This window comes from Myripristis murdjan, chromosome 3 (assembly GCF_902150065.1).
Source record: "Myripristis murdjan chromosome 3, fMyrMur1.1, whole genome shotgun sequence".
NCBI lineage: Eukaryota > Metazoa > Chordata > Actinopteri > Holocentriformes > Holocentridae > Myripristis > Myripristis murdjan.
Window position 1 is genome coordinate 43,681,170 of NC_043982.1, and position 144,179 is coordinate 43,825,348.

Here is a 144,179-nt window from a genome sequence, read left to right on the forward strand (position 1 = left end):
CTGTAACTCACTGCTTCTCATGGCTTATTGCTTAATTATAAAACGAGTGCTTCCCATCCTTAAATGTGATTGGCTGAGCCGCGTTCCATGCCGTTGTAAAATCAGTGTGCTTTCACATAGGACGCGGTTTGGGCGGCACTGACTAGGGCGCACACATTTACCAGGACTGTAAAGACACACACACACACTGGGAGAAGAAGTAGTCTAAAAGTAAGTTCATGTTATTTGATTACAAAGTCAAATGAATCTGACAATCAGTCTGTTACAGATTGCAGTCTGAGTTTCCAGTGGAGAAAATATGATGTGGCGCTGTGGGCGGCTCACACCGTCTTAGCTGTGGCGGTGCGGCACACTTTCTGCTAGAAAATCACACAGAAATTTGAAAATTCCTCCCTACAGGAATTGTTTTAGAGTAATTTGCACAAAAGCCTATAGGACTTAAAAGTTTGGTGTTGACTGCTTTGAGATAATTGGAGATAAAGAAAAAGGGATGTATGCCTTAGTTAAAATTATCACAGGGAGTCTGGTGCATGCTCATTAAAAAGTGCCTTAGGCATGTAAAGGCATTACCTAGTTTTTATATTTGGGTTTTATAACTTCAGATTGAAAAACAATATATCTTGTTTGCATGATGTTGCGGTGGGTCATCATCACCAGCTGAACTATATGCACTTCCTTAAATTAATTCTCCCCCCTTATGTTCAACATAAGAACTGCATGTATACACATATTGTCAGTGTTTCAGATGGATAAAGTAAAATAAGACAAACATGAAACTACATTATGGCTCCAACAATTATATTCAATTACTATAATACAAATATTGTTGTTTGTCCCTGATGAATGATGCATCGTAGGTTGGACCGCCTGTCGTGCAGCGGGTGCCCTTTTTAGTTTATCATTTGTGATCTTGTTGCTGGCAGCCTTGCCTCTTCTTGGTTTATATTCCTCTCCATGGTGCCTAAATTCACCTTTGCTGTCAGGACTGTTACCTGTTAATGGAGCTGTGGTGATGGTATTGATCAGATCTCCAGAGCACAGGCCTGTAAAAGCTGCTCTGCCAGATTGGTTTGACAAATTGTATGCAAACGTGTGCAGATAAAGAGAACGTTTATAAAAGAGAGTATACAGTTTTATTGATTGATTATGAAAATGAATTACAATCAGTTTGGAGTCTCCCCAGTGTTTTAAGCCATTGATCATTTGGGATTTATTGTGATGGATTAAGACTAAAATATAGTTCCCTGGATTATTTGTTTCACCTTATACATTGCATAATAGCAGAAGGAGTTGCAGAGCTGCTTGGATCCCACAGTGATAAACCCTCTTTATCAGTGAAACACCACAAGTCACACACACACGCACAGTGAAATCAAGAAGCACCCAGAATCTGCATTACATGCTGATCACCCTCTGAGTGTGGATCCTCAACATGAAACACGTTGATCACTTTACTGTTGTCACAGTCTTCTATGTATTTCCTCTTTTAGCTTACAAAACACACAGTAGGCACATACAAAGATACATAAAAAGTTTCTCAGAGTCATCTGCAACCCGTATGTAAGACAAATCAATTTTTTTTCTATAATAAATCATCAGTTACCGATAGAGGAGAAAATACAGACTTTTGAGACCACAATTTTGATATACTGTGAAAAAAACAATAGTGTTCAAATGAGAAGTTGGCTCCCACAGCTTTTCGCTGTTGTCACCACATGTGATGACTGCACACACTGCTGTTTTAATTTTCAAATGATGGCAAAGGCTGATATTTGATCTTTGACGCTTTGCTTTTGTAAATGACCACTGCACAGATCATGCCAACCGCTGCGAGAAGACATCCAGCGATGAACACCAGATTCAGGTTCAGGTTCAGGTTGGTCGCTGTAAGAAACAGGAAGAGAGGCTCACTTTGAATCCAGTGTTCTCTGAGGTCTGCAAGCCCTCCAAGAGTTTTAGTTTATGGAAGATGTTCTGGGAAAAAAAAACAAAATCAGCCTTACCTGTGCTCTCAGATGACCTCAAGCGCAGGGGTCCCTGGGAAACAAAGTGCTTTGCAGTTTGGATGACGGCCTCTCTCTTGCCACGATGCTGACTGTAAGACTGAGGAGATGTGGAGTTGATGCATCCCTGAGAGCACCTGGTGCTGGGGTTCCCTGCTTCACACACCATGACCGAGCAGCTGATGTACACCTGAAAATGGGATAAGGTGCCGTTACATCAGCCGACTTGAATGGTGACAGCAGAGTTGTAGTCCAGGTCCGCTCTGCTTTGCCTCTGCATGCAAGATGATCCTTCTCTGCCCTTCATCAGTCCAGCCAAACTTCAGTCATATCACTATCGTAAGAGCTTATGACATCACAAACATTTGCAGTGTGAGTATTAACCATGACATCTATGGATATTACAGGAAACAGAAACTATAATATGTCATTCCTCACCTGGTCATGCTGCCCAATGAACTTGAAGGCCTCCATGCTGAAGCTGAAATGGTTTTGGTGGTTCGGTGAGTGGATTTGAGTGGTCGCGTCCACTTCACACCTGAGCAAAACAAAAACAACAAGAGCAACATTACTGCTGCAGTTTCATGCCCTGATTCTGTCGTATTCATTGAGACTGTTTTACAGCTGTATGTGTCACGACATATGAGTTCACTGGCACTGGGAGTGCAGGGTTATCTGTGATTCAGTTCATTCAAAAGTAACATCTGCAAAGGGTCAGCGAAAGGAGGACACATTTATATCAAAGATGTGAAGTAATAACTTTGACATAAATACAGAGTCACCTCGCTTCTGTCAGCTTCTTGGCTGAAAACACACAATCCTCTGCAAGGGGATAATAGAACAGACATGGCTTGCAGATGTCTGTCTTGTTGAAAGTCCTCTCTTTAAAGAGTTCATCAAACTGACCTCAGGAGGGTGCTATAGAGCTGTTGCAGCAACCAACAACATTTCCAAAAACTCTTTCATGCCAAATGCAATAACCCTGCTAAACTGGTAAAGACCATTCACACTGGAACCAGGTCTGTTACTGTTGTCTGGACTCTGCAGGTTGTGTCTTTTATAATTTATAAATGTGTTGTGATTTACTGTGATGTGTTTTGAGCTGCAAGCAAATTTCCTCATCTGTTGACAACAAAGTGGAAGGTACAATGCCATGTAATTAAGCAGAACAAGAACAATTGTTTTTTTTTTTGTTGTTTTTTGTTTTTTTTATAAATATAAAAAAAAAATCAACTGTTTTTTACTCTGTTGCCACTAGGGGGGAGCTTACCCGTTTTCAATGATGGAGTAGGTGGGTGTGTAGTTTGGGTTGTCGTATGGTGCAGCTCTGCAGGACTCAACAAACAGCTCAGTGTTGTTGATGGAAGAAATGGCCTCTATCTGCATGTAGATCCTCTCCCCCACATCATACACCAGCGGGTACGAACTGGGATCCATCATTCTCTGGAAGCTGCTGCCGTGGAAGAACTCAAACTCGTAGGTGAACGTGCCGAAGCCTTTCTCCCACACGGTGACGTTGCTCCTGTGAGCAGTGAAGCCCAGTGTCACGTTTCCTCTCTTGGGGTACTGGCAGTAGAACTCCACCTCCAGCAGGTGTTTCCTGGTGATGAGGGTGCTGACATCATCGATGGTGGTGATCTCATTCTTGAAGAATAAGTTATCATCATCTTCCTGCAGAGTAAAAAAGTGATGGATTCAGTTATTAAACTGCAAATGAGAAGCAGTTCCAGTAACTCGATCTGTAACTCGGCAGTGTCATTTAGACAAATCCATGATTTCCACAGGATTACCACGAGGTAAGAGGAAGAAAGTAACTAGCACATTTACTCAAGTACTGCATTTCAGTACAGTTTTGAGGTACTGGCACTTTAAATATTACATATTTCCTTTTTTTTTAAGTTTTATGACACAATATTTCAAAGGGAAATGTACTTTTTACTGCATTACATTCATCTGACGGCTGGAGTGACCTGTTACTTTCACGAAAAAGCATTTACATGCTTTAACATCCAGAAGAAGCTTTTCCATGCAAAACATCAAATGTGATGCACTATTAGATGAAACTACCCAACATTTCAAGTAGCAGTTACCTTCCACATTAAAATACTTCTTACAGGTTAATGGATCAATAAAAAAAAAATACCTCTGAAAACAACCTTTCTTCACAATGACCACTTTTACTTTTCACACTTAACTACATTTTAGTACCAATAGTATATGTCGATACTATTGGAATTTGGAATGACTTTTACTTTTACTGAAGTATTTTTCCCCTTTGTGGCATTCTCTACTTCTACTTGTGTAAAGGGTTTCATGAACTATGCTACGACTGCACTGACCAGTGAAAGAAGTGCCACCAGCTACTGCAGCAAATGGCAGGTTTACCTCAATCTGAGTGCCACAGGAGTTGAGGGGGATGACAGCGACGATGTGAGTGCTGTTGGAGTGGGACTGCAGGCTGCATGCTGTGTTGCTGGGATCATTAAGCCGGAGATGATCCACGCGAATTCCAGATAATGAGGCTCTCTCCACCTCTACTGTCATGGTGGACTCCTGGCAGATGACGTTGGTTTTGACTAAAACAAGAGATTGTTTTGTTAAAATAAGTCTCTACAGCACTAAAGGTGGTTATCATGTTGTTGCCAGCCAGAAAACCTGTGTTTGATACCACAGCGCCACATTTTCAATAGTCAGTGAAAATGCAACATACTGTGTACACTTTCACAGTTTTTGGTTTACAGTATGTGTCAGATGTTGACATAGCAATGCCAATGAGACTTACCACTGTCCTGCACGACATCCACCAAGACACATCGCATCTCAGACTGATAGACGCGAGACCTGAAAACCATTGGCAACAATTAATTTAAGGCTTTCAGTAAGGACAGGCAAAAGCTTGCAACAAACTGTTTCAAGCAATGTTACAATCTTCTTATGATCAGACTATAAGATTGAGGCCTGAAAGTCTGAGCTATTTATTCAGAATAAATAAATCAGAAGCTCACCCCTCCACCATATCAAACAAACAGAAAGACTTGGGGGAAAAATTCAGTTCAATTTATTTTTCTTGGTCAAACAAAAGCTCCTCTCTTGCCCACCGTTTATCCATATGGCTCGAGCCAGCTATCTGAAATATATGTCTTTACATTATTTTAGTTATATTAGTTCTGTGAGCTTAATTTGAATTTGTGACCATGACAAAATGCAGGTTACATTGTAATTAGCATTTAAGTATTTAAATCCAGAGGACGCACAGACTTTTGTAATATGGGGTTTCATTTTCAGATGGTACAGGTAAGAATATCAGCCTTTGCATTTGACATGATACGTTTACATTTAGTTACTATTTTCCTTCACTTTCTAACCCTGACCCCTTGTCACTCCTGTTTGATAGCTTATTGCTATACAGCATTTTTTTCCTACCTCTTTTTCAAGCACAGTTGAAACATGAGCAAATACCTGTTTGTACTAAGTTACTCACTGTGAAGCAATATTCATAAGAGGTGGACAAGAGAGGAGCTTTTTTATGGTCCAGAAAAATAAATTGAGCTGATTACAACTATTCCCCTTTTTGAGGAATGGGCTTCTAATTTGTTTATTCTGAGATGATGGTGACAGTGTTGGGCTGATGGAGTGGTGATACTGTTCCTGCAAAATGGAGCTTAAGTGAAATTAAGTTCATGACTATGCTTTCATGAAGGGATGAACACAAGTCGTACCCTGCTTTTGCTTCGGCAGCAAAGCAAATGGGGAAATGATCTCCTACATCATCTGTGGCAGGGGTCCATCTGATGGCAAACTCATTATGTGTGGTCCGGTGCTTGGTGACACGCAGGGGCCCACTGATGATGATACCCTCTAGTCTATATGAAAACAGCACAAGTTAGAAATTTACTAGTGATTATTGAGGTCATAACTAACATGCTGAAATGACAGGGATATTTAGCTGCCACAAGGCTAACAGTGTTCATGCCTATTGTCCCTTACGTTGCGTAGGTAGCTTGTGCTTTGACTCTGATCTCCACCTCTTTGTTGGCTTCAGCATGGAGGCGTTCTCCATTGGCGGGTGTTGGGTGCAGGAACTGTGGCAAGTAGTCTCCCGCACGGCAAGATGGAGCAGGCGCATCAACTGGGGTTCAAATAAACATTGATTTAATTGCAACGTTACACCATGTTTGCTGCTACAGTATGATGTTTAAATAGACATTAAAAAGATGTGATATATGCATACTCAAAGAATAAGCAAAACATAAAGTGTTTCGTAGAAGTATATATATGAGGAGTACACTGGCTGGCTTACCAAGAACAGAGAATTGTAGAGGAAGTTTGGTGAGGGGTCCAGAGGAAGAAGACAGTCTGGTTGTTGTTGTTATTGGTGCAGCTGTGGTTGTGACAGTGGTAGTGGTGGCTGTGGTGGTTGTTGGTGCAGCTGTGGGGGTTGTTGTTGCAGCTGTGGTTGTTGTTGGTGTAGCTGTGGTTGTTGTTGGTGCAGCCGTGGTTGTTGTTGTTGGTGCAGCCGTGATTGTTGTTGTTGGTGCAGCTGTGGTGGTTGTTGTTGGTGCAGCTGTGGTGGTTGTTGTTGGTGCAGATGTGGTTGTGACAGTGGTAGTGGTGGCTGTGGTGGTGGTGGTGGCTGTGGTGGTTGTTGGTGCAGCTGTGGTGGTTGTTGGTGCAGCCGTGATTGTTGTTGTTGGTGCATCTGTGGTGGTTGTTGTTGGTGCAGCTGTGGTTGTGACAGATGTAGTGGTGGCTGTGGTGGTTGTTGGTGCAGCTGTGGTTGTTGGTGCAGCTGTGGTTGTTGTTGGTGTAGCTGTGGTTGTGGTTGGTGCAGCTGTGGTTGTTGTTGTTGCAGCTGTGGTTGTTGTTGGTGCAGCCGTGATTGTTGTTGTTGGTGGAGCTGTGGTGGTTGTTGTTGGTGCAGCTGTGGTTGTGACAGATGTAGTGGTGGACCACCACCACCACCACAAAGGAGTGCTAGTGGAGTATGGTGTGGTTGACGTGGGTGTAGCTGTGGTTGTTGTGGGTGCAGTTGTAGTTGTGGTGTGCCACCACCACTGCCATGGAGTGGTAGGGTAGTATGGTGTGGTTGTTGTGTGTGCAGCTGTAATTGTGGTGGGCCACCACCACTGCCATGAAGTGGTAGGTCCGGGTGTGGTTGTTGACTGATGTTGCCGGTGCCACGAGTACATGGCAGTTGTGCCATAATATGAGCGTTTGCCTCTTATTACAGTCAGTGGAGACCTGTTGGATCGAGATCCATCTGTGTAGGCCAGTGTGATAGGGCGCTGCGGGAAGTCCTCCACCACCAACTCAAGTCCATAGACACCAGTTTGTGAGGTGTAGCTATATTGCAATTCGCAAGAGCCCTACCAGCATGAATACATTGAAGTTAGCAGATGTAAAAAACAAACAAACAAACAAAAACAAACAAAATTGCTAGTTGCACAAGGTGTTAGGAAATTAAGTTTTCAACCAACCTCATTTAAGTGAAAGCCTGCAGGCTGGCTGCACCTGTTGCACTCTACATTCTGGACAGTTCCATATCTGCATCGCACTCGGTCACCATCAGGATCAGAGACCATCAGCCTGTATGACCGCGGACAGTTCCTGGGAACTCTGAATGCAAACATTAACAAGAGAAACAATTATTAACAAACTACCAAGGTAGTTTTACCCAAAAAAATAAACTCAGCTAGAACCAAGCAAGGAACCAAGCAAGCACAGATAGTTAAACAGAAAAGACAGCAAATGGGTGTAGCAGTAATGGGAATAATGCTATGGTATAGTTGGAATATCAGTATTATCAAGGGCATTACCTGTAACAACACACAATTATAGGCTAACTCACTATGACAAGCACCTGAGTGAAAATGTAACTCCAGACATAGTAAGTAAATAAATCAGTTGACAGAACAGTACAAAGATCAGTAGGAGCGCAATATGTGGAAATTGTACAATCAGACAATGCAGGACTTCTTTTGGGCAGTCAGCATTTTAATAAATTGGTTCACATTGCATCAATTTATTGCCATAGGAAATAAAATCAAATAAAGAGGGATTCTAATACACAGGTTAAATGCTGGCTCAAGAGCATGCACATTTAGAGAGAGGGGATGACAAACAGCAAAGGATTCATGTTTAGTTCTAACCACTACACTTGGTCAAAATGGGTGAATATTTGATTATTTTGATTAAACATTCTTGCATTCATTGAAAATAGTAAGTCAGTATTTATTGTCAACTAAATGATGACCTGAAGTTAGTATAGTCATGTAGGAGACTTACCGCAGCAAAGGTAGAGTGCCGATATCTGGAGGCATGTTCGGCTGTTGAGTGTCAGACCTTTTTCCCAAATCTATCATCATTGATAGTCTCCAGGAGCTGACAGAGTTGACTGTTCGGACCCAGCAGCAGCTCAAAACCCTGGTGTGTGGATACGACAACATCTTAACATCCCTACTCACTCTTACAACTGGCAAAACCATGGCACATACATGTGTTTACAACTGTATGAATGTGAAGCAGGACGGCTGAAAAAGAGGATGCTACAGAGCAACCTGTGGCTGGATCAATAAACAATCATGGAGTTTATTTAATAATGGTTAAACAAAAGTTTGTAATAGAAACAGTTATAATATTGTGACCTCATCACACCTCATCTGAAATGGTTTGTCACTTGGGATGTTTCTTGTCTGGACAGTTTCAGCTTCACACCACTGACGGTTACGTGGTGGTGCATTGGTGCTGCTGTCGATTGTGCCTCTGGACTGCCTGCTTTGGGAGCCACAGTTACCGCTGTAACATCTCCAGACGTGGGAGGACCTGCACCCATCAAATGTTACTTTGTTGTGAAACTCCACCTGTGGGACAAGATCATTTTAGGTAATTGTAACTAGTGTTGGACACTGTTGCAATATGAATTTGTGAATGTGAAAAGAGATTAATTAAACCTCTGTAATATTTTTTTGTACAGAGAAACAATTCGGTATCTTGAACAACGAGCAAAGCCAGTCTGAGGTATGAGGGCCATTCTCTGTGACGCCTGCAAAAACTCTTTGGCCACTCACACAAGCAAAAAATCTATGCTAAGCAACATTGTAAATTATTGCACATGGAATTTTACTATTACTTTTACTTTTACTATTTATTATTACTACAACCAACAACGAGTGCCATAGGGATGTTTACCGGCTATTCTATTACTGATTTTAGAAAAGCTTTTCCAACAATATGACACTGACAAAATGCAAAAAAAAAAAAAGAAAGAAAGAAAGAAAGAAAGAAAAAAGAAAAGGAAAAAAGAAAAACAGAAACGGAAAAAAGAAAGAAAAAAGCAACGAAAGAAATAAAAGGAGAAAAAAAAATTAAAAAAGAAAAAAATGAATTCCTCTCACCTCATGATTATTATTATTATTATTATTATTAATATTACTACAATAATTATTGCTACTGTTGTTCATTAGTATTACTGTTACAGTTTGACAGACCAAAAATTTACATACACTGATTATTACACTCAGATTATTGTAGAACTGAAAATTCCTAATAAAATGCTTAATAGTCCTGCTGACAGACGTAGGGTTCGACTTTGACTGGGGCTATCCACAGTAAAAATAACATTAATAATGATGATAATAATATATCCACTTATTATATGATAGGTCTTTGGATAAAAAAATTCTAACCAAATGACAGACATCAATTTATCTAGATATTTTTTCAGACCTGATTTTATCACCAGGATCCACAGTCACAGCAAACAGAAGCCCACCGCAGAGATCACCTCTCTGGGATTTTGTAGGGGCTGTATCCCTCACCTGAAATGTTCCACGGGAGTTTCCCTTGTGGACTTTAAAAGAGGAATGACCGCCATAGTAGTGAGATGCAGAGGCCAGAGACACCAGCAGCAGCAGGATCAGCAGTGTGGAAGCCATGGTGCTGGCGATGCAGCTCCCTGCCATCTGATGCTCTGCCTCTTACATCCACCTGCCGCACCTTTATACCTCTGTGACCTGGAAAAATGCCCTGCCGGACTGAGTGGCATGCTCGCTATGTACCTCACAATCACTTGCCAGCTGTAGAACTGGTTTTGGTGTGGTGATAAACAAGTGAGTTAATTACCCTTACGAAACAAAGATATATTGCAGTATATTGGAAAATATCATGTGATCTATTAGATAATACATTTCCATATATGGGAACTAGTCTTTATATTTTCCAATATATTGCAATATCTGAATTGTGCAATTACTTATGTATCATTCCATAAATTAAAATTTATTGATGCAATATATATATTGCATTATATATGTTTCACCAATATATTATTCCATGTATTGTTAAGACATTTTCAAAGACACAACATATTTAAAGGCCCCATGGCCTGAAAAATGCAATCTTCGTTGTTTTTGCCAGTGTTGCCAACTTGGTGACTTTCTCGCTAAATCTGGTGACTTTCCAACTCCCTATGGTGACTTTTTTTGTCAAAAGTGACTAGCGACAAATCTAGCAACTTTTCTTGGTGTTATTGGAGACTTTTCTGGTATTTTGGAGACTGACATGAAAGCACGTATCGTTCCTCTGCAGTTCCTGTTCTCAGCGCGCAGCGGGTGCTGCCGCGAGCCCCTCCCCGCCCCAAAGCCCTCAGTCAACCAGCTACCAAGCTAGCGAACTTAGCCAGCTAGCCTTAACTCCCCGGCCAACCACGTACCAAGCTAGCGAACTTAACCACTTAGCCTCAACTCCCAACTCAATCATCATGGTGAGGCTCTACACTGGGCATGCCAAGGTGACCATCGTGCAAGCCTGTTAATCTGTTAATTGGAGACTTCAGTGCGAAGCTGGACAGCGACAGAAGGGGCCTTCATACCACAGGTCTGCTGGCATCACAAATGACAACGGGGAGAGACTGTTGATGTTAACCAGCACCAATGGACTCAGCATTGGCAATACCTTCTTCAAGCACAAACAGATCCACAAAATGACATGGGCATCACCCGACGGTAGCACCCGGAACGAACTTGACTACATCTGCATCAGCACAAGATGGCGTTCGTTAATGACGGATGTTTGCAGAGAACAGAGAAGTGGATGTTGGATCTGACCACTATCTTGTGGTGGGCAGGATTAGGCTGAAGCTAAAGAAGGCACAGATAGTGCGGCCCAAAAGCCCTTCCACAGTGGACAAGCTGAAGAACCATGATACATCAAAAAGCTACTGTGAGGAGTTAAGCAAGAAGCTCAAGGCACAGCAACATCCATCATCTGTCAAGGAGCAGTGCACCTGGCTCTCTTGTGCCATCTCGGAGACTGCCCAGGCAGTCCTAGGAAGAAGAAGGGGATCCAACAAGGAAAGATGGATATCAGACAGGACGTGGAATATGATTGATGAAAGGAAGATGGCCAAGATGAGAAGAGAACAGAAGAGGAGGCTGCAGGCTTGGAGGGTGGAAGATGAGGAGTACAGATGCCTGGACAAGGAAGTAAGAAAGAGCTGTGAATGATAAGATGAGATGGCTCGAGGAGAAAGCAAGGGAGGCACAAGAGGCAGCAGAAAAGAACGAGATGAAGACGCTGTACAGGATTGTGCGAGAGCTTACCAGTTCTAGGAGCAGCTCTGGTGTGCCAATCAGGAGCAAAGATGGCAAGGCTCTTCTGAGCAGCAAAGAGCAAGAGGCAAGGTGGGTGGAACACTTCTGTGAGGTGCTAAACCAACACCTCTCATGCTTTTCGACCAGGAACCACCAGCTCTAGCCCTGAGCATTACGAGATTTGGACATATGATTTGGACGAGATATCCGGGATAGAAGTTACCACAGCAATCAAGAGCCTGAAGAACAACAAGGTGCCGGGACTCAACAAAGTATCTGCAGAGTTATTGAAGCACAGTCAGGAAATTGTCCACCCACCTGTTTAACTTGATCTGGCACTCTGAAGATGTCCTGTGGACTGGAGATGTGGGGTAATCGTGACGCTAACCAAGAAGGGAAACCTCGGTGATTGTAACAACTGGCGGGGCATCACACTGCTGTCTACCCCTGGCAAGGTATTCAGTAGTGTACTACTCCAATGCCTGAAAACCAAGGTGGATAGCATCCTGAGAGAAGAACACGCTGGCTTCTGGAAGGGAAAGTCATGCGTCGAACAAATCTTCACACTCTGAAACAACATCAAGCAATGCCAAGAATTTCAGATGCCCCTCATAATCAATTACATCGACTTCAAGAAAGCCTTCAACAGCATCCACTGGAAAACGCTGTGGGAGATTATCCTGCTGTACAGTGTCCCACCCAAGTCCATAAATATCTTCAGAGCCCTGTAACCACAACTCCACCTGCAGAGTTAGAACCAGCAGTGGCACTACCGACGAATGTGACATCGTGACCGGTGTGAGGCAGGGGTGTATCCTTTCATCCCTACTCTTCCTCATTGTCATCGACTTCGTGATGAGAAAGTCTGCTGGAACAGACTTTGTGATCAAGTGGGGGCAAGGCAGACTGTCCAACTTGGATTTCGCAGATGACCTGGCACTCATGAGTCACACCCACAGCGCACTCCAAGAGACCAACAATCTCCACAAGCACAGAGGGAAGGTTGGCCTATGGATTAGCCATGAAAAAACCAAGGCTATATCTGTTTGGCAGGACCAACACCACCCACCACTCTCGCTAGGCGAAGACAACATCAAATACATCCAAAACTTCACGTACCTTGGCAGCAACATCTTGAGTATAGGTAGTATAGTAGGAGACGTGGAGAAGGATGTCCGGACAAGGATTGCCAAATCTTCTGGAGTGTTCCAATGACTCCACAACATATAGTTGTCTAAGTCTATCACGACGACCATCAAGCTACGCCTGTACATGTCCACAGTCATTCCTACGGCAAGCTATACCTGCGAGACGTGGGTTAAAACAGCCTTTATCATCAACACCCTGGATGTCTTCCATCAGCGGTGCCTCAGAACAATCTTGAGGATCTCATGGCGAGACCACATCACCAATGAAGAGGTGATGAGGAGGGCAAAGGTGCCACTATTGTCTGACATGGTCTCTTCCAGGAGAGGAAGACTGGCTGGACGCATACTCCGCCTACTAAGAGAGCAGCCAGCGAGAGTAGCAATGGACTCAGTGCCGGAAGGCGGCAAGAGGAAGCAAGGGAGGGTAAAGAAGACGTGGAGACACACGTTCAAGGAAGACCTGAATGAGACGGGTGTCAGCTTCCACGGCGCAAGGAGGATCGCCAGTGACCAGTCCAAATGGAGGGGACTCATCGCCCAGTGTTCCAATAGGAATGAGAGGAACTAAGTCTAAGTAAGTAAGTCAGCCAGCCAACTTGGGCTTATCATGTTTTCTAGACATCATGATTTCCCAAAACTGAATAAATACCACACATAGCAACACAAAATTGCTTTGCAAGCTCAATCATGTTGTAACTAGAATATTCGCTGTAAAAAATATTTTTTTCATGGACTGATAGTTATACTTCTACCGACTTCTCAGTCATTTTTGATCTAACAGGTGCCGCGACAACGACTCACCAACACAGCTGATTTTTATCTACAACCAACTTATATTAACAGTTATATTTAAATATAGGCTACTGCTTTCCAGTGTCGGCGCCAGAAAAAACAACTATCTTTTAATAAACTCACTGGCAGTTTTATTTCAGCTGGGGGTGTGTCACTCCAAGTTAACATCAGCTCTGATTAATTGTGGCTAAGCAGCAAAAGTAACAAAAGTAAGCAGTACAACCCCTTGTGGATGAATTCGCGACAAACCACTTCCGGTCTTAATGCAGCCAAGGTGTGTATGTATCCCACTGATGCCTGTTGATGCATATTTCACACATACCAAGAATTGTATTGGAAGCACCCTTCCGCCAACTAGAGGACGGAGTGTAAAATACAGCCAGTTGATGAAACAGGAAGTGGTCACTCGGCAGAGCGCACGGATTTTGGCTGCTAAACTCGGCAAATTGTCCAAATTTGAGATAACTTTGCTAAGATAAAAATACACACCAGCTTATTGGTTGCTTCTACTGCTGATATATCAGAATAAACTACATGTGATGAAAATTGCCGAAGTATTTGCCGATTTCTGGTTTATCACGTTTTTGCGACATCAGGCAGTAATGGCTGCACATGAATAATATTGTGTATAGGTGCAATATTGTAGAAATTTGAATTCCTGTGCATATACATCAAATGTTATGAATATATAAGTATATTCCCGTACATATACTTAAATGCTTTGCAGTACATAAGTATAAGTATCCTTATTTGATTGTAAACTGTAGCGGTTCCTGTCGGGGAAATTGCCGGCGCATGGGGGTGGGGGGTTGAGGGGGGTGCGCAAGGGAAGTAATTGTAAATCTGACGTCTGGTTCATTGAGTGCATTTCAGTCATCACCTTTTCACCGGTAAGATGCATGGGTGAAAACGTTAGAGGACAGTACAGAAACATGTTGTTTAATTTCAATGCCAATGCCTAGTTGTATCATACCTAAATGTATATCTATTGTATGTGCTATATTCAAATTAACAATCTCCACTTAATTTAGCATCTGCTTGAAGGCAAAAACACAAACATTTAATTTTTTTTTTAGATAACTGTAAATAAATTCAGGCAGTAAGGGGTTAAGGCTGAACAGAGTGATATAATTTCAACCCCACCTTTCAGGGGCTTTTACTAATCACCTTTTCAGGCTGTTATACCTGTGAAATAAAGACGTTTTTACAGATGTGTTGATTTAGGAAATGTTCATTTCAATGTACAGATGCAAACAAATCGACAAATTAATTAAATCAGTGGCCTAGGAAACTCATAAAGACTAAACAAATTGATAACGATTAATAGGCTAATTAATAACATATTAATTACAAGAACAAAGTTATAGTCTGCACATCTCTGTGGAAAATCTTCCAGGTACTTCATTCTCTTTATTATAGAAATGAAAGCTCCATAAAATTCACGGAGGAGCTCTTCTTTACTTTCAGTTGAAAAAATCAACTGTTTGCCCGGTGTTTTTCAGATAGTCTTGTAGACATTTGATAACCCAAGACATTGACCGGGCCTTACTGGCTTAATTTCCTGACCTCTCCAGCTGATCCAGCTCTTCACTTGTCACTCTCACATATCTCGGCTTTTTCTGTTCTGTCTTGTCTTCCTCGTTCAGCCATTTATCCAAACTTAGCTTGCCAAATAGATCAAAATTGACAACCAAACGGTCCATTATGCAGGTGAACAAACTGACAGCGGCTTTTGATGCGGGTTTCAGTGAAACGTTTCGTGTTGCCATGGAAACCACACAGACTTGGGCAATAAGAGTAATATTTTCAGTGATGAGGTATTTTTCATTTGAGCACGGCTAGCCATGCTGTCATGCTTATTTGAGCACATTCTAAACGTCTGATTGACCAATCAGATTACTCGGTCAGATCTACCTGTTGTATAATAAGAAGTATTTGTTCTCATACTTTCGTGAGTTTTTTCCTTTAAATTTATGACTTGACTTTCAGAAAATCTGAGTGTTTCCCCGGAATATTAACCCCAGCTTCATAATTACTTCCCCCCCTGCAGCGGCTCTACAGTCTGGTGTAGGACCAACTTGTTTTTTTTTTTTTTTGTTTGTTTTTTTCTGTGGCGTTCATCATAACAAAACTAGATTGACAGCCTTTACTGGAAGAGGCTTGATATGTGATACTTCCTGGAACAGCGATAGAGTAGAATGTACCTGTGTGAAAAGAACATGACAAAAAAGAATGACAAACTGCCCTCCTAATCTAGATTACTGAAGAGGAATCTGAAAGTTCATCTTGAGTTTATGCCAGGATGGAAAAACACATGTCGTATGACATATGGCCTCAGCTTCTAATTATTATTATTGCTATTACCTGCTACCTGAACAGAGGTGAAATTATTAATTTGTTTTATATATGATGAGGTTGTACCACTTGCAGTGGTTCTTGCAAACCAGCGAGAGGAAGGCGCTGACTGGCATAATAATCTGCTGCTATAGTAAATCCAACCTCCACGTCTTCTTTAGAGAGTAAACTGATGATGGAGCTGCACCTAAAAGTGGTTTCAAGGGTTTTGCCCTCAAAAGAGAAGGTGAATGAGGTGAAGGAGGCGGCTCCATGCAGTGATCCTTCTGGAAGACAATCACTTCATTTACATGCACACAAGAAACCAGATTCCTGTGAGTAACCAGATAGAGGCATGACATCTGAATACTTACAAACTCCAAGGGGTCAGCCAGCTGGAGAAAAAGTTCAGCACACTGCACCACGAGTTTTTCATTTCCTTATATTTTCATGAGTGATGACGTTTAAAGAAAATTATTAAGTAAATCAAGAAGTTGGTGAATTTTGTATTCTCTGCAGTGATGCACATTGTAGGTTTATTGAAGCTCTTTCGTGTGAATTATTTTATCTCTCGCTCTCTCTCCTTTTCTGCACATGCACACACACGAGAGGCCATTCAGAAATCTGAATGAGGCCTTACGTGACCCAGGACTCGGATTTCTCCACCGGAAATCTATCAGTCTTTACCATTTTCTCTTAATAACTTAACCTAATTATGGAAACCTGTTTTCATGTTTACAGTCAGACAACTAGTGAACGTGGGAATTAACACATGAACTGATGACTGTAATTCCCGGAAGGGCTGTGGTTCTCAAACGTTTTTCAATCATGTTCTCGCCTTTGAAATGTTTTTTCAGCCACGTACTTCCTGACCAGTGCAGAAAAAAGGTAGAGATAAATCATATATAAAAAGGTCCAGTCCAGCTCTCTCAGTGTGAACCAACAAACTGATACTGAGTAGATTCTCATTTCTGTTTCTGTTTCTTCTTCTCTTCTTCCTCCTTGTTTCCAGCTGTATCGCTGCTACGCTTCAAGCACTGATCCATTTTGTGTTTTTTTCTTTGTCTTGTCTTCCTGGTCAGAGTGAACAAACATCCTCGCTCGACGACCACGGCAGCAGATTTAAACCACAAACACACACCTTCAGGAAACCCAGAGGGAAAACTGAAGATAATGTGATTTATCAAACTTACATTTACCCCTAGGAGATTGGTATACCCTCATTTGAGAACCACTGGTGTAGAGCAGAGGTGTAGATTTGAGTATCGTCAGTAGACAAATGTCCCTACCAATGTCAAGGTACTGATGAATTATCCGTGCCAATATTTTTGAAGGACGTCAACCGATCTTGTCATTTTAATTCCGCACAGTGTTACATGTGGCTGGTATAAATAGTTGCAGACTTGCAGAGCTGCCTAGTGTCTGATTTTTGCAAAATGTGCGCTGTTTTTGAAAGAGAGATGGAGAGGGAAAGCACAAGATACAGGGGATACCTAGGTTTCCGTAATGCACAAATACACTTTAATGTAAGACTTAAAAGTTACACAGTGTCCTTGCAGCTGTAAGAGGTAAGAGAGGTGAGCCAGTGAACGAGTTAATGGAGAGGAGGATTCAACACTCCTGAGTCAGGAACTAGAGTCTTAAGTTTCAAACAATTTGCTTAAGACTTGGAACAAATCTGGTCGGGGTCGTTGGTTGGTGATGATGTTCAGTCCATATTACCTGGTAATGTGAGGGGTTTATAGATCCAGATTATGTGACAATATCTGGTAATTGTACCTACTGATCCAATCTTACACCTCCCGACAGCTTGGAGACTCATCAGGGCCACCCTGATAATTTTCAAACATGTTTGAGATTTAGGATTTAAAATGTGAATAATTGCATCACTACTTTCAGTGTGAGACCACAGTAGCCAATGAGAGAGACAAATCTACAAGGCGATGGAGAGGACTTTTGAAATGGCGACTGAGAAGAAACCCCAACATGTTGTACGGACAACTCATGTTGACTGCATCTCCCCAACCATTTCCTCATCAGGACTCATTTAGCTTTCTGCTTTTTTTACTCTCTCTCTGTAAAGCATTAACGTTACTAAAGCAACTTGTTAAGTAAGTAAAGTTTATTTTACAGAGCGCATTTAAACACTGCTCAAGCTGACCAAAGTGCTGCACATCAGTGAACAGTAAAAAAATCAACAAGAGTAAACAACAAAGGACACATACTGAGTTACAGACATGACAATGAATGCAAAAGTTGGTGGGCTAAGAATGCCAGTGGATAGATATGTGTCTTTAGCCTCAATTTAAAGACAGACATAGAGGGAGCACGTCTGTCCAACGACAACTTGTCTCACAGTCGAGGTGCAGTGACTGCTGAGGCTCAACAAGATTTTAAATTGAATCCTAAAATGGAGAGGAAGCCAGTGAAGAAAGGCTCGGACTGGTGTAATGTGCTGGTGCTTTTTAGTAGCCGCATTTTGGATTGTACGCAGGCGAAATACTGAAGACTGGGTAAGGCCAAAGTAAAGGGAATTGCAGTAGTCAAGCCGCGATGTAACAGGCACAGGAATAACTTTTTCCATATCATGAAAAGAGAGAACTGACTTGAGTTTGGAGATCATTCTTTACTGATAGGAACTTTTTTTAACAAAAGACAAGATATGTTTGTCAAATCAGAAATCGGAGTCAAAGCTAACATCCAGGTTTTTGCCATGTGACTTCACATGTGGGTTGAGGTCGCCTGGTTTACTGGCGAAATGGCTTCTTTACTTAGAGGGCCTAAAGATAAATACTTCAGTTTTGTTACTCTTCAGCTGAAGGAAGTTATTCACCATCCAGCCTTTCATGCCCTCAAGACAGTCTAGGAGAGGCTGGAGGAAATCCCTAGACCTTAGCAGAAGTTACAACAGTGAATCATCAGTGTAGAAGTGACAGGGTATGTTATACTTTCTGATGATGTCACCGAGAGGCAGCATATACAGACAGAAACGCAACGGCCCCAGGATGGATCCCTGAGGGACCCTGTAGGTGACCAGAGCAGAGGAGGAGGAAAACTATTCAGTGCTGTACCCTTAATACCGACCCGCTGTTTGAGACAAGCCAACAGGATGTCAAGAGCCACAGTATCGTCAGTGGCGCTAAGGTCCAGTAATACTAGGATGGTGTTTTATCACCTTTAGCAGAGCTGCTTCAGTGGAGGGCTTTGACCCAGGATTGAAAAGGATCATGGATCTTGTTGGCATTCAGGAAGGGTTGTAATTGTGACAGAATGATTTCCTCCATTATTTTTTTAAACAAATGGTAGATAATGGACAACTGCATGTTTACAACATACGGGGGACAGTGCCAGAGGCTAAGCAGGAATTAGTAATAACTTGGCTACAACACCACGGGGGGCGGTGGTGCAAACGTGTGACACAGACAAAGGAACCGGTTCAAACTGAGTAAAGGTAGCAGAGCCCGCAGAGTGGGGCAGTATGTCAGAGAAATGGGAGGGAACAATGATGTAATATTTTCAATTTTCTCCAATGAAAAACTGCCAAAACGTCTCATAGATGTCTGTGGATGCTTCAACGCTATGAGAGATGTGAGGATCATGTGAGGTGGTGTGTTGCTCCCTCTGGCACAATAATCTTAATAATATCTTAAAGTGTGTGATCCACTGTTATTTTCAAATCTTGTAGCGTGTGCCTGTTTGAGAATAGACGGAACATCAGTGAAGATCGTCAGATTTCAAAAAAGGTTACGATTTTTAAAACTCTTGTAGTCTGATGGAGGCGTTAGTATAGAGGTGCTCATGCTGCTGCAGCTTCTGGTCTGCCAGGTGAAGAGGGAATGAAACAGCAAATATCAGAATTTAATAATTCAGATATCACAGCATTAAAAAAATTGATGGCTTTGCTTGATGGAGCAAATATCAGTCAGTATCTCAGGTGTAAGACGTTAGCTAGCTTGTGTTTGTAGCCCAAACAGGTCGAAGTTTTTTTTGTTTGTTTGTTTTGTTTTGTTTTTTGCATCTTATAAAATACAACAATTTAATAATAATAATAATGATGATGACAAATGAGATACAAAATTGCCTAACTCAAATGAACTGCTTGCTTATCTGGCTCTGCACTTACTTTAAATTAAAAGTATATCAGTGGAAATGATCTACATGTGAACATTTAGACCTGTTTTAGACCTCTCTCATTCGCTTAAATCTCAAAATTCTTTAACATTTTTACACATTAACCCTATAAAATAAATTAATGGATGAAGACATTATTCAAAAATGCTAATTAGATGTTAACTTAAAACAACTGGTTTACTGATTAAGCACATCCTTAATCAAAATATCTGCCGTTCTGATTCATTTACATGACACAACAGATGCAGAACGGAGAATGTGCAGTAAAATTGATGCCATAAGGTGCAACTGCTGAATACGCATGATCTATTTGGTGTGTTTTGGTTATTTTCTTTTTGGACTTACACTGTCTTACTTTTTCTGTCTGTCTCTCTTGCAGCATGGCAAATATGATTCTGATATCATTTTCATGAGTTTCCCAACTTACTATTGTGCCAAATAAAACTGCATTGTGAAACGCCATGACTAATGAAAGGGCCTTTGTCATTTCTCAGCATCAGGGGCCAAAACCTCAGTTTTCCTGCTGTGGATCGATAACCGAAGGGACCTGAAAAACTGGTCATGTGTCATGTCCTGTTGGCAGGGTATTTTGTGCAATCAATGATCATCTGTCTTCTCCTTGGCTTCTATGAGGGCTGCTGTGGCTGAGCTATGGCGGAACTATATCCGATGGCATTTCCTTGTAGTGTGGTATATAAGGGCCCTTGTTGCAGGGGGGAAGATAATGAGAGGCAGCACTCGGTGGACCATGGCCTCTCTCACACTGCTGCTGATTCTGGTTCTGGTTCTGGTCTCTGGTACGGCGGCCAATAGTCATTATTACAGATTCTACGGAGGATCAGTGACCTTCACCCCAAAAGGCCGGAGCTCAGATGGGACTGAGCTCCGGCCTGATGGGATAATCAAAGACTTCTCACACCCAGGTCATGAGCTTTTTCACCTACTCCCCTCAGGAAGGAGATAGAAGACAGATCAAAACCCGCACATCCAGACTCAGAGACAGTTTTTTTTTCCCACAGCCATCAGAACACTTAACACTCACACATGAACTGCCTCTCCTATCATCACATGCACTTTACACTGCTAGTTTGCACTTTATACTGATGCACCTTTAACTGTCCCTGTTGTTGCTGTTGTTGTCATTGTGTTGTTTTATACTGTGTCTTTTTTAACTATTTATTACTTTTTATACATTGTGCTGAGGTAGCAATCCTCATTTTCGTTGTAACTTGTTGTGCAATGACAAATAAACTCATTCATTCATACATGTACAGTATGTGGTGAGTTAAAATGTAGAGAGACGTTACCTGAACAGGGGAGGATGCTGGCATGCAGTGTTTTGTGGTACCTCATCCAGATGAATTTACATGAAAGGATTATACTCATTTATGTTAATTTATGTATTTATGAATTTCTGCCATTTAGGCTCTTGCTTGATGAGAAAATTCCTGCTTTTTTTTTTGTTTTTTTAACCCAGTTTCTAATGTGGTCGTCTAGTTTACACTTCCCATAATCTTTTTAAAATGCATCCTGCGTGTTATTTGATCTCTCAACATTTACCTGATTGTCAGTTTTTAAAATCCAAGTCTTACAAGCTTGTAATGAACTCCTGTCCCAACTAATGAGGACACTCAAAGTAATACGACTTGCCCATGATAACACACACACACACACACACACACACACATACACACACCCCACCCCCGCCGGTAGAACACTAGCGGGTGGGCCAATAAAAAAAAAAGGACGTGTCTGCACATGAATGGCTATTGTGTCGCTGTCCTCACCTCAGTGCTGAACTGGACAAAGACGTTTAACTCTGTAAACGGAAATATATCTTTGGAGGTTTTGTCTCTCTCTCTCCATTTATTTAACCAACCAAGCTACACTGTTACAATGTACTTAGATCGAACAGAAAGTGCAACATTATTTAAGCAATAACCCCCGAGAAGCCGTGGGTTACAGTGATTTTACAACGGCTGAGGGGCGTTCTTATCTAAGGCACAACGCGCAGCAGAGTTGTAAAATCACTGTAGGCTAAATCATGGCTTCAAGGGGCTTATTGCTTTTATAAAACGGTTACCCTACGTATAGCCCATAAAAAAAACACACAAGAAAAACTGAGAACTATTCATTCTTCCACCAAGCAAGATAGAGTGGACAGAACGGTTGCCAAGCAACACAGACGCTAAGATGACTTTTCCATCTAGCGCCATCATCATGTCACATCAGGCTATTTGGCGTCGTTAATGTTGAATTGGACATTTCCATTAATAGTGCAATTGCTAAAATAGTGCTAAATTATGTTTGGACTTCTCTTTGCAGGGACGGTGGTGTGCGTTCCGCGACAGGTGCGTTTTTGCGCAGACGTATGTCTAACGTCGGATGTAACAATAAAAGTATACTGTTAATTTACCATACATCGGCGCTGTCACACTGTGTCGGCTTTGGGTGGAGATAAAAGGCAGGTGGATCAGGAGGGAGCAGGGAGAGGTAGGCTATTTCTCCAGAGAGGCCACCGGACACAGTGGGTTACCCGGCTGCTCATATATGAATCCCCGCAGGCTTTCTATGTTTTTTTCGGCATCATCTTTGTGATTTTTGTGCATTCAGGGTGACATATTTTAGGTCATTTCGTCGTGGCGAATGCTGAAGGAGTCGGCCTTTAATTTGCGGTTGCCCTCGTTCGCCCTGCGTCCCATGAAGCTGCACGTCAAACCAGACTTTACAGACAAGCCCCCAAGGTGTGTTTGAACTTCGTGCCTGAAAGTGCTTCATCTTCAGTCTGCCTCGGTTATGGCTTGGTGGTGGGAAGATTTGTCACGTCCTTCTCGGCGGAGTTTCTTTACCACACCGGTGAAAACATTGTTGCTGGTGGTGAATTCAGCGTCTTTTAACAGACACCAAGCACCTCCTCCAACCACTCATCAAGGCTCAGGCCACCCAGCAAATCAAAATTCACTACAAAGTCTGACATTTGGTTAACAAAAGTCTTGAAACAAATGGAACCTCACTAGTAAGTTGAGCGCAGAGGATTTGGTTGCTAGGCAACGCTATGTCCATTTACACTGGCGCAGGGATATTTTGTTGTCATGTCCTCTTCTTTTAGAGTCACACGCTTTGGTCCTCGAAACAACACGTAATAACTATCCATGGTGGCGGTGATCAGGGTGGCGGGACTGAATGCACCTGGCTGCTGTGATCTGCTGTGAGCTACCGCTCATTACCAAACTTCTGGGTCACGTAAACCGGACCAATTAAATAATAAAATCAAATTCAGTCCTGATTCCCGTTTTTCCATTTCGTATTTTTGATCCGAGCCTAAAATTGAACTATGAAAAACCAGGCATATTTTGTATTTTGGTGTTAGATTAAAAAACAAATAACAAAATAACCAGTCACTTTTTCATTTTTTAATTTTTGATTGGCAATTGAAAATAGAAAGAACGAATGATACACGGATTGGCCACCCTTCTTTTGCATTAATGAACAATGTGGCCATGTACTTAATTGGATTTTTTTTTTTTTTTTTTTATTACACCCAAGTATTCTCCTTCCTGTAAGGATGTAGGGGAAATTGAGACGTAACAATCTGGTGCCTCAAACTTTTTTTATCACCTCCATCAGCATGAACACGTCAGAGAGTGTTAGTAGAAACTAGAACACACAGTTATTGTTATTTTTGGCTCTGCGGTTACCTCCATGTAGAATCATTTAATGGGTCATTGAGCTCTTACAAATCCTACAAATAACAAATGACACTGAAACATTTCATTTGTTGTCCTTTGTTCTCATTTGGACATTGTAATTCTCTTGTAGTTGTCAATTACTAATCGTTCTTTCAGTCTGCTGTTATGTTTCTCTTATTTGAATGAACCAAGAGTGGATTTGGAAGAGATCCTGTAATCACTCCGATCCCTCTTCCAAGATCGCCTCTACCCTCTGGCAGCAGCCAAATCAGATGATAAGCCATTATGACTTATGGCATTTAGTTGTTTTCATTTCTCCTCCATTTCATCTGACAAGTTAATTACACACAGATTCCTTGTAGCGGTTCACAGCCTGGCAGGAGTCAATGTTTTTTTTTTTGTTTTTTTTTTTCTGTTTCCTGTCATGCAGATTAAAATGGAGTGATTTTTTTATCTACCTCACCCTGCTTTTCTCTGGGTAATCAGATAGGGTTTACCTATTTGATTGCAGGTATCAATTAAAGGTATTAAATCAGTGGTGCTGGTGTTCTTTAAAGGTTTTTGAGCGGGATCACACACATCAGGGTTTCTGCTGGGTCGAATAAACTTCAGTTTGCCTGCGCACTTTTGTATTTATTAGAAGATGTTATGGGCCACTGAGGCCTTCATCAGATCAGGTCACTGGGATTTTTTTTAAACTAGAGCGTGACAGTTGTGGTTATGTCACTTTAGATTTCAATTTTTGGGAATTTAGCCTACATTTGCATTTTAACGGGCACAGCACTAGAAGAATTAATTTAAACATCCTTTTGTGTGGTTACAAAGTTTTAAATGGTTTCTCCACCTCCTACATTTCAGGTTTCCTTTCCCCCTAACACACAAAACTAAAATTGTCTGACCAGAAACTTCTGTCTGTTTTAAGATCCAAAATTTTTTGAGCCGGATCACACACATCAGAGTGGGCGCTGGGTTGATTAAACTTCAGTTACAAACAAAGTGAGCCGCACACTTCGGGCGGCTGAGGCCTTTGTCAGGTCAGCTCACTGGTCTTCTTATGAACTGGAGTATGACAGTTAAGTATTATTACACTCAGTGGCGGTTTTAGGCATGGGCGAAGCGGGCGAGTAAGCCCTGACTGCAGTCCGCAGATCGAGGAGTGGCTCAGCGTGGGTGGAGCTAAACGTTTGACTCCGCCCACTTGCTCAATAGCAAGCGACCGGAAGAGGTTGCTAGCCCTAACCCTAACCCTACTTAGGGTTAAAAGAAATGCAAAAATATAACGGAAGTAATAGATGTGTTGAAAACACACTAATAAACTGGAGACACATTCGATCAGTATATAAACTAGACAGAGAATGCATATATCTGAGAGAGATGGCGAATGACCCAGACTTTTTACCTAATAAAATGGATAAACTACTAGAACAATGGGCAGGAAAAGGGTTACAAATATATGCACAGATGATCACAAATGTTAGGATAGACTCATTTGAAACATTAGCAACTAAATTTAAGTTAGACAATAATAATTTCTTTAAATATTTACAAATCAGACAATTAATGCTTAAGTTACTGATGGATTTTTTTCTGGTTTCTGTCGCATATTGCATATTGAATTGTACATTGCAACACAGAATTCAGTTATTTTACCATCCAAAACACTTTCTAGCTGCGTCCACTACACTCTTAGAAATAAGGGTTCCAAAAGGGTTCTTCATGAGGGGGTCAGGTTCTACCCAGAACCATTTGCTTCTGAAGAACCCTTTTTTGAAGAAAGGGTTTTTCAAGGGTTCTTTGTAACACTAAAGGTTCTGGTAAGAACCGTTTTGATCCAGAGAACCCTTTGTGGAGGAAAGAGTTCTTCAAGTATTGTTGAAAGCATGGGTACAAGATCCTCACCCTACATCCTACATTAATGTAATTAAATGTGCTCAATAAAGAGGCAAATAAACAAATATAATCATCCCAGGGAGAATTTTGCTGTTGAAAAGACACTTAAACAGGGTACCAGCACTGAGTCTTGAACCCTGCTCTCCCATGTAAAAGATAAATGTGATACCACTCATCCACCACTGCTATGTAATTAAACAATACATGTTGAATAGACCTCTATCCTGTCTTGAACCCTCAATCTTCAAAATAGCACTGTTACCTGCTGTTACCTACTGAGCCACCATGCTATATTGTTATGCTATGCAACTACAACCTCTGGAGGGAGGAGCTCATGAGCCATCAAAAGAAAAATAAGAAAAAAAGAAAATGGTATTTTCTTTTTGGACTGTGGGCAGTTAACCATCCTCATCTATTTTTCCTTGAGTATGGATAGTGCAGGCGCTGGTGGGATGATAATGTCAGGACTTGAACCCCGATCTCCCAGAGGAAAGCCTGAGGTTCAGTGTGTCAGGCCAGGGAGCTGGCTACCCTGCCAATGGCCATGTAGGAGCTAATAGCTGGTTTTAATGTGGATTGCGTCACATGGTCTGCCCTTCTCAGCAAAACAGGTGTGACACATCAATCGTGATTACTGTGGTTAGAGGCCAGACTGAAGTGACAGAAGATCAAAAACTTCAGAGGATTAAGGTAAGCTAAATATGATGAAAGGTGGACTATTTTAATGCATGCATTTGATTCTTGTTTTGATTTTTTTTTTTTTTTTTTTTTTTTTTTGTAGAATGAGTTACACAGCTTGAACAACAACCGAAGTGTGCCACTGGCTTGAGCAAGAGGGTTATAACTTTTTTTTTTTTTTTTTTTTTTTTTTTTTTTATTTTGCACAATAAAAGCAACAAAAAAAGAAAAAAAAAAAAAAAAAAAAAAAAAAAACAGTTAAAAACATGTGCAGGGTGAGACATGAAACCCGAAGGGCTTATTTAGGAGCCTCACCCCAAAAACTACATAATAACAATACTATGCTGTACAACAAAACTATATAGTAGTAACAGAATAATAATAACAGTACTGATATTACAAACGACATTTACATACACATACATACATATACCCAAATACATACATGTATACAAACATACACACATATACACATTACTCAACATCACATATCAATACACTATATCAATATACTACAAAATAGCATCAGTATTAACAATAATGAAAACTTTTATAAAATATGCAAAACCAAAACAAAACAGCTCAATTCAATCCAAGTTAAGATACATAGTATCAAATCAGTCATTTAATAAAAGATATTTAAGTCTACATTTCAGTTCTGAAATAGACGTACAATTTGTAATAATTGAAGGTTTTGAGTTCCAGATTGAAGGACCTCTAAACTTAATACTAAACTGACCTAATGTTGTTCGGGAAAAACTTTGGTAAATATGTTTTGCTTGTCTGGTAGAATATGAGTGAATGGTGGAATTTGCAACAAAAAAATCATTGAAAACAGCAGGAAAAGATGCAGCATTAACAGTACAATTAAACATAAAAATACATATCTGGTAAGTGTTTATGTCATAAATGGACAATATTTTAAGTTGTTTAAACAAGGGAGCAGTTGGTGCCAGATAACTCGTAGCAGTGGTGAGTCTAACAAACTTCTTTTGTAATAACAACAATTTGTGAAGAGATGTTGGATAGGTACTGGCCCAAACAAGATTGCAATATGATAAATAAGGGTAGATCAAACTATAATAAAGTGTTAATAGGCAAGATCTACTTATAAAAAATAAAACTCTACGGATAATGCCATAAGATTTAGTAATTTTCTTACAGACCAGATCAATATGGTTTTTCCATGAAAGGGCTTCATCAACTATAACACCTAAAAATTTAGTATGTGATACTTGTTTAATTTCATTATTATTAATATATAATTTAGCTTCTTCAATAGAATAGTTTTTATTTGTGTGCCTAAAGACCATATAATTGGTCTTTTTGATGTTTAATGAAAGCCTATTCATTAGAAACCATCTTGCAGTTTGGTCAAGTATACTATTTGCATTTTCAATAAGGAAACTGAACTTAGAGTGTGACAATACTATGTTTGTATCATCCGCAAATATGATAGGTAAAGCATTCTCAAACTGTAAAGCAAAATCATTAATAAAAATAAGAAACAAAAGAGGCCCAAGGATAGATCCTTGAGGAACACCATAAGATATCCTCATTTTTCTGGAATTCACACCCTCAATGCAAACATATTGCTGCCTATTATGAAGGTAATCTCTGAGCCAATCCAAGACAACATCACAAAAGCCATACCGATTAAGTTTGGCTAGTAAGATCTTATGATCTACTGAATCGAAGGCTTTGGATAAATCTAAGAAAATACCTATTGAAAACTTGTTCTCTTTCAATGCTTCATGAATTTTTTCTACAAACTGAACAAGGGCCATATAAGTTGAGTGCTTTTTTCGAAAGCCATACTGGTGCTTGTAAAGGATGTTATTTACATTGAGATGATTTAGGACTCTAACATACACCAACTTTTCTAAGATCTTGGAGAAGCAGGGGAGGATTGATATTGGCCGATAATTATTAAAGACTGCAGGGTCACCATCTTTAAAAAGTGGTAGGACTTTAGCTAGTTTCAACTCAGTTGGGACTATTCCTGTTTTCAGAGAGACCGCAAGTACATGAGTCAGTGGCATAATGATTGAAGAGGCTACCTCCTTCAGAAGCTTGGCCGTGATTTCATCATGACCAGCTACAGCGTTGTTTAGGTTATTGATGATCTCTAATACTTCAGAACATGTTGGAGGTGCAAAGCTACCAAGAGGAGAAGAAATGGGCTGAATATCTTCTATGGTGCATTCTTTAGTAGATGGAATTTCTTTAGCAAGAGAGTATCCCACACTGGAAAAGAAACTGTTAAACCCGTTTGCTATTTCTAGAGAAGTAGAGAATAATTTATCTCCACTTGAAAATTGGGCTGGAAGTTTCACTGTTGTCTTATTCTTATTTAATAATTCTTTAATGACATTCCATGTGGCTTTTATGTCATTAGCTGATTCCTTAAATTTATCAGTGTAATATTTTTTCTTAGCTATGCGGAGAAGATGAGTATATTTATTTTTGTATTTTTTATAAACATCAGCGTTGTGTTGCGTTGGATTAGTCAGATATTTTTTATATAATCTATGTTTTTTTGTGGAAGATTTTAATAGCCCTGAGGAGAACCAGGGTTTCGAGTCACGTGCTCTCTTGGATTTTAAACTTACAAGTGGAAAGCAATAATCAAATATCTTTTTGTAATTCCGAACAAAGGCTTGGTATGCCAGGTTTGCATCATGGTCATGCATATACACATCATCCCAATTAGCTTCTTCAATCATCCCCTTGAAGCGATTAGTATTAACTTCATTGTACCTGTGAAAATTTACTGAGGTAGCATCCCTATGTTGTTTTGCTTTGAGTTGCTTCAGAGTAATATGAAAAATGGGAAAATGATCAGAAATGTCGCAAAGTAATATCCCAGATTTGGAAGCATACTCAAAGGAATTTGTGACTATATTATCAATCAGAGTGGCTGAACTACTTGTCACTCTTGTTGGTTTAGTAATAACTGGGTAGAAATAGGAGGCATGTAATAAATTAATAAAGTCGTTAGTTAGAGCATGATTATCACTTTGCATTAGATTAATATTAAAGTCACCATGTATAAAACATAGTTTACCCTCTTTGCCAATAACATCCAGTGACGCACCAAAAGCATCATTAAAGTGACTAATATTAGCGTCAGGTGGACGATAGACACACCCAATGATTACATTCTTGCCTTCGAAGAAAGAGCATGATGAGAGTTCAATGAATACAGATTCTATTTCACTTTCATTTGAAATTACCGCTAGATCATTTCTAAGTTTGAATTGTAATTTGTTATTAACTAAAAGTGAGGCACCTCCTCCCACTCTCTCCTTTCTTAAGGAATGAACAGATATGTAGTGTGATACATTGTAAGAGTCTTGATTCATATTTGTTAGCCATGTTTCTGTAAGTGCTATGACAGAGAAATCATGCTTTAGAGTCGCTAAGTAGTGACTTAATTGATCATAGTTCTTAGGAAGGCTACGTATATTGACATGTACAGATGAAAAACATTCCCTATTCTTAGTTGAATCAATTAGTTTATGGAAATCTATTTCACTGTAATACTGACAAGAATTTACCCCAACATTAACTTTGTTAAAGTAATGGACATCTGGGTCATACAAGTCAGAAAAGTCAGAGGATTTACATTCATCTGTAGAGAAAGGATTAAAGTTTTCAGACATTTTAACAAGAGAAACTTCCTGAGATTCAATCACTCACATAGACAAACACGCAGTCAAACATTTGTCCAAATAACTCACATGTCTTCAGATACAGAAGACTGAACACTAGAGGTAGGCTTGGCAGACTTGGATGGGGGGTGAACAATCAGCTGATCATACTTCAGATAGGCAATGTTTCCTTTGTCTCGTTCTTCCTTCATCCGAGGCAGTAGATCCTTTCTTTTTGAGCGCACCCTCTCAGAAAAGTCCTCATAGATGAAGAACTTAGTGCCTTTCAGACACTTGGCTCGTTTAAGGATTTGATCTCTGTCTTTGAACCGCAAGAATTTGACAGCCACAGTTCTGGGTCGCCCCTGTGGTTGGAAAGTGCCTTTTCGGTGTGCTCTTTCCAGTTCAATTAGCTTGGGATCCAGCTCAAGGTGATCCGCCAGGAATTTCTTGACTTTCACTTCAGTGTCACTCCATGTCTCAGTTTTGTCATCCTTAATTCCATCGATGAGAATGTTGTTTCTTCTTATCTGATTTTCAATGTAGTCCACTTTGGAGATGAGAGCTTGAAGGTCATCCGACTGTGCATTGATGGTTTTACAGGCACTCAGATGAGCTGTGTGTTTATTCTTCAGCTCCTCCACCTCTGTCTGTGTGAACTCCATACTGAGTTTGTAATCCATAACATCCTTTACAAGATCATCAATACGTTTGTTGGTAGTCTCCATTATTACTGTGAGAAAGGACTTGAAGTTATTCTCTTGAAGGTCCATCATCTCCTTGAAGTACAGCTTTTGTTGGTTAAGTAGTTCCCGTACTGTACTCATTGAAACATATTCTTCATCCATGCTACTTTTAGTGGCTGTCTCCTCTTTCCCTTTAGCCCCTCCACGAGTCATGGTTGAAGATAGAAGGTTGGCTGCTGGGGGTAGCTTGGTGTCTCTAATCCAGCGTCTATCGGGCCAACGAGTCTAAAGCCAGCTGTCCGCCGCTCGGTCAGCCGCCGAGTTAGCTGCTCGGTCAGCCGCCGGGTTAGCTGCTCGGTCAGCAGCCGGGTTAGCTGCTCGGTAAACTTAATAACTTGTATTCCTTTTTGTTTTGAAGAGAATGATATTGATGGAGCAACCCTCGAAATTCTCTCTGAGAGGATGTCAGAGAGATTAATCCCATCAATAAAAAAACAAGCACAATTCCTCAAGTATCTTGAGCAGTTGAAGTCATCCTCATCATCGGCATCATCATCGTCAACAACAACAAGAAATTGGAACAGGTAAAATGCTGTCAAGATACTGTAATTCTGGTCATTTGTGGGGGAAACTTTATTTCTCTACTAGTTACAGTCTGTTCATTACTATTTCACACAGCTCGGTCTAACATATTCTTGCATTTTTCCATATTACAAAGACCTCATGATGAGCAAACAGCTGCACCTGCTTCACTGGGTCAGTTTGCTTTCCTCAAAGCATTAAAAGATACACTTGAGGCAAAGGACCCAGAACTTTTGTCCCCTCGGAGAAATGATCTGTCACTGTATGACATCCTCAGCAGCCAAACAATGTAGGTTACTTTTATCATTATTATGGAAATATATATACACTACTCACAAAAAGTTAGGGATATTTGGCTTTCGGGTGAAATTTATGGAAAATGTAAAATGTTCACGCTACAATGATATTATATCATGAAAGTAGGGCATTTAAGTCGAAGCATACACTGGTGATTTCCTCATCTCAAACAATTTCTTGAAACAAAAGCCAACAACAGTGGTGGATATACCACAACAAAAAATGTCAGTGTCAATAACTTGTCATGTGCCCTTGAGCATCAATTACAGCTTGACAACGACGTCTCATGCTGTTCACAAGTCGACTTATTATCTGCTGAGGCATGGCATCCCACACTTCTTGAAGGGCGGCCCTCAGGACATTGAGGTTCTGGGGTACAGAGCTCCGAGCCTCTACACAGCGACTCAGCTGATCCCACAGGTTTTCTATGGGATTCAGGTCTGAGAAAGTGCAGGCCACTCCATTTGAGTATACCCCAGTCTCCAGCAGCCGTTCCCTAATGATACGACCTCGATGAGCTGGAGCATCAAACACCTGATGTGAATTTTGCCATTAAACTCCTTGTTAGAGAACAGCAACTTGTGCAAAAAGTACTGAAACACTGAACAGTTGGACATGTGCATTCAAAAGTTTACAGAAGGTCACATTAAGTTCACCTGTAAAGGTTATAATGCATTTTAGGTTCATCCTGAAATTTTACCCGTAAGCCGAATATCCCTAACTTTTTGTGAGTAGTGTATAATGGCACTTTAAGACAACATGTTCAACTTATTCTATTATTTCTATCCCCAACCAAGGTATCCCTCAGCCAGACAATATACAGAGATTTTAAGCCTGTTCATACGCAGATGTCCCTTCATGCGGGAGAAAACTGGTTCAGGACATGTGAGTAAGCACAAAATGAGTCTGTTAAAGTATGTTTGCATATCTTAATTGTATAGATATAGCTACTGTATATACTGTATCTCAATATACACTACTCACAAAAAGTTAGGGATATTCGGCTTCGGGTGAAATTTCAGGATGAACCTAAAATGCATTATAACCTTTACAGGTGAACTTAGTGTGACCTTTTGAATGTGAACTTTTGAATGCACATGTCCAACTGTTCAATGTTTCAGTACTTTTTGCACAAGTTGCTGTTCTCTAACAAGGAGTTTAACGGCAAAATTCACATCAGGTGTTTGATCCATGAATCAACCAATAAATTTCCTGGTTCAATTAGAAGTGGCATTTAAACAGTCCTCCTCATCATGCTGTTCACATCTTGACATCATGAGACCAAGACGACACGTCAGTACAGAACTGCCCTACACTTGGTACAGTGACAAGCCCATGTTACCTGAATAACATCATTAATCCAGTCATTGTGCCACTGCATGAACAACACAGGCCTAATTTCATCTTTATGGACGACAATGCTCCAGCTCATCGAGGTCGTATCATTAGGGAACAGCTGCTGCATTTTCCATAAATTTCACCCAAAAGCCAAATATCCCTAACTTTTTGTGAGTAGTGTATATATATTGTGGATTTCCTAACCACACGCAGCTTTCTGTACATTGTCCTTCCATCTTAGAAGGCATACACTGTTAGTTATTTAAACTTTATATAAAATATATAATACTACCTAATGTACATCAGGACACAAGAGCACAATAGTTACCACCTCAGTGAGAGAAAGGTTTTATTGAGCAGGGCGAAACATTTAACAGCTCTTTGAGTTTGAGGTTCAGTTCAAACTTTCAAATTCCAGTTTATCTTCATCCTGCCCAAATGATAATGATACAAATATTTATTACACCCTCCAATAAAGGTGGACAGGGTTTGTTCTTTGTTATCAGGATATCTCTAAATGTTGGTGTAATTAACTTTTGGTAAATAGCCAAAATGTGGAATGTAGGAACATGCACACACACAGATACTGCCTGGCTGAGAAAGCACTGCAGTGCTCAGGCAGGCGAGCAGAATCGGCCAGCAAACAGGACACTCATGCTGGGTTTGTGTCGGATGAAGAAGAGGAAGGGGTGGTCTGCGATGAATGTGGGAATGCCGCAGCACAACATTATGTCGGAAGTGGTGGCGGCGGCAGCCTTGGTTCCCTCTTCGTTGACCTCCACAAAAGCCTTGTGCACCACCTGGGACAGCACCAGGTCGTTGGCCGGAGACATGCCTGACAGCAGAAAGAAGAAAGAGGAAAAAGTTAAACAATAGATTAGAATAATATTGGACACCAGAGAATACAGGAAACCATCGAACAGGAAAATCAAGAGAGCAGGCTCACAAAATATGAAGTGTACCTAATGATATACTCATGTATCCCACATTTTAGCATTGATATTTAAGAATTTGGAAACTTATTTGTAATTCCTCAGCTGTTTAGCTGTACCATGATAAATTGTACACAATAATCAATATGCATGCTGACTGATTTAACCCCCCTCAGGATTTCGTCAGCTGTCATGCATTTCCTTCACAGTGGTGGACATTTTTTTAGAGTCAGGACTAGACTAGCTGCATGCTCTGTTGCCCGCTCTTCAGTTGATTATGTGAATGGCTGATGGAGGTCCAGCCACACGTCCTACCAGAGAAGTCGCTCATTCTAACATCAAAGGCGTCGACCATCCCCATGCGGGTGAGGATGTCTTTCAGGTTGTACGACTCCTCCATCTTGAATCGGGGCAGGCCCACGTCAACCTCCACTGTGTACATCTTGTGTGGTTGTGTCCACTCCACAAACTTCTCGTAGGTCAGCTCCTTCTCCAGCTGCAATGGATACAATGTCACCAATTAAGTTTGCATCTATGAATATGTGTGTGTGTGTGTGTGTGTGTGTGTGTGTGTGTGTGTGTGTGTGCGTGTGCGTGTGCCTCTTGCCTTCTCCAGACCAGTTGTGTCGTCCTCCATCTCATAGGGCAGGAAGATGAGCATGCTGAGGTCCTTCCCTTTGTAAGGCAGCTCCAGGATCTGTCCAACACAGTGAGTTTTAACTGTTACACTGAATGTAGAATGATGCAGAAACAGCCTGAATGTTCGTCGTCAATGATCAAAACCGGCTGAGAAGAAACAGAAAAATGACTGGACCGACAGGTGAGCTCAGGTGCTTTCAAACGTGTTCCCTGTTTCGGACCCCCAAGTTGACTGTCTCGTCCTTTTGCCTCTTATCATCTTAGCCTTTGTTTTCACTGCCTAATGTGTGCAGCTGTACTGTCCTGTGTTGAATCTATGTTGCTGTGATTATCCATGCTGTAGTGATTGTTATTTTAGTTGATTTGCTTATTCTCTGATGGTATGGCATGTTATTTTATTCTAACATGTTATTTTGTTCTGGCCAGGGACAACAGATGAAAATTAGCCTCTGTGGCTAACTCTGGCTCATTTGCAGTTTTTTAACTGTTGACTAAATGGGTACTGTCCCAGACAATTAAAACAATAAATAAATAAATAAATAAATATGCTATGAACCCCCATTTTGTCCTTGGGACCCTGATATGAAAAAAAGATATTCTTGTTTGTGATAAATTGTTTAGTCCTTTGAAACCGGAGCAGATTCACTTGGTTTCTGTCAAAAACATGGAAAAAAATGTGATTTGCCAATTAGCAAAAAATTAACAGAAGGTTAGTAAAACATGACCAGATAATTAACAGAGAATTAGCAAAAAGATAAGAGAGATAAGATAAGATATTCCTTTATCTCACGCATTACAGCAGCAAAGTGGATAGCAAGATATGAAGCATAATTTACATTATAAACAGTATGAACAGATAATAAATAGCAAAAAGCAATATAAACATTCTAAAAAGGACTATAGAAAAAAACAAAATAGAAATATGAACAATTTAAACACCAGAAGAAAAAACCTAAACCTGGGGAACAACCCGCTCCGACGGAGGTTCAGGGTTAGTGTGAAACCATGAGACCAAGTGGCAGAACCTGACGCCTGGTACTGGGATTCAGGAACTGTCACACTTGATCCAGCCTTATGGAATCACCCCTTCACATCCAGTCTTTATGTGTTATCTACCAGTAGTGCTGTGTGTGTGTGTGTGTATGGGTGGGTGGGGCGGTGGGGGTGTGGGAGGAGGGGGGGGTTAAGGTGCTGGGAGAATGTGCATTATAGTGCAGTCAGTGCAGTCTTGGGGAGTGTGTGGTCTACTGGGAGCACTGCTTGTTGTAGAGTCTGATGGCTGCAGGAAGGAAGGACCTGCGATAGCGTTCCTTCACACACTTTGGGTGAAGCAGTCTGTCACTGAAGGAGCTCTCCAGTGTAGTTAAAGTGTCCTGCAGGGGGTGGGAGTCGTTCACAATCATGGATGACAGCTTAGCCATCATTCTCCTCTCCCTAACACCTCCACTGAGTCGAGGGGGCATCCCAGGACAGAGCTGGCCTTCCTGATCAGTTTGTCAAGTCTCTTCCTGTCAGCCGTCGAGATGCTGCTCCCCCAGAAGACCACTCCATAAAAGATGGCTGATGCCACCACGGTGTCATAAAAGGTCTTCAGGAGTGCCCCCTGCACTCCAAAAGACCTCAGTCTCCTGAGCAGATAGAGTCTGCTCTGGCCTTTCTTATAAAGTGCAGTTGTGTTGTGGGTCCAGTCCAGTTTATTGTTTAGGTGAACTCCCAGGTACTTATAAGATGTCACTATCTCAATATCCGTTACCTTGATGTTCACCGGTGTCGGGAGGCAGAGTGCTCGTCTGCGGAAATCCACCACCAGTTCTTTGGTTTTCCCCGCATTGATCTGGAGGCAGTTCTGCTGGCACCAGTCCACAAAGTCCTGCGTTAGTTCTCTGTACTCACTGTCGTCCCCATCGTGATGAGACTGACGATTGCAGAGTCATCAGAGAACTTCTGCAGGTGACAGGTGGGTGTGTTGTATGAGAAGTCTGCAGTATAGAGGGTGAAGAGGAATGGAGCCAGGACCGTTCCCTGCGGGGCCCCCGTGCTGCAGACTACGGTGTCGGACACACAGTCCCTGGTCCTCACAAAAAATACCTTCAAATAAAATAAAAATTAAAAAACAAAACAAAAAAAAAAAAAAAAAAACAAGAAGCCGATCAAGAGGTCTGTTTTCATGAGGCACGGTGTAAAGTGTTGTTAAATGCCCAGTCCACATGGGGCCTGGCAGCAAGCTTTTGGTATTTTCCAGCCCTGTCGGTGCTCAGCTCCATCTCCACGCCCCCTTGTGGCCAAGTGAGCAGCTTGCCCAAACTTTCCTTCCAACCAGGTTTTGTGTGATCCACCTCACACTTTTCCCCTGCTGATCGACACATGGATGGGGGTGATCACAGGACTCCCTGCTGGAGGTTGAGATATGAGGAGCAGGTGAATAACTGAATGACTCATAGTTTGATTACCTGGCAGTTGACCTCACGGATGTAGGTGAGAGGGAATTCGGCTGTCTGGTACATCATCTTCACCGGCTTGTTTTCATTCTGAGGATGACAGCAAACACAAAGCAGTCTTTTTTCACTGAGCTAAAAACCATTTGTGCTGTCAGAGCTCTAGCTCACAATGACACTCTTGGAGTCCCATCTTCTTCCACATTAGTGAGTCACTGAACAGCAGGTTAAAGAAAAGTCAGGTCAGGTTCTGGTACTGGTCTCTCTGGTATGTTCCTGCAGTATGAACAGTTTGCAAAAAAAAAAAAAAAAAAAAAGTTTGCCCTGACATCTCATCTGAAACATAATTCTCAAAATTCTAGGACACTCCAGAAATTAAATGACCCAAGAGATCTCTGCATACTGTCCTCAAGCAGATTTTTATTGAGACCAAAAAACGAAAACGAAAAACAGTTATACTGTTCTTCAGTATGCAGTTTACTGACCTCACCCTACCCATAAATCCATACAGACATTTACTTTTTTGTCACCATTTAACCTACCAAACTGTGTTTATGTTGTGCAGCGTTACCTTGTTGAGTTTAAACTGAGCATCCTTGGTGAGGTCGGCGTCAAACTTCCTGTCCCAGTTGCCTTTGAAGTAGATGGCATTAACCAGCACCAGCCTGGTCATGCTGTCCACTACACCCGGGGCAAGCAGGTCCTTGATTTTATCTGGATTGAAACAAAGGAGCAGCGATGAATATAACAGGGTTTAATAACTAGAGCAACTGTATGTTTACACCCAAGATTCAAGTGAATTTTGAGTAAAATTTGAAAATTCCAGGCAAAATAAAATGCGAATTAGAGCTTTGTATTTACACATCCATACCCTTTCTGCAATGCTGAGGAAATTTACTGGAACTGGCTTTTTGCATTCAGCCTTTCTGATTCAAATGTCCACTTTTTCCACTTCCTCCCAACATCCACCTCATTGGATGTGGTCCCCAGTCTATTTACATTTGAGAGTGTATGTGTGAGTGTTTGTGTGTCAGATCCACCTTGGGTCTGCTTCTCCACCCAGTTGTTGATATTGATCCTGGCTGTCTCTGCGCTGGCTTTGAAGTCCACAGACTTCAGCTTTGCATCATAGTGCTTCTTGGTGTCTGCCAGGAACCCCTGGAACCACCAACATATATTTAGCTCGACTGACTCTATTCAACAATGACAATACAACAATACAATGATAATAATAATAATAGTACTAATAATAATAATAATAATAATAATAATAATAATAATAATGATGATGATGATGATAATGCTGTACAGACGGACTTTGAGATTCATTCACAGTGAGGGGATAAAAGATGTTACAGCCATATATGAAGTATCAAGTATGCTGAGTGTGGCTGCTTCTCTGACTCATGTTCTGACCTGCCACTCACTCTCACTCACTCTTTCATTCATACTCGCTGAGCACAGCATGATGACTCCCATGTCATTCAGTCAGGCCTACCTTTGTGTAAACATACCAACACCTGCCCATATAGGCACATACAGGTGTACACTCATACACACCTCAACAAACTGGTAGGATTGGTCTCCATACAGCCTGTTGGCCAGGCTGAGGGAGTACGGGGCTCCAGCCTTGTTCAGCTCCTTTATTAGCTTGGAAAACTTGACATGGACATCATCCTGAGCCTTCAGACACTGTGGACAGTCAAAGCAGATGAGAGTCAGAGCTGGAACTGGTGATCGATGAAGACTACTTTATTACAGCCTATAGTAGAAACTGTGGACTTGAAGGAATCCCCAAAGTTTCTAGAAGATTGTCCTGTTGCTCACACACAGCTGCCCCTGTCAGTAGTGAGAGATTGACCCAAAATCATCCGTCTGTCCCTGGTGCTCCATGCTAACTATTTTGAGGGGCAATTAAAATATGTATTTTTTTTACTGGGTGCAGAAAAAATCTTGAAAGTAAATTTGAAGTCCTTTCTATGCAAAGGGACGTCTGTTTGATTTCTCCTGACTCAAATGATCAATTTTTAGCAGGTGAGCTCTACAGCAATGTCAGCTGGGAAAACATCAGCTGACACACTGTTGCAGTCGTAAGAGCCGAAGCTCTTTCAGTCCAAACAAGTGGGATATTTCTCACTTTGCTGGACAGTTTGGTGGTCCAGACTATCTTGTGACACTACAGGGGGAACTAAAGGTCACCAAGCTCTGCTGGAAAATATCACTGTAGAAAATGCCGCACCTAAAGCTCCATTTTATTAGTTACTGACTTTTAGGAAATCTCAAATCTTGGTAGACGATGAAGACAGCACTCAAGAAAAAAAAAATGGGTTTACCAAGCCTTTAAAAGTGGGGAAAGATGATAACTTGTAACTGTTCTAAAGCTAAGTAAGTAATTTTAAATATGTCTGTCAACTTGGAGTAGGAAGCTGGTTGACTACTTTCCCTGTTTCCACAGGAAGTCAAAGGGACAGGGGATGGGAGACTGTGTACAGATAAAAATCCCTGGGATGAATACCTGTTAGTTCAAATGAAATAGTTCAAAAACACTGAACAAGTATTTCTTCTTTAGGGCGCATAAACCTACAGGCTATATAGCAAAAACACTTGCAAATCTTTTTTTTTTCTTTTTACATTTATAACAATAACACTAAAAAGGTCAGTAGTCTTATTTTGGAAATGATAGCAGCCTCATATGCTCAAGTACTTGTATGGAGCACCAGAACCAGAATGATCCTCCAGGGACACGTGGATGATTTTGGTGTCACCACTTAAAAGGGTAACTGACCAACGTGACAATCACCCAAACACTTTCTGTATTAATTTAAGAGACTATTAGTTCATCTTTATCTGAGAACATCGCCGGCTGCTGGTTGCATGTAAGTTTGCCATCACAAGGCCTTACTCGGTACTGACTTGAAGAAAAAGGAAAAGGTACAAGTGAGCAAAGAGAGAACAGAAGAATATAAAGAAAAAGCATTACCACCACTAATACCCACACAAAAGAAACCAGAAAAGTGTCAGATAAAGTTTTGGAGAGCCTTTCCAGGAGTATTCACAGAAATAGGTCCATCTGAAATACCTAAAGGCAGGGAAAACTAAAACACTGCTTCTTCTTGTTGTGCATAAATAATGCACTACAGAGGAATTATTGTGATATACTGCATTATTGATTTATTTTTCCACCCTTGTACAGCACGGGGTATTTTTACTGGTGTGTGTTCAAAGCAGCACAACACCAACCATCAACTTAAACACTCAGCTCATAGACTGTAATAGTGAAGTTTGATAACTTAGGCATCAGTTAGTACATAATAAATATTAAAGAAATATTGCAGTGACATTAATTGTGCCTCAAATATGATGCCAGTTTAATTAATTTTCACAATACATCTTGAATGTGCTGTCATCATTTTAAGGGGGGGTAGAGTCTATATGAAACCCTGTGGTTTCTATTGGTCAGACAACAATACGCAATAGAGTGGACAAACAAGTGTGAGATTCCACAAACCGATGACAGCACCCAGCCCCTCTGTTAGAGGTTAGTTAGTCATTCCTTTACTGTTGGCTTTGTTACTACCTTCAGCACATAGACTGGAAATCTGCTTCTCTGGGTCTGCTGCTGCATCTGCATCTGCACCTGTCGGCATCTGCTCTTCCTCTGCCTTTGTCTCACACAGCTTCTTTGCCTTAGTGACGCAGAGGACCTACAGGTGCGATTGGTAGTGTTACTCGTCATTAGGATCACTGTTGAGTTAAAGGTGTGTGTGTGTGTGTGTGTGTGCAGAAAAAGATATGATCTTTGCTCTCAACAGTCCATGTGGTATGTGGTGACAGACTGCAGTGTAAATGTTGGCCACAAAGGGTTAAAGGATCGAGTTATGAGGTCAAGCCTTTACGCCTGCACTCTGCTAAGGAGGAGCTGAAACCCTCACTGCAGCTTCATGTTGATGATGATGATGATGATGATGATGATGATGATGAGCACTTTATTGATCCTTCACAGGAAATTACATTACATTGTACATTACATTAATACATACATTGTGCATTTATATTACATTAATGTTACTCTCATCTCCTCTCTGTTTCACATTAAAAAAACACACACACAACACAGCCAGGTATGCATGTGCACACACGTTTTCACATGGCAAGCAGTGATGCAATTATCACATCCAAACTCAGAATCACTTCCTCAGCCAAGTACTTAGTATGTAGCTGGATGAGAATTTGTCTTAGTTGCTGGTGATTATTACATAACAAACCATCCAGAAGACACACATTAGGTCAAGCATGGCCATTAGACCATATTTGATCCTGAGAGGACATCTGTTGTTGATTTAATGTTGAACCGTACAGCTGTCTGTATTGTACATGGACATTAAACAGTGGTTACAGTGAAATCTGTGCTCACAGTAGTCATTCTCAATATAGATCATCTAAGTGGGAACAATTTGTTGTGAATTAAATTGCGGTGGAATTACATTATCCTCATTCTGCTGGGGACCTCTTGAAACCCTCTTCAAGGATCTTCAACGGACCCAGGCCAAACTTTGACAACACTGAGTCATGACAGCCAGGCACTCACACAAACGGAAAAAATGTACACCTGCAAGTTGTGGAGTGATAGGATGGATCGATTCACCGTGCCCTGAGTGTTTATTACCCCTGCACATATAAATTCTGTGTAGAGTTCCTATGGCAACATAACACAAAGCTGGCAAGGGGCCAGCATCAGCAAAATGACCTGGAATCTGTTCTGAATCAGACACTGGAAGCCAGCTAAAGTGATTCATGCTGAATGAGGGCCAACAGATCTGGCCAAACAGGCCCCCTCCCCTGCCACACCCATCCCACTCTTGCAGACAGTTCTGTAACTTTTCTGTTTGAGACTAATACCTTGTTTTATCTTGTTTTATGTATTTGTATTATGTTTTATTGTTGTATGGGATCTTTTAGTAATTTACTCCATCGTTGTTTTATGTGTTTATTTGTGATTTGTTTTTATTGGAAAGCACCTTGTAACCTTGGTTTGGAAAGGTGCTATATAAATAAAATAAAATAAAATAAATAAATAAATAAATCACACCTCATCAAACCAAATCAAAACTTAACACTAAAGCTTTGCCCTAATCAGTGCTGTGGGGAATGGTAAACCTATCAATGATCCGTTTTTTATTTGCATGTGTACCCACTTTTTGGTTGTCATGACTCTTTATTGTGTAAATCCTTAACATATGTCATAGTATTTGGTGTCAAACTGAAAAAGATCAAATCTTTTACAGAGGAAAAAGCATGAAAACAATTGATTTTGGTTTGTATTGGCAAATGTTTGTCTTTACATGATTAGCCACTACAAGTCACCCAGCTGAGTTGAGCTGAACATTACATTTAAAAACTTTTTTAAAATAATCTCAGAATTTGAAATTCCAGTAATAAGCTTAACCTGGTGCAGAGAGACGCCAAACTGCTTGTGCCAAAAGTCCTTGGGTTCATTTATTTGTGTTAACTGTCACTAGGAGGTGTGTGTGTGTGTGTGTGTGTGTGTACCTCGGACATCTGTGTGGCTGTGTTGGCCCTGGCCCCCAGCATCACCATAGCCAGGGCTGAGGAGATGCTGAGAGGAGAGTAGAAGACGTTGCTGCTCTTCTTGTCTTCATCCAGCTGTTTGAACAAAGCCAGGCAGAAAGCTGTGTTGGCCTCAGACAGTGGGCTTGATGCTGCCATTGTGCCTAATATCAAGAAAATGCAGCACACGAATCACTGTCTTCTGTCTTGAATGCAAATCCTCTGCATCAAACCCCATTCAAAATGAGTAAATTAGTGGGATTATACTATTACTTCCCCACCATGATTATGGTGGGGAAGTTATGGCATGTCATTTTAGCCTCACTATTTCAGATGCAACCCCAGTGGAGCAAAAAGAACATGGGAGCAAATGTAAAAAGACATACTTCAAAGTGGTCAGTACGCTTACTATATGTTATACATGTAGCATATGTTGTAGGCTATAGCCAAAGAAATGGATTAATATCTTCCCCTTTTCAACTTTTTAGATCAACTAGACAAGGATGCCCGGTCTCTCCAGTTATTTTCACTCTAGCACTCGAACCTCTCACCTGTGCCATCAGGGCTAGTCATAATATAACTGGTATCCCACTTTTCAAATATGATTTCAAGGTCAATCTTTACGCAGACGATATATTATTGACACTGTCTAGGCCAGATCATTCCATCCCTCATCTTATGAAACTTATTAATGACTTTGGATTGTTTTCTGGTTACAAAGTTAACTGGTCTAAGAGTGAGGCCATCCCCTTAAACCCCATTAGGGGGGTTTCCACCGAGTAGTTCCTGGTAGTTTTGGGGCGTTGGGGGACTACTACAGGAACGTCCTCTCTCTCGGCCCTCTCAACTGCCGTGTCTCCACTGAGAGGGCAAAGTCGGAGGAAGGTTCCTGTAAAGTTGTGTGACGTAAGATATGACGTAATCGTCACCTGCCTGTTTTGACCGGGGCGACACAGCGGTAAACAAACAAAGAACAACAGCAGAGCAGACGCAGCAGAAGTACGAGACAGAAGTACGAACAACAAAGCAGTAAAAGAAAGACACTTATCATCATGGAAGGAGCTGAGGTGGTTGCTGCGTTGCTTGTGTGTCTCTACGTTTACGTGGCATCGGTGGAAGCTATGAACGAGTGGAGAAGACGTCTCGAAGAGGAATTCGACCGGGCTGAAAAGGCCAGAGAGGAAACGAGACAACGGATAATCCGAAGAATACATTTGTTCGAAACTGCTGCAGCAGAAGATGGACTTCGGCTCCGCAGACTCAGACGAAGGGTAAGCTATTTTTAATATCGCAAACAGCTACACTGCTCTGCGTTAGCCTGCTGCACTGTACTGTATACACTTTGCGCTGCAGCGTGTAAGGGTTCAGAAGTTGTTCATTTCACTTCGGTTAAAAATACGGTGTTCGGTGAAATGAGAGTTCACGTTATTGCAATTTACTATGTTGCAGATTCTTCTACACCGTGCACGGCGTACTGCTCCCATTGTTTGGACCCACAAGAGAAGTGCAGAGTGGTGGAAAGTGGTTGTATCGACTTTCTCTGATGAGCAGTGGGTGCAGAACTTCCGAATGTCGAAGGAAACATTCACATATCTCTGTCAGCGGGTGCAACCGGCGATGGAGAAGCAGGACGTAAATTACCGCCTGTGTGTTCCCCTCCAACAAAGGGTTGCCATTGCAGTATGGAAACTTGCAACAAACGCAGACTACAGGAGCATCGCGCACCTGTTTGGGGTAAGCCGTTCGACCGCCTGCAAGTGTTTGAAGGCCTTCTGTTCTGCTGTGGAGGATATACTGCTGCCTGAAGCTATCCAGTTTCCAAATGCGGACAAACTTCAGGAAATGGCTAACTACTTTGAAAACAGGTAGGGGCTGCCACACTGTGTGGGTGCCATAGATGGCTCTCACATTCCAATCTTGGCACCTCAGGAGTACCACACTCAATATTACAACAGGAAAGGTTGGTACTCTATTGTCCTGCAGGCAGTGATGGACGGGAAAGGACTTTTCTGGAATGTGTTCGCTGGGCTGCCAGGCAGCATGCATGATGCCAGAGTTCTTCGCAGATCCGGACTCTGGAATATGGCTGACAGGCTCTTCGGAGGACAGCATCGCGTGATTGGGGACCATGATTGGGGCTACTACATCTTGGGTGATGCTGCACATCCCCAGACGAGCTGGCTCATGAAACCTTTCATGGACAATGGCCGTCTAACTGAAGAGCAGACCAACTTCAATGTCAAGCTCAGCAGAGCTAGGGTTGTGGTGGAGAATGCTTTTGGCTGACTGAAGGGAAGGTGGCGATGTCTGCTCAGAAGAAATGACTGCAACTTAGATACAGTCAAGTCTGTTGTTATCACATGCTGTGTCCTCCATAATCTGTGTGAGAGCCATGGTGAGGACTTTAGAGAGGAATGGGCTGAACCTGTTCTCTTCAACCAGCCTGATGCACCGCTGCAGGATGGGGCTGATACAGGTGTGGCAGCACGTGCTGCTCTTATGTCTCACCTAACTAACTAAGTGTAGTTAAGCAAATATCACCTTCTGAAAAAGCGTTGTTGGGACAGACCGTCGACACAACACTGATGTCCTCTAGAGCCAAGGTTGTGGTGTTGTTTGTTGCCGACGGCTGCGGCGGGGGTGCGGAGTCTTTTGTTCCAGGGTCACTGGTGTAGGCTGGCCGTTGACCAAAAATAGCATCCAACAGCGGGTACCATTTGTTAGTTTTCCTGTTGGCATCACTTCTGCTGTTGTGGTCCTTCAGCTTCTTGTAGTCCTGCTTAAGTTTTTTTAGTTTCTCGCGGCACTGCTTGGCTGTGTGCTGGATGCCCAGGGACCGCAAATGCGCCACTATGTCCTGGTATATCTTCTCGGAAAGACTCAAAGCCCCACTGAATCGCCTCGTTGCCAGAGTACGCCAGCAACGCCTGGACCTCGTTGTCGGTCCATTTGTCGTATGCCTTGTCTTCCATTTCTTTGCAGGTCAAAAATGCGACTCCCCGTCATCTGCTGGGTTTTAAAAATGCTGGCTATTTCGCCGCCATCTGTTGACGTCACATCCTGCCATGAGTACATCCAATCAGCGCCAAGTAGACCCCAAGCCCCAACCAGGAGTTTTTCGGGGCCGCTCAGAGTCCCTACCCCGAGGCAGGGCCGATTTTTAGCCCCTGTAAAGGTTCCTGAACTCTCTCCTTCGGGGTAGTTCTTGCGGTGGAGACACGTGACAATGGCCCCGGCCCCGTAAAATTACCCCGAAGTTCCGGCAGTGGAAACGGGGCTATTGCAAACCCCAGTCATGTGATATCTGCCCCTATTGTGTGGAAGTCTCAGGGAATGAGGTGTCTTGGAGTAAACATTGTATCCCCAACTGATAAAATATTTGAGTTAAATGGCCCCAAGCTCTTGAAATCTATCAAAGAAGATTTAAAAAGATGGATAAGCTTACCGTTATCATTGTGGGGAAGAGCAGAGGTATTAAAAATGAATACTCTACCAAGGATAGCTTTCCTATTTTTAGCAATTCCACAAGAAATACCCCAGAAATGGTTTAGAGAAATAGATATGATGACCTCACAGTTCCTCTGGAAAGAGAAGAAACCAAGAATCAGTCTAAAAAGATGATCAATTTCTAGGAATGAAGGTGGGTTTGGTATACCAGACATGTATCACTACTATCTTGCATATAATGGTATTTACCCATTAGCTTGGGCATACCAGAAAGAAAAGTGGGAGGAAGGCAGCTGGAGATGGCTTGAGCAGAATTTTGTCTCTGAGCATTGCAAGAATGTGTTAGGAGGATCTGTTTGTGTTTTTTCTTTTTTCCTGTTTCCCCTCCCCCTGTGTTGTGTGTCTGTTTCTCCCCCTAGGCTGGGCGTGGCCGTGGCAGGCTCATTGGTCTCTTCCACTCACCTGTTCCCGCTCACGCACCTGGTTTCCATCCCGTCATTATCTCACCAATCTACAGCCTTTATAACCCCGGCTCAGACTTCCACTCATCGCCAGTTCGTCCTGTACCATGCGTGTTAACGTCCCGGCTCCTACTTTTGATCTTGCACTACTCTTTGGTGACCAGTCTTTTGATTATTGGATTTTTTGCTCTGCCTTTAGACCCTGCCTGCCCGCCTGTGTGTCCTGCCTGCCCCTCCGTGTCCTGCCTGCTGCGCCCAGCCTTCCCCGGACTTCTCCGTGCTACATCAGTTCTGTTTGGAGTTTATTTTTGTTAATTAAAGACTCTGTTACTTTAACCGCATCTGCATTGTGGGTTCAGTTCTTTCGAGCTCAGGCTTAACAGAATGTTTCCCTAGCCTCTCTATGGTATCAACCAAAGTATGGCAAAGAGATTAAAACCCCTTAATTCAGTTCTCCTGTGAAATAATCAAAGCAATACATAAACGACTTAAAATCAGAGGTATATCTTTACCCTCATGTCCTTTATGGAAGAATCCATTGTTTATGGCTGGTGGGAAGCCTCTTTGGAATGTCCAATGGTTGGTTGGTTACCACGGATCTTTTGTAGCACAGAGGAGATATGTTTGGTATGTAGAAGCAAATTCACTTGGTATGTAGTGTTAGTGTATGTTTATCAAAAAAAAAAAAAAATCAGAAATTCTTTTTTGTGACATTTCTGCTGTCTTTATTGGCTTACTGTAATAGTAGGATAAGCTAACAGATAAAAGCAATGCGCATGACCCTATCAGAAAATAAACAAAGCCTGCGAAACAAGTTATGCTTTTTTCGCAGGTGGTTCTAGGCAGGTGGTTCTCAATTTTTTTTTCAGTGAAGTACCCTCCATGAATTATTTTTGCAGCCGAAGTACCCCCCAAGTTCAGTTGATTTCCTGAAACTGAATAAATACCAAACATAGCAAAACAAAACTGCTCTGCTAGCTCAATCATATTGTAACTAGAATATCAGCTGGGAAAAAAAACAAAACTTTTTTTTTTTCATGGACTGATAGTTAAACTTATGCCGACTTCTCAGTCATTTTAACAGTTGCCGTGACAAATGACTCACCAACACAGCTGATTTTTTTTATTATTATTATTATTATTATTATTATTATTATCTACAACCAACTTACACTACTCACAAAAAGTTAGGGATATTTGGCTTTCGGGTGAAATTTACGGAAAATGTAAAAAGTTCACGCTACAGTGATATTATATCATGAAAGTAGGGCATTTAAGTAGAAGCATGCACTGGTGATTTCCTCATCTCAAACAATTTCTTGAAACAAAAGCCAACAACAGTGGTGGGTATACCACAACAAAAAATGTCAATGTCTCAATAACTTGTCATGTGCCCTTGAGCATCAATTACAGCTTGACAACGACGTCTCTTGCTGTTCACAAGTCGATTTATTGTCTGCTGAGGCATGGCATCCCACTCTTCTTGAAGGGTGGCCCTCAGGACATTGAGGTTCTGGGGTACAGAGCTCCGAGCCTCTACACGGCGACTCAGCTGATCCCATAGGTTTTCTATGGGATTCAGGTCTGGAGAAAGTGCAGGCCACTCCATCTGAGGTAACCCAGTCTCCAGCAACCGTTCCCTAATGATACGACCTCGATGAGCTGGAGCATTGTCGTCCATGAGGATGAAATTAGGCCTGTGTTGTTCATGCAGGGGCACAATGACTGGATTAATGATGTTATTCAGGTAGTATGGGCTTGTCACTGTACCATTAGGGCAGTTCTGTATTGACTAGACACACCTGCCCACACAGTAACACCACCACCACCAAAGGCTCGTCTGGTGACAACAGTGGCTGATCCATAGTGCTCTCCTTGACGTCTCCAACATCGTTGGCGGCCATCATTTCTGCTCAACATGAATCGGCTTTCATCAGAGAACAGCACTGAGGCCCACTGGTCCCTTGTCCAGCATAAATGCTCCCTGGCCCATGCAAGACGATGACACCTGTGCCTGGTGGTGTGGTCAGGTACCCTTGCAGGTCGTCTAGCACGCAGACCATGCTGATGTAAACGGTTTCGAATGGTCTGACGTGACACTTGGGTGCCTCTCACCTTCCTTAAACGTACCTGGAGTTGAGTGGCATTCATCATCCGGTTCCGCAGGGCACTGTTCACAATGAAGCGGTCATCAGTGTGGGATGTGGCCAAAGGACGTCCACTTCTATGCCTTTCTGTGACTCTTCCAGTCTCTCTGTATCTCTGTTGCAACCTGCTGATGACACTCTGTGACACTCTAAGCTCAGTGGCCACTTCCGTCTGGGGACATCCCGTTTGAAGCCTCGCAATGGCGAGGTGCTGCTGATCAATTGTTAGGTGTCGTCTTGGTCTCATGATGTCAAAATGTGAACAGCATGATGAGGAGGACTGTTTAAATACCAATTCTAATTGAACCAGGAAATTTATTGGTCCATTCATGGATCAAACACCTGTTGTGAATTTTGCCGTTAAACTCCTTGTTAGAGAACAGCAACTTGTGCAAAAAGTACTGAAACATTGAACAGTTGGACATGTGCATTCAAAAGTTTACAGAAGGTCACATTAAGTTCACCCGTAAAGGTTATAATGCATTTTAGGTTCATCCTGAAATTTCACCTGAAAGCTGAATATCCCTAACTTTTTGTGAGTAGTGTATATAAACAGTTATATTTAAATACAGGCTACGGCTTTCCAGTGTTGGCGCCAGAACAAACATCTATCTTTTCATAAACTCACCGGCAGATGTTTTATTTCAGCTGGGGGTGTGTCACTCCAATTTAATGTCAGCTCCGATTAATGTGGCTAAGCAGCAAAAGTAACAAAAGTAAGCAGTCACATTAAGGCTGAACAGGGTAATATCGTTTCGACTCCACCTTTCGGGGCTTTTGCTAATCACCTTTCAGGCCATTATCAATTTACCTCTGAAATAAAAACAACAGTTTTCACAGATGTGTTGATTTATTAAATGTTCATTTCAATGTACAGATGCAAAGAAATTGACAAATTTATTAAATAAATGGCCTAGGCAACTTATAAAGAAAAAAACAAATTAATAACGATTAATAGGCTAATTAATAACTGATAACATTAACACAACAAAAACAAAGTTATAGCCGCACATCTCCGTGGAAAATCTTACAAGTACTGTCCGTGGTGCTGACTCCGCTGCAGCACTTTATTATGGAAAGTAAAGCTGAATAAAATTCACGGAGGATCTTGTTTAGCTCTTCTTTCCTTACAGGTGAGAAATCAGCTGTTTGCCCGGTGTTTGTCAAGTAGTCTTGTGGACATTTGACGGCCCAAGACAGTGACCGGGCCGTAACGGCTTCATTTCCTGACCTCTCCAGCTGATCCAGCTCTTCACTCGTCACTCTCACGTACAGTATCTCTCCTTTTTCTCTTCTGTCTTGTCTTCCTCGTTCAGCCATTTATCCAAACTTAGGTCGCCAAATAAATCAAAATTGACAACAAAACGGTCCATTATGCAGGCGAACAAAGCTAACGGCGGCTTTTGATGCGGGTTTCGGTGAAACGTTTCGTGTTGCCATGAAAACCACACAGACTCAGGAAATAAGACGTAGGCAAAGTAATATTTTCAGTGATGAGGGCGGCGGGGCGGATGACGTGCGGGACGATTGATGTGTTCACGATTTCTCGAGAACTGTTTGACCTGCAGTAACGTGATTACACATGCTCGTGCATATGAGAGTGAACGAGCTTCATTCAAAATTTGAGCGGGATTGATGCATTTTCGAGAAGCTAGCGAGGAAATCCTTTTTTCAGCCATGTAAGTTAATTATTTTCAATTCTCCATATTTTGAATAAGAAATTGTGTTCACCTGCCCCAGTTAGCAAACATATATCAGTCTCTTACCACATCTCCTGGCTACACACCAGCATAGGTTTCAAGTTTCGTGCACCCATGCCGTGCACGCTCTCCAGGCTGTAATGACAGAAGACACTGAGTACGTTTACATGCACACCATATTCCGGTTCGGCTCAATATTCCGGTTAAGGTAACTGCGCCGCGGCAAATGGAATATTCCGTTTACATGTTACTTGGCATGCCCCCGTGTTTCGGCGTATTCCACTCTCTGACGTAATGCGACACTCAGCCACGGGGGGCAGCAGCATGCGTATAGGCGTCTGGTCTGCCGGAAAAACAGACGAAGAAGTCTTCTTCCTCGTCTTCCTTGACTTCCAGCGCCGACGCGAGTGGCAGCCTTCTCAGCAGCTCCGTGTATGTCCGTGTTTGTTGTTTACTTTTTTGTTTACTTTTTGTTGAGTTGTTCCGTTTTTTTTTTTTTTTATTTTTGTATACCTCCGTGTGCTACCTGACTATGGATCTTCACCCGGTGAAACTCGTTTACTCGAGAAAACAACTACTTTCTCTGAAGACCAAGTCCCGTGTCGGCGTGGTTCCACATTTACCTGACGAGGTGAGGAGACCTTACCGAGGTTGCAGAGCCGGCGCTAAGCTGGAGGCTAAGCGGCTGGAGAAGAAGTGGCGATACAAACCTACGGTACCTGCGGTAATCATGGGGAATGTGAACTCACTGCCCAACAAGATCGACGAGCTGGCTGCGCTGGTGAAAAATGTCAAGATCTACAGAGAGTGCAGTTTGTTGTGCTTTACTGAGACGTGGCTAACGACTAGCATCCCAGACGCTAACGTGGAGCTACCCGGCTTCAGCACAGTCAGGTCGGACCGAGACAACAAAGCCTGCGGGAAGCGGAAAGGAGGGGGGCTCGCGGTGTACGTGAACACAAGGTGGTGTAACCCTGGGCATGTAAGTGTGAAGATCTGCATCTGCTGCAGGGACATAGAACTTCTGGCCGTAAGTTTACGTCCCTATTACTTGCCCAGAGAGTTTGGACACGCCATTGTGGTCATTGTTTACATTCCGCCCCGAGCCGACGCGGAAGTCGCGTGTGACGTCATCCACTCCGCTGTTGACAAACTCTCAACACAGCATCCCGAGGCGCTTGTGTTGATCTCCGGGGACTTCAATAATGTGACCCTAGACAATACACTTCCTGCTTTTTTCCAGTATGTGGACTGTAACACCAGGGGAAATAAGACTATTGACCTGCTGTATGCAAATGTAAAGGATGCATACAGGGCCACCTCACTGCCTGCACTGGGAAAAGCTGACCATAACCTTGTTCTGCTTCAGCCTCACTACAAACCAAAGGTGAGGAGGCTACCCACAACCACACGGTCATTCAGGAAGTGGTCTCCTGAGGCAGAGCACGCTCTGAGAGACTGCTTTGGCACTACTGACTGGGATGTACTGCAGGGGTCGCACAGCGGGAACATCGAGGGGGTTGCAGACTGCACCACTGACTACATTAACTTCTGTATGGACGTTGTTGTTCCTGTAAGAACGGTGCGCTGCTATGCAAACAACAAGCCCTGGATCACCAGTCACATTAAAGGCCTCCTGAACCAGAAGAAGAAGGCCTTCAAAGACGGTGATAAGCAGGAGCTGAAACGCGTGCAGCGGGAACTCAAAGTCCAGCTCAGGGAGGCAAAGGAGCAATACAGAAGGAAGTTGGAGCAGAAGATGCAGAACAACAGCATGAAGGAGGTGTGGGACGGGATGAAGATCATCACCGGCTGCAGATCCAGGCAGGGGGCCACCACTGAGGGGGATGGGGGGAGGGCAAACGAGTTGAACAACTTCTTCAACAGGTTTGACCACCCCATCTCACTCTCACCTCTGATCACCCTGCCCCCCACACCCCCATCTGCTCCCCTCCCCCCGCTACAAGTGGACAGATGCGATGAGGAGACCCCCTCCCTGCCTACAATCACAGCAGCCCAGGTGTGTGGAGAGCTGAGGAGGCTTCGCCCCAGCAAAGCTGCAGGTCCGGATGGAGTATCCCCACGACTGCTGAAGGCCTGCGCGTCAGAGCTGGGAGACCCTCTGCAGCACATCTTCAATCTGAGCCTGGAGCAGGGGAGGGTCCCACTGCGGTGGAAAACATCATGCATCGTCCCAGTCCCAAAGAAGCCACGTCCTGCAGAGCTGAACGACTTCAGGCCGGTCGCCCTGACGTCACATGTGATGAAGACCATGGAGTGGCTGCTGCTACACCATCTGAGACCGCAGGTGAGCCATGCCCTCGACCCTCTGCAGTTTGCGTACCAGGAGAAGGTGGGAGTGGAGGACGCCATCGTCTACATGCTACACCGATCCCTCTCTCACCTGGACAGGGGCAGTGGTGCTGTGAGAATCACATTTCTGGATTTCTCCAGCGCCTTCAATACCATCCAGCCCCAGCTGCTTGGTCACAAACTGACTGATATGGGAGTAGGCTCACACCTGACGGCATGGATCATGGACTATCTGACAGGCAGACCTCAGTATGTGCGACTGGGGGACTGCAGGTCAGACACTGTGATCAGCAGCACAGGAGCGCCGCAGGGGACTGTGCTCTCTCCAGTCCTGTTCACCCTGTACACGTCGGACTTCCAGTACAGCTCGGAGTCCTGCCACGTGCAGAAGTTCGCGGACGACACGGCCATCGTGGGATGTATCAGCGGTGGACAGGAGGAGGAGTACAGGAAACTCATCCAGGACTTTGTAGCATGGTGTGGTTACAACCACCTCCACCTGAACACCTCCAAGACAAAAGAAATGGTGGTGGACTTCAGGAGGACCAGGCCTCACCCGGAGCCCATAAGCATCAACGGTGCCTGTGTGGAAATGGTGCGGACCTATAAATACCTGGGAGTGCAGCTGGACGATAGACTGGACTGGACAGCCAACACGGAGGCTCTGTGCAGGAAAGGACAGAGCCGACTGTACTTCCTCAGGAGGCTGGCGTCCTTCAACATCTGCAAAAAACTGCTGCTGATGTTCTACCAGTCTGTTGTGGCGAGCGCCCTCTTCTATGCGGTGGTGTGCTGGGGAGGCAGCATCAAGAAGAGGGACGCCTCACGATTGGACAAACTGGTGAGGAAAGCGGGCTCTGTTGTGGGCACACAACTTGAGAGCCTGACATCTGTGGCAGAGCAACGGGCGCTGAGCAGGCTCCTGTCAATCATGGACAATCCACTGCATCCACTGCACAGCACCATCACCAGGCAGAGGAGCAGCTTCAGTGACAGGCTGCTGTCACTGTCCTGCTCCACTGACAGACTGAGGAAATCATTCCTCCCCCACGCCATGCGGCTTTTTAACTCCACCCGGAGGAAATAACTCATTATACACATACTGCAATACTGGTAGATAACACGTAAAGACTGGAGGGGAAGGGGTGATTCCATGAGGCTGGATCTAGTCTGACAGTTCCTGAATTCCCAGTACCGGGCGTCAGGTTCTGTCGACGGTCTTGGTCTCATAGTTTCACACTAACTCTGAACCTCAGTCGGAGCGTGTGTTCTTCAGGTTAGGCTATTTTCCACTGCTGTTTAACTGTTATTACTTCTGTTTTACTGTTAATACTTCTGTTGAAATTGTGCATATTCCTATCTTTTTATAATCCCGGTTCATAGTGTCTATATTGCTTACTGCTATTTATCATGTGTATAGTGTAGATTCTGCTATTTATCATGTGTATACTGTATATTTTGCTATTTATCATGTGTATACTGTATATTTCTTCTAAATTTGCACATTGACCTACCTCTATGCACATTTTATACACCCATGCACACGTTTTTTCTGTTTTCTGTTTTTTTGTGGCACATTACTTTTTGCACACTGGGTTGTACTTAACTTAGGTTATTCTGTTGTACTCAGATCTTATTCTGTTATACTTAGATCTTATTCTTTATTTCTATTTTTTTTTATTCACTTAATTTGTAATCTGTGGATACTGCTGAAGAAAATGTGAATTTCCTGCGGGATGAATAAAGTATCTACCTACCTACCTACCTTCTTCTACTTTTTCTTCTTCTTCTGTCGCTTTTTCTATGTTTTCCCTCATCGATATACTCCGTGATATTTAAGTCTTTCATTAGCTGAAGGTGGACTGCAGTCTCCTGGCTCTTGCTGCTGTTCGCCCTGCCGTTTTCCCCGTGTGCAGGTAACCATAGCAACAAAGACGCCACAGAAGTCCTTGTGAGTCGAGCATGCGCAGTCGTGACTGAATATTCCGGTTCGGGGAGTTTTCCGACTAAGGTGGTTACATGCCCCAATATTCCGGTTGGAACAGGAATATTCCAGGGGTCTTATTCGGAATTCTCTCCAACCGGAATATGACCTTAATCGGGTTCGGTGCGTGTTTACATGACACGTGCGCAACCGGAATATTGCGAATATTCCGGTTAATACAGGAATAAGGTGTGCATGTAAACGTGCTCACTGGCGGGGCAGTTGACGCAGAGAGCAGTGGGACGGTTGATGCATTGAGATTGGCTGGAACCAGGGGGGTGCACGAGACGATTTTGGGCAGAATGAGTGACATAATAAAGGCTATGAAGGCTTCCGAAGATATCTTACAAAGATATCTTTCTAATGCTATTAGTTATTTGCCAAATTTTAATCTGAAACGCAGTCACTACAAGGTATTATTATTATTATTATTATGATTATTATTATTGTTATTATAAGTCATAGAGCTCGCTCGTCTGAAATCTGTCACTACATTGAGTCAAAAATAGGTCCAATATTTTTATTTCCTGTATACATATCTATAAACATTTAAGCAATGCAATAAAATAAGATTATTTTCAGAAATAAATCTGAATTACATTATGTTTGGTATTGTAATAAATAAAATAATAATAATAAAAAAAATGTTTTTTGTTGTGGATTTTTGGGAGCTTTTCTGGGAGAATTTTCGGAGGAAATGGGAGGAAACGGGATCAGACTGAAAACTGCGTCATCCGCCACGCCGCTCCCTATTTTTCATTTGAGCAGGCTAGCCGTGCTGTCATGCTCATTTGAGCACATTCTAAACGTCTGATTGATCAATCAGATTGCTCGGTCGGATCTACGCGTTGTATAATTTTAAAAAATCTCCAGTAGGCCTACCCCCTGGAGTTCCTCCAAGTAGTTATACGCTGAGAGACATTAGCCTAGGCCAGTGTCTAGCATTTCACATGCATTTCACATATGTATTAATTATATGAAAGAGATAAATGTAAGTCAGACAAATTGAATTTAAATTAAGATTCTTTATTTTTTTTAAAGTGGGTAGAGAGGCTGATGGAGTGCGGGGGGAGAGGGGGCGGATGGGAGGGGGTGCGGCCGCACCCCCCTCACCCCTAGTTCCGACGTCTATGCACATAACCCGCTTTCTGGAATACTCCACTGGTGTGAGTGTGCTTTAACCAGCAAGCAACGACACATTCACTTGGATTTTTTAAATGGAATATGATGACATTTCTTCTTGTCATACCATAACAGGTCACAACCCTGATAGCGGCTAAATTTAACCATCGCGGCCATTATAACTCAAGATTAAAAGTCTTACTGACAAAAGCATAATTTTCCATGCATGTGTTTGTCAGGGTTCCTCTCTTCCGACAAAACTTTCATTGAATTAGTGGTTTCACCTCTGTTGATCTCACTGCAATATATCTATCAGCCGTGTGAGAAGCACTGAATAAGGTAAGAGTCTGCCAGCAGTGTGCTGTACTTACATACAGAGTTGTTGGTCGACAAGTGATCAGTGCTGTGTCTGTCGCAGGAAGATTCTCTCAAATTGTCTCCGCATTGTTTATGCTCACTCGGCACGCCCAAGCTGTTAAAATCAGCATCTGCATTTTGCTCTCTACGGCACGCCAAAAGGGAAAAACACGCTTTTTTAAAAATTATGTTTCTCTTCCTCAGTGTCTGTGTTGTGGCTTGATGCGTCATCTATTTGTAAAATATTACCGTCTTCCCTTAGAGTAGCGTTTGGACGTTAAGTTGCTACAAAATCTTTAGGTTGCTAGGCAACGGATCTGTTTTTTTTCCCTCTCATCTTTTATGTTGCGTCTGTTGTTTCCTCCTTGTAACTGTACAGTATTACTTTTTTAAATCAGTAAATATAATCGGCCTGAATGAGAAGCGGTGGTGATTGTCATTTTTATGAAGCTCCAACATTTTTGACAACATATGGAGAGACAAAACACACTCTTAAAAAAATACATTTGGTCAAAGATTGCAACAAGAGGTCTAAAAACAAATTTACACCACAGTCTGAGTCAATATGACTTCATCCCCGGGAGCATATTTAGGAAAACTGGATATTTATTTATTTATTTATTTATTATTATTATTATTTGTTAAAATGTGATTTGGAAATTACAAAATGCCTTTAAATTACCATAATTTCCTTTTTTAAAAAAAAAACTGTATTATTGGAAAATGATATTTACCGGTCATTTTACCGCATATGGCTCCATCTTGTGGAAGAACAGAGACATTACAGTCACTGCCATGTAAGGGATATGTTAAAAAGCAAAATAAATTTTTCATGTCACTGAGACAAGAAAAACATAATGTCTTTCTCTTATATGGTCCATTATGTAAAGTGGAAAGAAAACGTATAAGCATAGATTTAACTTCTTCTTCTTCTTCTTTGTTTCTTTCTTTCTTTCTTTTTTTTTTTTTTTTAAGAAACTGGTGTAGTTAGAAGAATAACTTTTATTTTCATTTTCCCCTGTGAGTTGACTAATTCCCACTCCAGGTTGGCTGGTGGCGGTAATGCGTTTTTAGTAGATTTCCAATCGCTAATAATAAGAAAGATGATAGATACTAAAACCAAGGGCTAATAGTACTAGCTAGTACTGCTCTATCTCAGCTATTATAGGAAGCATGTTTATTTGGAAAAGACAATGTTTCCTGTATCCCTGAAACTGTAAATTCATAGCAATGTGCTTACTGGTTAAAATATGTTGGAACATTCAGTAGATTTGATTCCTGATGAATTTAAACTTTTAATGCGGGATAAAATAAAGTATATAAAATGTATACATAAATACAAATTATTATTAAGTGTATAATGCAAATGCGCTGGTTCTACTCTGTACAGGTGAGGTCACAAACAGCGGCCTCACTTCCGCAAGCCAGCAGGAGCTGCAGCCGCTGTAACGTCAGCAGAACCTTGAGACGCAACAATGGCAGATGCTGTTTTCATGAAGGAAACTTGGGCTGATTCTGCATTTTTGAACCAGCGTTCAACAAGACAAGACCGCGGAGTTTACCTGGAAACAAGACAAGTCACCTCGTCAATTTCTGCTCCCTCTCTTGTTTTCGCTCCTCATTCTTCGCTCAAGTGCAAGAAACGCTACAATAATGAGCGGTGAGTTCAGTGAATGAAATGAAAACAAGTGTGTGCAGAGAAAAAACATGATGACTTCCATCAGCGGGCCCATAGTTGGTTTTGGTCCCTGAATCCTGACAGTCAGCGCAGCACCTGTGAGAGGACAGAGCTTGAACAATAGCGACATCTACTGACTAATTGCTGCACTGCAGCTAGTAATGTCTGAATAATTGGATCTGGAAATGCCAGTTTGATGTCTATAGGGTGTCTTTGTGTCAGTGTGTGTTACTGATGGCCCCTTCTTCCTCTGTCTGTCTCTCCTCTCAGCAGCCACGCCAAGGCAAAGCAGCTCAGGGCCAGCCACCTCAGGCTTTTCAGGAGCACCTGTCAAGTTTCTGCCATACTGCATTTTTAAACTATACTAGCTCCTCACCTGATTCTTCTACTCTTTGTGTCTCTCTGTCCCATAGGATTTTTACTCATGACTCCTTGGACTGACAACTCTTCAGTGACTGCCGTCCCCCCTACTGTAGGACCCAAGAGACGCACCTACACCTTCTTCTCAAATGCACACTACACTTCACTTTGTTCATGTCCAAAAACCAGAATCAGACAAAAAAAAAACAGAATCTGTCTTGTTCACATGTTGATGAAGGCACACTGCAGAACATCTTAAACCAGTTTCAGTCCTATACCTGCTTAAACATGGCTGGTTAGCCCTGTGAAACCTGAGCAAATGCACTGGATTTCTTTCAAAAAACATTCTATATTTCAAATTAAATTACAAGAAGATCACCAGTTATGTATAATAAAAAACAAAAAACAAAACATAGACCAGAAAATTTGCAAAACATTAGTAAAACAACTCTGGAAAAAAAAAATCACAAGAAAAATTGAAAAAAAAGTGAATTTTTTAACTTTCTTTGCACTGCTGGCTCTTCTCATGGCTTCCTGCTCCTGGTTTGTGGCTGCAGATGAACGAGGAGCAGCTGTCAGTCAAACAGCAGCTTGACCCGCCTCCTCCTGTCCTGGAACTGCCGCAACACCTCAGTCTGTGTTGTAGTCGGCCCGCGGCAGATATGGCTGATTACGCTTTGGAGTCAGTGGGTTAGTAATCATCTTCATCATCAACTTCTTCATCATCATTCACACATGTACATTATTGTGGAGCAGATCAACAGTTTGCTTTTTCAATTCCTCTGTGTGTGTGTGTGTGTGTGTGTGTGTGTGTGTGTGTGTGTGCGCGCGCGCAGGTGCCACAGTGATGAAACATTTCAGTTCAGACACATATCGGCAACCATCGCCTTATTCCGACTACCTGTTTTTTAATGTGTTCTGGACTGACCTGAGGGCCCCACCACAACATCGGACTGTCATCCAGGTAGTAATTAGAGGCTTTTATGGCTAAAATGAAACCCTAACCCTAACCCTAAAATCATTTTACATATCTTATTGTGCACATACATATATGTTTGCAGCCCTCCTGAATTTTCCTTTTCCCTGCTGTCTCTCCTCAGGGCCCTTCACATCTCCGTCCTGGTAAGTGCTGGGCCTTTGCAGGGGGGCAGGGGCACCTGGTCATCACCCTGTCCTACCCCATCGTCCTAACCCACGTCACGCTGGACCACATTTCACAGAGGACATCCCCCGCAGGCCGGACAGACAAGGCGGGCAGAAACTTTGCTGTGTTTGTGAGTCACAAATTAGCCATCATGACTGTGGGGGTGTCCCGCACACCGCTCACTTTGTCTCTGTTGCTCACAGAGGACAAAACCACCTGCTGATGTGAATCTGTGTCTGTCTCTGTCAGGCGATGAGCTCTTTGGACGAGCACGGAGCCTGGCTGGGAAACTTTGAGTACAGTTGAAACGGTGAGCCCACTCAGACCTCTCAGCTGCTTTGGAGTCCGTACACTGATGCCTGCTGTGCTCACACACACACATTTTCATCAGCACCTTAAAGGCACACTCATTAATTGTGGTTATATGGAACAACAGCGCTCAGCTAATCTAGACTTTCCACCCAAGCAAGGAGCTGCAACCGTAAATGAGATAGGAAAGAGCAAAAACAACCAATTCGGGCGCTTGTTCTTGAGTCTGAAACAATGGGAATATAGTGGTGCTGTGTGGGTCCTCAATCAGGCAAATGAGAATCAGGCGCTCTTTGGAGAGGGCTAGATCAGTGGAAAATCACTCACTCTTCTCTTCCTCACTGACTGACTCTGCCTTCCCTTTTCTTTTTCGTCGTTTCCCTGCTTTTTGCTCCTCTTCGATGGACCTCCAAACTCTAACTCTCCCTTTTCAGGACTCAGCCAAAGCGTTTAAATACGTAAAGCTGGTGGTTGACAGCAACTGGGGCCATCAGGATTACACCTGCCTGTACAGGTTCCGCCTCCATGGAAAGATCTCCTGGTAAGTCGTCCATTTTGCCCCCATGACCGACTCTGAGGCCGCAGCCTGGGAGGATCGTTCTAGCCCTTTTCACTCAGCCAATCACAAGTCACCAGCCACAGTGGCTGTGTTTGACACTTTGACACTAGTGATTGGCTGAGAGCAATGACGGCTAGAATGAGCTGCAGTGTCAGACTCATTAGGCCTGGGGATCGTCACTGATTGGCTGATTCGATTCCCATACAAGATTACAATTCGATACGCATTGTGTTGAGGTAAATTTAACAAATCATCTAATTTCTTCATTTGTTAAACATGAACAAATGAAGAATTGGGCATTTACTCTCATTAACCCCAACTTAAGGCTCGCCAGTGGTAGCTACAGTGGACACACACTGTTACGGCCTCACCAACCAAGGCTCTTTCCCGGAGACCGCAAACATAATACAGATGCCAAAACCACTGCTAAATTAACTAAATCATTTATTTTCTTAATCATCTTAAACCACTTAAAGGGTTAAGGAAAAACACAAACAAAAGGAGATGGAGATCCCGGCCAAAAGGAACAAAAGGGGGGAATTCGCTGGGCCAGCCACGCAATGGGCCGTCGCACCCAGCTCATTCCCCCTAAAAAGGAAAAAAAGTACTCAACCTAGTCAAAACAAAACCCGAAAACTGGACCACCAGAAATCTCCATCCCAAACTAAAATAACAAACTAAAATAACAAAACCCAACTCTAAATCATGTTGGGACGAAACAAAAGAAAAAAAAAAAAGAAAAAAAGAAACAACTGCTGCTGCTGCTGCCAGGTATGAGAGAGAGAGCAACCACACCTTAGGTCGCCCCTTTTCTCTCCTGAGTAATTGGCTCCAGGTGCTTCCCCAGAGGAAAAGAAAATCAGAAAGGAGCTCTCAGAAATGTTTCATTTATTTCTCCTAGACAACTATGAGATCTGTGTGAAACCCAAGTGAGACTATAGCTTATTTCTCCTGCTTCTCATTTTTTTTCTCCAGAGCAAAAAGATGGACAAATGCTCAAATTAGACTCCTTTTAAGTTTCAAAAGAGATCTCAACAAGTTCTATAATAATTCTCAGATTTTCTCCACTTTTGCATCTGTGCTTAGTGGTCACATTTCCATTTCCATTTGTAAGAAAAATGTAAACTAGGCTACACAACAGAAAAACCCAACAAAAAAACTCAGCAAGCAAATCAATTTCTTCCATAATGTCTCCAGAAACTAATGTTTGTAAATAATAGCCTACTGGCTGAAGGTTTAATGGTTGACACTTGTCACTTGTCAGTTTGTAGCAGCCTGGTTAACTGACATTCTAACGGACCAATCACGAAGGAGACCATATTTAGACCTGCCTCCGCTGCCCCGTTCTAATTGGGCCAGCACCAGATGTCAAACCGGGCTGAAATCTTTCACGGTTGGTTCCCGGAACCAAGCGGACTGGTGTAATGGGAATGAATGCGGAACCGTGAATTTCACGGCGCGGCGCGGCGCAGCACGGCACGGTACTATAGTGGAAAAACGCTATAAGGGACAAGGGGAGCAAATCCATGTCGATAAAATGCCCACCACAGCATAGCAGAGCCAGCAGACCCCCTCACTTTAGGGGTGCAGCATTCAGACCTGTAGCGTTATCTTGGTACATGCTACACATGACCTCGCCCACTTGTGGAGAATATGGAGAGGGATGACTCCTCTGACCACATCACTTCTTTCAACATATCTGTAGACCAGTGCCGATGGTTTTCGCACCACTGAACTCTCAAATTTGCATTTGTCTTTGTAATGAGTGTTAATGCACTGCTGCCCCACCATAATATCCCTCTCCATGTACAGATTTTTTGTGAGAACGGTGTTCATCCATCCTGTTCAAAAACTCAAAAAGCACACTTAAACAGTTCTCGTGGTTTGTGGTGCCCAAAACCTTGCTAAGACACTTAATTTTGTTTTTCCTTTAATTTGTTTCCCATCTGTATGTGTGTTTAATCTAATGCCCCTGTGATCTTGAGAAATACTACAGCATCAGAACACATCAAACTAAAATAAGGTTGTGTAATTAAGACTTGCCCCACTATAACACCAAACTCATACAGCTTGACTGGTGTTGGAGCTGGAGCTGCTGGGACAGTGAAACTAGGGATGACAGAAAAGGCACATTAAAAAAGTTAAATTTCATGTACATAGCTATTCGAATCCAGTTGATTTTACTACACTTTGCATATTCTGGTACACATTATATGATATAAAGTTTTCTCCTGAAAGAACATCAAATCAAAGTTTTCCCCATTAAAAGGTTGATTAAGATTCCGATGAAGCATCATTATAATCATAATAAATCACAGATCACAGGTGTAATATTTATGATAATTGCTGGTTTTCACACTTTAAAATTGGAAAGTAGATAGATAGATAGATAGATAGATAGATATAGAAATGTCAGTACCTGATAACACATCTGATAATGTGATTAGTGAATAAAACATTTTGATGAACCCAATTGTAAAAAGCACTGAAAAGAAGTTACTTAAATAACACCTTTAACATCATTTGTTAGCTGTTAATATTTTTATTTCAATAAAATTTTTATTATTGGGGTATTTAGATAACATATTTTCAGTGATTCAAAGACCTCTTAGTAGAAGAATTTTTCCCATTTCCCAGTACAACCGAATGCAGCATCAGTACTCTACGCTACTATCACAAAAAGTGAATTAATTCATCTTTGGTCAAAGAAATTTTAGGCTAAATAGCTTTATTCGCGTACCCAATACGGAAGCAGCTTAAATTTGCGCACAAAGATCTGAATTGTGAACCCGCTGGATGATGTGGGCACAACAGCAGCGTTAGAAAATCTCATTGGACAACACCGCCATCCATCACACGCTGCGTTGTGGATTGGTTAATGTGTCAGGTGGGTGGACGGTTGTTGCTCGCTTTGGAACCGCGTCCGTGAAGGCAGCAAGGAGAAATGGAAGAAAAGGTCGCTGTAGGTCCTCGCAAAAGAAGGTAAGCAAAATCTTTGTTATGTTTGTTTGTTTGCAATTTACGGAAGCCCTAAAGGGCCATACATACATATATTTTATTTCCTCCGTTTTCTCGTGATAACGAGATAAATTTCCTCCGTTTTCTCGTGATAACGAGACAATTTTCCTCCGTTTTCTCGTGATAACGAGATAATTAAATCGAGATCTCGAGAAAACAAAGCGATTGTCTTATTAAATTATTGCAGGAAACATCAGTCAGTGTAGCAATGTCAGAGGAGCAGGAGAGTATTGATCACTGCATCACTTATCTGTTCAATCAAGGCCTTACACAGGCTGAAATAGCTTTATGCTTTATGTCAGGGGTCACCAATCACGTGCCATGGAGGGCCGAGAGGCTGCAGGTTTTCATTCCAACCAAGACCTCCACCAGGTGATTTCACTGATTAGCTCCAGGTGATCAGTGAAATCACCTGGTGGAGGTCTTGGTTGGAATGAAAACCTGCAGCCTCTCGGCCCTCCATGGCACATGATTGGTGACCCCTGCTTTATGTGTCCAAGGAGACGTCAGTCAGCATGACATGTCACGTATGATGGAAATCTCAGGCCTATCACGTTTCATTCATTCATTCAAAACGGAGGGAAAATATCTCGTTATCACGAGAAAACGGAGGAAAATTATCTCGTTATCACGAGAAAACGGAGGAAATTTATCTCGTTATAACGGGAAAACGGAGGAAAATTATCTCGTTATCACGAGAAAACGGAGGAAAATTATCTCGTTATCACGAGAAAACGGAGGAAATTTATCTCGTTATCACGGGAAAACGGAGGAAAATTATCTCGTTATCACGAGAAAACGGAGGAATTATCTCGTTATCACGAGAAAACGGAGGAAATAAAATATATTTATGTATGGCCCTTTAGGGCTTCCGTAGCAATTTGAGTCGATATTGTATCATTTAAAAAGTCGGTATTTATGTTGGTTGTTACTTTTTGAAAAATCCGGTCTGCGTATGCGGCAGATGCTAACGTTAGCTAACCTAGGCCACGCCCACTCTTGGCTACAAACTTCATCAATGTTAATGCTAGCTACGGCAGCAAGGTCAAATTATGGGAGAATCACCTTAATTTTCGTGAGTTGCTTGACGTTAATTTCTTTATTTGCACCGTCATCATCAACTGAAATTAATCATCATCAAACAATCATCAGGGCTACAGACTAACCAAAAGGCATGTCGTCCTCCCGGGGACAGAAAAAAAATGTTCTCTTAGTTATAAAATGACAATTGCGCATCGATTGCAGCTAAAATCTGTGTTTTTCACAGCATGGACTGATTACAAGTGAGTGTTGCTGTTAACTGTTACTAAACACTGGCTGCCCCGTCTTTGACTGAGGGGAGGGACCCGCAGGGGTGAGAGCATTCCGGCGCCGTGTCGGAGCTCCGGTGTACCGGCGTGACTGCGGGGGAAACAAATTTGGGTTCGCCCAGATTTATCTAACAGACATTTCTCTGGATCCAATTGAAGTGCAGGTTTCGTTGTCAACCACACTAACTAGGCCTACTAGCCAATCAGAAGTAGGACAGGGGCGAGACTTGGTTGTTTACAATCAGGCGCTCCGTGTGCCGTCGGAAGTGAGTCTCGTCAGCCTTCAGTGACGCACTGCAACCCACAGGATGGACCGCAGGTTCATGAAGCCCGGGAAAGACAGCAAAGACGTCTCTTAAACCAATTATGTCGGCGCCGACAGGATTCGGTATGCCTACTTTACATATCGATATCCCCTAGACCGTTTATGATATACAGAAACTTTAACAAACGTCGGGAATCGGAGAAACGGCGCTTTGCGCCTATATACAGTGCCATTACGGTAACTCTGTAGGACTACTGACACTTTGACCGTCCAATCACAGAAGAGTCCCCGGTGTGTCACATGTTTGTAATATGAGCTTCTCATACCGTAACTCCTGAACCAATGGTGTGATCGAAAAAAATCAGACGGTTTCTGAAAGCAGAGAACCGGAGCTTTTCCGATGGTGTGCAAAAGCTAGTGTAATTGCAGGGTTAAGAATAGGGTTTGGATAGAGGAGAATGGGAGCAATGTGGCAGTAGATAGTTACAAGTTAGGTATTAGGGTTATTTTCAAATAATGTATATATGTTATATGATGAAATTTGCTGCACACTCATATAATGTGTAATGTGATAATGTGTTCTCCCCTCTTTGTTCCATACCGTACTGTTTGTCTTTCTATGAAATTACCTAAGAACCACTTAAAAATACAAATAAAATGTGTTGTGCTTTTACATATTTCACAGAATGGAATGCCCAGCAGGAGAATTTTAAAAAGAGATGCCCAAAAGACTGTGCTACCCCCCCAAGAAGATAAAGTTTTATGAACCAGACCCTGGCTCACCTAAAGATAATGAAGATGGTAACAGATACATTGTTCTTTTACTGCACAGCATTTTTATTTTATGTGTGTTTTGTTTATTTTATTTCGTTTTTTCCAATTAATTCACTTTTATTTTTTATTTTGGTTAATATGATAACCAAAATCTTACACAGTGCCGAGTCTCTTATTTCATATTGTGCAGCTCCAGCCACAAATGTTGATTTATAGATATTGGTAACAAATTTAGGTCAAGAGAAGTAACAATAATTATCATCTCTGTGCGTGTGTGTGTGTGTGTGTGTGTGTGTGTGTGTGTGTGTGTGTGTGTGTGTGTGTGTGCGTGTGTGTGTTAGTGTAAGAGAGAAAATTGTGACCAAGCAGCCCTGTTGACCAAATTATCTTAACTGCTATTACAATTCGGGATGTGCTTGATTAATTGATCTATAATTGATTTCAAATTGATCTCTCCATGTGTGCGTCATGTACTGTGATCAGTTCGCTCTACCTATTCTTGGAGAAATTGGGTTAGTTGCAGTTGCTCAAATTCAACACCAGTTGCTGAAGTCCAGCACCAAGATAAAACATTAAAACAAGCAAAGTGCAAAGACTAGACATTGACACTGTATGTAAGGGGAATTCATATCTAATTTGTGCTTTCTTTTATTCGTGCAGCTTACATCATGCGCTGTGGTACGCTCGATGGATGGACAGCAGTGGAGAAAACCAAACTCAAAAACGCCTTGATAAACAAATGCTGCATGAGGGCATTTTAAAGACTTTTTCTAGTATAGATGTTTTTTTCTTCTGTGATTTTATTGTTTTAAGAGTGTTTAAAAAGCATTTTTAGGAAAACTTCATGGTCGAAACGTTGGGCTTAAAAGTTAAAAGTTTTGCAAGAATTGTTGACTTTTGCAAGAGATGTAGAATGTTCTGCTGGTTTTGTGAGCTTTTGTGGTCATTGTGTAAAGTCTTGTGAAAGCAGCCTTTAATATAGTGCCCAAGCATTCAGAAAAAAAACCCAACAACAATAAACAACAATAATTTGTTTCAGCATTTGTAAAAGTGTCCTTGTTTTTTGTTTTTTCATTTTTGGTTATTACTGTGTGTGTGATACATACATACTATGTATGTATGTATTATAAAATCTCCATACTAGCTTTTGTATTGCTCAGTATTGCCTACTAGCTTTAGTGTTGCCTGTCACCCTTAAGTCTCAAATATGACTCCTGTTGCTCACTGTCCTGTCTCACCTATTTCTCCTAGTGAATTTTAGGAGAAACATATAAGACAAAAATAGAGTCTAAAATGAAACTAAATTGAGTTTAGCAAGGTGCCTCCTTTAAGTCTCAAATATGACTCCTGTTGCTCACTGTCCTGTCTCACCTATTTCTCCTAGTGAATTTTAGGAGAAACATATAAGGCAAAAATAGAGCCTAAAATGAAACTAAATTGAGTTTAGCAAGGTGCCTCCTTTAAGTCTCAAATATGACTCCTGTTGCTCACTGTCCTGTCTCACCTATTTCTCCTAGTGAATTTTAGGAGAAACATATAAGATAAAATAGAATCTAAAATGAAACCAAAATGAGGCTGAAATAAGAATCTCAGTTTTGTCTCCGGAGCTGTAGAAAAGCAAGCTTTGAGCAGTAAAATTTTCCTCTGGGTAATTTTGATGATTATGACGTACAGTTCATGACAATCAAAAATTCAGTATCTCAAAATGTTAGAATATTCCATACAACCAATCAAATCAATGTATTTATAATACAGATCTGTTGCCCTTATTCATGCACTCAATACTTGGTCGGGGCTCCTCTTGCACGATTGCCTGCATCAGTGCTGCGTGGCATGGAGGCGATCAGCCTGTGGCACTGCTGCGGTCCTGTAAGTGATACTGAATTGTTTGAGAGATGTGTGGCTAGTTCCTCTCTTTTATGCACCAGAGATGTAATTAAAAAAATAAATTGTTAAATAAAGAAGTCTGTTTGATGTGGAAGCAGAAGCACAGTGCATCATTCTCATATTTCTTCAAAGCAGGCTCAGTATATAAGGTGTCGGATTTTTATCTGGAACCACACATCTGCTCACCTGCTCTTTACAATGAAGCTCTTGTTGTCTCTCTGTCTCATCTGGGTCCTTGTCAACACAGGTAACTATGCTCAAATTTAGATTCCTCAGCTATGCAATTTGATTTGATTTGATGATTTAATTATGACTTTTTGATTTCTCAAATCCATGCTTTTGGTCATGCTGTTTCCTAAATACATGTTGATTTCAAAATGAGCAACATCCTGTTTTATGCTACATTGACAGGGCAAATTGAACTATTACATCATGATAAAAAAAACAGAGATGCTGCTGTTGATGTTGTTGCTGGCTACTCATCATTTCATTCATGAACATTTTCCTCATTGCAGCTGAAGCAATTCACTGTCTGCTGTGCAAGGATTATCCTGAGTGCAGAGAGGTTTTCTCATACAGCTGTTCCTCCGACATGCTGTGTTCCACAAGGCACGTCAAATGTAGGTGTAAAGAGTTAAGAAAAGAATGCATCAAAAGTATTTCTTCTACAGGAAATTTTCTCTGTTTTTGTTGGTTTTCAATTTTCAGTGTTTTGCTTCTACATTAAACCACAGTTTGATTTTGCAGTACAGGTAATGGGAATATCCTCGCTGCACGTCGACAAGGTCTGTGTGTCAACCTCGAAGTGCATAGTAGGAACTGCGAATTATTCAATACACTTGGGTTCCATGAGAGTAGTTGCAGCTGTTGAGTGCTGTGACGCAGATTTCTGCAACTCTGCAACTCCGGCTAGTAAGTACATTGTGGAGAACTGCACTTTTGAATCATTTCTGTGAAAAAAATTAAAAAGTGTGGTGTTGATCATCTTCCGTCTTCTTTTGTCTCTAAATGTTGTCATGTTCTTAACTAAATTATTGTCTGCGACCAGCTTTAACAGTGTCCCGTCTCCTCGGTTTTATTTTAGTCCCTGCTGAACCAAAGAATAACAGCTTACAGTGTTACTCCTGTGACAGCTTCACATGCAGAAACAAAATGCAGTGTGTTGGGATGGAGGACCGCTGCTTTAATGGGACTGGTGAGTCCTCATGTGGCATCTCGATCACTTTGCACATAAATTGTGTTAACTGTCGACATCAGCATCAGTGTTGGTTGTCTCACAAAAAATAAAAATAATGAAAATTGTATTCATAGTAAAACAATGATTTTTCATCTACAGCGTACACTTGGATCACTCGTGCTCATACCTTTGGCTGTGCATCCTCAAACCTGTGTGAAGGTTTTTCTGAGCTGGATTCTATGATTATACCTGGCTTTAACTTCACTGATGGACCAACCTGCTGTGAGGGCAACTTCTGTAACTCAGTCTCGACGACCAGGCTGAGTGTTTTCCCTCTGTTGCTCGGACTCATTTCTCTTATTTTCATCTATTAGAACACAGGGTAGGACATGCACAAATACCGGTGTTATCATACAAAAATGTATGAAAAAAATGAATGTGCATATGCTCACTCACTTATACACACATAAAAGTGGAATCTCATTCTTTTCCCACATTATCATCTTAAAGTCTGCTGATGTCCATCATCTGCGTACTTTCCATCAAACACATTTCATTTAAGATAATGAATTCATTTTTTTTTTTTTTTTTTGGTATGTCACAGAAATACATATCTTACAGTCGGTTTATCTGGTTAGATCCATTATGTAAATATTATAACTATCCTAATAAAGCTTTTTTTGAAATACAAGATTGATTTTTTTCCCTATAGTAGCTCATCTTGCAACTGTTTTGTTGCAGTATTGTGGGATGGCCTGGAAAGGATTCAGGTTAAATGACTGAAAACATACGCCACAGTGTGATAGTTAAAATCACAGTTTCCAACCACAGTTTGGTTTTAACTGCCACAATGTTTAAATTTACCCTGGCGGCTAAAATGAAAGGCTCTGTTAAAACACCATTTACTATTTTACTAAGATGTGTTCTGGTACAATGCATAATTCTCTGACTTTGAATTAACTGGGTGTCTTCAGAAAGATTATAATGATAATTTAAAAAATCAGTGGTCTAAACTATGTGTAGATTGATCTATACCCTGAAAGGTCCACGACTCAAATCATCGGTCATTCACCTCTGCAGTCGATTCAGAAGGAGGAGTCAAAGAATTGCTTTTCTATCTTTTTTCTTTTTTTCTTTTAGATTTCTTTTAGTTTTTTTAGATAGTTACTGGGCATTGCCATATATCACTACAACACAAGACATATTCTCTTTAAAAAGCACTGGGGATATATTACAATAGGGAAAGGAAAAATATCAAGTTTTTATATCCTTTCAAAACTGGTAGATATAATTAATTAGATTCATTAACTTGAGAATTGCTGAGGACAGAACTGAAGCCTATTCAACTCATACAAAGTTACTGTTACAGTTGATTCGGTGTATTGAAAGGCCACCTCTGAGTTGACTCTGGAAATTGTTAGCTGTTCAAGACCCAGAGAGAATTTGGTCAATCAAGGCGAGAACACCTTACTACCTTCAGAAGGTAGTAAAGTTCACCCATGTTCATATAACAGCTTAGATAGCGGTCATGTTTGGTAATGTTGGCAGGACTGAAAACACATGGTTCCAGTTTGTCAAGGCCAGTGCGTCCTTAGTGGTAGTATTCACCATCATGCATGTACACAATCCTTTTTTTGGCCTGTGGGTGTCATCTTTGTGCATGGGGCTTTCACAGACAAGTTCACTGGAGTCCACTGGGGCTGATACCTTCAGGGTGTTGTAAAACTGTCCGGCGTTAGATATCACAAGATCCAGAGAGCTGCATCCCTTCTTGTGTGCTCTTTGACCAGTTGTTTCAGGGAAGTGAAAGCATATTCAAAAGAGAGTGTACTGAACTGACTGAAATCACCAGCTTCAGGTTGCTTTTGGAGGATGATATCAACTGAGGTAGATGGTCAGCAAACTTATTTCAACCCTTTATATTATTCCGCAACCATGTGGGATATTTGCCTTGGTAAACTGCAGGGTGTGGTTTTCCACCAAATTACCCGGGTAAAGCAGTCCCAGGAACTACTTTTTCAAGAGCATCCTTCAGTTGGTTCGTGTCTGTGTTTCCACCGCTATGAGGACACTGTTTTTCTGTCATGTCCTGCTCACTGCAGCAGGACAGTAGCAAACAAATTATTCTTGTCTGTCATGCGGTCAGTAATAAGTGGAGGCTGTCCATCATCAATATGTGATAGTCATCAATATACAACAGATCATTTTGGTATGAATTCTCTTCCCCATTTTTCTGTAAAGCAATCAAAACTGTTGGAGAAATGTGTGGCTGGTTCCTCCCTTTTATGCACCCAAGACATTAAAAAAAAGACATCCGTATGATGTGAAAGCAGAAGTAGAGTGCAAACATTCAAACAAGGATCATTTCCATATTTCCACCTAACTGCCATATTTCTTAAAAGCAGGCTCAGAATTTGAGGTGTGTAATCTTTATCTAGAACCAAATATCTGCTCACTTGCTCTTTACAATGAAGTTCTTGTTGTCTCTCGGTATCATCTGGACTCTCCTCAACACAGGTAACTATGCTCAAGCTTCGATTCCTCAGCCATGTGATTTGATTTGATTTGATGGTTTAATTGTGGCTTTATGGTTTCTGAACTCCATGGTTTTGGTCAAACTGGTTCCTAAATACATGTTTATTTACATCCTGTTTTATGCTTCATTGACAGGGCAAATTGAACTATTACATCATGATTAAAACAGAGATGCTTCTGTTCATATTGTTGCTGGCGACTCATCATTTCATTCATGAATATTTTTTTTCCGCATTGCAGCTGAAGCACTTGATTGTCTGATGTGCAGGGATTTTCCTCAGTGCGAAGATACATTTTCAGGCAACTGTTCCTCCGATGAGCTATGTGCTACAGCTGCCATCAGATGTATGTGTGAAAAGTTAAGAAAATAATATAAAAAGTATTTTGTCATGTCATTTCCTCTGCTTTGTTTGTTTTTTCAATTTACATCATCATTTCACTTCAACATTAAACCACACTTTTACTTTGCAGTACAGCAGATGGGAAGTTCTCTGTTGATCAACACCAAGTCATGTGTGCCACCCTCGTTGTGCGATGTTGGAAATGGGACATTTTCAGGAAGCTTGGGTTTCATGAGAGTAGTTGGCTCTGTTCGATGCTGCGACACAGATAACTGCAACTCTCAAACTCTGCCTAGTAAGTACATTCTGGAGAAGCGCTTTTGTGAATAATTTCCAAGAAAAAACAAATCGTACTCCAGCAGGTTAATACTGATTTCAAAGACAGTGCGGGCGTTGATCATCTTCCATCTTCTTTTGTCATGTTGTGTCTCTAAATGTTGTCATGTTCTTAACTAAATTGTGTCCCGTCTCGTTTCGGGCTTTATTTCAGTCCCTGCTGACCAAGAGAGTAACGGCTTTGAGTGTTACTCCTGTGACAGCTCCACATGCAGACACAAAATTCAGTGTGTTGGGGTGGAGGACCGCTGCTTTAATGGAAATGGTGAGTCCTCATGTTGCATATTGATCACTTTGCACATAGATTGTGCTAATTGCCAACATCAGCATCAGTGCTGGTTGTCTCACAAAAATGCTCTTGCTGCCTTCAAGTGTTCTTCCTATCCTCTACTTCTGAGATCTCTAACATTAGGTAATTTAAAAAATAATGGAAGCTGTATTTATAGTAAAGCAATGATTTTTCCTCTACAGTGACCCATTGGAACACTTGGGCCCCTACCGTCCATGTCTTTGGCTGTGCATCCTCAAACCTGTGTGTAGCTTTTTCTCACCTGTCTTCTGCGTCTCTGCCTGGCTTTGACTTAAATGGACCAAACTGCTGTGAGGGCAAACTCTGTAACTGAGTCCCGATGACCAGGCTGAGTGTTTTCCCTCTGTTGCTCGGACTCATTTCCCTGATTTTCATCTATTAGAACACAGGGTAGGACATACACAGATACTGGTGTTATCATACAAAAATGTAGGATACATGTTATCAGGTTAAAATAAAGAATAAATTAAAAAAAAAAAGAAAAAGAAAAAAAAAAGTGCACTTTAGCAGAGTGCAGATCTCCACCAGGTGTATCTCCCCTTTTCTGGACTATAGGCTAACCTATGTTCTGAGCAAAACTCAGGAGGGACTCAGCAGCCAATTGTACTGTCAAGTGCTTTGCTGATCACAAATTAAATTACTGCATGATTTAAAAATAATAGAGTACAGTGCAAAAAAATATATATTGTAAAAATCCCAAAGCCTCTCATGTTTACCTGTTTATTGCTCTCTCTGTATGTTGCATTTTATTACACACTTAGCAGAAACATAATGATGATAATTACCCAGACAAAAGACATTCACTAGTCTAATGAAACTGTATGACAGGATTTCAGATCAATCGTGAGCTGCACATTTTGCTGTCACTGTTGTGCATGCCTTCCTAAATGATTAAATAAATAAAAAAAATTGTCTGTAGATCACAGCGTTTCCTGGTTTGTCTGCAGTATCTCATTTTGAAACGACTTCTTGGGATTTTGATGCAGTCTCACCTGCAAAGGACACACACTTAGAAGCACAGTAAAAATGTGAGTGACCCAGTGATGATGAGTTTCATCTATAAAGCACAGGCCTACAAATGATGTACAACCAAGAAGGCTTGCACGCACAATTTGTTTTTGTTTTGGGGTTTAAATAATTATCAAGCTGTGTTGGAAGGGAGGAGATACTACTGAAACAAAGAAAGTGAAAAATGAAAGCACCGTGCAGGAGGTGTGCTTGAAAGTTCTGACAGCTCTGTGGAAACCACAGGCTTTCATATCATGATTGTACATTTTCTAATGTAAGGCTGTACTGAAGAAACCACCATTTCTTGTTTGTTTGATTTCACCAGCCCATGTGTCTTTTTTAAAGCTCATAATAAATCAATATTCACTAAATCCTGCATATTCTGGGCGTTTTTTTTTTTTTTTTTTTTTTTTTAAATAAAGGCCCTTACAAAAACCCCTGCATTCAGCATTAACATCAACTTTTTCCATTGACCCTGGTCAGTTGGCATAAACTGGAAAACAACCTAATACACATAGTGGTAGTTTTTGCTTAATGGGAGTATAGGAAGAGGTAACCTGAGTCGATTGACCTCCTAAATATTAGAATGCTGAGCAACAAGTGTTTTATATGACTTTTATATCCTAACAGCCCGAATTTTCTTATATTAACTGTAATGTGGTTAAACTCTACTTCGACTCCCTAATATAAATGATTCATACTGTTCCGCTGTCTGAGTCCTGTGTTCAACTTCCAATATCAACAATGACAACAATTTCATCCCTGAAATTTAGGCACTTTTATCATAGCTGCTGACCAGGCATGATCAACTTATTTTGCATAACCATGTATGATACTTGATCTAAAGCTACAAGTTAGACTTTTACACCCATTAAAGGGAAACATATAGTGGATGCAAATTTACACTGTTGACCTTCCCTCATGTTGCCTGCACTTAAACTTCCTTATTCATTTGCCAGCAAAAATCTGCTGGATAAGCAGTTCCTCTAATGAACTGCAGATTGTACTTCTGCATATTTTTGTCAAAAAAATTGTTTTTTGGGGGCAAAACAGATGTCTGACCATTGAGTAATTGTGACAGTGACAGTTTTGTTGCTAACATGGCAACATCACAGTGTGAAAACAGGCAGTGTTTTTGTGCGGCCCGTTCAAGACTACCTTAGCACACACTGCCCCAGTTTGTAACCTGGTGGTGCAGTTTGTGCAGTGCATGCTGGATGTTGCAGGTTTTCTACCTTTAGAGCCAAGGGGAATTATTCATTTTGAGCAGAGCGTTACATCTTCTGCATTGCAGCAAAAAAGGATAATGTGACAGAAAGGTCAGAAAGGTATTTGTACATGCAGGCACACATAATTAATGACTTGGCTCAAGTAAAGTAAAATAAAGGTGTGTGTGTATGTTACTTAATTTTCAACAGACAAAAGCAAGTTGTGAAAATCCTGTTTTTAGTTTCATACTTAAATTAACAATGTCTATAGGACCATGTGAATATACACTTATGTGTCAAGAAGAACTTGTTACAAGCAAGAATAATTTCATCTAGAATATTAACATAACTATCAGGTTTTAATAGCAGCGTCCTCAGTTTAAAGAACAAAGGCTTGTTTTTGGAGCTGCCATTTTGCATCTATGCTCAACAATTTGAGAAGAGACAGTGATAATTTCTCCAGACAGAGGCCTTGACAGTAGACAGAATGCAATACAACCACAAGACGCCTTATCTCAAGTAGAAAAAGAAAAAAAAAAAAAAAAAAACTTTTGCTTCACTTTCACTAGTAGTATTGCTTTCTTTTTCTCTAGGAAAAGTGGGTACAACAAAAAAATAAATGACAACACAACATCGCAAAGTAAATCCTGGACTTTAACCCATTTACAGTGCTATTATCTAGAAAATGCATTTTGAGTAACTGGATTAAAGATAAGCTACCTACTGCCACCTTGTGGTACTGGGAGATACTCAGGGCTCTCCCCCCTGAATCATTCAGTGCAATTCAAATAAAAGGTCCTTTATTAAAACCTGGTCTCCTTTACTTGAATTTACCCGGAAATCAAGAAATTCCACTAATTAACCCTGATAAGGCACACCTGTGAAGTGAAAACCATTTCAGATGACTACCTCTTGAAGCTCATGGAGAGAATGCCAAGAGTGTGCAAAGCAGTAATCAGAGCAAAGGGTGGCTATTTTGAAGAAACTAGAATATAAAACATGTTTTCAGTTATTTCACCTTTTTTTGTTAAGTACATAACTCCACGTGTTCATTCATAGTTTTGATTCCTTCAGTGAGAATCTACAATGTAAATAGTCATGAAAATAAAGAAAACGCATTGAATGAGGTGTGTCCAAACTTTTGGCCTGTACTGTATATCTGAACCCATTTCACCACATTTATTTCTCCTGTCTATAAAACTCATCAGGTCATGTTGATACCCAACAATGCAATTTAAACATCTGTACACACTTCAGCACATACAGGCCTACTGTACGGTCCACTATTGGCAAAAGATTGTGGGAATGACTCTTACCTGTTTAACTCCGTTGGTTAGGTCTATGTGTGCTGTAATTTTTTACATTCGACAACAACAAATGTCTGCAAAAAGTTTGGATATTATTAAAAAAAAAAGTGTCCATCAGTGCCCAGTCTTCTATAACAAAACTGCAGGTTATCTGGATATTATGTGTATGGCTTTTATTTCATGGCAACCCCACCAACTTCACAACCCAAACTGTTGTCTGCTTGACTAAATATTGCTGTTTGATAGTGTAATTTCTCAGAGTAAAGTCTCAGTATAAAGAAGCAGGGAAAAAATCCCTTCCACCTACTAGGAAAGAGCTCAGAGGAGGGGAGTCATATTAAAGATAGAATTTTATTACATATTCAATAATTGAAAGGAAAATTACATGCAGTACAGCAACATTAAAATGTTAGAGTAAAAGAGAGAAAAAAAAAACATCACCTTTCCAATAAAAACAAATGAAATGGGGACATCTCAAACTCTCCCATCAGAAAAAAACAGATAAAATGAGACTTGGACAACCAGGTTCTTGAAAAACATCAGCAAACTAAGATGAAGTGGGAAGTTCAAGTAGACGAATATCTCATAAATCTGACACCTGAGGGACTGCAGCCTTTGTCTTCATCACTTAAGGAACAGACCTGTCTGGTTCCTTTGCAGGTCAGTGGGGGAAAAAAGTAGGTTTTTGTTTCCTATTAAAAAAAAAAAAAAAAAAATGTAAACACTGCAACCATTTCAGGGTGGATTCCAGTCAAACCTAAGTGCTATGGAGATTCTTTTGGAGCACCCAAATGTGGGCCCAGATATATAAAATACCTTACAAGCAGAGGGCAAGGGTATCGTGAAAATAACTAGAGAATCTTTGCATATGTACTGAAATACTGCAAGTGCCAGACTTAAACTGGAAAGAGGAATTTTTACCACAAATGAAAGCATGAACAAATGAGAAAATGACTTTATAACAGCACCGACCACACTCAGCCTGCAGGGGGTGAGAAATCTCATTTGATTCCTTGACTAAAACAAGGGTCAGAACCCTGCTGATGTGCTTTCAGAGGATCAGAGGAAAAAAAAAAACAAACAAACAAAAAAACATCTGTTTATGCAATAGCTCTTAGTTTGGTCAGGTGATTTTATATGTGCGCAGCATTTCTTCACCCTTGATGGCCCTGCTCCAGTTCAACTCCAAAACCTCTATCAATGCGTTTTCTTTATTTTCATGACTATTTACATTGTAGATTCTCACTGAAGGAATCCAAACTATGAATGAACACGTGGAGTTATGTACTTAACAAAAAAAGGTGAAATAACTGAAAACATGTTTTATATTGTAGTTTCTTCAAAATAGCCACCCTTTGCTCTGATTACTGCTTTGCACACTCTTGGCATTCTCTCCATGAGCTTCAAGAGGTAGTCATCTGAAATGGTTTTCACTTCACAGGTGTGCCTTATCAGGGTTAATTAGTGGAATTTCTTGATTTCCGGGTAAATTCAAGTAAAGGAGACCAACCCTGCGTTCCAATACCCATACTACCATACTATTTAGTAGGGAAAAAAAGAATTAGTATGTCCCAATACATACTAAACTACATACTTTGTAAGGGCAGCTGCAGTACATACTAAAAGTAAAAAGTATAAGTATGCGATTTGGAACGCAGGGCAGGTTTTAATAAAGGACCTTTTATTTGAATTGCACTGAATGATTCAAGGGGGAGAGCCCTGAGTATCTCCCAGTACCACAAGGTGGCAGTAGGTAGCTTATCTTTAATCCAGTTACTCAAAATGCATTTTCTAGATAATAGCACTGTAAGTGGGTTAAAGTCAAGGATTTACTTTGCGATGTTGTGTTGTCATTTATTTTTTTGTTGTACCCACTTTACCTAGAGAAAAAGAAAGCAATACTACTAGTGAAAGTGAAGCAAAAGTTGTTTTTTTTTTTTTCTTTTCTTTTTCTACTTGAGATAAGGCGTCTTGTGGTTGTATTGCATTCTGGTCTACTGTCAAGGCCTCTGTCTGGAGAAATTATCACTGTCTCTTCTCAAATTGTTGAGCATAGATGCAAAATGGCAGCTCCAAAAACAAGCCTTTGTTCTTTAAACTGAGGACACTGCTATTAAAACCTGATAGTTATGTTAATATTCTAGATTAAATTATTCTTGCTTGTAACAAGTTCTTCTTGGCACATAAGTGTATATTCACATGGTCCTTTCGACATTGTTAATTTAAGTATGAAACTAAAAACAGGATTTTCACAACTTGCTTTTGTCTGTTGAAAATTAAGTAACATACACACACACCTTTATTTTACTTTACTTGAGCCAAGTCATTAATTATGTGTGCCTGCATGTACAAATACCTTTCTGACCTTTCTGTCACATTATCCGTTTTTGCTGCAATGCAGAAGATGTAACGCTCTGCTCAAAATGAATAATTCCCCTTGGCTCTAAAGGTAGAAAACCTGCAACATCCAGCATGCACTGCACAAACTGCACCACCAGGTTACAAACTGGGGCAGTGTGTGCTAAGGTAGTCTTGAACGGGCCGCACAAAAACACTGCCTGTTTTCACACTGTGATGTTGCCATGTTAGCAACAAAACTGTCACTGTCACAATTACTCTATGGTCAGACATCTGTTTTGCCCCCAAAAAACAATTTTTTTGACAAAAAAATGCAGAAGTACAATCTGCAGTTCATTAGAGGAACTGCTTATCCAGCAGATTTTTGCTGGCAAATGAATAAGGAAGTTTAAGTGCAGGCAACATGAGGGAAGGTCAACAGTGTAAATTTGCATCCACTATATGTTTCCCTTTAATGGGTGTAAAAGTCTAACTTGTAGCTTTAGATCAAGTATCATACATGGTTATGCAAAATAAGTTGATCATGCCTGGTCAGCAGCTATGATAAAAGTGCCTAAATTTCAGGGATGAAATTGTTGTCATTGTTGATATTGGAAGTTGAACACAGGACTCAGACAGCGGAACAGTATGAATCATTTATATTAGGGAGTCGAAGTAGAGTTTAACCACATTACAGTTAATATAAGAAAATTCGGGCTGTTAGGATATAAAAGTCATATAAAACACTTGTTGCTCAGCATTCTAATATTTAGGAGGTCAATCGACTCAGGTTACCTCTTCCTATACTCCCATTAAGCAAAAACTACCACAATGTGTATTAGGTTGTTTTCCAGTTTATGCCAACTGACCAGGGTCAATGGAAAAAGTTGATGTTAATGCTGAATGCAGGGGTTTTTGTAAGGGCCTTTATTTAAAAAAAAAAAACAAAAAAAAAAACGCCCAGAATATGCAGGATTTAGTGAATATTGATTTATTATGAGCTTTAAAAAAGACACATGGGCTGGTGAAATCAAACAAACAAGAAATGGTGGTTTCTTCAGTACAGCCTTACATTAGAAAATGTACAATCATGATATGAAAGCCTGTGGTTTCCACAGAGCTGTCAGAACTTTCAAGCACACCTCCTGCACGGTGCTTTCATTTTTCACTTTCTTTGTTTCAGTAGTATCTCCTCCCTTCCAACACAGCTTGATAATTATTTAAACCCCAAAACAAAAACAAATTGTGCGTGCAAGCCTTCTTGGTTGTACATCATTTGTAGGCCTGTGCTTTATAGATGAAACTCATCATCACTGGGTCACTCACATTTTTACTGTGCTTCTAAGTGTGTGTCCTTTTCAGGTGAGACTGCATCAAAATCCCAACAAATCATTTCAAAATGAGATACTGCAGACAAACCAGGAAACGCTGTGATCTACAGACAATTTTTTTTATTTATTTAATCATTTAGGAAGGCATGCACAACAGTGACAGCAAAATGTGCAGCTCACGATTGATCTGAAATCCTGTCATACAGTTTCATTAGACTAGTGAATGTCTTTTGTCTGGGTAATTATCATCATTATGTTTCTGCTAAGTGTGTAATAAAATGCAACATACAGAGAGAGCAATAAACAGGTAAACATGAGAGGCTTTGGGATTTTTACAATATATAATTTTTTGCACTGTACTCTATTATTTTTAAATCATGCAGTAATTTAATTTGTGATTAGCAAAGCACTTGACAGTACAATTGGCTGCTGAGTCCCTCCTGAGTTTTGCTCAGAACATAGGTTAGCCTATAGTCCAGAAAAGGGGAGATACACCTGGTGGAGATCTGCACTCTGCTAAAGTGCACTTTTTTTTTTTTTTTTTTTTTTTTTTTAATTTTTCTTTATTTTAACCTGATAACATGTATCCTACATTTTTGTATGATAACACCAGTATCTGTGTATGTCCTACCCTGTGTTCTAATAGATGAAAATCAGGGAAATGAGTCCGAGCAACAGAGGGAAAACACTCAGCCTGGTCATCAGGACTCAGTTACAGAGTTTGCCCTCACAGCAGTTTGGTCCATTTAAGTCAAAGCCAGGCAGAGACGCAGAAGACAGGTGAGAAAAAGCTACACACAGGTTTGAGGATGCACAGCCAAAGACATGGACGGTAGGGGCCCAAGTGTTCCAATGGGTCACTGTAGAGGAAAAATCATTGCTTTACTATAAATACAGCTTCCATTATTTTTTAAATTACCTAATGTTAGAGATCTCAGAAGTAGAGGATAGGAAGAACACTTGAAGGCAGCAAGAGCATTTTTGTGAGACAACCAGCACTGATGCTGATGTTGGCAATTAGCACAATCTATGTGCAAAGTGATCAATATGCAACATGAGGACTCACCATTTCCATTAAAGCAGCGGTCCTCCACCCCAACACACTGAATTTTGTGTCTGCATGTGGAGCTGTCACAGGAGTAACACTCAAAGCCGTTACTCTCTTGGTCAGCAGGGACTGAAATAAAGCCCGAAACGAGACGGGACACAATTTAGTTAAGAACATGACAACATTTAGAGACACAACATGACAAAAGAAGATGGAAGATGATCAACGCCCACACTATCTTTGAAATCAGTATTAACTTGCTGGAGTACGATTTGTTTTTTCTTGGAAGTTATTCACAAAAGCGCTTCTCCAGAATGTACTTACTAGGCAGAGTTTGAGAGTTGCAGTTATCTGTGTCGCAACATTGAACAGAGCCAACTACTCTCATGAAACCCAAGCTTCCTGAAAATGTCCCATTTCCAACATCGCACAACGAGGGTGACACACATGTCTTGCGGATGACCGATAGAGAACTTCCCATCTGCTGTACTGCAAAATAAAAGTGTGGTTTAATGTTGAAGTGAAATGATGATGTAAATTGAAAAAACAAACAAAGCAGAGGAAATGACATGACAAAATACTTTTTATATTATTTTCTTAACTTTTCACACATACATCTGATGGCAGCTGTAGCACATAGCTCATCGGAGGAACAGTTGCCTGAAAATGTATCTTCGCACTGAGGAAAATCCCTGCACATCAGACAATCAAGTGCTTCAGCTGCAATGGGAAAAAAAATATTCATGAATGAAATGATGAGTCGCCAGCAACAATATGAACAGAAGCATCTCTGTTTTAATCATGATGTAATAGTTCAATTTGCCCTGTCAATGAAGCATGAAACAGGATGTTGCTCAATTTTTAAATAAGCATGTATTTAGGAACCAGTTTGACCAAAACCATGGAGTTCAGAAACCATAAAGCCACAATTAAACCACCAAATCAAATCAAATCACATGGCTGAGGAATCTAAGCTTGAGCATAGTTACCTGTGTTGAGGAGAGTCCAGATGATACCGAGAGACAACAAGAACTTCATTGTAAAGAGCAAGTGAGCAGATATTTGGTTCTAGATAAAGATTACACACCTCAAATTCTGAGCCTGCTTTTAAGAAATATGGCAGTTAGGTGGAAATATGGAAATGATACTTGTTTGAATGTTTGCACTCTACTTCTGCTTTCACATCATACGGATGTCTTTTTTTTAATGTCTTGGGTGCATAAAAGGGAGGAACCAGCCACACATTTCTCCAACAGTTTTGATTGCTTTACAGAAAAATGGGGAAGAGAATTCATACCAAAATGATCTGTTGTATACTGATTCCTTCTGCAGTGAGCAGGACATGACAGAAAAACAGTGTCCTCATAGCGGTGGAAGCACAGACACAAACCGACTGAAGGATGCTCTTGAAAAAGTAGTCCCTGGGACTGCTTTACCCGGGTAATTTGGTGGAAAACCACACCCTGCAGTTTACCAAGGCAAATACCCCACATGGTTGCGGAATAATATAAAAGGTTGAAATAAGTTTGTTGACCATCTACCTCAGTTGATATCATCCTCCAAAAGCAACCTGAAGCTGGTGATTTCAATCAGTTCAGTACACTCTCTTTTGAATATGCTTTCACTTCCATGAAACAACTGGTCAAAGAGCACACAAGAAGGGATGCAGCTCTCTGGATCTTGCGATATGTAACACCGGACAGTTTTACAACACCCTGAAGGTATCAGCCCCAGTGGACTCCAGTGAACTTGCCTGTGAAAGCCCCATGCACAAAGATGACACCCACAGGCCAAAAAAAAGGATTGTGTACATGCATGACAGTGAATACTACCACTAAGGACGCACTGGGGCTACGCATGGCCTTGACAGACTGGAACCATGTGTTTTCAGTCCTGCCAACATTACCAAACATGACCGCTATCTAAGCTTTTATATGAGCATGGGTGAACTTTACTACCTTCACAAGGTGCTCTCACCTTGATTGACCAAATTCTCTCTGGGTCTTGAACAGCTAACAATTTCCAGAGTCAACTCAGAGGCGGCCTTTCAATACACCGAATCAACTGTAACAGTAACTTTGTATGAGTTGAATAGGCTTCAGTTCTGTCCTCAGCAATTCTCAAGTTAATGAATCTAATTAATTATATCTACCAGTTTTGAAAGGATATAAAAACTTGATATTTTTCCTTTCTCTATTGTAATATATCCCCAGTGCTTTTTAAAGAGAATATGTCTTGTGTTGTAGTGATATATGGCAATGCCCAGTAATTATCTAAAAAAAAAGAAAAAAAAAAGGAAAAGCAATTCTTTGACTCCTCCTTCTGAGTCGACTGCAGAAGTGAATGACTGATGATTTGACTCGTGGACCTTTCAGGGTATAGATCAATCTACACATAGTTTAGACCAGTGATTTTTTGAATTATCGTTATAATCTTTCTGAAGACACCTAATTAATTCAAAGTCAGAATTACACTACTCACAAAAAGTTAGGGATATTTGGCTTTCGGGTGAAATTTATGGAAAATGTAAAAAGTTCACGCTACAGTGATATTATATCATGAAAGTAGGGCATTTAAGTAGAAGCATGCACTGGTGATTTCCTCATCTCAAACAATTTCTTGAAACAAAAGCCAAAAACAGTGGTGGGTATACCACAACAAAAAATGTCAATGTCTCAATAACTTGTCATGTGCCCTTGAGCATCAATTACAGCTTGACCACGACGTCTCATGCTGTTCACAAGTCGACTTATTGTCTGCTGAGGCATGGCATCCCACTCTTCTTGAAGGGTGGCCCTCAGGACATTGAGGTTCTGGGGTACAGAGCTCCGAGCCTCTACACGGCGACTCAGCTGATCCCATAGGTTTTCTATGGGTTTCAGGTCTGGAGAAAGTGCAGGCCACTCCATTTGAGGTAACCCAGTCTCCAGCAGCCGTTCCCTAATGATATGACCTCGATGAGCTGGAGCATTGTCGTCCATGAAGATGAAATTAGGCCTGTGTTGTTCATGCAGGGGCACAATGACAGGATTAATGATGTTATTCAGGTAGTATGGGCTTGTCACTGTACCATTCACAAAGTGTAGGGCAGTTCTGTACTGACTAGACACACCTGCCCACACAGTAACACCACCACCACCAAAGGCTCGTCTGGTGACAACAGTGGCTGATGCATAGTGCTCTCCTTGATGTCTCCAACATAGTTGGCGGCCATCATTTCTGCTCAACAAGAATCGGCTTTCATCAGAGAACAGCACTGAGGCCCACTGGTCCCTCGTCCGGCGTAAATGCCCCCTGGCCCATGCAAGACGATGACACCTGTGCCTGGTGGTGTGGTCAGGTACCCTTGCAGGTCGTCTAGCACGCAGACCATGCTGATGTAAATGGTTTCGAATGGTCTGACGTGACACTTGGGTGCCTCTCACCTTCCTTAAACGTACCTGGAGTTTAGTGGCATTCATCATCCGGTTCCGCAGGGCACTGTTCACAATGAAGCGGTCATCAGTGTGGGATGTGGCCAAAGGACGTCCACTTCTATGCCTTTCTGTGACTCTTCCAGTCTCTCTGTATCTCTGTTGCAACCTGCTGATGACACTCTGTGACACTCTAAGCTCAGTGGCCACTTCCGTCTGAGAACATCCTGTTTGAAGCCTCGCAATGGCGAGGTGCTGCTGATCAATTGTTAGGTGTCGTCTTGGTCTCATGATGTCAAAATATGGACAGCATGATGAGGAGGACTGTTTAAATACCAATTCTAATTGAACCAGGAAATTTATTGGTCGATTCATGGATCAAACACCTGTTGTGAATTTTGCCGTTAAGCTCCTTGTTAGAGAACAGCAACAAAAAGTACTGAAACATTGAACAGTTGGACATGTACATTAAAAAGTTTACAGAAGGTCACATTAAGTTCACCTGTAAAGGTTATAATGCATTTTAGGTTCATCCTGAAATTTCACCCAAAAGCCGAATATCCCTAACTTTTTGTGAGTAGTGTACTTGCTTGCTTACTAGCTAAACATCCTGCTACTTTAAAGTTTCAACCACCCACTAACTTACATACAGTGCCTGTATGTAAGCCTGCATTATGATGTGTGTGTGCTTACGCAATTAAGAACACACCAAAACCCCAACTAACATCATACATTTCAGAATTTCCACCAAAATTAAAACTTTTTTGGTAGCTTATTTATTTTTAGGGTCATTGAAGGCAGAGGTTCAGTGTTGCTGCAGCTAATTCAGTCCCACAGTATTAGTACTCCTCGATAAATGTTCCAACTGGATTTCCTACATTCTCTCTCATTTGCCTTTGGTTATGGCAGCAGTCTTTCTTTTTTTTTACTTTTGTTCTTTTGATATTAAAGGGAGCGGCCTGTCACTCACACAAATGGTATCATTTTGATACCATTTGTGTGAGTGACAGGCCTGAACATTTTGTTCAGGCTTCTTGGAAATAAGACGTAGTTGTTGAAACCGGTTGAAAAAAAAAATACTTGTTTGCTCTAATCTCAAGTCAGTCAACCAACCGGGCCAGTGGGGTGATAGACATACTTTCACATTCATTTACCTGCAGATCACCTGTCTGATGCAGAATAATCCTTTTCTTGCTGACCAGCTGTCGTGCATCTGTTGTTCATTCACTGTTTGAAATGCTTGTTTGAAAGAGAAGCTCTCAGGCAGCGAAGGCTATTGCAAATTATTGTTACTTTTGGTAATGTCTTGAAAGCCTAAATTTATTTTATTTACTATGGTCTTTCAGGTCATGTTTGCAGTGATCAAAAATCGCTGTAGTATTGCCAGGATTAGTGCTTCCACCTCAAACTTATTACAGCAAACGCAGTGCAGTGGTTTGTTCCCACTGCAGGTTCAGTGGTGCTGACATTTGGCCTTTTTCTGTAATCCATCATCAACCTCTCACTGCTCCTCCCTTTTGAACACACACACACACACACACACACACACACACACACACACACACACACACACACACACACCTTTAAGGCTGGCCTAACCCTAACCCCTATAGACAAGATTTTCCTCTGACGTCACACTCAGAACGGAATCCAACATTGTTTCTTCTTCTGTGGTGGTCTGCCTCCTTCCTCGTTCTGCCTCCTTCCTCGTCCTTCTTTATCTAACTTTGCGTCCTTCGTCCAGTGAGCGCTTTCTGAATTCATCACACCGACCAAAAAACCTCACACCGAACCGGCAAAACCTTTCACTCCTCGTCCAAAAACAAAACACGACACGAAGCAGCAGCTACACACTGATAGTAGACATGAAAACGTCAGGAATCCAAACTCTTTTGTTTGTTTTTATCTGGTTCTTCATGTCTTATCACGAACTTGCCCAACACGAACCCTAACCTGAACCCTAACCCGAACCCGAACCCCAGCCCATGCAGTCTGCTCAGGACTTCCACCTGGTTTTGGCCAGATTGTCTTGTGTTTCTTGCCAAACTATGCCGCGTATTTTTTCTTTTCTTTTTCTTTTTTAGTTTTGCCTGACCACCTGTTGTTTTGGTTTCTTTTTTGACCTTGCCTGCCTGTTTTTGGACCCTGGATTTCCTGCCTGCCCGTCTCCGGCTCTGCTTGCCTGCTGCCTGCTAAGAGAAGAGAAGAGAAGAGAAGAGAAGAGAAGAGAAGAGAAGAGAAGAGAAGAGAAGAGAAGAGAAGAGAAGAGAAGAGAAGAGAAGAGAAATCTTTATTGCCAGTGTATAACAAACATAATGAGATTTCGGGTGCCACACCACCATTTGTGTTTTAAAAACATAAATCAAAACAACATGACAGCCAGCTAGGACATGAAACATATGCAGATATATAATGTCAATTATAAAATAAATAAAACAATAAAAGACAGAAGTTAAAAATATTGCACAGGATTATTGTTATTTAGTGTTCTTGTTGTTTAGTGTTCCTATAGCCCAGGGAAAGAAACTGTAAAAATCTCACCTCCTGGGTCTGACCATAAGACTTTATCTAACATACTCGTCTGACTCACTGGGTGTTCATGGTTTCAGAGACAGAGCTTCAAGAGTCACTGTTAGTGTTTAAACACTCAGAAAAAAATGTATTATCTGTCATATTGCTCTGATAGCTCCATTATAAAATGTTTATTAATGAGAAGCAGATTTAGTTCCTTTGAACATTTCTACTTAACTTTGGTAATCTCCATCTAAGAAACCAGGCCTTTGGTGGAACCAAAATCATGCATGCATGCATTCATGCATTCAGAGCAGTTTTCATCATATACACTCTTAACTTGGGATGATGCATTTTTTTTTTATTATTGTAGAAGGCCTATGAATTAAAATAATAAATTAAACAATTAAAATAATAATGTTAGTAGTGTAATAAAGTGCAGTCCTGTCTCTGTCCAGCAGCTATCCCCTGCAGCAAAAAAAAAAAAAAAAAAAAAAAAAAAAGCCATTTGATGTATAGCACTATGAAATTGGAAGATTAGTGGGAGGGAAAAACCCAAACCTGGCCACAGTCTGGCATGAAATTTTTTAATGCTATCTGATAAAAGATAATTCTACAAGGCAGTAAGTCTAGCTGGCACATACTAGTGTAAATCCAGTAAGAATGGTATTATATCATACCGTATTGCATGCCATGTTGTGTAGAAACAAAGCATGGAATAACAGTAGGGTGACGCATGGTAATGCTACATTTCACCTGAATGTTCGAACAAAAATAGTTTTACATATAGCACTTTGTCATCCAGACCTCCAGATATCAACCACCAAATTTAAACTGGAAGCTTTTAATTTTGTGCAAGACCATTGCAAGGAAATATGTTTTCCCAAGGGAGAGCATTAAAATATATTATATTTTATAGAAAATTAACATAGTAATTCTTTGTAGATGACACATATTTTAATAGAGAAGTTTAACAGCACTGTGCTGTACATTGCTTTAAATATCAGATTATGATTATATTTAGCTGCAAACAATTTATGTTCTGCAGTCACTATGGTTGGATTCAATGGTTGCACTTTCAAAATAAGAGAACAAGCATGAACTTGTCAAATGCAATGGAGGGCCAAAACAAAGGGAGCATGGGCCAAATGTGGCCCGCCGGCCCCAGATTGGGCAGCTCTGGCACCAGTGATCAGTAGAAAATTCTCTTTTGTATTTAGGGTGAACTGTCCCTTTAAAATTCCTGGTGTAAATGGACTTTTGAAAAAAACAAACAAACAAACAAACAAAATATAAACAAAACAAAGCTTTGATGCATCAGTCCCAAACATCCCAAAAGCACCACTTCTCAAAACTAAACTAGTTAAACAACTAAATTAAACTTCAAAATAAAATTACCAGTGAAACTACATTCATTATTTTCATATCAAATCTGAGTTTCCTGGCTGTTAATTCTTATTTAGGATTTTTCCCCCTTTTTTTTCATTCTGCAGGCAGGTGTCAGTGAAGATCATTGATTATTATGTGGGGCCAAGTTTAAGTAGAGGCCTTAATTACAGGCCCACAGCTGAAAGCAGAACCACGCCCTCTGACCTGGATCCTCGTCGAAGGCGACAAAACCACTGAGGCGGCTAAAGGTAGAAAATGGAAGAAATTTTGGAGTGGCATGGAGAGAGGGAGGCCCGGAGAGCAGAGGGTGCTGAGTGGACAATAATCAGGTCTGATCAATTACAGATCAATACTTATAGACAGAGTGAGAACGATTTTCCAGAAAAACAAAACAAAAAAAACAACAATGTATAGCCTCATACAAAAATAATCCCTGTCATTTCCATTCCGGCTTTTATTGCGCAAATTGAAAATGTGAATAAAAACAGGTGGATGGAACCCACCTGGTGACTGGTGACATAATAACCTGGCCTCACTGCAGCTCATGCCCAACATGTTCCTCATGACATGGTCATTTTAAAGGGAGACATGATGAATCCGTTTAGGAAAAAAGTTTTTTTTTTTTTTTTCTGTATTTGCAAGAGGATGCAGCTGAGTCTGCATTCACTGCAGAGAGAGACGCCGCTGCTGAGAAATTAGAGCGATGCTTCATGACGTCAAGGACTGACCTGTTTGGCTTAAACTGGTGCACATGGCTTTTTTTTATTTAGGCTTCAAGGCCTACCCTCGCTTTTATGTAGCTGTAGTCACTGGGCCTCATTGGCCAATGTCCACCAACATTTTTTTTTTCTTAAGTTTCTTCTTAAGTTTCTTCTTCTTTTCGAAAGAGAAAAGTCTATGAGGGATTCATGACATGTTCTTTAACCGGAGGATTAGCATTCAGCAGGTAAACACCCTGCCAGTCCCGATTAAAGGGTATGAGACTGCAGGGCCATGCACACACACACACACACACACACACACACACACACACACAATTTTTAATGCTATCTGATAAAAGATAACTCTACAAGGAAGTAAGTCTAGCTGGCACATACTAGTGTAAATCCAGTAAGACTGGTATTATATCATACCGTATTGCATGCCATGTTGTGTAGAAACAAAGCATGGAACAATAGTAGGGTGACGCCTGGTAATGCTACATTTCACCTGAATGTTCGAACAAAAACAGTTTAACATATAGCACTTTGTCATCCAGACCTCCAGATATCAACCACCAAATTTAAACTGGAAGCTTTTAATTTTGTGCGAGACCATTGCAAGAAAATATGTTTTCCCAAGGGAGAGCATTAAAATGTACACTATATTACCAAAAGTATTCGCTCACCCATTCAAATGATCAGAATCAGGTGTCCTAATCACTTGGCCTGGCCACAGGTGTATAAAATCAAGCACTCAGGCATGCAGACTGTGAAACAAGACATTTGTGAAAGAATGGGCCGCTCTCAGGAGCTCAGTGAATTCCAGCGTGGAACTGTCATAGGATGCCACCTGTGCAACAAATCCAGTCGTGAAATTTCCTCGCTCCTAAATATTCCACAGTCAACTGTCAGCTCTATTATAACAAAATGGAAGCGTTTGGGAACAACAGCAACTCAGCCACGAAGTGGTAGGCCACGTAAAGTGACGGAGAGGGGTCAGCGGATGCTGAAGCGCATAGTGCAAAGAGGTCGCCGACTTTCTGCACAGTCAATTGCTACAGAGCTACAAACTTCATGTGACCTTCAGATTAGCCCAAGTACAGTACGCAGAGAGCTTCATGGAATGGGTTTCCATGGCCGAGCAGCTGCAGCCAAGCCACACATCACCAAGTGCAATGCAAAGCGTCGGATGCAATGGTGTAAAGCACGCCGCCACTGGCCTCTAGAGCAGTGGAGACGCGTTCTCTGGAGTGATGACTCACGCTTTTCCATCTGGCAATCTGATGGACGAGTCTGGGTTTGGAGGTTGCCAGGAGAACGGTACATTTCAGACTGCATTGTGCCGACTGTGAAATTTGGTGGAGGAGGAATTATGGTGTGGGGTTGTTTTTCAGGAGCTGGGCTTGGCCCCTTAGTTCCAGTGAAAGGAACTTTGAATGCTTCAGGATACCAAAACATTTTGGACAATTCCATGCTCCCAACCTTGTGGGAACAGTTTGGAGCGGGCCCCTTCCTCTTCCAACATGACTGTGCACCAGTGCACAAAGCAAGGTCCATAAAGACATGGATGACAGAGTCTGGTGTGGATGAACTTGACTGGCCTGCACAGAGTCCTGACCTGAACCCGATAGAACACCTTTGGGATGAATTAGAGCGGAGACTGAGAGCCAGGCCTTCTCGACCAACATCAGTGTGTGACCTCACCAATGCGCTTTTGGAAGAATGGTCAAAAATTCCTATAAACACTCTCCTCAACCTTGTGGACAGTCTTCCCAGAAGAGTTGAAGCTGTAATAGCTGCAAAAGGTGGACCGACATCATATTGAACTCTATGGGTTAGGAATGGGATGGCACTTCAGTTCATAGTATGAGTAAAGGCAGGTGAGCGAATACTTTTGGTAATATAGTGTATTATATTTTATAGAAAATTAACATAGTAATTCTTTGTAGATGACACATATTTTAATAGAGAAGTTTAACAGCACTGTGCTGTACATTGCTTTAAATATCAGTTTTGTGATGATTGGCCAAACAGTGGTTGACTTGTGTCCATTTATTTGCTAAGCCACACCCCTACTGAAGTTCTTTGGTCAATATCTTCAAAATGATGATCAAGATATCAACAAGTCTTATGCAACTTTTGATCAGCTTGGTCCAACGATGATCCACAACAAATTTCTAATGAATCAGACCTACAGCAAAGGAGGAGATGTCAAAAATGTGTTTTTCAAAAAATTCAAAATGGCAGGAAATCCAATTTGGCGGACCTTAGGGGTTCAGAGGCAGATTTGTAGTTTGGACCAAGGAATATCTGTACTATACCAAGTTTTGGGTAAATTGGACTTACGGCATAGGAGTTATGATTTTTTTTTTTTTTTTTAAACTTTGGGTTTTCTCAAAAAATACAGAGTATAAATAAATGAAAATATATATATATATACTTTCATAAAAGACCTGAAAAGGTGACAATTGAGTAATGACTCAACACCCCGCCCAAAAAAACAAACAAAACCACAAACAAACAAACACAAGAAAAACAACAACAGCAACAGCAACATCAGTCGGCCACCAAACAAGCACATTTGAGAGACATTGACAAACAATACCAAAGTATACAACCCACATTACAACCAGCATGGGAGTGGTGCTCCTCCAGACCATCGGATATTTCAGCCAGGATCAAGCGAGAAGATTATATTTTTAACAAATTGGAAGAATGGACCCCATATTTTGCTAAATTTGTCGGGGGATCCCTGTAATGAAAGCCTGAGCTTTTCCAGTTTGAGAAAATAAAGAATATCCCTAATCCAGTGGGCATGAATAGGAGATTTTGCTGATTTCCAGTGTATCAGTATCAGTCTTCTAGCCAATAGAGTGACAAAAGCCAAAAGATCTTTTTTAAATGTGAAGAGGGTAGGCAAAGAAGGGATGACCCCAAACAAAGCACTAAGAGGATCCGGATCAATTCTTTCTCCAACCACCACAGACAAGGTATTAAAAATCTCTGACCAGAAATTGTGAAGAGACGGGCAGGGCCAGAATGCGTGAATAAGGTTTGCAGGAGAGTGCTGGCACCTGACACATGCTGGTGATACACCATAGATCTTCGCAAGCCGGGCCTTGGTGTAATAAATACGGTGTAACACTTTACACTGGATAAGGCTGTGCCGTGCACAAATAGAGGATTTGTGCACACGCCTTAAAATCTCTCTCCAAACCTCCTCAGGTATTGCCTCACCCAGATCCTCCTCCCAACAGGCCTTTATAGAGTTCAACGATTCTGGGCGTAAAAGATTAATTTGGTTATATATAAGTGAAATTGAACCTTTCAGAGTCGGAATGGGTGTGAAAAAGCCATCCAAAACTGAATCATCAGGCAACATGGGAAACATGGGAAATGTATAAGGGACAAAGCTACGGACCTGCATGAATCTAAAATAATGTTCTCTGGGAAGTGAAAATTTAGCTGAAAGTTGCTGAAAAGAGGCGAAAACATTGTTAATATACAAATCTTTGAAATGCTTAACACCAAGAGTAGACCACCTTACAAAAGCACTGTCCACCAAAGAAGGAGGAAAAACATGGTTAGCTGCTAAAGGAGCATAGACAGAGAGTGACTGAAAACCAAAATAAACTGAAACCAGATCCTGAGCGAGGTTTTGACAATCCTGTTTTTAGTATAGGGAAGAGTGGAAGAATGAATAGGAGAATGTACAAGGACATTCAAAGACACTGGTTTAACAGAATTGGCCTCCATAACCAGCCACACGGGGCGAGAGCCAAAAGACTCATATTGAAGCCAATATTTACAAACCCTAATATTGGCAGCCCAATAATAAAACCTCAAATTTGGTAAAGCCAACCCTCCAAGTGGCCTAGACTTCTGCAGATATTGTTTACGCAACCTAGGAACCTTCTTATTCCAAATAAACTCTGAAATCAGGCTGTCCACTTTATGGAAGAAGGTCTGGGGGAGGTAAAAAGGTATACATTGAAACAAATAAGAGAATTGCGGGAGAACATTTATTTTAACAGAATTGACTCATGCAATCAAGGATAACTTAAGTACAGACCAACGTTCAAAATCTTCCCTGATTCGGGTTAGCAGGGGAGCAAAATTAGCTTTGAAAAGATCCTCAAATTTGTGTGTAATCTGGATTCCAAGATATCTAAAGCCATTATGGGCAATCCTAAAGGGTAAATTGTGTAGAGGATAATTCTTAGCAGCCTTATTTACAGGAAATATCTCGCTTTTGTTCAAATTCAATTTGTATCTGGAAATTTGGCCAAATGCTTGGAAAGTAGTAAGTACAGCAGGGATAGAAACAGGTAGATCGGATACATATAAAAGAAGGTCATCCGCGTAAAGAGAAACCTTCAATTCTATACCATTCCTAAGTATACCTGAAATGTGGGGATGAGAACGAAGCACAATCGCAAGAGGTTCAATAGCGATCGCAAATAATAGTGGACTCAATGGACATCCGTCTTGTAGAATGATAGAGGCGGAAATACTATAATAATAATATAATTATATATATATATATATATATATATATATATATATATACTGTACATGGACATATATACTTAATATGTAGTTTACATATATGGCCGTATATCAGATTTGTGTATGGGTATAACAAAGTTTGTGATACAACGGAATATTTCTAACAAACTTGCAGTCTGTGCACCACTAATAGTATACCTGCATTGTGCATATGTGCCACCAGTCACCGGACAAAAATTACTTTGTGATTTCACCTGGGTGAGATAGCGCCGCTTTTATAGCCGGGGTTAAACTTAGCTCATAACCTGGTTGGGAGTTAAGCTTAAGTTACCATGGTGATCTAGCCGGATTAAAAGAGAGCCACCTTCGTGATACAGGAAAGCCTGGCTTTAGACTCAACATACCTCGCTAACCCACTAAACCTGCTTCATAGTACACTCCTCTGATCAGCTCACTGGGATTTTTTTAAACTGGAGCATGACAGTTGAGGTTATGTCACTTTAGATTTCGATTTCTGGGAATTTACAGACATTTTAACGGGCACTGCACTGCAAAGGTTTACATGGTTTCTTCCCCTCCTCCATTTCAGGGCTCCTGTCCCCATTTCACAGAAAACTAAAATTGTCTGACCAGAGACTTCAGTCTGAGTGTTATGGGGGCAGGGCCTTCTCTGTCACTGCCCCAAAACTAAGGAAAACTCTTCCTCCCCCCCTTTTAACCCCCCAACACACACATACACACACATGCACATGTGCACACACACACACACACACACATACACACACACACACACACACACACACACACACACACACACACAATTAAGATTTTCAAGATTTTCACAGCTATTTTTTTTTTTTTATCACTGTTGTTGTCACTGTTGTTATTATTATCATCATCACTGACTTTTCTTTGACTTTTCTTTGTTTCCTTATTTTGCTTTTGTTTTCCTCTATGGGCGCTGTAAAGCACCTTGGGTCAACTGTGTTGTATGAAAAGTGCAACATAAATAAAGGTGATGTGATTTTGATTTGACTCATGATAAATTACGTGCTCGTGTCAAATCACGCATGAATCAGCACCAAAGCAACAAATTTTGAAAAATGAACTTCTATAATGGTCAGTTTTCATGCGTGTTTTGTCTTTTAATGTGAAGGTTCACACACCAATAAAACTCGTGCACATTCTGCTCAACAGACATATGAGAACTATAAATATGCTGCAACGGAACCCGTCTCCTCTCCTCTTTAGGTCTGTCCCTCTCTTCCCTCTTTTCTCTCTCTCTCTTCTCATCCTGTCTCATCTCTCTTTCTCTCCTCTCGTCTCCTCTCCTCTCCTCTCGACCAACTTGGGCTTATCATGTTTTCTATGTAACCAGGTGAAACTGGTTGTAAAACAGTAAACAGTGTTCAGCCCTTATAACTCTGCAGAACTGCATTTGAACACATGTTTAGATAATATAGCGTGCATTTCCTATTGAATTAGCTGACTTTCTGTTAAGGCGACACTGTCACTTTAAGAGCAGCTTGAGGAAAAGTGCGCGAGAGTGCGAGGGGCCCATCTTGGGTTGGTGCAGGCAGAGATCGCCGCTCTTGAGAGAGAAAGAGAGAGCTGCCCTACCTGTGAGCTGTCGCTGGTGTTTCAGGGTAAATACTCCCCTATATTATGGTGAAACATGATGTTAGTGGGCTAATCGGGTGGATCTCACTGTGATGGTTGTGTGATGTCCCCGATATTTCAGGGTTTGCAGTGCGAGCGTCGACTGGTGCTCTGTCGTGGGTGCGGTGCACTGCTGAACGGAGTGACGGCGTAGGTTTGCATAAAATGCTAGAACCACATACAGTAATGTGAATTGTGAATGTTTTATGGATTTTGTTGATCATAATGACATTTGCTGGTTGTGCCTAATACAGAGGGGAGAAAGGTGCCAGGTCCAGCCCCGCACGGTTGTCCTGGTGTGCGTGCTACACTTTGAGTGAGTTGAATCACTGTTAAATGGTTTACTTTACAGTTTGTTGCTGTATGAGAGGGGTTTTGTTTTCTTTTGTTATTAATACATTGTGTAAAGCACTGTATCTCCAAATTTGCACTGTGAAATGTTCACTGTGAAGTAGGATTTTGTTAACTAAACTTGAGTGGCCTTGTCGCATGATGTGCTACATCTTGTTTATTTTTTATTCATTTATTTTGTTTACCAGGTTTGAAAGGCCACTACCGTTGTCTATATATATATATAGAGAGAGAGAGAGTTGTCTATACAGCGTTGTCTATATTTGGCGTTGTTTAAATTATACCATTTACTGTTTTATTTCACCGTGTATTTCAATAGACAACCGTCTAATACTCTGACTGTTTACCGTATATACAGCTGAGAGAAGATATACAGGGAAAGAACATATGTATAAGAGCAAAAATTCAGTTTTGTCCTTTTTGCTATAATTGGAAAAGTGAAGAAACTGCTTTTTCTTTTGTTTTTGTTGTTTCTTTTTATTTATGTTTGGAATTGTCCCACCGTGAAACCTTGATTTCATTCCCTGAATTCCAAATAAATTAATGCTGTGCCTCATTGTGGGTGCAGTCGTGAGAAAAGATCCCAAATTATTTTGTGTGCTCTGTGCCTTTACTCATAACCGGGCCACATCTAGATATCGTGATTTCCCAAAACTGAATAAATACCACACATAGCAACACAAAACTGCTTTGCTAGCTCAATCATGTTGTAACTAGAATATCCGCTGGAAAATAAGTATTTTTTCATGTACTGATAGTTATACTTCTGCTGACTTCTCAGTCATTTTTAATCTAACAGGTGCCATGACAACGACTCACCAGCACAGCTGATCTTTATCTACAACGAACTTATAATGAACAGTTAGATTTAAATATAGGTTACTGCTTTCCAGTGTCGGCGCCAGAACAAACACGTATCTTTTCATAAACTCACTGGAAGATGTTTTATTTCAGCTGGGGGTGTGTCACTCCAATTTACCATCAGATCAGATTAATGTGGCTAAGCAGCAAAAGTAACAACAGTAAGCAGTCACATTAAGGCTGAACAGAGTTATATAATCACCTTTTCAGGCTGTTATCAATTTACCTCTGAAATAAAGACGACAGTTTTCACAGATGTGTTGATTTATTAAATGTTCATTTCAATGTACAGATGCAAACAAACTGACGAATCAATTAAATCAATGGCCAAGGCTACTCATAAAGACTAAACAAATGAATAATGATTAATACATTAATAACAAGAACAAAGTTATTGCCTGCACATCTCCGTGGAAAATCTTACTGGTACTGTCCGTGGTGCTGATGCTGCCTCAGCGGGTACTATTACGTCCGTGGTGCTGAATCTGCCTTAGCGAGTACTGTCCGTGGTGCTGAATCAGCATTAGCGGGTACTGTCCGTGGTGCTGACTCTGCCTTAGCGAGTACTGTCTGTGGTGCTGACTCTGCCTTAGCGAGTACTGTCCGTGGTGCTGAATCTGTTTCAGCGGGTACTGTCTGTGGTGCTGACTTTGCCTCAGCAGGTACTGTCCGTGGTGTTGAATCTGCCTCAGCAGGTACTGTCCGTGGTGCTGAATCTGTTTCAGTGGGTACTGTCTGTGGTGTTGAATCTGCCTCTGCAGGTACTGTCCGTGGTGCTGAATCTGTTTCAGCGGGTACTGTCCGTGGTGCTGAATCTGTTTCAGCGGGTACTGTCCGTGGTGCTGACTTTGCCTCAGCTGGTACTGTCCGTGGTGTTGAATCTGCCTCAGCAGGTACTGTCCGTGGTGTTGAATCTGCCTCAGCAGGTACTGTCCGTGGTGCTGAATCTGTTTCAGTGGGTACTGTCTGTGCATTTCATTCTCTTTATTATAGAAAATAAAGCTCCATAAAATTCACAGAGGATCTTGTTTGCTCTTCTTTACTTACACCTGAAAAATCAGCTGTTTGCCCGGTGTTTGTCAGGTAGTCTTGTAGACATTTGACGGCCCAAGACTTTGACCGGGCCGTACCGGCTTCATTTCCTGACCTCTCCACCTGATCCAGCTCATCACTCGTCACTCTCGCATATCTTGGCTTTATCTGTTTCTGTCTTGTCTTCCTCGTCCAGCCATTTATCCAACCTTAGGTCGCCAAAGAAATCAAAATTGACAACAAAACGGTCCATTATGCAGACTAACAAAGTTGACAGCGGTTTTTGATCCGTGTTGCCATGGAAACCACACAGACTCGGGCAATAAGATATAGGTGGAGTAATATTTTCAGTGATGAGGTATTTTTCATTTGAGCACAGCTAGCCGTGCTGTCATGCTCATTTGAGCACATTCTAAACTTCTGATTGACCAGTCAGATTGCTTGGTTGGATCTACCTGTTGTATAAATTTTAAAAATCTCACGTACCCCCTGGAGTTCCTCCATTTACCCCCAGGGGTATGCATACCCCCATTTGAGAAACTGTGCTGTAGGGTATATGCCCACATCAGCATAAGCACTGGCATCTTCTGCTAAATACACAACCATATAGGAAATCAAGTTTATCATATAATGATGTCCCTTACTGTATCGACCTCGGGAGCCGTGACAGCTATGAAAAACTGACACTGCCGTTTGGTTCCTGTCTGTTCTCATTTTTATTCTATGTCTATCCCCTCCTGCATGTTGCCGCACGTCAGCCAGTCGGCCATGAGCCACAGAACACACTTGCCGAGACGTTGTACTCGTTGCCACGGACTTATGCAACAAGAGAGAAAGCCAGCCAGAGTTTGCCGACATTTTTCATGGCGATTTCCCGGGGACGCCCAACATAAGCACCGCTTTTCCAGCTGTCTTTATCGACTCTGCGTGTTCAGGGGGCGTGTCACACAAGGTGTTGCAAAGGCTGTGTGACACCGGGAAGGCAGCAGCTGCACTTTTCTTTTTTCTCTTATCAAAGTATGAGAGACTGGTCTCGAGCGGTCTTGATCAAAAATTCCGAGTTTGCCCAGTCCGAGACCGAGACAAGACCGAGTGAAAATGCCTTCGATTCCGAGACAAGACCGAGACCCTCAAAAAGTGCCAAGACCGATCTCGAGTACAACACTATAACACTACGGTGCCCTACGAAAAAAAAATACAGCAAGGAGTGAGTGAGAGAGATAATGGCGGCGACGATGACAGGAGTTCAAGAGCAGCAGCTTCCACCAAATTCGGTGAGATCCTTGGTGAGGAAATTACCCTTTTGCGAGAAGGACGATAGCGGAAAAAATCCGCTTTAAGGAGCTGGGACATTTGCCGGAGCTGGTTTCAGCGCAAGCCGTGGCTGACAGGCTGTGGAGCAGCCAGTGCACTTTTTTGCTTCCCCTGCATCCTTTTCAGAAGTGACAGGTATGATTCAGCGTCGACACACACACAGACAGACACACACAGACAGCGAGACAGACCCAGTGAGAGAGACAGACACACACCAGACAATCACCTATTTATGACCACAAATTACCAAAAAACACTGTTTTTAACACACAGGGGAAAGGGGTTCAAAATTTTACTTTCAGATATCACTATAAAAATTCACAAGTTGATTGCACACACAAAGACAAGAAAAAAAGTCAATTACAAGTTCTTTGAATTATTCTGCTAAGGCTTTGAGCAGCTGGTTTGGTGTGAAAGTTTGAGTTTTGAAAAGAGAATATGTGGTTTTGTGTATGTAGCTTTAGAAAAGTGTGTTGTGTTTAGAGTTTTGGGAAAATGGAGGAAAGTTTTGTGAAATGTGTTTTAACAATTTAAAAAGCTGTAATAGAGTGGGGAGCAACCTTAGGAATAAGATGTCAAAAAAGATTTATTTAATGAAATTTCTCATTTAAAGGGCAGGTGGCTTCCTGGGTTCAAGCTCCAAATATTCTCTCAAAAGCCCTGAATCTTTCCGGTTGAATCCGACGAACGACACGTACAGACGTCCTGTCTTTCAGAGGCTCTGGGCTCTGTATTTAAGCCACAGTGAACATCTAACTAAACATCATGAAACTAGACGGGCTGAAGGATCCACCAGTGCCAGATATGTCTTGTTAGGTTGTCGGCAACGTGACAGTTGATCCAAAGTTAGGCATATGTCTCAAATCGCGCACTTCCGTTAGTGCACTGTCTTTAAGTACACTTAGCTGACAGTACACTTAGCGGCACAGTGCTCGAATTTCGACAGTGAAAGATGTCTCAATTGGTGCACTTCCCGTTGTGCACTTACCGGAATTGACGATTGCCACAGTCAGCATCAGGCGAGCCGACCGCGACACCGGCCGCTCACCTGTCAGATCCAGCAGACCTGACCGGGTGGGCGTGGTACCGGCTGGTGCCGCAGCCGGCCCGCCTGATGCCGACACGAGCCGCGGCCGGCCCGCCTGATGCCGACCGGAGCCGCGGCCGGCCCGCCTGATGCTGACCGGAGCTGCGGCCAGCCCGCCTGATGCCGACCGGAGCCGCGGCCGGCTTTGGTTTTCGGTGGTAAAGTTATCCAGAAGTACACGTGTACACATCCTATCTTCAAAATAAAAGCATCACCACTGCTTCTAAGGTGTTAGAGTTTTATTTTTGTAAACAACCGGAAGTGATTGTACTTTGCACAATCGCTAGCTTGAGAGTTATCCGAAAACGTCGAAGCAATTTTCAAAACAGACGTTATTTGGACAAACTGACCACATATTTGGAATCTACGTGGTTACTTTCTCGCCTGAAAAAAAATTAAAACTGAATAAAGTGACATATTAACAGTCGTAAAACGAAAAGTCAACTCAGCTTTTTTAGGTAGCTACTTCCGGTCAGTGGTGCCGTTAGGGTGAGAAGTGTCCATCGTTCCACACTCAACTTTTTGACGGTTTTGAGTGTACATCCGGGTATTTGCAGTCCACTGCATTTTGTTAGTATTTTCAGTGTGAACACACTTATGCACTCAAAATACTAAGTGTAATTGCAGAAGTGCGTGATTTGAGACACAACATATGTTTTGATGAGGGAAAATCTGGCATGGCCAATTTCCAGTGGGGTCCCTTGACCTCTGACCTCCAGATGTGTGAATGAAAATGGGTTCTCCGGGCAGCCACGGCTCTCTCCTTTGCAGACGTGCGCACCTTCTGCTAATCCCATGCAGTTTGGGCCACAAACCCTGCAGTTGTTTGCATGCAGTAAAAATGTGTCTCCATTAAAGTGCACTATTCTTCAAGCTCTCTTTCTTTTCACAAGAAATTAATATTTTTAAATTTCATGAACATGGACTGGCCACCCTTCTTTTACATTAATGAACAATGTGGCCATGTACGTAATTGGATTTTTTTCTTTCTTTTTTTTTTTTTTACATCCAAGCATACTGCCACAACATTTGAACATGCAAGTATTCTCCTTCCTGTAAGGATGCAGGGGAAATGGAGACGTAAAAATCTGGTGCCTCAAACTTTGTTTATCACCTCCATCAGCATGAACACATCAGAGAGTGTTAATAGAAACTAGAACACACAGTTATTGTTATTTTTGGCTCTGCGGTTACCTCCATGTAGAATCATTTAATGGGTCATTGAGCTCTTACAAATACTACAAATAACAAATGACACTGAAACATTACATTTGTTGTCCTTTGTTCTCATTTGGACATTGTAATTCTCTTGTAGTTGTCAATTACTAATCGTTCTTTCAGTCTGCTGTTATGTTTCTCTTATTTGAATGAACCAAGAGTGGATTTGGAATAGATCGTGTAATCATTCCGATCCCTCTTCCAAGATCGCCTCTCCCCTCTGACAGCAGCTAAATCAGATGATAAGCAGATATCGTTATGACTTATGACATTTGATTGTTTTCATTTCTCCTCCATTTCATCTGACAAGTTAATTACACACAGATTCCTTGTAGTGGTTCACAGCCTGGCAGGAGTCAATGTTTTTTTTTTTTTTTTTTTCTGTTTCCTGTCATGCAGATTAAAATGGAGTGATTTTTATCTACCTCACCCTGCTTTTCTCTGGATAATCAGATAGGGTTTACCTATTTGATTGCAGGTATCAATAAAAGGTAATAAATCAGTGGTGCTGGTGTTCTTTAAAGGTTTTTGAGCGGGATCACACACATCAGGGTTTCTGCTGGTCGAATAAACTTCAGTTTGCCTGCGCACTTTTGTATTTATTAGATGTTACGGGCCACTGAGGCCTTCATCAGATCAGTTCACTGGGATTTTTTTAAACTAGAGCGTGACAGTTGTGGTTATGTCACTTTAGATTTCAATTTTTGGGCATTTAGCCTACATTTGCATTTTAACGGGCACAGCACTAGAAGAATTAATTTAAACATCCTTTTGTGTGGTTACAAAGTTTTAAATGGTTTCTCCACCTCATACATTTCAGGTTTCCTTTCCCCCTAACACACAAAACTAAAATTGTCTGACCAGAAACTTTTAAGATCCAAAATTTTTTGAGCCAGATCACACACATCAGAGTGGGCGCTGGGTTGATTAAACTTCAGTTACAAACAAAGTGAGCCGCACACTTCGGGCGGCTGAGGCCTTTGTCAGGTCAGCTCACTGGTCTTCTTATGAACTGGAGTATGACAGTTAAGCATTATTACACTCAGTAGCGGTTTTAGGCATGGGCGAAGCGGGCGAGTAAGCCCTGACTGCAGTCCGCAGATTGAGGAGTGGCTCAATGTGGGTGGAGCTAAACGTTTGACTCCGCCCACTTGCTCGATAGCAAGCAACCGGAAGAGGTTGCTAACCCTAAGCCTAACCCTAATCCTAACCCTAACCTTAACCCTTCACCTAACCCTAACCTTCATGTCCTCTTTAACCCTAACCAGATGGCGCCCGGGCGGAATCAAACGTTTAGCTCCGCCCACATTTAGCCCAACTCCGACCTGCTAACTGTAGTCACCACACGGAGTCAAACGTTTAGCTCCGCCCACATTTAGCCCAACCCCGATCTGCAGACTGCAGTCAGGTGCAATTGAAGCGGGCAGCCACCCGGGGCGGCATTTTTTCATGTCACGTGGGGGGCGGCACGAGCGCCAAAAAAAAAAAAAAAAAAAATCATCAGCTCTGCAAAGCAGTTTTCTATTACCGTATTGATCTGAATATAAGACGATATTTTTTCCATTGAAAATACCCTGAAAAAACGCCCTCGTCTAATATTGGGGGTCTAAGCAAAAGCCTACACATGTATTGTAGACTAGCCTACTTGCATATGTAAACCAGTAGGTAGGCTCGCCTGATGCCGCAATTACCAGCGAATGGCCGCATTGCGCCGTCACTAATCAACCATGTTGTCTGTGTCTTTGTCTGTTGTGCTGCTGCAGCCGTATGAACAAAAGTTTATTTATAATGAAAGGTAAATATGGCAGTATGTGTGCGCCGCTCACCTGTCAGATCCGGCAGACCTGACCGGGTGGGTGCGGCACCGGTCGGCATCAGGCCAGTGCCACGGCCGGCCCGCCTGATGCCGTGGTGGCGGCCGGTGGCTTTTTTAGGCCAAACAAAAAAATACCTTGGGTTCCGGGGGCTATTTCATTTAAGGTAAGGTTTTAGGAGTAGTAACACGGAAGGGCGCAAGGCAGTAATTTCGCCCAGGGCGGCAACATGGGCAGAACCGCCACTGATTACACTCGAGTGTAATAATGCTGAGTTCCGTTAATATCGCTGAAGTGACAATAATGTCAAGCACACCCTCAAGTGTAATAGCCTAATGCGATTATACAACCATTACCAACAATATAAAATGAAAATAAAAATGTATTCATAGGCCTACTGTGTGTATTTCACTCTCAAGTTTTTTGCTAGTAGAATATCTGCTGGAAAATATATTTTTTTCATGGACTGATAGTTACACTTCTGCCGACTTCTCGGTCATTTTTAAGCTAACAGGTGCTGTGACATAAATACACACACACACACACACACACATATATATACATATATATATACAGTACAGGCCAAAAGTTTGGACACACCTTCTCATTCAATGCATTTTCTTTATTTTCATGAATATTTACACTACCTCTTGAAGCTCATCGAGAGAATGCCAAGAGTGTGCAAAGCAGTAATCAAAGCAAAGGGTGGCGATTTTGAAGAAACTAGAATATAAAACATGTTTTCAGTTATTTCACCTTTTTTTGTTAAGTACATAACTCCACGTGTTCATTCATAGTTTTGATTCCTTCAGTGAGAATTTACAATGTAAATAGTCATGAAAATAAAGAAAACGCATTGAATGAGAAGGTGTGTCCAAACTTTTGGCCTGTACTGTATATACACACACTCACCTAAAGGATTATTAGGAACACCTGTTAAATTTCTCGGTAATGCAATTATCTAATCAACCAATCACATGGCAGCTGCTTCAGTGCATTTAGGGGTGTGGTCCTGGTCAAAACTGAATGAACTCCAAACTGAATGTCAGAATGGGAAAGAAAGGTGATCTAAGCAACTTTGAGCATAGCATGGTTGTTGGTGCCAGACGGGCTGGTCTGAATATTTCGCAATCTGCTCAGTTACTGGGATTTTCACGCACAACCATTTCTAGGGTTTACAAAGAATGGTCTGAAAAAGGAAAAACATCCAGTATGCGGCAGTCCTGTGGGTGAAAATGCCTTGTTGATGCTAGAGGTCAGAGGAGAACGGGCCGACTGATTCAAGCTGATAGAAGATCAACTTTGACTCAAATAAACACTCGTTACAACCGAAGTATGCAGCAAAGCATTTGTGAAGCCACAGCACGCACAACCTTGAGGCGGATGGATGGGCTACACCAGCAGAAGACCCCACTGGGTACCACTCATCTCCACTAAAAGTAGGAAAATGAGGCTACAATTTGCACGAGCTCCCCAAAATTAGACAGTTGAAGACTGGAAAAATGTTGCCTGGTCTGATGAGACTCGATTTCTGCTGAGACATTCAGATGGTAGAGTCAGAATTTGGCGTAAACAGAATGACAACATGGATCCGTTATGCCTTGTTACCACTGTGCAGGCTGCTGCTGGTGGTGTAATGGTGTGGGGGATGTTTTCTTGGCACACTCTAGGCCCCTTAGACCCAATTGGGTATCATTTAAATGCCACAGCCTACCTGAGCATTGTTTCTGACCATGTCCATCCCTTTATGACCACCATGTACCCATCCTCTGATGGCTACTTCTAGCAGGATAATGCACTATGTCACAAAGCTCGAATCATTTCAAACTGGTTTCTTGAACATGACAATGAGTTCACTGTGCTAAAATGGCCCCCACAGTCACCAGATCTCAACCCAATAGAACATGCTTGGGATGTGGTGCAACGGGAGCTTCGTGCTCTGGATGTGCATCCCACAAATCTCCATCAACTGCAAGATGCTATCCTATCAATATGGGCCAACAGTTCTCAAGAATGCTTCCAGCACCTTGTTGAATCAATGGCACGAAGAATTAAGGCAGTTCTGAAGGCGAAAGGGGGTCAAACACGGTATTAGTATGGTGTTCCTAATAATCCTTTAGGTGACTGTATATACATATACACAATGAAAAAGCCTCATCTTCCCTGTTTACGCCAAATTCTGACTCTACCAAGCAGCCACTGTGAAATAAATAAGATGTCTTACAAGCAAGATGTTGGTCCCCTTAAAATGAGGTAAACATTAATGTGTTGATAACAATCATCTATTACATTCGTTCAACTAATCACAAACAGTTTTTGGACTTTATTTAACACTTCAGCTCTCTGGTGGGGAGCAGCTGATAAAGCAACACTTTCTGAGGGATGGGGCTTTCAATAAAAACAGTTCTTGCGCCATCATGTGGTGAATCAGCGCAACAACACCTGTATACAACTAGAATGACATGTAGTCTTGGTCCGTACCACTTACTTAACAGGTACCAGGACTGTAAAGACACACACACACTGGGAGAACAAGTAGTTTAAAAGTAAATTCATATTATTTGATTACGAAGTCAAAGGAATTTGATAAAGACAATCAGTCTGTTACAGATTACAGTCTGAATGTTATCCAGACTATTTAGGCTGCATTTGTTCTTTTAATCAAAACCTTTACAGCATAAAACGATGATCTGCAAATACGTAACCTGATGAGCGCTGCATTTTAGATCTGTCATACACCTGCGTTCTAGCTGCACTTAGACTTATGTCGTTTCATTTATGACTGTCTTGTACACTGGCTGACCCCTGGTGTTTGAAAAAGCATGGCTAAAGTGCCCCTAAAGTGGCAAAAATGAGAGGATGTGCCCCACTGTCTGTGCTTCACATGGGAAAAAAGATCTAATGTCCTCTAGGGTGCAGTAAATAAGTAATAAAACTAATAAATTATAATAAATGAGGTGCTCCTCTAATGGAGCAATGCCCCTCCAGTGGATAAAATGTACTGCAGTGCTGTGAAGGCCCTGCATGTGTGAGACTGTGGGAAGTTTCTTAAAAGACGAGTTTCCAGTGGAGAAAATATGATGTGGCGCTGTGGGTGGCTCACAATGTCTTAGCTGTGGCGGTGCGGCACACTTTCTGCTAGAAAATCACACAGAAATTTGAAAATTCCTCCCTACGGGAGTAATTTGCACAAAAGCCTATAGGACTTTAAAGTTTGGCGTTAACTGCTTTGAGATAATTGGAGATAAAGAAAAAGGGATGTATGCCTTAGTTAAAATTATCACAGGGAGTCTGGTGCATGCCCATTAAAAAGTGCCTTAGGCATGTAAAGGCATTACCTAGTTTTTATATTTGGGTTTTATAAATTCACATTGAAAAACAATATATCTTGTTTGCATGATGTTGCGGTGGGTTAATTCCATTCAAAGCAAGAGGGCTGCTGGTAGTGCTGTGTTCTTTTGTAATGCATATGTAACAACATTATATACAGTACAGTATACAGTAATTACTGTAGTGACTTTCAATTAAACAATCTATTTAAATGAGCTGCTGACTGAGGGGCAAACTGGCAAACTTGTTGTGACACTGTTCTGGGGCTGAAAATAAACCAAAGTCCAGTGTTTGTCTTTGGATTCGCGATCCATTTATTTACCACGACAAATACTCACCATAACATAGGTATTACACAATTGTCTGTATTCAGTCCAAACAATAAAGTTTCCATTCATAAACTCAAACATCTGAGTAAATAAAAAACTTCTCCGCTGCCCACAGAGACTGTCAAAAACCTGTTTGCCTCCCGTCTCACACACCTGACTGTCATCATCACCAGCTGAACTATATGCACTTCCTTAAATTAATTCTCTCCCCTTGTGTTCAATGTAAGAACTGCATGTATACACATATAGTCAGTGTTTCAGATGGATAAAGTAAAATAAGACAAACATGAAATTACATTATGGCTCTAACAATTATATTCAGTTACTATAATACAAATATTGTTGTTTGTTCCTGATGAATGATGCATCGTAGGTGGGACCGCCTGTCGTGCAGCGGGTGCCGTTTTTATTTTTTCACTTCTGTTCTTCAACCTGAGTCTACCACTAGTCTTGTACTTTGCGCCATGTCAGTGAGCCAAGACAAATAACAATCAGCTAATATGATATGGCAATACAGTATTGAATCTTATTCCAGCCTGAAACAGGTGTAAACAGGCGTACACAGGGCGCAAAGAAAAACAGGGGCCTGCAGCTCCACTCCTAGAGCTTGTGATCTTGTTGCTGGCAGCCTTGCCTCTTCTGGGTTTATGTTCCTCTCCATGGTGCCTAAATTCACCTTTGCTGTCAGGACTGTTACCTGTTAATGGAGCTGTGGTGATGGTATTGATCAGATCTCCAGAGCACAGGCCTGTAAAAGCTGCTCTGCCAGATTGGTTTGACAAATTGTATGCAAATGTGTGCAGATAAAGAGAACATTTATAAAAGAGAGTATACGGTTTTATTGATTGATTATGAAAATGTATTACAATCAGTTTGGAGTCTCCCCAGTGTTTTTAAGCCATTGATGATTTTGGATTTATTGTGATGGATTAAGACTAAAATCTAGTTCCCTGGATTATTTGTTTCACCTTATACATTGCATGATAGCAGAAGGAGTTGCAGAGCTGCGTGGATTCCACAGTGATAAACCCTCTTGATCACTGAAACAGCACCCAGAAACTGCATTACATGCTGATCACCCTGTAGTCACAGTCTTCTATGTATTTCCTCTTTTAGCTTACAAAAACACACAGTAGGCACATACAAAGATACATAAAAAGTTTCTCAGAGTCATCTGCAACCCGTATGTAAGACAAATCAATTTTTTTTTCATAATAAATCATCAGTTACCAGTAGAGGAGAAAATACAGACTTCAACACCACAATTTTGATATACTGTGAAAAAAAATAGTGTCCAAATGAGAAGTTGGCTCCCACAGTTTTTCACTTTGGTCACCACATGTGATGCGCTGCACACACTGCTGTTTTAATTTTCAAATGATGGCAAAGGCTGATATTTGATCTTTGACGCTTTGCTTTTGTAAATGATCACTGCACAGATCATGCCAACCGCTGCGAGAAGACATCCAGCGATGAACACCAGATTCAGGTTCAGGTTCAGGTTGGTCGCTGTAAGAAACAGGAAGAGAGGCTCACTTTGAATCCAGTGTTTTCTGAGGTCTGCAAGCCCTCCAAGAGTGTTAGTTTATGGAAGATGTTCTGGGAAAAAAAAACAAAATCAGCCTTACCTGTGCTCTCAGATGACCTCAAGCGCAGGGGTCCCTGGGAAACAAAGTGCTTTGCAGTTTGGATGACGGCCTCTCTCTTGCCACGATGCTGACTGTAAGACTGAGGAGATGTGGAGTTGATGCATCCCTGAGAGCACCTGGTGTTGGGGTTCCCTGCTTCACACACCATGACCGAGCAGCTGATGTACACCTGAAAATGGGATAAGGTGCCGTTACATCAGCCAACTTGAATGGTGACAGCAGAGTTGTAGTCCAGGTCCGCTCTGCTTTGCCTCTGCATGCAAGATGATCCTTCTCTGCCCTTCATCAGTCCAGCCAAACTTCAGTCATATCACTATCGTAAGAGCTTATCACATCACGAACATTTGCAGTGTGAGTATTAACCATGACATCTATGGATATTACAGGAAACAGATACTATAATATGTCATTCCTCACCTGGTCATGCTGCCCAATGAACTTGAAGGCCTCCATGCTGAAGCTGAAATGGTTTTGGTGGTTCGGTGAGTGGATTTGAGTGGTCGCGTCTACTTCACACCTGAGCAAAACAAAAACAACAAGAGCAACATTACCGCTGCAGTTTCATGCCCTGATTCTGTCGTATTCATTGATACTGTTTTACAGCTGTATGTGTCACGACATATGAGTTCACTGGCACTGGGAGTGCAGGGTTATCTGTGATTCAGTTCATTCAAAAGTAACATCTGCGAAGGGTCAGCGGAAGGAGGACACATTTATATCAAAGATGTGGAGTAATAACTTTGACATAAATACAGAGTCACCTCGCTTTTGTCAGCTTCTTGGCTGAAAACACACAATCCTCTGCAAGGGGATAATAGAACAGACATGGCTTGCAGATGTCTGTCTTGTTGAAAGTCCTCTCTTTAAAGAGTTCATCAAACTGACCTCAGGAGGGTGCTATAGAGCTGTTGCAGCAACCAACAACATTTCCAAAAACTCTTTCATGCTAAATGCAATAACCCTGCTAAACTGGTAAAGACCATTCACACTGGAACCAGGTCTGTTACTGTCGTCTGGACTCTGCAGGTTGTGTCTTTTATAATTTATAAATGTGTTGTGATTTACTGTGATGTGTTTTGAGCTGCAAGCAAATTTCCTCATCTGTTGGCAACAAAGTGGAAGGTACAATGCCATGTAATTAAGCAGAACAAGAACAATTGTTTTTCTTTTTTTTTTATAAATATTAAAAAAATCAACTGTTTTTTACTCTGTTGCCACTAGGGGGGAGCTTACCCGTTTTCAATGATGGAGTAGGTGGGTGTGTAGTTTGGGTTGTCATATGGTGCAGCTCTGCAGGACTCAACAAACAGCTCAGTGTTGTTGATGGAAGAAATGGCCTCTATCTGCATGTAGATCCTCTCCCCCACATCATACACCAGCGGGTACGAACTGGGATCCATCATTCTCTGGAAGCTGCTGCCGTGGAAGAACTCAAACTCGTAGGTGAACGTGCCGAAGCCTTTCTCCCACGCGGTGACGTTGCTCCTGTGAGCTGTGAAGCCCAGTGTCACGTTTCCTCTCTTGGGGTACTGGCAGTAGAACTCCACCTCCAGCAGGTGTTTCCTGGTGATGAGGGTGTTGACATCGTCGGTGGTGGTGATCTCATTCTTGAAGCGCAAGTTATCATCATCTTCCTGCAGAGTAAAAAAGTGAAGGATTCAGTTATTAAACTGCAAATGAGAAGCAGTTCCAGTAACTCGATCTGTAACTCGGCAGTGTCTTTTAGACAAATCCATGATTTCCACAGGATTACCACGAGGTAAGAGGAAGAAAGTAACTAAGCACATTTACTCAAGTACTGCATTTCAGTACAGTTTTGAGGTACTGGCACTTTAAATATTATGTATTTCCTTTCTTTAAATTTTTATGACACAACATTTCAAAGGGAAATGTACTTTTCACTGCATTACATTCATCTGACGGCTGGAGTGACCTGTTACTTTCACGAAAAAGCATTTACATGCTTCAACATCCAGAAGAAGCTTTTCCATGCAAAACATCAAATGTGATGCACTATTAGATGAAACTACCCAACATTTCAAGTAGCAGTTACCTTCCACATTAAAATACTTCTTACAGGTTAATGGATCAATAAAAAAAAAACCTCTGAAAACAACCTTTCTTCACAATGACCACTTTTACTTTTCACACTTAACTACATTTTAGTACCAATAGTATATGTCGATACTATTGGAATTTGGAATGACTTTTACTTTTACTGAAGTATTTTTCCCCTTTGTGGCATTCTCTACTTCTACTTGTGTAAAGGGTTTCATGAACTATGCTACGACTGCACTGACCAGTGAAGGAAATACCACCAGCTACTGCAGCAAATGGCAGGTTTACCTCAATCTGAGTGCCACAGGAGTTGAGGGGGATGACAGCGACGATGTGAGTGCTGTTGGAGTGGGACTGCAGGCTGCATGCTGTGTTGCTGGGATCATTAAGCCGGAGATGATCCACGCGAATTCCAGATAATGAGGCTCTCTCCACCTCTACTGTCATGGTGGACTCCTGGCAGATGACGTTGGTTTTGACTAAAACAAGAGATCGTTTTTTAAAAGAAGTCTCTATAGCACTAAAGTTGCTTATCATGTTGTTGCCAGCCAGAAAACCTGTGTTTGATACCACAGCGCCACATTTTCAGGTGCTATAATTAGTGAAAATGCAACATACTGTGTACACTTTCACAGTTTTTGGTTTACAGTATGTATCAGATGTGGACATAGCAATGCCAATGAGACTTACCACTGTCCTTCACGACATCCACCAAGACACATCGCATCTCAGACTGATAGACGCGAGACCTGAAAACCATTGGCAACGATTAATTTAAGGCTTTCAGTAAGGACAGGCAAAAGCTTGCAACAAACTGTTTCAAGCAATGTTACAATCTTCTTATAGTCAGACTATAAGATTGAGGCCTGAAAGTCTGAGCTATTTATTCAGAATAAATAAATCAGAAGCTCACCCCTCCACCATATCAAACAAACAGAAGGACTTAGGGGAAAAATTCAGTTCAGTTTATTTTTATTGGCCAAACAAAAGCTCCTCTTTTGCCCACCGTTTATCCATATGGCTCGAGCCAGATTCCCCATATTTTTTAAATATTTTTTCTAGGGGTCTGACAGAAGAACAGCTATCTGAAATAGAAGTCTTTACATTATTTTAGTTATATTAGTTCTGTGAACTTAATTTGAATTTGTGACCATGACAAAATGCAATTTACATTGTATTTAGCATTTAATTATTTAAATCCAGAGGACGCACAGACTTTTGTAATATGGGGTTTCATTTTCAGATGGTACAGGTAAGAATATCAGCCTTTGCATTTGACATGATACGTTTACATTTAGTTACTATTTTCCTTCACTTTCTAACCCTGACCCCTTGTCACTCCTGTTTGACAGCTTATTGCTTTACACCATTTTTTTCCTACCTCTTTTTCAAGCACAGTTGAGACATGAGCAAATACCTGTTTGTACTAAGTTACTCACTGTGAAGCAATATTCATAAGAGGTGGACAAGAGAGGAGCTTTTTTATGGTCCAGAAAAATAAATTGAGCTGAATACAACTATTTCCCATTTTTTGAGGAATGGGCTTCTATTTTGTCTATTCTGAGATGATGGTGACAGTGATGGGCTGATGATGGAGTGGTCACACTGTTCCTGCAAAATGGAGCTTAAGTGAAATTAAATTCACGCCTATGCTTTCATGAAGGAATGAACACAAGTCGTACCCTGCTTTTGCTTCGGCAGCAAAGCAAATGGGGAAATGATCTCCTACATCATCTGTGGCAGGGGTCCATCTGATGGCAAACTCATTATGTGTGGTCCGGTGCTTGGTGACACGCAGGGGCCCACTGATGATGATACCTTCTAGTCTATATGAAAACAGCACAAGTTAGAAATTTACTAGAGATTACTGAAGTTATAACTAACATGCTGAAATGACAGGGATATTTAGCTGCCACAAGGCTAACAGTGTTCATGCCTATTCTCCCTTACGTTGCATAGTTAGCGTGTGCTTTGACTCTGATCTCCACTTCTTTGTTGGCTTCAGCATGGAGGCGTTCTCCATTGGCGGGTGTTGGGTTTAGAAACTGTGGCAAGTAGTCTCCCGCACGGCAGGATGGAGCAGGCGCATCAACTGGGGTTCGAATAAACATTGATTTAATTGCAACATTACACCATGTTTGCTGCTACAGTATGACGTTTAAATAGACATTAAAAAGATGTGATATATGCATACTCAAAGAATAAGCAAAACTTTTTTAAAATATAAAGTGCTTCATAGAAGTATATATGAGGAGTACACTGGTTGGCTTACCAAGAACAGAGAATTGTAGAGGAAGTTTGGTGAGAGGTCCAGAGGAAGAAGACAGTCTGGTTGTTGTTGTTATTGGTGCAGCTGTGGTTGTGACAGATGTAGTGGTGGACCACCACCACCAAGGAGTGGTAGTGTAGTATGGTGGGGTTGTTGTGGGTGCAGCCGTGGTTGTGGTGTGCCAGAGCCACCACCAAGGAGTGGTAGTGTAGTATGGTGGGGTTGTTGTGGGTGCAGCCGTGGTTGTTGTGGGTGCAGCCGTGGTTGTGGTGTGCCAGAGCCACCACCAAGGAGTGGTAGTGTAGTATGGTGTGGTTGTTGTTGGTGCAGCCGTGGTTGTTGTGGGTGCAGTTGTGGTTGTTGTTGGTGCAGCCGTGGTTGTTGTGGGTGCAGCCGTGGTTGTGGTGTGCCAGAGCCACCACCAAGGAGTGGTAGTGTAGTATGGTGTGGTTGTTGTTGGTGCAGCCGTGGTTGTGGTGTGCCAGAGCCACCACCAAGGAGTGGTAGTGTAGTATGGTGTGGTTGTTGTTGGTGCAGCTGTGGTTGTTGTGGGTGCAGCCGTGGTTGTGGTGTGCCAGAACCTCCACCAAGGAGTGGTAGTGTAGTATGGTGTGGTTGTTATTGGTGCAGCCGTGGTTGTTGTGGGTGCAGTTGTGGTGTGCCACCACCACCATGGAGTGGTAGGGTAGTATGGTGTGGTTGTTCTGGGTGCAGCTGTGGTTGTGGTGTGCCAGAACCTCCACCAAGGATTGGTAGTGTAGTATGGTGTGGTGTGTACTATAGTTGTGGGGTGCCACCACCACTGCCATGGAGTGGTAGGTCCGGGTGTGGTTGTTGACTGATGTTGCCGGTGCCACGAGTACATGGCAGTTGTGCCATAATATGAGCGTTTGCCTCTTCTTACAGTCAGTGGAGACCTGTTGGATCGAGATCCATCTGTGTAGGCCAGTGTGATAGGGCGCTGCGGGAAGTCCTCCACCACCAACTCAAGTCCATAGACACCAGTTTGTGAGGTGTAGCTATATTGCAATTCGCAAGAGCCCTACCAGCATGAATACATTGAAGTTAGCTGATGGAAAAAAGAAAAACAAAAACAAAAAAACAAAAAAAAAAAACAACAAAAACAAACAAAGATGCTAGTTGCACAAGGTGTTAGGAAATTAAGTTTTCAACCAACCTCATTTAAGCGAAAGCCTGCAGGCTGGCTGCACCTGCTGCACTCATTCTGGACAGTTCCATATCTGCATCGCACTCGGTCACCATCAGGATCAGAGACCATCAGCCTGTATGACCGCGGACAGTTCCTGGGAACTCTGAATTCAAGCATTGACAAGAGAAACAATTATTAACAAACTATCAAGGTTGTCTTTACACAAAAAATAAACTCAGCTAGAACCAAGCAAGGAACCAAGCAAGCACAGATAGTTAAACAGAAAAGACAGCAAATGGGTGTAGCAGTAACAAGAATAATGCTATGGTATAGTTGGAATATCAGTATTATCAAGGGCATCACCTGTAACAACACACAATTATAGGCTAACTCACTATGACAAGCACCTCTGAGTGAAAATGTAACTCCAGACATAGTAAGTAAATTAATCAGTTGACAGAACAGTACAAAGATCAGTAGGAGCGCAACATGTGCAAATTGTACAATCAGACAATGCAGGACTTCTTTTGGGCAGTCAGCATTTTAATAAATGGGTTCACATCCCATCAATTTATTGCCATAGGAAATAAAATCAAATAAAGAGGGATTTTAATACACAGGTTAAATGCTGGCTCAAGAGCATGCACATTTAGAGGGGATGACAAACAGCAAAGGATTCATGTTTAGTTCTAACCACTACACTTGGTCAAAATGGGTGAATATTTGATTATTTTGATTAAACATCCTTGCATTCATTGAAAATAGTAAGTCAGTATTTATTGTCAACTAAATGATGACCTGAAGTTAGTATAGTCATGTAGGAGACTTACCGCAGCAAAGGTAGGGTGCCGATATCTGGAGGCATGTTCGGCTGTTGAGTATCAGACCTTTTTCCCAAATCCACCATCATTGATAGTCTCCAGGAGCCGACATAGTTGACTGTTGGGACCCAGCAGCAGCTCAAAACCCTGGTGTGTGAATACGACAACATCTTAACATCTCTACTCACTCTTACAACTGGCAAAACCATGACATATACATGTGTTTGAAACTATGAATCTGGAGCAGAACAGCTGAAAAAGAGGATGCTACAGAGCAACCTGTGACTGGATCAATAAACAGTCATAGTGTTTAGTTAATAATGGTTAAACAAAAGTTTGTAATAGAAACAGTTATAATATTGTGACCTCATCACACCTCATCTGAAATGGTTTGTCACTTGGGATGAATCTTGTCTGGACAGTTTCAGTTTCACACCACTGACGGTTATGTGGTGGTGCATTGGTGCTGCTGTCGATTGTGCCTCTGGACTGCCTGCTTTGGGAGCCACAGTTACCGCTGTAACATCTCCAGTAGTGGGAGTACCCGCACCCATCAAATGTTACTTTGTTGTGAAACTCAACCTGTGGAACAAGATCATTTTAGGTAAATATTCAGTCAGAAATCATGTTACTGCAGCTGAGGCCATTGAGCAGTTATAGTGCTGCACATTTTTAGAAAATTTAATTTGTCTACTTTTGATGATTGTCAATAGTTCTCAACTCAACTTTATTTATATAGGACTTTAATAACAACCACAGCTGAAACAAAGTGCTGGACATAAATGATAATAAAACAACAACAGTAAAAACAGTAGAAAGAATAAAAAGAAACAAATTAAAACTGAGCAACAATTGAAAATAAATAATCATAAAACAACAAAACAGTAAGGGCAATTAAACAGTAAAAAGGATAGAAACAATAAAACAAATAAAACCGAGCGACGTCTCATGCTGGGTTAAAAGCCAAAAGGTAAAAATGGGTTTTAAGACAGGTTTTAAAAATAGACAGTGAAGAGGCCTGTCTAATGCGCACAGGTAAGTCATTCCAGAGTTTGGGGGCAGCAAACAAAAAGCTCGATCCCCTCTGAGCATTCGCTTTGACCTCGGTCGCTCCAGGAGCAGCTGGTCAGTTGACCTGAGGCACCAGGCAGGAACGTAAGGTTTAAGTAACTCAGAGAGGTCGGGCGGGGCGAGGCCATTTAAAGATTTAAAAACAAATAAAAGACTCTTAAAATAAACTCTAAAATGCACAGGCAGCCAGTGGAGGGAGGCCAGGATAAGAGTTATGTGCTCCCTCTTTCGTGCTCCAGTTAGCAGACGAGCAGCAGCATTCTGGACTAACTGGAGATGTGCAAGGGAGGACTGACTGACTCCAAATTAATAAACAACATCACATTAATTGTAACTAGTGTTAATGTAAAAAGAAATTAATTAAGCCTCTGTAATATTTTTTGTACACAGAAATAATTTGGTATCTTGAACAACATATTACTGAACAACAAACAAAGCCAGTTTGAGGTATGAGGACCATCCTCTGGTCCTCATACCTCAGAACGTGCCATAGGGATGTTTACAGGCTATTCTGTTACTGATTTTAGAAAAGCTTTTCCAACAATATGACACTGACAAAATGCAAAATGCAAAATGCAAAAAAAAAAAAAAAAAAAAAAAGGAAAAATGAAAAAAGATATGGAAAAAAGAAAGAAAAAAGCAAAGAAAGAAATAAAAGGAGAGAAAAAATTTAAAAGGAAAAAAGAATTCCTTTCACCCCACGATTATTATCATTATTATTATTATTATTATTATTATTGTTATTATTGATAATATTACTACAATAATTATTACTATTATTATTCATTAGTATTATTATTGTTACAGTTTGACAGACAAAAAATTTACATACACTTTGATTATTACAATTCCTAATAAAATGCATAATAGTCCTGCTGCCAGATATAGAGTTCAACTTTGACTGGGGCTATCCACAGTAAAATTAACAATAATAACAATAATAATAATGACAATACTACATTCACTTATTATATGATAGGTCTTTGGATAAAAATTCTAACCAAACGACAGACATCAGTTTATCTAAATATTTTTTCAGACCTGATTTTATCACCAGGATCCACAGTCAGAGCAAACAGAAGCCCACCCCAGAGATCACCTCTCTGGGATTTTGTAGGGGCTGTATCCCTCACCTGAAATGTTCCACGGGAGTTTCCCTCGTGGACTTCAAAAGAGGAGTGACCGCCGTAGTAGTGAGATGCAGAGGCCAGAGACACCAGCAGCAGCAGGATCAGCAGTGTGGAAGCCATGGTGCTGGCGATGCAGCTCCCTGCCATCTGATGCTCTGCCTCTCACATCCACCTGCCGCACTTTTATACCTCTGTGATCTGGAAAAATGCCCTGCCGGACTGAATGGCATGCTCGCTATGTACCTCACAATCACTTGCCAGCTGTAGAACTGGTTTTGGTGTGGTGATAAACAAGTGAGTTAATTAGTCATATACAATATATTCCCTGGTGGGTACTTCCGTAATTGGGTTAATTTAAGCGGGCTGAAACTGTAATCATTCAGTTTATTACAAGCTCTCAACAAGTTACTGGTACTCTCATCTAAAAGTGACAACTTCATACTGAGATAGTTTGATTCGCCTCTGTGCAAACAAGTGGCAAACAGGTTCCCTCACAAGACAGTCGCAAATACCAAGTAGATTTCAAGTCATCCAAGAAACAGTCGCTGATGCTGTCTGCATGGGAAAATATCAAAAACACGAATCAAATTCTGTCGATGAATCAAAATTACTATACATTAGTAAATAGGAGATTGCCATAAATGTCAGTAACAGTAACTAACAAACAGGAAAAGGAAAAGAGTGTCGCTCCATATGTTTAGTATTTCATTTGGATAATGTTCAGCCCTCCTCAAGAACAAGTCAAAGAGGGAAACACTCTGGGTTTGTCTCATTTGCAAGGAGTTTCCCAGTATGGCAGCATTTTTAGGAAATATGGCCGATTAGGACTGTCTCATTTCAGTGGGAAGCACTGGGAAGCTCCTTGTATGGTACCTTGATTTAGTGAAATTTTGAGGAAACAGTCTTTACGTCCCAAATGGAAAAAATGTCATGGCCATCTCACATGCATGGGCTTCACAGGCTGCCACACTAAGGTTAATATGCATTTTATTTTTATCTGATTTGCTTTTCAGATAGTGATAGTTGCAAGACATTTACCTGTATGTTTCAGAAAAAAACAAAAAAAAATTAATTCAGTCAATATCATAAGATAAGATAAGATAAGATATTCCTTTATTAGTACCACGGTGGGGAAATTTCACGCATCACAGCAGCAAAGTGGATAGCAAGATACAAAGCACAATTTGCACAATAAACAGTATATACAGATAACAGTACCAAAGAGCAATATAAACACTGTAAACAAGGAATGTAGAAAAATACTATGTGAACAACTTAAACAACAGAAGAAAATAACCCAAAACCTGGGGGACAACACACTCCACCGGAGGTTCAGGGTTAGTGTGAACCCATGAGACCAAGTGGCAGAACCTGACTCCCAGTCCTGGGATTCAGGAACTGTCACACTTGATCCAGCCTGATGGGATCACCCCTTCCCTCCCGTCTTTACGTGTTATCTACCAGTAGTCTACCAGAGAGTGTGTGGTCTACTGGGAGCACTGGTTGTTATAGAGTCTGACGGCAGCAGGAAGGAAGGACCTGCGATAGCGTTCCTTCACACACTTTGGGTGAAGGAATTCATTTCAAATTGTTTAACCAAATCTTGCAGCTGATCATTGTTTGGATTTTAACTATTCTGATTCCAGAGTCGATTTGGTTTCTGACATTAATGATGAATGATTTGATAATAAATCCATTCCTGTCGGCCATTGAGGGACAGAGAAACATAAAAGTCATCTGTAAAAGATACCCAAAAGTGCACAAGCGCTCAAGGAGATGCCAGAACTTACTACACATTTCAAGAAACCAACTGATGATGGAAAAACTACAATAAAGTTGTCCGAAGGGAGGCAGCACGAGAACCAAACCCATTCGTGTTTCCAGTGTCCAAAGTCTCATCTCGTCCATGCATGTGAGTGGGAAGAAAGAGGTGAGAGGTTAAAGTCTACAGACTCGCCACCAGCTAACTACTGCAGAACTACATACTACTACATTTCAATATACAGTTACTCTCAATATACAGTTAGTCCATAAGTATTTGGACAATGACACAATGTTCATAATCTTGCCCTTGCACACCACCACAGTGGATTTGAAATGGAGTGATGCAGACGTGATTGAAGCGCAGACTTTCAGCTTTAATTTAAGGGGTTGCACAAAAATATGGCATTAACCTTTTACAATAAGGTTTGTATTTGCATTTGGTTGTTGTTTATCAAAACCCTCAACATGTGATCCAAAGAGGTGTCTATGCAGGTGAAGGAGGCCATCATTAGACTAAAAAAGACCTATCCGATAGATAGCAACAACTTTATGAGTAGCCAAATTCAACAGTTTGGTAAATCCTGAAAAAGAAGGAATGCACTGGTGAGCTCAGCAACATCAAAAGGCATTGAAGACCACAGAAGAGATCTAAAGTTGTTGACCAAAGAATTCTTCACAATGTCCAGGGAAGTCAAAAACACTCTGGAGGAGATAGGCGTATTATTGTCCAAATCTACAGCCAAGAGACGTTTGTGAGAAAATAAATCCAGAGGGTAAACAGCAAGGTACAAACCACTGGTGTCACTCAGGAACAGGAGGGCCAGATTAGACTTTGCAGAAAACATCTAGAAAAGCCTGCCTGATTCTGGAACAAGGTTCTTTGGAAAGATGAAAGGAAGATGAACTTGTACCAGACTAATAGGAAGAGAAAAGTGTGGAGAATGAAAGGAGCAGCTCAGGAGCCAAAGCAGGGCACATCATCTGTCCAGCATGGTGGAGGCAGGGTTATGGCATGAGCATCTATGGCTGCCAATGGAACTGAGTCACTGGTGTTTATTGATGATGTGACTGCTGATGGAAGTTGCAGGATGAATTCTGATGTTTATATACAATGTTTATATACTGTCTGCTCAGATTCAACCAAATGCCACTAAACTGATAGGATGGAGCTTTCCAGTGCTGATGGACAGTGACCCAAAGCATACTGTGAAAGCAACCCAAGAGTTACTGAAAGCAAAGAAGTCCCCAGACCTCAACCCAGCTGAGCTGCTTCTCAGCTGCTGAAGACCAAACTGAAGGCCCAAAGACCCACAAACCAGCAGCAAAAGGCTTGGCAGAGTGTCTCAGGGGAGGAAACTGATGTTGTCCACAAGTTCCAGACTTCAGGCAGGTAAAGACTACAAAGGATTTCCCTCCAAAAATTGAATATAATCCTTACAATTGTAGTTATGTATGTATAGTTTGTCCATATACTTGCTTGCTTACTAGCTAAACATCCTGCTACTTTAAAGTTTCAACCACCCACTAACTTACATACAGTGCCTGTATGTAAGCCTGCATTATGATGTGTGTGTGCTTACACAATTAAGAACACACCAAAATCCCAACTAACATCATACATTTCAGAATTTCCACCAAAATTAAAACTTTTTTGGTAGCTTATTTATTTTTAGGGTCATTGAGGGCAGAGGTTCAGTGTTGCTGCAACTAATTCAGTCCCACAGTATTAGTACTCCTCGATAAATGTTCCAACTGGATTTCCTACATTCTCTCTCGTCAGCCTTTGGTTATGGCAGCAGGCTTACTTTTGTTTTACTTTTGTTCTTTTGTTTTTTAAAGGGAGCGGCCTGTCGCTCACACAAATGATAAAATGTTCAGGCTTCTCGGAAATAAGACCTAGTTGTCGACACCGGTTAAAAAAAAAAATACTTGTTTGCTCTAATCTCAAGTCAGTCAACCAACCGGGCCGGTGGGGTGATAGACATACTTTCACATTCATTTACCTGCAGCTCACCTGTCTGATGCAGAATAATCCCTTTCTCGCTGACCAGTTGTCGTGCGTCTGTTGCTCATTCACTGTTTGACATGCTTGTTTGAAAGAGAAGCTCTCAGGCAGTGAAGGCTATTGCAAATTATTGTTACTTTTGGTAATGTCTTGAAAGCCTTAATTTGTTTTATTTACTATGGACTTTTAGGTCATGTTTGCAGTGATCAAAAATCGCTCTAGTATTGCCAGGATTAGTACTTCCACCTCAAACTTGTTACAGCAAACGCAGTGCAGTAGTTTGTTCCCACTGCAAGTTCAGTGGTGCTGACATTTGGCCTTTTTCTTTAATCCGTCATCAACCTCTCACTGCTCCTCCCATTTAAACACATACACACACACACACACACACACACATACACCTTTAAGGCCGGCCTAACCCTAACAACTATAGAAAAGACCGGGCGTGGGGTTCTGTCACTTGGTCTCATGGTTTCACGCTAACTCTGAACCTCCGTCGGAGCGGGTTGTTCTTCAGGGTTTTGCCTTCTACCTATTCATACTTATTGTATATTGTTGTATATTGTACATAGGTTGTACATTGCATATAGGTATGTTATATATACTTTCTATTTTATCTTTATTTTATTTTTTTAAACTATTTTATTCTATCTATTTTTACTTGCACAGTGCCGGAATTGTGGCAATTACATTTCACTGCTGCTGTACCTGTACATTCATGCATGTGACGAATAAATCTTGAACTTGAACTTGATTCACACGGCAGCCGTTTTCCTCTGACGTCACGCTCAGAATGGAATCCATCCACATTGTTTCTTCTTCTGTGGTGGCCTGCCTCCTTCCTTGTCCTTCTTTATCTAACCTTACCTCCTTCGTCCAGTGAGTGCTTTCTGAATTCATCACACCGACCAGAAAACCTCACACCGAACCGGCAAAACCTTTCACTCCTCGTCCAAAAACAAAACACGACACGAAGCAGCAGCTACACACTGATAGTAGACATGAAAACGTCAGGAATCCCAACTCTTTTGTTTGTTTTTATCTGGTTCTTCATGTCTTACCACGAACTCGCCCAACCCGAACCCGAACCCTAACCCTAACCCAAACCCGAACCCGAACCCGAACCCCAGCCCATGCAGTCTGCTCAGGACCTCCACCTGGTTTTGGCCAGATTGTCTTGTGTTTCTTGCCAAAGAGAAGAGAAGAGAAGATAAGAGAAATCTTTATTGCCATTGTATAACAAACATAATGAGATTTCGGTGTTTTAAAAACATAAATCAAAACAACATGACAGCCAGTTAGGACATGAAACATATGCAGATATATAATGTCAATTATAAAATAAATAAAACAATAAAAGACAGAAGTTCTTGTTGTTCTTGTTGTTTAGTGTTCCTAAAGCCCAGGGAGAGAAACTATAAAAATCTCACCTCCTGGGTCTGACCATAAGACTTTATCTTACGTACTCGTCTGACTCACTCGGTGTTCATGGTTTCAGAGACAGAGCTTCAAGAGTCACTGTAAGTGTTTAATCACTCAGATCACTCGGGCCTTCGGTGGAACCAAAATCATGCATGCATGCATTCATGCATTCAGATTTCATTCAATTTCCATCATATACACTCTTAACTTGGGATGATGCATTTTTTTTATTATTATTGTAGAAGGCCTATTTGATGTGTAGCACTATGAAACTGGAAGATTAGTGGGAGGGAAAAACCCAAACCTGGCCACAGTCTGGCAGGAATTTTTTTTAATGCTATCTGATAAAAGATAATTCTACAAGGAAGTAAGTCTAGCTGGCACATTCTAGTGTAAATCCAGTAAGCCTGGTATTATGTCATATTGTGTTGCATGCCATGCTTTGTAGAAACAAAGCATGGAACAATAGTAGGGTGACGCCTGGTAATGCTACATTTCACCTGAATGTTTGAACAAAAATAGTTTCACATATAGCTTTGTCATCCAGACCTCCAGATATCAACCACCAAATTTAAACTGGAAGCTTTTAATTTTGTGCAAGACCATTGCAAGAAAATATGTTTTCCCAAGGGAGAGCATTAAAATGTGTTATATTTTATAGAAAATTAACATAGTAATTCTTTGTAGATGACGCATATTTTAATAGAGAAGTTTAACAGCACTGTGCTGTACATTGCTTTAAATATCAGATTATGATTATATTTAGCTCCAAAAAATTTATGTTCTGCAGTCACTATGGTTGGATTCAATGGTTGCACTTTCAAAATAAGAGAATAAGCATGAACTTGTCAAATGCAATGGAGGGCCAAAACAAAGGGAGCATGGGCCAAATGTGGCCCGCCGGCCCCAGATTGGGCAGCTCTGGCACCAGTGATCAGTAGAAAATTCTCTTTTGTATTTAGGGTGAACTGTTCCTTTAAAATTCCTGGTGTAAATGGACCTTTGAAGGAAAAAAACAAACAAACAAACAAACAAAACAAGGCTTTGATGCATCAGTCCCAAACATCCCAAAAGCAGCACTTCTCAAAACTAAACTAGTTAAACAACTAAATTAAACTTCAAAATAAAATTACGAGTGAAACTACATTCATTATTTTCATATCAAATCTGAGTTTCCTGGCTGTTAACTCTTATTTCATTCTACAGGGAGGTGTCAGTGAAGATCATTGATTATTATGTGGGGCCAAGTTTAAGTAGAGGCCTTAATTACAGGCCCACAGCTGAAAGCAGAGCCATGCCCTCTGACCTGGATCCTCGTTGCAGGCGACAAAACCAGACAAAACCAGACAAAACCACTGAGGCGGCTAAAGGTAGGAAATGGAAGAAATTTTGGAGAGGCACAGAGAGAGGGAGGCGCGGAGAGCAGAGGGTGCTGAGTGGACAATAATCAGGTCTGATCAATTACAGATCAATACTTAAAGACAGAGTGAGAAGGATTTTCCAGAAAAAAAAACAAACAAAAAAAAAAAAACAATGTATAGCCTCACACAAAAATAATCCCTGTCATTTCCATTTGGGTTTTTATTGCGCAAATTGAAAATGTGAATAAAAACAGGTGGATGGAACCCACCTGGTGACTGGTGACATAATAACCTGGCCTCACTGCAGCTCATGCCCAACATGTTCCTCATGACATGGTCATTTTAAAGGGAGACATGATGAATCCGTTTAGGAAAAAAGTTTTTTTTTTCTGCATTTGCAAGAGGATGCAGCTGAGTCTGCATTCACTGCAGAGAGAGATGCCGCCGCTGAGAAATTAGAGTGATGCTTCATGACGTCAAGGACTGACCTGTTTGGCTTAAACTGGTGCACATGGTCCAGCCTGTCGTTATGCTGAAACCCACGAGTCTTTTATCTCCCTCCTTTAGAAAATCTGTTTGGTTTCCCCTGTCCAGACTGGCATGTTTAGATTTTCACACTTTGGTGACTGGTTTTGAAATGCTCAGGTTTCATGGGTGGAGAACTCCGGCTTAGTGTGGACTGAAGGCTAAAATGGAGGCAAACAAGCTGTGTTTTCAAATTTACCCAGTGAAGTGTGCACAAGGCCTCACCGCCCATCTAAACCACGATCATATCAGATGCATTTTTTACTCTCACGCTACAAGAAGCAGATATGCTTTCATTTTAATCGATGCAGCTATCCGAACAGGCTCAGGTGTCTTTTTTTATTTAGGCTTCAAGACCTACCCTCGCTTTTATGTAGCTGTAGTCACTGGGCCTCATTGGCCAATGTCCACCAACGTTTTTTTTTTTTTTTCTTAAATTTCTTCTTAAGAAAGATCCTAAGAAAAGTCTATGAGGGATTCATGACATGTTCTTTAACCGGAGGATTAGCATTCAGTAGGTAAACACCCTGCCAGTCCCCATTAAAAGGTATGAGACTGCAGGGCCATGCACACACACACACACACAACCTGATCAAGCTGAGAAGAGTCTAGAACACCTTGGTCTGAGAGGGTGGAGCACCAGACAAAAAACGAAACAAAACAAACAAAACACTTGTAAAGCTCTGAAATGCGTGTCCTGCTGCAGGAAGCAAGCACCAAACCACCTGCTATGTTTTTTTTTTATTATAATTATTGTGCAACAAAGTGATTATGAAATGAGTGAGAACAAGTGCCAATGAAGCAGAACCCAAAGCTCATATTTAGTATCAATAGTGAATCAAAAGTTTAAAAAAGACCATAATGCCTTGTGAAATAATGAAAAGAATTATTAAAATATTATAAATGACATAAATATTATTGTAATTAAAACCTAGAATTTCTGTAAAAATTGTCAAAATGAAGAATAAGTATTAATCAATTATTAGCATTAGTAAATGTGCATAAGAGCGCTGTTGATTGTTCTTCCCTAAAAAAAAAAGCTCTCAAAAATCAAGCTGCAATAAAGTCATTAAAAAACTTTCTCAGTCAAGCATATAACGCTGCTTTCCCGATACAGTTTTCTGGCCCTGGGTGGAGCAGGATCTGGATTTATTAGCGATGCAAATACTGCTTGTGTCTTTACAAGCCTACATTTCAATACAGAGGCGAAAAACACAATTATTGCCGGCTACCTGTCGGATTCGTGATCGGAACGAATGACAGCGATGTTTAGTTATAAAACGGGTGCTTCTCATCCTTAAATGTAATTTTCTGAGCCGCGTTCCATGCCGTTGTAAAATCAGTATAACCCGCGGCTTCTCGGGGATTATTGTTTATGTTTATAGCGTTCGCAGTTCCTGTTTTGTTTGTAACCCCGCCCACCAATGACGCGGTGGGCCGCGTCATCGGTTCTTTCTCTGGCTCCTGTTTAGCCCCTGCTCGGAGTCGGTGCTTGCCTAGCACCAGTTTGGAACCAGTTTGGCACCAGTTTGGCCCCAGCTTGGGCGGTGGAAAACCAAAAAACTGGTGCTAGTCAGGCACAGGGTTTGTTTTGGGCGCTGATGTGGACAGATCCTGCAGGTTTGTAATGAGTGGACAAACAACTTCTGAATTATAGTCTGATATATGTTATGCCATGGCTATTTTTTTCATTTATAGTGGTCAATTTGAATGAAATTTTCAGGGTATGTTTTGGGCAATTATGTGGACATATCGTGCGAATTTTGTGACGATATGACGAACAATTTCTGATTTATAGTCCAATTTGTGCAACTCCTATTTTTTGCATTTTTTTTGCTGATTCATATGAAACTTTTAGGGTATATTTCAGGTATTTATGTGGCCATATCCTGCGAGTTTTGTGATGATTGGCCAAACAGTGGTTGACTTGTGTCTATTTATTTGCTAAGCCACACCCCTACTGAAGTTCTTTGGTCAATACCTTAAAATGATGATCAAGATATCAACAAGTCTTATGCAACTTTTGATCAGCGTGGTCCAACGATGATCCACAATGAATTTCTAATGAATCTAATGAACCTACAGCAAAGGAGGAGATGTCAGAAATGTGTTTTTGAAAAAATTCAAAATGGCAGGAAATCCAATTTGGCGGACCTTAGGGGTTCAGAGGCAGATTTGTAGTTTGGACCAAGGAATGTCTGTACCAAGTTTTGGGTAAATTGGACTTACGGCATAGGAGTTATGAATTTTTAAAGTGAAAACTGTTTTTCTGTAATTATAGCAGCCCCATCACGCTGTGGGTGGGGTCAAATTTCTAGGGCAACATTTGCACACAACTTCCAACCAACGTGCTAAATTTCATGTCTCTGCCATTTACCATCTCACGGGAATTTGTGAAAACATTTCTGAAGGAGAAAAGAAAAGATAATAATAAACCGGCACAAAAACAAGAGGGCTTCAGTCCTACGGGCTTGAGCCCCCAATGAGAAAATGTTGGTGAACGCCGACAAAGTAGAACACAGAGAGAAACATTTGCATCAGTGAAAACAAAGATAATCTGTACTTGACACGTACGCGCCCTGTAAATTCCCATAGATGTTGCTTCACGCCCACGCCAGCGCGCAGCAATAACAACGTGAATAGCTGGGCATGGTTTTAGTATGCAGCACAATGGAGAAATGACCTGACCTGACTGATAAAACAAACACTGCGGTGATGCAAGGCTGCTCACCCAACTCCATTTAATCTGCATGAGTAAGACAACTTTCACTTTCATACTGAGCAAAACGGTGTATGCATGTGTAAGAATAATAATAGCTATAATTGGCTAAAGTTCTGCAGAAACTTTAAATGTGCTGGCGTCCGTTGGCCATGTGGTAAACCAGCATCCCTGCAACGTTTGCAAGTCAAGTTTGGCTTGTAGTTGTTCTGCTAAATGGTTGCCCTTGCTCAGGCATAGGCAGGCAGTTTTTATGGTGTTCTGGGTGGTTGCTAGGGTCTTGCTAGGCGGTTGCTATGGTGTTCCTGATGGTTGCCAAGGCATTGCTAGGCAGTTGCTATGGTGTACTGGGTGGCTGCTTTTTTGCTGAGTGTTTAAACACCAACATTTGTTCTTGAAGCTCTGTCTCTGAAACCATGAACACCAAGTGAGTCAAACTGAACACACACTCTCTGCTTTACACCCAGTTTGTTGTTTTATAACACACTTCTAGTGAAACTGGAAACACTGGCCAAGATATCACTGCACTATTTTGCCAGTTGCCTTTCCACATTTCACTTACAAATCAGAGCTGGAGCCACAGGCGAACATCCGGTTTGGACAAGAATGGAGGCCGATACTGGACAGAGAGGCAGAGGAGGATGAGGAGGAGGAAGCAGTACGATGAAGTCTTAAGGCCAGGCCCACAAAGAGGCTGAGATAAAGCTTCATTTTGTTCTGGTCTTTTTTTCTGTCACAAATGTTTCTGTTTTCTTTTTCTGTGCTTTTTTTTCCTGCAGTCTTACAGCACAACCCTTTTCCCCTTATTTGCACTGATAGTGTCTTATGTTCATAATGGATACCTGTGTGTGTGTGTGTGTGTGTGTGTGTGTGTGGCCCTGCAGTCTCATACCCTTTAATGGGGACTGGCACAGTGTTTACCTGCTGAATGCTAATCCTGCGGTTTAAGAACATGTCATGAAACCCTCATAGACTTTTCTTAGGATCTTTCTTAAGAAGAAATTTAAGAAAAAACCTTGGGAGGACATTGGCCAATGAGGCCCAATGCTGCAGTTATTTAACCTTGAAGGCTAAATAAAAAAATGACACCTGTGCCTGTTCAGACAGCTGCATCGATTAAAATGAAAGCATATCTGTTGCGTGTGGCTTGAGAGTAAAAAATGTATCCGCCTTCTACATGCATGATAAAACTTATTGCATCCTGCTGCCCTGAATACAGAAAAAGCAAAAGCCACAAATGACTTTCATTTCTGCTATCAGTGTGTAGTTTGTGCTTCGTGTGCTTATTCATATGATGGTGTGTGTGAGTGTGTGTGTTTTGTGTGTGTGTGTGTGTGTGTGTGTTTGTGTGTGTGTGTGTGTCGTGTACTGAACACAAACCCAAGCTTCTAAAAGAGTGAAGAGTTTTGCGAGACTTGTTTGCTTTTGGAAGAGATGTAAGTTTTGCTGGTGTGACGTTTTGTGGTTAGTGTGTCGAGTTTTGCTAAAATAGCCTCTAGTTTCAAAGACACAGCCTTGGCCATCAGAAACAAAACAAAACAAAACAAAAAAAGCACTGAGCTAAAGTGCATGCACAGGTGAACGTGTCGCCAAACTTCCAGATGTGTTCACTAATATTGTGTCATTTAAAGGAGCGGCCGGTCACTCAGATAAATGCTATTAAAATGTTCAGGCTTCCTGGAAAAAAGACGTAAGTGCTGGCAGCAGTTTAAACAACATGAGACGCTGCTGTGAGCCACTGATATGGTCTGATGTCAGGTCAACCCACCGGACTGGTCGGGTGACACACTATGCTTTCACATTTGTTTACCTGCAACTCACCTGTCTGTGACCGTGAAAAATACTGAGCCGGGGAGAGAGGGGTAATATCCCAGGAAAAATACTCTAAAATAAAAAATAAATAAAAAAAAAAAATCTAAAAATTTTTTTTAGATTAAAGTCACAGTTTACAAGAAAAAACTCAGATATTCTCTAAGATTCAAGGTCAGTTTATTAAAGAAATCTCACAAATTTATAAGAAAAAAAAATCCCAGGATCACAATCTCCTCCTCAGCATCTGGACTCTGAAGAGACGTTGCTGTGACTTGGGCCAATTCAGAAGAAAACAATCTGGTGATTCTGGGCTCAAATCTCCAAAAATTTCTCCATTTCTTTTCTTTTTACCGTGTATAGCTTTTATCTGTTGTTTTATTGTACTTGTTTTATCATTGTAAAGCGTCCTTGAGTGTCAAGAAAGGCGCTTATAAATAAAATGTATCATTATTATTATTATCATTATTAAATCAGCAGGATGTCCTTGTTCCTAAATCCCATGTCGAAGTAGAGTTTGATGAGGTGATCAGCTGCAGGCCTGAGACACGGCCAGCAGGGGGCAGCACATGTGGCACCACAGACAAAAGTAAAAAAAAAAAAAAAAAAACAACAACTATTTTTCAGAGTTTTTTCCCATAAATTTGTGACTTTATAATCCCAGAATTTAAAAAAAAAATTCTTATAAATTTACCACTTCAACTTTGGAAATGCTGAGTTTTTTTTTTTTTTTTTTTTTTCAGGATATCCCGCTCCCTCCATGATTTTTTTTCTCCTGATGGCCCTAATACGCCGTCGTACCTGTCTGACGCCTGTCTCACTGACCAGCTCGGTCTGTGTATGTGAAAAAGGCCAGTCATGCATCTGTTGCTGTAACTTTTTTCAATTTTTTTTTTTTTTTTTACAACACCTTGAAAGTCTAAATTCCTTTTATTTATTTTGGACCTTGAGGTCATTTTTAGAGATTATGTTTTGGCATTTCTCCTTTATTTGACAGTCACAATAGAGAGAGACAGGAAAGGCAGGGGAGAGAGAGGAGATGATATTCAGCGAACGACACACACATCTCGTTCAGCTCCCAGGTCCACAGGCTGCGTTCACACAGGTTTCTCACACTGAGCGCGCTCACATCCGTCAGAGCGTCTTTATTAGTGGGCAAAACTCAACATGGGGGATCAGAGCAGCAGAGGCAACGCCTGCACCGCTGTTTTATTAGTTTTTCCTGAATGTTTAAACATGAACAGTGATTCTGGAGGCTCTGTCTCTGAACACTGCAGCTGATGCTTTTACCAAGGGAGTCAGACAGAACACACACTCTCTGCTTTACACCCAGTTTGCAATTAAATAACACACTTTTGGCAAAACTGGAAACACTGTTCTCTACATTTCTACACTATTTTGTCAATTTCCCTTCCACATTTCCACATTTCCATAAATAATGCACTGCAAAAACGCAAAATCTTACCAAGATTATTTGTCTTATTTCAAACCAAAATGTCTTATTTCTAGTCAAAATATCTCATTACACTTAAAATGAGACATGATCACCTCAGAAATAAATTGTTTTTAGACAATTTTCACTTGTTTCAAGTGAAAATTCACTTGAAACAAGTGAAAATTTGCTTGTTTCATTAGCAAAATTTGCCAGTTGGAAAAAGTGAAAATTCACTTGAAACAAGTGAAAATTAGCTAGAAACAAGAAACAAATTTTGCCAATGAAACAAGCAAATTTTCACTTGTTTCAAGTGAATTTTCACTTGAAACAAGAGACAATTGTCTAAAAACAAGTTACTTCTGAGGTGATCATGTCTTATTTTAAGCGTGACATGATCACCTCAGAAGTAACTTGTTTTTAGATTTGCTTGAAACAAGTGAAAATTTGCTTGTTTCATTGGCAAAATTTGTTTCTTGTTTCTAGCTAATATTCACTTGTTTCAAGTGAATTTTCACTTTTTCCACTGGCAAATTTCGCCAATGAAACAAGCAAATTTTCACAAACAAGTGAAAATTGTCTAAAAACAATTTACTTCTGAGGTGATCATGTCTTATTTTAAGTGTAATGAGATATTTTGACTAGAAATAAGACATTTTTGACTTGAAATAAGACAAATGTTCTTGGTAAGATTTTGCGTTTTTGCAGTGAGGGTTTGTGGTTGGTGTGTAGAGTTTTGCAAAAACAGCTGATAATTTCAAAGACAGAGCCTCAGATATCCAAAAAAAAAAAAAAAAAAACTAGTAGTGATGATGGGCTGTCGTGTCAGTGCCATTTCTTGTGTGAGCGTGTAATTCAACCTGCGAACCTGTCACACTGATGTTCACACTGATGTCAGACACGGCTCACATGCGAAGATGAATGTGAACATTGAAGGAAAACAGATCAGATGTGATAAAACATAAGAACTGGTAGATCTGCTGATCATCTGGAACACCAGGAACGTAAATCCAGTCAATCTGGATGTGCTGACTGTTATCGTGTGTGTATGAGTGCATGTTTATATATGTACATGTTTTGAAAATTCAACAGTCGGTGTCAAAATACAGCAGGTCCTTCCTGATGGGATTCTCATGGAGACAGGTTTGTAACGCGTTCATATTTTGCTCAGGACGGTGTTGGAGATTTGTTTTCTGATGAGACACACAGGAATGAAGAACCTGACGGAAAATAAAACCCTCGCTCCTCCAGCCAACCTTCATTCCCGGGTTACGAGGTGACGGATGTTTGAGGTCAGGTGATTTATTGTATATTACGATATTACTATTATAAAAGCCTGTGTTTAATCCCCTCAGGTTTTGTGGCATGTCTCCTCATGTTTTCTGTATTTTTATGTCTTTTTTTTTTTTTTTTTTTAAATATCCTGCTGCTCAGAGGGAAAAGCCATGCGATATGCATCACTGCTGGTTTGCAGAAAACAGAAAAGGCACAACAGAATTATGTGAAACTTAAAAAAACAGCTTTATTTTTTCACACATGTTGACAAATTCCCTGTAGTCTTTGTCATATCTTATTGTCTTTTCCCATTTCAGTTAGCAAAATTGATTATATATTTCAGCATAATGTACATTTTATGTTGATAAATGAAGAGACGGTCACTAATGAACTGATGGACATGCCTGAATAATGTAAGAACCCTGTACCCATGTGGATGGAGCTCAGTAGAGCTTCATCCATATATACACATATGTGTGTGTGTGTGTGTGTGTGTGTGTATGTATGTATATATATATATATATATATATATATGTGTGTGTGTGTGTGTGTGTGTGTGTGTGTGTGTGTATATATATATGTATGTATGTATATATGTGTATATATATGTGTGTGTGTGTATATATATATATATATATATATATATATATATATGCACCAATCATTTCTCACAGCATACCACATTAGATTGTTGAATATGTGCCCAGTTTCCCTTTTCCCCTTTTCAAATGTTCAGGTGACAAAACTTAAAAATCTCGCTGCTCCTGCTAGTGTTCATTCCTGGGTTGCAAAGTCACGGCTGTTTGAGGTTTGTGAGACACTCTTTGCCTCAGGGACTATTTTCTGGTGGAAACGTTCGTGCTGCGCTTGTGTCGGGTTTCCAAGTTTAACACACAGTGCATTCAAGTGCTTTCAGTAAATAGGGAAAACAAAATTCCCTCTTGGTGTAAGACTTTGTTTAGTCAACTGCCACTTTGAAGAAAAAATGTCCAGTTGTATTTTTGTTTTTTGGTTTCATAGCTGAATGTATTAATCTGTTGTTGCAGAGAACATGGCATAAGATAAAGACTGATTTGGATCAATTCTATACATTGATATATTGATCAACTCTGTATTTTGTGGCCACTGTGAAAATAACTGCAGTATTTCTCAGCAGTGTGAAACTCTAGCTATATTAATGAGAAACCCTGTTTTTCTGTTTTTTTCTCACAAAAGGCGATTAACTCGATTAACAAAACTTTAATCATAACCAGCAGGTGTCAGCCTTTTTATCATAACACCTCTAAAGCAGGGGAAAGAAATCCATATTTTTACATTTTTTCGTTTTTTTCCACCAAACTTCCACCAACATGTGAATGCAAACCCAGTATGACGTCAAGTTTAAAGTCTCTGCAGGTTGATTAGCACACAATACCGGAACGAATGGAGACAAATGGCAGCCTCCAGATCGCATTAAAACATATAAACCAGTATGATATACTTTGGATTAGGGCTAGTTGCACTGTGGAGTATATGCAAATTAATAAATGAGTTCAAACATGCAAAAATAACAGTATTTCATAATCACATACTATTTGATTATAATGCAAACCACCCAAACCCAAAATGCTCTCTGTATGAAAATAAGGTTATGTCGTCGATTTTAGCTCCCATCACCTGAAGCATCTGACTAGTTTATGACTTTTCTGTCTTCAGAATTTATTTCTCATCATCAGAGGTCGGCAGGAGCTGGTATTTAGCTTTGGACCTCCTGGACCGGTAGAGCACCACTCCACACACCAGCAGGCAGCCAGCGATGAAGACCAGGTTCAGGCCCAGATTCAGACTCGAGCCAGAAACTGAAAAGAAAGAACAAAACAAAAAAAAAACAAAAAAAAAAAAAAAAAAAATTAAATACATAAATATAATACCAAAGTTATTATTGTTAAGAAATGAATGGAAAAAAAACTAAAACTAGGTGTGAAAAAACATTTTAGTTAACAGAAATAAAAGCAAAAACAGCTTTACAAAAATACAATATCTAACAGAAGTTCATTTGATTGTTCATCTGTCCTCAGTGAATATGTGTTTTTAAATGATTTGATGTTTTGTTGAGCCTTTACTTTTTCTGACTTCTTTTAATCTAGCCCTTGATAGATACTCCATATTACAAAAAAGACTAAAACTAGCACCAAAACTAAAAATAAACTAGCAAACCCTCTTTAGAAACTAATTAAAACTGAACTAAAATTGAAAAAGTCATAATGAAATAAAAATAAAACTAATGAAAAATGCAAAGCTTTAGTCATCTTTTAACATACTAGATTCAATTCTCGGCCCCAGGAAGGTGGTCGAACACTTCGACGTGGTCGATTTACCCGTTGCCATGGAGATTACCGTTATTTAATCTGGATTCTGGGAGATGAAATGTTTCCTGAAAAGCACCTGAGAGATTTTCTGCTCTTTTCCCCCCGGGTGTGTACAAGGGGCTGGTCACGTGCAGCAACGCCCACTTCTGATTGGCTGAATCACCATCACTGTCACTTAAAATCTGATTTCAGAGGTTCGAGGTGTAACTTGCACAAACAAATGTGTATGTGTGTGCGTACAGTCACCTTGGCTGTCAGACGGTTTGACCAGGTGCAGGGGTCCCTGGGAAATGGAGTGCCTGGAGGTCTGGGAAGCAGCTTCTCTCCTCTTGCGCCCGTTGGACTGGATGCAGCCTTGAGAGCACCTTGTTCCAGGAACACCAGCCTCACACAGGATGATTGTGCAGGTGATGTAGACCTGCCAACAGAGAGGACCTCGGTCACAACTCCTTCGCCATCAGTTACAAGTCCTAACCAGCTGACTTTGTAACCTCCTCATGATGCCCTGATGAAGGTGTGACACTGTGTTGGCATTTTGGCCCCAGGAATAAAATCAGTGAATACAAATACAAAATAGGTGAAATCCCTCGTTTTCTAATTTTTTTAGCTACACATTCCAACATTCGCAGAGCCTCCTATGGACCGGACGGGCGCTATTTGTAATCATAATCCAGGGACTCACCTTGACCTTTCTACATTTTATAGATTTGGAAGAAGCTGATTATTTACAAACACAGACTAATAAATGGAAATGTTTTGTAATAATACTAAAAAAAAGCACTTCATCTCCATTATGGATTGCATGGTCAGGGACTACCTGCAGTACCTTAAAGGATCACCAGGTGGCCACAGACCACTGGTTGAAAACCCCTGGGTTTAATCAGAATCAGAATTAGAACAAAATCAGAATCAGAAATACTTTATTGAGGAGATTGAGTAACTATGACCAATGAGCCAAACTCCCAAAAAATAAATGTAGTCTGATTTTGCATGTTTTTTTGTTTGTTTGTTTTTTCACAATTTCACCCCCCCAAAAAAGGTAAAATGTTGCCAGATCTCACAATTATTTCAGGGATTGCTGGGATGGTTGTAGTGACTGCAAGATTGCAAAACCCCCGTATGGACTTAAAAGCACATAATCACTTGGAGAATGAAAATTTGGTGTGTTTTATGTTTCACTTTACCTCCTCGTGATAGCCAATGAATTCAAAAGCTTCCATTCCAAATCTGAACTGAGTGGCGGAGCTGGGGTAAACCCTCACAGTGTCGTCCCTCACACACCTGTGGTAATGCAACAGTAAAGGTTTGAAAATAGAAATACATTTGTTGTGGCTTTCATCACAACCACACTGATCATAATATGTGGGATTATTGTAGAGTATGAAGTGAAGAGCCTTGTGCACACCTACCCGTTGGCAATGATGGTGTAGCTGATGCGGGAGTTTGGGTTGTCATAGGGCGTGGCCTTGCAGGACTCCACAAACAGCTCCGTGTTGGGGATGGAGGTAGTTGCATTAATCTGCATGTAGATCATCTGTTTGAGGTAGACCTCCACCGGGTAAGAGTTGGGATCCCTCTGCCTCCTGAACCTCTCGCTCTCAAAGAACTCAAACTGGAAGGTGAACGCACCGAAGCCTTTCTCGGTGAAGGCGTACGGGTTCTTGTGTCTGTATCCCAGGGTCAGATTGGCCCGTTTGGGATAGACGCATGAAAACACGATCTCCACATCATGGTGCCTGCTGATGATGTCACTCGGGTCTGCAGATGTGATCTCATTCTTGAAGATGATGTTATCCTCATCCTCCTAAAAGTGAATGAGAATGAAATAGACGGTGATGTTATGAAAACACCTTCAAAACTAGGAATTTATCATGTTAGAAAACTCTGCTCAAAGACATTTGAGAATAGGAGACTCACATTGAGAAGGAGCAATTGTTGATGACTGACAATCCTTATACTTTAACAGCTGACAGGATTGATTGATTGGCTGCTTACTGATTGCGTGAATGTCTGATTGGATGAATGGCACAGTAACCAAGATATAGCCCAAAAATAATCACCTCTGGCACTGGAAATATTTAAGTTTTGCAGAGAAGATTCCCCTATCTCCATCAACTCTCATTTAACCCTCAACCCTGAACGGACGTTATCAGTCATAACCCCCCCACAGGTTTGAGTTAATGGGTCCCGACTGCACCTTCTCATGGCTTAGAACCTTTTAGCATTTATTCCCATTGATCTGTCTTAACCAATCAGACGTTAGTGGGTCCAAAGGCTGTTTTCATCTATTCCGATCATCAGTGACTCTTAATTAGTTAATCATTAGCTTTAGCTACTTGGTTAAGGTTACGAAAGGGTCTTTCTTAAGGTTACGAAAAAGTTTGTCATTACGGTTAAGTTTAGGATAAGGTAATGGCTAAGGTTCGCAGATGTAACACAACATTTGCTAATGTTAGCTACTGAAAAACGAACGCTAACCAAAAGATCTGATTGGTTATGACAGACTGATAGTAGGAATAGATGCTTACACCTTCTGAACCACTACAAAGTGCAGCAGGGACCTACTAACCCAAACGTGTGGGGGTTGAGATAACGAGTGGTTTCTATGTCCTCTGACTTGCTGACTTGAGGTACAAGTGAAGAACCCCAAAGGTGAAAACAGAGAACAGTGTTTTATGGTTTGCTGTACCTCCACTGTGGTCCCACAGGTGTTCAGTGACATGGTAGCGACCAGGTGGGTGCTGTTGGACTGAGCAGCCAGGTTGCAGGCCGGATCATTTACGTCTTTCAGGTGTAAGATGTGTTCGTTGCGTCTGACCAAGTACGACTTCTCCACTTCCACCGACATTGTGGTTTCATTGCAGTGAACGACGGTCTCTGAATCGTGAGGAAATATGGAAGATTACCTTTGTTTCTGTTGTGATGATGTCTAGCTAAACTTGATCTAACAAACAGTAGACAGACTACATGAGATCTGGTTTGTATTCAAGTGAAGAGACTTTTTGAGCGCAGCCATTCTCTTGTGCATTGTCATTTATGAGAGACCCTGATGTTTTTTCTACATTCTGTATTATATTCATTACTTTAGTTGGCGGAGAGACCCAGCCCAGCTACACATTTCTGAATCCACAAAATCCCTTTTTATGCATTGTGCTTGTCTGTTCCATGTTGTTATGAATCTCTCAAGATGGAAAAATATCTCAGTACATTTTGTATTCACTCTGTGACACCTGTGGCAGTAGTTACACAATTCATGTTAATAAACTGTTGTGTGTCATAGCACAAAGAGAATGAATAAATTATATTTATACAAACATCCTGACTAAAGGGCCCAGTGACTGGTTACAGGTTATACAGGTTTGATTTGGAAAATGGAGGAGAACCAAATCTGATATGGAAATTTGGAATATTCTATTTCAGACAGGCATTGCCCTCTGACATGACACTGTGGGTTAAAGGCGGAATGAGAAGGATTTTTCTTTAAAAAAAAAAAAAAAAAAAAAAAAATGTATAGACCCCAAATAACTCTCCACCATGATTTGTGGGCGACTAGCAGTGACAAAGCTTGTTCAGCAACGAGAGTGAATCTGTGGTTGGAGCACTGAGGGAGAGGAGGAGGATGAAGAGCGACACCACGCTGGCTCGTTTCTGTCAGCAGGCAATTTCTTTTTCCAAGGTTGGCGACATTACATTTTGGGTGGCCACTTCAGTCTGTCACCATCCTTGGAAATGAAAACTTTCCACTGCTGGTTATCTTACCCAGGGAGGAGAGGCTTTGAGTGAAGTATTTACAATCTGCAGCCAACAAATCCTACTCGTTCTGCCTTTAAACAGCCAATCAGGATGGCTGTGGATGGCCAGGAGTTTTCTAACCCTATCGGCTCTGTCTCTGTACAAAAGGGACTACATTGCTGACGTATGGTTCATTTACCATGACAAGAAACAAAAAAAATACTGCTCAAATGTAACAGAGAAGTTAACAGTGTGAACAACTAACCATAGTGTGAAACATCAGCAATCACACAGCGTAGCTCGGAGTGATAGAGTCTGCCGTATCTGGAATAGATAAAAGATACGTAGTTTATAATGTCAACTGTGGATTAAATCCACACTCATCACTCATCATCAGCAGTCACCTCGGTCTCTGTTTGTTTTATGAGATTCAGATTAAATCTGATGGTTTGTTTAAAACTCACCTGTCTCTTGCCTCAGAGACAAAGCAAATGGGAAAATGGCCGTTCACTTCATTATCTGTTGGAGTCCATTTTATGGTGTATTCTTCTGTGGAGATCCTCTGTTTAGAGATGCCATTTGGCCCGGTCATAATGAGGTTATAGATCCTACAAAAGACACAATGTTTTCATTAACTGTGCCAGCTGTGGTTGGTCCAAAAACTCTTGACAACATTAACAGTTTTTACACTGATCTGTTAAGAGCTCAACCCTGATTTACCAGTGAACACACTCTGAGATCAAACGAACCAGCGAGATCTGTAGAAGTTACTGCTTTGCTACTGTAGACTGTCCAGAAGAAATATTATTTTGGTGGAAGCTGCATATATAATATTTGTGGCTCACAATAAAATATTTTTTATAATATTTTCTGAAAAATGATTAATGCCTTTGCAAGCAGATATAAATGAAAAAAATTTAGCCATTATTGCAAAATTAGGATGTTTCTAGACCCTGATGCAAAGTGTAGGGTTAGAGCACATTATCTCTTATGGAAATTAAAAAAAAAAACCCTTGACTGCAGTATTGTGCGATGATTTAATATAACATTTCCTTACGTGGTATATTGTGCTGTCGATCTGACTGTGATTTCAAGTGTGTTGTTGACAAAGGCAGGGAGATGCACTCCATTATGTGGGGTTGGAGACAGGAAAATGGGAAAATAATCACCATCAACACATGAGGGAATGTGGTGCCAATCAACTGAAATTCAAATGAGAAATGAGAGACAGCATGAGTAAGGCATTTTTGAAAATTAATGTTACAATGTGAATCAGTGTAGTAAATATGAAAAAGACAAAACTGTTGTCGAACCAAGAATAGCGAACTGCAGAGGAATCTTGCTTAAAGAGGCAATTGCAGCTGTGGTTGTTGTTGTTGGTGGTCCAGTTGTGGTTGTTGGTGCAGCAGTGGTTGTTGTTGGTGCAGCTGTGGTTGTTGTTGTTGGTGGTCCAGTTGTGGCTCTTGGTGCAGCGGTGGTTGTTGTTGGTGCAGCTGTGGTGGTTGTTGTTGGTGCAGCTGTGGTTGTTGTTCCAGCGGTGGTTGTTGTTGCTGCAGCTGTGGTGGTTGTTGGTGCAGCTGTGGTGGTTGTTGGTGCAGCTGTGGTTGTTGTTCCTGCTTCTGTGGTGGTTGTTGGTGCAGCTGTGGTGGTTGTTGGTGCAGCTGTGGTTGTTGTTCCTGCAGCTGTGGTTGTTGTTTGTGCAGCTGTGGTGGTTGTTGGTGCAGCTGTGGTTGTTGTTGGTGCAGCTGTGGTGGTTGTTGGTGCAACGGTGGTTGTTGTTTGTGCAGCTGTGGTGGTTGTTGGTGCAGCTGTGGTGGTTGTTGGTGCAACGGTGGTTGTTGTTGGTGCAACGGTGGTTGTTGTTGGTGCAGCTGTGGTTGTTGTTGGTGCAGCTGTGGTGGTTGTTGGTGCAGCTGTGGTTGTTGTTGGTGCAGCTGTGGTGGTTGTTGGTGCAGCTGTGGTAGTTGTTGGTGCAGCGGTGGTTGTTGTTGGTGCAACGGTGGTTGTTGTTGGTGCAGCGGTGGTGGTTGTTGGTGCAGCGGTGGTGGTTGTTGGTGCAGCGGTGGTGGTTGTTGGTGCAGCGGTGGTTGTTGTTGGTGCAACGGTGGTTGTTGTTGGTGCAGCTGTGGTTGTTGTTGGTGCAGCTGTGATGGTTGTTGGTGCAGCGGTGGTTGTTGTTGGTGCAACGGTGGTTGTTGTTGGTGCAGCTGTGGTGGTTGTTGGTGCGGCTGTGGTGGTTGTTGGTGCGGCAGTGGTTGTTGTTAGTGCAACGGTGGTTGTTGTTTGTGCAGCTGTGGTGGTTGTTGGTGCAGCTGTGGTTGTTGTTGGTGCAGCGGTGGTTGTTGTTGGTGCAACGGTGGTTGTTTTTGGTGCAGCTGTGGTGGTTGTTGGTGCAGCTGTGGTGGTTGTTGGTGCAACGGTGGTTGTTGTTGGTGCAGCTGTGGTGGTTGTTGGTGCAGCTGTGGTGGTTGTTAGTGCAATGGTGGTTGTTGTTGGTGCAGCTGTGGTTGTTGTTGGTGCAGCTGTGGTTGTTGTTGGTGCAGCTGTGGTGGTTGTTGGTGCAGCTGTGGTGGTTGTTGGTGCAACTGTGGTGGTTGTTGGTGCAACTGTGGTGGTTGCAGCTGTGGTTGTAGTGAAGTGAAATACGTCACGTTTATGCCTTCCTTCTGAAAATGGACTTTTCATGGTGTAGGATCCATCAGAGTAGAACAGAGTAATGGGGCTCTTGGGGAAGTCCTCCACTACGAGCTCAAATGCATGGATTCCATTTTGATGACTGTAGTTGTACGATAGTGAGCAAGAATTCTGACAAAAAGAAAAAAGACTGCTTGGTATGTTTAGATCTTCATTTCTTAGATCCGTCAGTTTGGTCAAACATGTGAGCACAACAACATGAGGAGGCCTTGGTGCTGATGTTTATTGAGACTGAGACATCGACTGCGAGTCATGTATAGTGTTGTAATTGTATTGAAATACCTATTCTGAACCTATGAAATCTTGCCCTTAGTAGATAACCCCAAATTATAAAAATGTAAAAAAAAAAAAAAAAACTAAAACTAAAACTAAAACTAAATAAACTAAACTAAAACATTTTTAATTAGCAAACCCACTCTGGCAACTAGCTGAAACTGAGCTGAACTGAAAACAAAAATTAAAAATGCTGAACTCTGAACCACACCTGAGTGACAATGGGAACAAAATTATTGAAATGCTCTTTTGCAAAACCATTTGTCACAGGTCTTTGTAAATATCCAAGGAGGGTTGAGGGCAACTGGACTTGGTCATAGATGGATGTTTCTTATCTAATAGGTTTCTTAAGTTCTGACTGACTGCTGAGGTATTTAACCAGGTATTTAACCTCTGCGAGGTCGCAGTGTAGGCCATTGATAGCACTTGGCTCATTAGTGCTCTTGACTGTTGTAACAACAGTCAGAGTCGCTGCAGTCACCTGAGTCCAATCAAAGGTCCAGTTTTCCTTGATTCAGCCTTCCTTGGATAAAAAAGACCTGGATGACTGAGAATGTCAGACTTCATTATAGATTAATTTGAGAAAATATAATTGCATTTATTTGGTTTCACAGTGAGAGTAATATGTGAGCAAGTCAAATTATAAAACCTTACCTGATCCAAAGAGAAGCCTGCAGGCTGGTAGCACAGGCTGCATTCATATGGAGTTGGAGCTGCATACCTGCATCTGACCCGGTCAGCATCAGGGTCAAAAACTGGCAGATTGAATGTTCGTGGACAGTGACGTGATACTCTGTGACGTAGGAAGCAACTTAATCAGGAACAGTCCACATCTAAAAGAAACTTTAATTTGTTTTATACATGCGAATAACAGAATGGCATGGCCCGTCTTCTTGGCTCCAGGCATTAACAATTATTATTTGAGAGCAGCAGGATCCTGTTTTACATGTGCCGCAAAGTTATACAGTTTAAACAAATCTGGATTTGGTTGATTTCACATATTCCCAGAGGACATTAGAGTGAGGGCAAAGCACCCAATCTGCCGGACAATGTCGTAAATTGTTCCTGCATTGGTTAGATGTCAAACCACGTACTTCGAGACAGCACTGCAATGCAACAAGCAAAAACAATGTAAACAATGGCATTGGTCATTACCGGATCAGCCCTGGCATGGCTGTGACGGGAGATCTGTTTGATTCACCGGTATCAGATCGGGTTCCCAGGTCCACATGTGCTGTCATCGTCCAAACAACATATGAGCCTCCGGTGTTTGATATCCAGTATCCAGCATAGTAATAATTAAAGTACATAGGATATCTATTGGAAAAAAAAATGTATTAGGAAAATATAAACGTAACCATTCCTTTGAACAGACATGTAGATAACCAGCGGAGAGTGAACAAGCTGCCGCAATCTGTTGTGAGTCGTATTGGTTGTTTTTGTCTTATTTTTCATTTTCATTTTCATGTTATGCTATACATAATACCACTACACTACACTGGAGTGCTATACTATGAACCGAGATTAGTGGGTTAGCAAGGTGTGCTGGGCCTAAAGCCAGGGTTTTCAACGTCAGTGAAACAAACAAAAAAAAGACCACCATTTCACTGAGCATCTCTTTGGAAATGACGTCGCGGTTTGTGTAGAACCACATGAACATTGGTGCTCAAATTTTACAGGGTTCTCTTTAGAGGGAGAGTCTTTCAAGATCGCAATGATTTGAATGTCTTTTCCTGACGATGTTCTTTGAGCGCTATTCAATGATGGAGGAAACACGTCATATATGCAAACCGCCGAGGCCAAATGTCGGTAACGCCACAAATGAGCCATGCGCTTACAGTTCACAGTGCAAACTGTATGCAGAGCGCTGTGTTTTTTTTGCCACAGGAACCGACAGACATTCAGTTGGTGATGCAGAAAATCTGAGCAAGAATACCGTGCGCTGTGCTTTTCGCAATGTTGTACCTGCTCTCACTGAACTACTGAATCTGTCTGTAGTGTCCCTGGGCCATTTGTCATTGCTGACTGTAAAAGAGGTAATCAGAGGTACCAGACTTAAGTAGTTCACTATTTTAATAATCACATGTACTTGCATGTGAAATATAATGCATCTAATGTCTAATTCCTTCACAGGATTCCCTAGGGTGATATGCCCACTTGATTGCACCCAGCACAACAGCACAACATCCAATAGGAAGTTATGAAAATTGCAGACGTGATTCCGGGCAAAAATTTTTTGCTCGAGTTGAAAAAATTCCCCTCACACGAATGGGCTAAATTTTGCATCTTTGCGTCATTTGTGACACCCGGTGCGAATTCTGGTCTATTTGTGTCTTTGCATCGTTGCGTTAAAAATTCATGTCATTTTTGGTCTGAACACACTGTTATGGAAACATGAAGGTGACTTGGTTACTAGAAAGTCTTTTAATGGTATCAGCGTTCATAGCGGTAGACTGTGGACAATTATAAGAAATCAATTTTATATAAAACATGTAAAAATGTGAACATTTAAATATGTGAAGACATATAGACATATACAGTTTTCATTGTTAAAACTGTTTGTGCAGCAAAAACCATAAGACCAAAAATTCCTTTGACAGTCGTTGGCATCAGGTGAAGCTATAATTATCAAGTTTATGTTTTACAGTTTACATCAAAATTCTTTCATACTTTTAATCTTTTTTTCAACATTCTGTCCAAATTGTGCCAAAAATTTTGTCAGGATCGTCTAGACTTCACTCATCTTACGCTGTTAAATGGTGAATTTATAGTTAATCAAACTTTAAGTAAAAGTTATTTTACAGTTAACAATGAAATGATAATTAATAATATTTACCCAATGTAGTAAACTCTTTATTAACAGTTTATTGTTGCACACATTATAACATTTTATATACTATATTACGTAATAAAGTTTATAGATTGTGTACAAACCAGTTATTAATCATTAACACAGGACTGTAAAATAACTGGTCCGTCTGTCTATGTCATGTGAGATATGAAAACGGTTTTAATTTCATGATTGGCTGCACAGAGTCAAGTGAAATTCAGTTTGCATGAATGAGGATCATGATTATTATCATGATTATTCTGTTATTAGCATTTTCAATGTGTGTGTGTATGTATATATATATATATATATATATATATATATATATATATATATATATAGGAGTAGGCTCTGTTTAGGGTTATGAATTCTCTAAATATCCAGCAGATGGACCAGGGATATTTTCTCTAATATGTTTGTGTCATCTGATATTTGTGCAGCAACATCAGAATAATCAGATAAATTACCAGTTCATTTCTTTCTCTTCCACCAGTAAATTCTCACCTGATCTCAAAGGGCCGGTTGCTGGAGAGTTTCCTGGTGGTCACTGCCTCGTTCTGGCACCAGTAGTAGCTGCAGTAGTTGTAGCTGATGCTTGCAGAGCTTGTGTGGGTCACGGTGCCGCAGTCGCCGCTGGAGCAGACCGGTGTGTTGTGGTAGCAGTGGTAATGGGCCTGCTTGGTGCGCAGCTCCACCTTACCGGAGAGCAGCAGGATTACAAACACAGTGCAAAGCCTTCAGCTCTCATAGGGGAGAAACTCCATTAAAAAAAATGCTAAAAAACTCTGAATTTCTGTGATTAAAGTCAGGAATTTACCAGAAAAAAACACAAATTTATGAGAAAAAAAATATATATATTTTTTTTTAAGCTATTTTTTGGTTGAGGAGCCACATGTCTTGACTTTGCGAGGTTGTCTTTGAACTCCAGATGCTGATGATGAGATTATGATTCTGGGCTCACATCACTAGGAGTTCCCTCTTACTGAATCTGACGGTATGACAAAAACTATTTTTCTTGATTTTTTTCTTGTAATCTCAGAATTTCTTTCTCAGATTTTTCTCATAATCTCAGGGAATACCCAAGTCTTTTTCTGTAAATTTGCCACATTTATCTTAGTATCCAGAGAATATCCAGATTATATTATATTATATATTTCCATCTATATATTTAATTCAATATATTCAGACTTTCATTCAATATATATAATATTTCCTAAGTGGCATGCCATAATATAGATACAGATATAGATATACATGTAGATATAGATGTGTAGATGTAGTATACCACAGTTTCACCTGTCATTGTCTAAATTCTCACTTACCTCGTATGTCCCATTTGAATACTGGCGTTTTGGAGAGAAGGTCACTGATCCCCCGTAATACCTGTAATAATAGTATGCAGACGCATTAGAAACCAGGAGCAGCAGCTGCAGCAACAGCATGAGAGGAGCCATGGTGCTTTGGGTGCTGCCTGGCATCTGTCCTCATACAGAAATAACACCACTTAAATAGCCTACTACAAGGAAATAATTGGATAAAAAATATTTTAAATTTCCAGAACTTCCTGATAGATTGGAATTTGGTGTATTGTTATTGCTAATTATTATTATTATAAACACACCGGTTCCACAGGATCTCACCTGCAGAGGGAAGGTCATGGAGTCACCAAAGTCGAACAAAGATCAACAAATATCATTTCATTTTCATGAATAGTCTCCCTGCAAGTGCAAAATGGGTGAAACTGATTAGAGCCATTCGAAGTGGATTACCACGTTTTAGTTTTGATGATACACTGTTATATACACTGTTTGGCCTCAGGGTGAGATGCATCAGCTTTCTCTATTTTATCACGTCAGTATCGTGTGGCCGGGCTTTGGCGTAAAAACCACTTGGGTAAGGTTAGGGAAAAGTTAGGTTTAAGCAACAAAATGGAGATTTGATGCCTTCGAAGTGAGAATAGGTTGGATGCACTGTGTGAAAATTTGGTTATGTCACCTTGCACAGTTACAACAACTACAAAGAAGCAACTTTGCTGTCACATAAGGCAGCTCAGAGAATCACAGAGCAAAAAAAAAGATTTCTCTTCCTGGATCGGTCAAGTGGTTAGATAACTAAATCTGTAACACTTTGCGGTAAGGGTAAATAAAATACTATTGATTCATGCAT

At 41.2% G+C, this 144,179-nt stretch overlaps 7 protein-coding genes and 1 long non-coding RNA gene across 11 annotated transcripts; 2 read left to right on the forward strand and 6 right to left on the reverse strand.

Annotated features, from left to right (window-relative positions):
• Positions 1–33,411: 33,411 nt before the first annotated feature.
• Positions 33,412–55,959, reverse strand: LOC115377893 (leukocyte elastase inhibitor-like). 2 transcript variants are annotated; one of them, XM_030077968.1, is made up of 9 exons: positions 55,931–55,959; positions 42,368–42,549; positions 38,378–38,509; positions 37,858–37,975; positions 37,389–37,531; positions 36,833–36,910; positions 34,351–34,440; positions 34,059–34,239; positions 33,412–33,646 (listed from the first exon to the last, which is right to left on the reverse strand). In XM_030077968.1, exons 2-9 carry the CDS (start codon positions 42,542–42,544, stop codon positions 33,426–33,428), a joined length of 1,140 nt encoding a protein of 379 aa, XP_029933828.1. In that variant the 5' UTR covers positions 42,545–42,549; positions 55,931–55,959; the 3' UTR covers positions 33,412–33,425. The 2 variants fall into 2 exon arrangements, with proteins under 2 accessions (XP_029933828.1, XP_029933836.1); XM_030077976.1 differs by lacking the exon at positions 55,931–55,959 and adding an exon at positions 40,395–40,521 and having other exon boundaries at positions 42,368–42,459.
• Positions 55,960–62,883: 6,924 nt separating this feature from the next.
• Positions 62,884–66,163, forward strand: LOC115377960 (uncharacterized). The gene is made up of 3 exons (XR_003930089.1): positions 62,884–62,948; positions 65,245–65,360; positions 65,994–66,163. It is a non-coding gene; the product is annotated as an uncharacterized LOC115377960 (long non-coding RNA).
• A 1,171-nt stretch (positions 66,164–67,334) lies between these two features.
• On the forward strand, positions 67,335–72,462 carry LOC115377920 (phospholipase A2 inhibitor CNF-like). Of its 3 annotated transcripts, none has more exons than XM_030078008.1 (5): positions 67,335–67,467; positions 71,173–71,277; positions 71,404–71,568; positions 71,764–71,874; positions 72,081–72,462. In XM_030078008.1, exons 1-5 carry the CDS (start codon positions 67,419–67,421, stop codon positions 72,230–72,232), a joined length of 582 nt encoding a protein of 193 aa, XP_029933868.1. In that variant the 5' UTR covers positions 67,335–67,418; the 3' UTR covers positions 72,233–72,462. The 3 variants fall into 3 exon arrangements, with proteins under 3 accessions (XP_029933868.1, XP_029933875.1, XP_029933859.1); XM_030078015.1 differs by lacking the exons at positions 71,173–71,277; positions 71,404–71,568; positions 71,764–71,874; positions 72,081–72,462 and adding exons at positions 67,736–67,840; positions 67,968–68,132; positions 68,305–68,415; positions 68,557–68,958 and having other exon boundaries at positions 67,355–67,467; XM_030077999.1 differs by lacking the exon at positions 67,335–67,467 and adding an exon at positions 70,766–70,914.
• A 6,328-nt stretch (positions 72,463–78,790) lies between these two features.
• On the reverse strand, positions 78,791–81,296 carry LOC115377939 (phospholipase A2 inhibitor CNF-like). The gene is made up of 5 exons (XM_030078023.1): positions 81,148–81,296; positions 80,774–80,878; positions 80,483–80,647; positions 80,177–80,287; positions 78,791–79,970 (listed from the first exon to the last, which is right to left on the reverse strand). Exons 1-5 carry the CDS (start codon positions 81,194–81,196, stop codon positions 79,819–79,821), a joined length of 582 nt encoding a protein of 193 aa, XP_029933883.1. The 5' UTR covers positions 81,197–81,296; the 3' UTR covers positions 78,791–79,818.
• A 25,746-nt stretch (positions 81,297–107,042) lies between these two features.
• On the reverse strand, positions 107,043–112,874 carry LOC115357245 (uncharacterized). Its single transcript, XM_030048665.1, has 10 exons — positions 112,830–112,874; positions 111,663–112,694; positions 111,334–111,475; positions 111,066–111,209; positions 110,074–110,132; positions 109,672–109,862; positions 108,559–108,959; positions 107,743–107,842; positions 107,305–107,494; positions 107,043–107,185 (listed from the first exon to the last, which is right to left on the reverse strand). The coding sequence occupies exons 2-10, from the start codon at positions 112,459–112,461 to the stop codon at positions 107,043–107,045; spliced, it is 2,169 nt and encodes a 722-aa protein (XP_029904525.1). The 5' UTR covers positions 112,462–112,694; positions 112,830–112,874.
• Positions 112,821–115,971, reverse strand: LOC115357246 (uncharacterized). Its single transcript, XM_030048666.1, has 4 exons — positions 115,828–115,971; positions 114,000–114,205; positions 113,633–113,770; positions 112,821–112,965 (listed from the first exon to the last, which is right to left on the reverse strand). The coding sequence occupies exons 1-4, from the start codon at positions 115,969–115,971 to the stop codon at positions 112,821–112,823; spliced, it is 633 nt and encodes a 210-aa protein (XP_029904526.1).
• A 15,810-nt stretch (positions 115,972–131,781) lies between these two features.
• Positions 131,782–137,652, reverse strand: LOC115357247 (ZP domain-containing protein-like; the record flags this gene model as incomplete). The annotated part of the gene is made up of 10 exons (XM_030048667.1): positions 131,782–131,974; positions 132,731–132,902; positions 133,669–133,765; positions 133,894–134,288; positions 135,174–135,361; positions 136,482–136,540; positions 136,681–136,824; positions 137,274–137,418; positions 137,530–137,603; positions 137,645–137,652. Coding segments are annotated over 10 exons (1,422 nt in total), but the record flags the coding sequence as incomplete, so codon positions are not given.
• A 2,045-nt stretch (positions 137,653–139,697) lies between these two features.
• LOC115357248 (uncharacterized) lies at positions 139,698–143,472 on the reverse strand. The gene is made up of 5 exons (XM_030048668.1): positions 143,336–143,472; positions 142,518–142,708; positions 140,339–140,500; positions 139,838–139,976; positions 139,698–139,706 (listed from the first exon to the last, which is right to left on the reverse strand). Exons 1-5 carry the CDS (start codon positions 143,465–143,467, stop codon positions 139,698–139,700), a joined length of 633 nt encoding a protein of 210 aa, XP_029904528.1. The 5' UTR covers positions 143,468–143,472.
• Positions 143,473–144,179: the final 707 nt, after the last annotated feature.

Excerpts from the sequence above, each read along its gene's own strand:
- LOC115377893 (XM_030077968.1), bottom strand. The coding sequence starts at position 42,544 with ATGGCAGCATCAAGCCCACTGTCTGAGGCCAACACAGCTTTCTGCCTG. Across the intron at positions 37,976-38,377 it reads AATCCTACCAGTTTGTTGAG|GGGTTCCTGGCAGACACCAA; the intron begins GTGTGTATGAGT and ends TGGTGGTTCCAG. Across the intron at positions 34,441-36,832 it reads TCCGTGAGGTCAACTGCCAG|ATCCTGGAGCTGCCTTACAA; the intron begins GTAATCAAACTA and ends TGTGTTGGACAG.
- LOC115377920 (XM_030078015.1), top strand. The coding sequence starts at position 67,419 with ATGAAGCTCTTGTTGTCTCTCTGTCTCATCTGGGTCCTTGTCAACACA. Across the intron at positions 67,841-67,967 it reads TTCCACAAGGCACGTCAAAT|TACAGGTAATGGGAATATCC; the intron begins GTAGGTGTAAAG and ends TTGATTTTGCAG. Across the intron at positions 68,133-68,304 it reads CAACTCTGCAACTCCGGCTA|TCCCTGCTGAACCAAAGAAT; the intron begins GTAAGTACATTG and ends GTTTTATTTTAG.
- LOC115377939 (XM_030078023.1), bottom strand. The coding sequence starts at position 81,196 with ATGAAGTTCTTGTTGTCTCTCGGTATCATCTGGACTCTCCTCAACACA. Across the intron at positions 80,288-80,482 it reads CAACTCTCAAACTCTGCCTA|TCCCTGCTGACCAAGAGAGT; the intron begins GTAAGTACATTC and ends GCTTTATTTCAG. Across the intron at positions 79,971-80,176 it reads CCGCTGCTTTAATGGAAATG|TGACCCATTGGAACACTTGG; the intron begins GTGAGTCCTCAT and ends TTTCCTCTACAG.
- LOC115357245 (XM_030048665.1), bottom strand. The coding sequence starts at position 112,461 with ATGGCAGTGGTGGTGGCACCCCACAACTATAGTACACACCACACCATA. Across the intron at positions 111,210-111,333 it reads GCACACGCTAACTATGCAAC|ACTAGAAGGTATCATCATCA; the intron begins GTAAGGGAGAAT and ends GTTTTCATATAG. Across the intron at positions 108,960-109,671 it reads CCTGTGGCACTCAGATTGAG|GAAGATGATGATAACTTGCG; the intron begins GTAAACCTGCCA and ends TTTACTCTGCAG.
- LOC115357246 (XM_030048666.1), bottom strand. The coding sequence starts at position 115,971 with ATGGCAGGGAGCTGCATCGCCAGCACCATGGCTTCCACACTGCTGATC. Across the intron at positions 114,206-115,827 it reads ACTCCCGTGGAACATTTCAG|GTTGAGTTTCACAACAAAGT; the intron begins GTGAGGGATACA and ends CTTGTTCCACAG. Across the intron at positions 112,966-113,632 it reads GGCACCCTACCTTTGCTGCG|AGTTCCCAGGAACTGTCCGC; the intron begins GTAAGTCTCCTA and ends GCTTGAATTCAG.
- LOC115357248 (XM_030048668.1), bottom strand. The coding sequence starts at position 143,467 with ATGGCTCCTCTCATGCTGTTGCTGCAGCTGCTGCTCCTGGTTTCTAAT. Across the intron at positions 140,501-142,517 it reads AACCGGCCCTTTGAGATCAG|ATATCCTATGTACTTTAATT; the intron begins GTGAGAATTTAC and ends TTTTTCCAATAG. Across the intron at positions 139,977-140,338 it reads GCCATGCCAGGGCTGATCCG|AGTATCACGTCACTGTCCAC; the intron begins GTAATGACCAAT and ends CCTACGTCACAG.